This window comes from Pteronotus mesoamericanus, unplaced genomic scaffold (genome assembly GCF_021234165.1).
Source record: "Pteronotus mesoamericanus isolate MK-2021 breed Mesoamerican mustached bat unplaced genomic scaffold, CSHL_Meso_final contig_116, whole genome shotgun sequence".
NCBI lineage: Eukaryota > Metazoa > Chordata > Mammalia > Chiroptera > Mormoopidae > Pteronotus > Pteronotus mesoamericanus.
In genome coordinates, this window is record NW_026555027.1 from 41124470 (window position 1) to 41268648 (window position 144179).

The 144179-nt window shown below is 35.5% G+C and overlaps 2 protein-coding genes across 7 annotated transcripts; one reads left to right on the forward strand and one right to left on the reverse strand.

The window, feature by feature from the left end:
- Nucleotides 1-44399: 44399 nt before the first annotated feature.
- Nucleotides 44400-99087, forward strand: FXR1 (FMR1 autosomal homolog 1). Of its 6 annotated transcripts, XM_054580986.1 has the most exons (18): nucleotides 44400-44493; nucleotides 62099-62151; nucleotides 63615-63708; nucleotides 72579-72650; nucleotides 73064-73212; nucleotides 73442-73535; nucleotides 73960-74076; nucleotides 75329-75499; nucleotides 76917-76995; nucleotides 80606-80715; nucleotides 86148-86234; nucleotides 87539-87596; nucleotides 87684-87746; nucleotides 91230-91433; nucleotides 93319-93519; nucleotides 94239-94319; nucleotides 97838-97929; nucleotides 98656-99087. In XM_054580986.1, exons 1-18 carry the CDS (start codon nucleotides 44443-44445, stop codon nucleotides 98824-98826), a joined length of 1947 nt encoding a protein of 648 aa, XP_054436961.1. In that variant the 5' UTR covers nucleotides 44400-44442; the 3' UTR covers nucleotides 98827-99087. The 6 variants fall into 6 exon arrangements, with proteins under 6 accessions (XP_054436961.1, XP_054436945.1, XP_054436966.1 ...); XM_054580970.1 differs by having other exon boundaries at nucleotides 87539-87746; XM_054580991.1 differs by lacking the exon at nucleotides 94239-94319.
- An 8152-nt stretch (nucleotides 99088-107239) lies between these two features.
- DNAJC19 (DnaJ heat shock protein family (Hsp40) member C19) lies at nucleotides 107240-111977 on the reverse strand. Its single transcript, XM_054581001.1, has 6 exons — nucleotides 111777-111977; nucleotides 110962-111013; nucleotides 110808-110881; nucleotides 109723-109802; nucleotides 109070-109140; nucleotides 107240-107843 (listed from the first exon to the last, which is right to left on the reverse strand). The coding sequence occupies exons 1-6, from the start codon at nucleotides 111777-111779 to the stop codon at nucleotides 107773-107775; spliced, it is 351 nt and encodes a 116-aa protein (XP_054436976.1). The 5' UTR covers nucleotides 111780-111977; the 3' UTR covers nucleotides 107240-107772.
- Between the last annotated feature and the right edge of the window lie 32202 nt (nucleotides 111978-144179).

Consider the following 144179-nt stretch of genomic DNA (forward strand, 5'->3'; position numbering starts at 1 on the left):
ACTAGTCAAAGATGGCATAATTTAACCATCAATAACAATAATTACTCCAATTTATTGAAACTCATATAAAACATTTTTAAAAGTTCATTGACCACCCATCTCTATGATGCAGAATCAATTCATTATGCTGAAATCAGATAAATAAAGGAAAAGAATAGAGTTTTTTTTTCTTTCCTATATGAAGTATACTGCTAGGTAACCAAAAGTTGTGAAAGAAATTTCTCTTAGGGTGTGATGGAGCAGGTGGGAATATAAATGAAATAAGATTGGTCTTGTTAATTTTTTAAAAATTTACTGTTGTTCATTTACAGTTGTCCTGCATTTTTCCCCACTGCTAATTGTTGAAGCCAAGTATTCTTTTTATTTTTGTACACGTTATAACTTTTCCATGTTAAAAAGTTAAATTTTTAAAAATATGGCTATTCATTTTTTGTTTGAGCTGGGGTAATCAAGATGCTATTTGCTGTATAATGTTTTCAGGAGGACCAAATTGAGGATGGTGAAGAGATCTAGAAAGGAGATTAATAATATAACTTTTAGTTCTGAGCATGATTTGAAGTGTCTGAGAAACATCTAAGTAAAGCTATTGAGCAGTCATATATACTATGTCTGAACCCTAGAAAACACATCTGGATTGGAGAGGTAAACTTAAACTTTACCAAAAAGCATCCAAATTGGAAAGGGGGAAGTAAAACTGTCATTACACACAGATGACATGATAGTTTACACAGAAAACCCTATAGTCTCCATCAAAAAACTACTCAACCTAACAAGTGAATTCAGCAAAGTAGCAGGATACAAAGTCAATATTCAGAAATTGGTGGCATTTTTGTAGACCAACAAGAAAGTATCAGAAAGAGAAACTAAGAAAAAAATCCTGTTTACTATAGCAACAAGTAAAATAAAGTACCTAGGAATAAATTTAACCAAGGACATAAAAGACCTGTAGTCAGAAAACTATAGAACACTGAAGAAAGAAATTGAAGAAGATACAAATAAGTGGAAGCATATACTGTGTTCATGGATTGGAAGAATTAACATCATTAAAATGTGCATACTACCCAAAGCAATCTATAGATTCAAACTAATTCCTGTGAGAAGACCAACAGCATATTTCACAGATCTAGAACAAATATGCCAAAACTTTATATGGAACCAAAAAAGACTCTGAATAGCCTCAGCAATTCTGAGAAAGAAGAACAAAGTTGGAGTAATCAAAATACCTGATATTAAACTTTACTACAAGGCCACTGTAATCAAGACAACCTGGTACTGGCATAAGAACAGACACATAGATTAATGGAACAAAATAGAGGGCCCAGAAATAAATCCATGTCTCTATGGTCAATTAATATTCAACAAAGGGGACATGAGCATACAATGAAGTAAAAACAATCTCTTCAATAAATGGCGTTGGACTGGTACATGCAAAAAATGAAACTAGACCACCAACTCAAAATGGATAAAGGACTTAAACATAAGCCATGATACCATAAATGTCCTAGCAGAAAACATAGGCAGTAAAATTTCAGACATTCAACACAGCAATATTTCACCAATATATCTCCTAGGGCAAGGGAAATAAAGGAAAAAAATAAACAAATGAGACTACATCAAATTAAAAAGTTTTTGCATGACCAAAGACAACATCATCAAAATGAAAAGGGAATCCACTGTATGGGAGAACATATTTGCCAATGATGTATCAGACAAAAGTTTGATCTCCAAAATATATAAAGAACTCATAAGACTCAACACTAGGAAGGCAAAAACCCAATTTAAAAAATGGGCAAAGGACCTGAATAGACAACTTCTCGAAGGAGGACATACAGAGGGCCCAGAGACATATGTAAGGATGCTCATCATCACTAGCCATCAGGAAGATGCAAATTAAAACCACAATGAGATATCACCTCACGCTTGTCAGAATGGCTGTCATCAATAAATCAACAAACAAGTGTTGGCAAGGACGTGGAGAAAGGGGAACCCTTGCATGCTATTGGTGGGAATGCAGACTGATACAGCCACTATGGAGAATAGTATGGAATTTCCTCAAAAAATTAAAAATGTAACTGCCTTTTGACCCAGCGATTCCACTGCTGGGATTATACCCTAAGAATCCCAAGTCACCAATTCAAAAGAATTCAAGCACCCCTATGTTCATAGCAGCATTATTTACAAGAGCCAAGTGCTGGAAACAGCCTAAGTGCCCATCAGTAAATGAGTGGATCAAAGAACTGTGGTACATTTACACAATGGAATACTACACAACAGAAAGAAAGAAGGAATTTCTGCCTTTTCTGACAGCATGGATAGAACTGGAGAATATTATGCTAAGTGAAATAAGCCAGTCTGTGAAAGACAAATACCACATGATTTCACCTATAAGAGGAATCTAATAAACAAAATAAACTAATGAGCAAAACAGAACCAGAAGCATGGAAACAGGGAACGGACTGAAAGTGACCAGAGGGGAAAGGGGAGGAGGATAAGGGTGGAAAGAAGGGGAAGGGACTAGTCAAGGAACATGTGTGAATGACCCATGGACATGGACAACAGTTTGGGGGTTGACCGTGGGAGCAGGGGGCCTGGGTGGAGGAGGGCAAAGGGAGAAAAATCGGGACAACTGCAAAATAACAACTATTTTTTTAAAGCAAAAATAGACAACTTCTCGAAGGAGGAGTTAAGCAAAGTTAAAATTGTTTCTGAAATGAATAAATAATAAAATAAAAAGTTAAAAAATAAGCTTTTCCAGCATATATATGGGAATTGATACAATTATTTAGAAAGAGAATATATTGCCAAATAAAAACAAAACATCCTCAGTACCTATTATGTACCAGGAAATATTCTAAATTCTCTAAATATATGTACTTAATCCTCACAATAACTCCTTGAAGTTTTATTGTCCCCTTTTTACATATTAGGAAATTGAGGAGATAGGGTACAATTATTGCCTGTAGTGAGTTTAATTTAAATATTGTAACCAGGGTTTAGATACTTAAAGTCAGAGTCTATGTAAAGGCAGAAAAGCCCCAGAACTGTGACCTAAAGACCTCTGGTATCTAGAGGTAGAGAAGGAAAAGCCAGGAAAACATTCAGAAAAAGAAGCCAAAGAGGTAAGAGATACAGTTGAGAGAAGTGTCTATATAAGCCAAAACAGCACATTCAGGAAAGGAAGTGACCAGTAGTATTGAATGGTGCTCAGAGGTCAAGGAAAATGCACACTGAAATTAATTCTATCATGGGTAGTAAGCTCAGCTCTTAATTCACATTACAGCTTATTTCTGTCAGTATACTTTTCAACACAAAGACTACTGGTGTGATTCTAACTTGATAAATAATAGAGATATTTGCTTCTACTGTTATATGTATAAAGCTTCACCTATAACGTGTCTTGCCTTAAAATACATGAAATACGCAACTCTAGTCACTCCAAATATAATTTAGAGAGGACTTTTCAGTGGTTAACAATAGAAGTTCTTACTGAAATGATTCATCTTAGGATTCTTTTATATGGGGATTTCTCTGAATACAATTAAAATACAATCCAATTTTCAACTCTGTCAGACATGACATTTTACAGACACATTTTCTGTACACCTGTACTATGATCTTTATGTTTTAGTGTTTGCTAAGATTAGGAACAATTTAAACTTTCAGAAAGAATAAAGCTTAAAAACTGTTAAATAAAAATGATTAGCTTGTTCTCCTGCTCAGAGATTATCTTCTTTAAATTTTCAAATCTTATTTTCAGTTTCCACAAATAAATTGTTCTCATCTATATTCTTGGATTCTTAGGAAGGATCCTTACATTCTCAAAAAATTTATTTGTGATATGGATAATAGTGAAGAACTCCACTTTCATCTGCGTATACACACTTCTTAAGGAATTTTCAAGTACGTTGCACATAGTGGAAAATAATTTAGAGATCCTCCTCTCAAATAAGGTATTTGCAATCATCATTTTAATATTGTTATGGTTTCACTATGATGAAAGAAATATATACCATGCAAAGTGTTTCTTGGTTTAAATTTTCTAAACCTTAATAACAATACTTGAGGCCCTGGCCCAGTGGCTCTGTTAGCTGGAGTGTCATCCAATGCACCAAGACTGTGGGTTCCATCCCCAGTCAGGGCGCATACAAGAATCAGCCAATGAATGCATAAATAAGTGGAACAAAAAATCAATGTCTCTGTCTTTGCTTCTCTCTCTCAAAAAAATAACAATACTAGAAAATGAGAAATACTTATTCCTTTCCCATGTATGTTTAATTTAATTTTAGCCTAGAGATCAATATGCAATTATTAATAGTCTGGTTCTAATCTACAAAAAAAAGGTAAAAGAATAGAAAAAAGTGACATGGTACTTGACATTAATTGCATAATCTAAGGAAGCCTATGAAAGTGAATGCACTACTTCCCTTTCCTAGTATCTACAGTGGAAGAAAAGGATATTGGAGCTGGTGACCACAGGGCCAGAGCAGGTTCATCCCCTAGCAAAATGAGCTATACACAGCGGTGTTCAGTAAATCAGTATAGAACAAACAAATGAATAAATAAATGAATAACGAATGAAGCTTGTGTTTGCACCAGTAATGAGAAGCAGGAGGCAGTGTGTTAAATGGTAATAGCCAATTTGTACTGCATGGTATTCATGTGCCCAGCACCAATATTCATTATTATTTCCCATGTACTCTATTGCTTACTAGACTATTACTAATTCAAGCCTCAATAGGTAACATTATTATCATCATCATCTCTCATCATTTCATCTTACAAATGAGTATAATAAAGCACAGAGAGTTTAAGTAGCTTGCCCGCAATCACGAAGCTGCTCAATGATAATCCTGGGTTTGAACCACTTACATTCAAAGTTTGCTCTTTTAACCTCCAAGTCATATTGTCTATATTCTGTATCATTAAAAGCTCTCTATTCATTGCATGTGCTAAAATTTTTCCAATTCAACCAATTCCTTTGGGTGCACATTAGTACTAAAATCTTTACAGGCTTTCTATGGGGCCTGTTTCTACTACCAGCAGCCTTATCTATCACTTCCAGAACCACTGACTCTCAGAGCTGAGTAGCAGCACAGAAATCAGTCTAAAGTAGTAGCCAAGTACATAGGTTTTGGCCTTGGGCTAGATTGAAATCCTGGTCTTGCCCCTGTACCAAGAGCTTCTTAAAGTTCTGTTTATTATAATCCCGCTTTGGAAAAAGATGTTTGTCTAGTGAGAAGAAAGTAGTTGTGTACTGTTTACCAGCTACTGACTACATTAAGTAGTTCCTACATTAATAGTTCATAGTAGTTCAAGTTCCTACGGTTACTAAACTCTGGCTAGATCAACGAGACTTGATAATCTAGTCATTAAGGAGTGGTTCCCTCTTCCTAAGGAGTGAACCTTGTTGTCAATGATTCCTTAACTTCTGCTGAAGCTACTATGGGAAATGGAGCAGTGAGAAGCTGGCCCATTCTCTGACAACATGAGAAAGTGGAAAAGTAAGGACCATAATAACAATGAACTTAGTCCAGCAGTTTTCTAAATGCAACCCATATATTCCTGGGGTCTCCAAGATCCCTTCAGGAATCTGCAAGGCTAAAGCTATTTTTATAATAAAACTAAGATGTTATTTTTCATCTTCACTGTAATGATATTCACTAGTGGTACCAAAGCAAAGGTGAGTAAAACTGTTGGGCTCTCAGGAAGAATCAAGACAGGGACAGCAAACTACACTGGGAGTTACACACTTCACCACCATACACTCACAATAAAAATAAAATGTTGTGTTCACTTAAGAATATCCTTTATAAAGCAATAAAATGATTAAATTTGTTAGATCTATACTTCCTGTAAATATTCTGTATGATGAATTAGGAAGTATGCATGAAGCACTTCTGCAGCATCATGAGATACAATGGCTGTCTCTAGGAAAAAAATTTTATGCACTTGAGTTACAACCAGAACCACCTTATATTTTCATGGAACATCATTTGTACTTGAAAAAAGACTGACAGACAAATGATGAATTATCATATTGGATATTCAATAGACTTTTTAATATTTTTTAATGAACAAGTAAGCCTGTCACTTCAAAGAAGACAACATATTATATATTTTTTGCCTCTAATAAAATTTGAGATTTGAAGAGAATAGTAAAATTTTGGAAAACTTGAGTTCACCACAGTGAACTTTATAATTTCTCAACACTTAAAAACTTTCTTGATGAGATTGGTGGTGATATTAACAAAAAATATATATATCGTACAATGAAATGACCCAATATTCAGAAAATTTGAATAAGTCAGTAAACCAATATCTTCCCAATGATCAATTAATAATGTTACAAAACATACACTAGTAAAAGATCCATTTAAAGTTCAAAATAGACCAGTAGTTTTTAGCACAACTGAGTGCACAAAGTTTATTTATATATGGGTTCAGGTTACACATTTCCATTAACTTTTAAAAACTATCATTTGTAGGGATTCGGTATAATATAGAAAAATAAAAAACAAACAAAGAATCCAATTTAAAAATGGGCAAAGGACCTGAATAGACACTTCTCCAAAGAGGACATACTGGTGGCCAATAGACATATGAAAAGATGCTCAATGTCACTAATCATCAGAGAAATGCAAATTAAAACCACAATGAGATATCACCTCACACCTGTCAGAATGGCCATCATCAATAAATCAACAAACAAGTGCTGGTGAGGATGTGGAGAAAGGGGAACACCTTTGCACTGTGGGAATACAGACTGGTGCAGCCACTGTGGAAAGCAGTATGGAGATACCTCAAAAAATTAAAAATGGAGCTGCCTTTTGACCCAAAGATCCCACTCCTGGGAATATATCCGAAGAAACCTGAAACACTAATTTGAAAGAACATAAGCACCTCTATGTTCATAGCAGCATGACAACTATGGGGGAAAGGGTAGGAGGTGGAGGGATCGAGCTAAAAGGAAAAAGGACTCATGGACATGGACAACAGTATGGTGATTGCAGGAGGGAGGAGGGTATAAAGGGGCCAAATGGTAATGGGAAAATATACAATAAAAAAATAGGGACAGGCAGAACAAGCGAATTGCCCAATATCAGAAATAAATTGCTGAGGGTCTGAGATGAGAAACTTGGCTCCTAAATTCCTGTCTCCCAAGGAAAAGTTTCTAAAAAGAGCCCTGTTTTAGTGGTAGTTAGCCTTATTAAGATTCTGAAGGACATGGGTTCAATCTTACTCCTGACCACCAGAACTTAACATTTAGAAATACTTCCCAAATTTTTAATGCTAAAACATTTGAGGACTTCTACATTTAGTGCTTATATTTTAAGCATCCTTTGAAAAAATGCTACAAGGTAGTATACTCAGTCTACTGGCAATATGTGGTGTACATTTGATTCAAGATACTCCTTGCAATGATCCAAATCCCACAAATTGGAATTCAAAGGTCTTTATCTAAATTTTAGAAAGAGCTCATGACAGGGGTAGCCATCAGATTCAGATCAACACAGGAGGCAATAATTTGTCCGATCGGCAGTGGAGAAATCTGAAGAGAGAAAGAGAGAGAAAGAGAGAAAGAGAGAGAGAGAGAGTATGTGTGTGTGAAAGAGACAATTTTCTCAAAAGAAGTCTGGTGCTTTTTCCAAAGTTATAGCAGCTTGGGATTGGTAGGAGAAATGGGACTCAGTCTAACCTCCTCTGTGAAGCTAGTACTACTACGGCTTTAACCAGTGTTCCAGATGTATCTTATTTCAACTCAGAGATATTGTATAACTGCACCATATCATTGCATTGCCAAACCAAACCTAGAATTCAAGCAGACAGAAGCTGCAAAGTAAAAATGTCTGTGTGCAAATATAAGGTGTTGTCAGTGTCTGGTCATATTCTGCCCAATATTTAGATGCAGAGAATTTCAGAGAAATCTTACACATCATCTAGCCAATCCTCCCTTTTCAAAAATGAGGAAATGATAGCCTAGAAAAATTAAGTGGCTTGCTCACATTTTTGTAGTGAGTAAATGCCACAGATGGAACTGAAAACCACAGGCCTTTCTCTGTACTGCAACTTGATCATTTAATTGTTTTTTTTTTCCTTGTCTGTTCCCTATGTCTTGACTTAGATTGAGGTTTTCCTAACCACACAACAAAAAGAATACAGTGTGCTAAAGACCTTGTTAAGTAGAATCAAGGAAGTTTATTTAATTTCCCCCAAACAGAAAGGTTTGTTTAATGTTAAGAAGTTTTAAAATAGTCTCATCAGTTGACAGAGTTCTTAGGTGTCCATTACAGGAAAATATTATTGCCAAAGTCTGCGAGTGCTATCCTAATTTTTCAGATTACTTCCTTGGAAAGTATGTTTTTGATCTGCTCTTCCAAAGAAGAACAAATGCATAGACTTCAATGCTTAATAAAGTTGAAAGCTTCTCCCTGGGGTAACTGAAATTTTTATCAAAGGGGCGATAGACCTGGTTGCAGCTACAGCAAAGAAGTGCCATATAAAGCCAAGTGGAAAGCAGTTATCCATCATTGGTGGTACAGGGCCATTGAACATGGTGATACTAATTGGAATCCATTGCACAGGACATTCCACTACATGCTGGGCACATGACCCTGAAAGTTTCGAGTCTCTCTGGTGTATAAAAAAAGTTCAGATATAAAAATAATCATACAGATGGTGAATTCACTAGCCTTGAATGAGCATAGCTACCCTGAGATCTAGGTGGCTGGAAAATTTCTTTTTTAAATAATGCCCTTTGAGTAGGTCCCCTATATATGCATCTTCTTTTACAACCATTTAAAAACCTGTCTTCTAATAATTTCACACAGAGCTTTCAGCATAGCAACATTCAAAAGAATAAAACCAATGAAACACAGCAACTTTTGCTTTTTCACTTTTGTACTTTTGGAAAATTCCAATTAAAAGATACAAGACAGTTCAAGTTGGAATTTCTTTATAGATTCCAAAATGAATAACTTCTAATCTAACAGAAAAATTAGCGAGATTTAAGGCCAAGCTAGTATGGAACATGTTTTAGGTCCATCAAGGTGCAACCCTATGCACTTATGATTTAAAATTCTCATATCTTTAGATACTCATATTGTCCCTGATTGAAGGTTGTGTGTAACAAGCAATCATCGTATTTGTCTTTTAAGCAACAACTGTTTCTGAAATTCATCACAGCCTCTGTATCTCACTCTTGAAACTAAATGTTAAAAGAAAACCCCACAATTTATAATAACATCAATGAATAATAATCTTAAAATGTCAGAAGTATTTTCAAGATATAGCCAACTGATGAGAATAATACCTTTTGAGAATAATACCTTTCTTGGGTTCCCAAATTTTGCCCAATTTTATAAATAAGTTGTCTTGAATATAATTCATTAAAAATGTAAGCCCTAGCTAGAATAATGTCCTTAAAAGTATCATAACTTCAAGTCAACTTTCATTTACTTGAAACTCAAAGCCCCAAATTTTTATTTACATTAATCTTTTTATCAACCCATACAACACATGCTAAAAAAAATATTGAGTTTATATTATATTCAAGTTTTATTTTCCCCCAAGAATCAACACTTAATATTGACTGGATTTTTGTTTTACATGTTTATCTAAAACATAACATTTTTAAGTCCAAATAAAGAAATCAGCACATTTTCAAACATATTTCCTTAAACTAACTAGAGCAATCAAGATAACTCTACTTTTTTTCTATTCCATAACCATAACCAGTATTTCCTCTATATTTACCTCTCTACCAACAAGTGAAATTTCAATGTATCTACCTTTCACAAAATGATTATATTTGAATCTGTTGGCGTCCCCAAAAGATGGGCATCATTGTGGCCAAGGAAAACAGAGAGGATATTTACAACCAGAGCTTGTTTGATATGGGAAAACTTTTATGGATATCCTACCTATTTCCTAAAGGTCAAATATCAATGAATATATTATTTAAGTAGAAGCAACATGACCTCTTGAATCACACACTCCATTAAGTAGAATGGAACTGATGAAAGACAAATGACAGATGAATGAGTATGATATTCCACTGTGGGCCTTGCTTCCCAAGTAGTTTCTTGCATTGAGAAACAGCCATAACCAGTATTTAATGGAGATTATAAGATAGGCATGGTAGAACTTGCTCAATTCGGTCTTTATAATGAGTAACTCTGGTCATCACTGGTTTTATTAATTATAAGAGTAATAATTCAATGCTGCTATCATTGAAAAAAGATTAGCAGGACATTAAATAAACCATTTTCATACCAAGTCATTATGTTGTCTGTAATACTTTCTCCCTCAACTCTCTACTAAAATTGATGCAGCCATAGTATTTTGGGGAGGTTGTGAGCAAGCACTATTCTATGAGTAGTATCACCACAAAACACAGTGGTAAGTAGAAAGCTGTAATATAAAAATCTCTCCCTAGATTATCTACTTTCATAAATGTATATCATCTAGTATTACCAAAACACTTTATCTGTATGCACATTGGGTGATCAAATTAGAGAGTTTTCGTCCCCAGTCAGAGCACAAAGATTTTCAAACAATTATGGTATTATTGAATTATTTTTCTTAGTGACTGACAAACTGTAACCATTTTACCTGCCTAAAATGCATACCAGAGAGATTTGAGGAACATTTGATGGTCCATTGAACTAAAAATCAATCACTGACAATATAACGTAATAGGTTTAGAATCAGACAAATCTAATTTGAATTAAGACTACAATACATATCAATTCTGCAACTTAGATCAGGTTATATAAATTCTTTAATCCTCATTTTTTTAATTTTTAAAATGAAAATTATAATACTTTCAATATAGGGCTGTTATGATTAAATGTGATAACACATTTAAAACCTTTAACACAGTGTCAGACACATAGTAATTACAGAGATAAATGGTAGCTATCAGGACCACGACCAGACTTCATAGTTCTACTGAATTAGAAAAAGCTATGTGGGTATCAACTTTGAAAGCAGAGCATGAACTATATTTTAGCCTTTCCTGTCCACCCCAGCCAGGTGCTTCTGTTCAGGATACAAACTGTGCAACTATACTCAGAGGTTTTGGGAGCTAGTACCAACTATAGCACCTGAAATATCCATTGTTTAAATAATTCCTTGTTTATAAGATTTTTTCCTCTCTTTAGGAAGCACTTGTTATTTTGACATTAAATAAAAATAAGAAGGTGATGAGACAGATAAATTCATACACACTATTTCAAGTATCAATAATAGAAAGCTATCTGAAAATCCTCCAAAATTTGGAAACTAAAACACATGCTGCTAAATAACCAATGGGCCAAAGAAGTCAATAGGGAAATTAGAAAGCCTTTACGATTGAAATAATATAAATATAATATTTCAAAATTTATGGGATACATCTTAAGCAGTATTTGGAAGGGAATTTATGACATTAAACACTTACCTTAGGAAAAAAAGAAAGGTTTTGTATCAATGATCTTAGCTTCAATCATAAAAAATGAGAAAAACGCCCTGACTGGTCTGGCTCAGTGGTTGGGTGTTGTCCTGCAAAACGAAAGGTCAGGGGTTCCATTCCTGTTCAGGGCGCATGCCTGGGCTGTGGGCCAGGTTCCTGGTTGGGGCACACAAGAGGCAACCTATCAATGTTTCTCTCGCACATCAAAATTTCTCCTCCTCTCTTTCTCCCTTCCTTCCCCCCTCTCTAAAAAGTAAATAAATAAAATACTTTTTAAAAACTAGAAAAACAAGATCAAATGAAGCCCAAAGTAAGCAGGATAAAGAAAATAATACTGCAGAAGAAATCAGTGAAATAGGAAACAGAAACACATTAGAGATCAATAAAAAGATTTTTGTGAGATCAAGAAAATTGACAGACCTATATAGTCAGACAGATTGATCAGGAAAAATGACAGAAGACACAAATGACCAAGCTCAGGACTGAGAGAGGTAAATTAACTTCAGATTCTACAGATATTAAAAACACAGTAAGAGTGTATTACGAACAACTTTATGCCATTAAATTCAACAATTTAGGTGAAATATTAAAATTCTTTGAAAGATACATAGATATATATTCACTAGCATTTCTTTTGAAATGCCATTTCTAACTAGTAGGCAAAATTTGGTTAGCATATAATAAAAGAGAACAGAAGCAACATGAAAAATTACGGGGCATAGTCAAAATGGTACTTTTTAATTTTGTATTACATTTTATTGATTATGCTATTACAGTTGTCTGAATTTTCCCCCTTTGCTTCCCTCCACCCAGCACCTAGTGCTTCCTCCAGTGATCCCCCCTCCTTTGTTCATGCCTATGGGTCATACTTTTAAGTTCTCTGGCTACTTCATTTCCTATATTTGCTTTTAACATCCCCCTGCCTATTCTTTAACTACCAAATTTGGCTTCTTAATCCCTTCACCTTTCCCCCCATTCTCCCAGACATCACTCCCCACTGGGCACCATCCCAATGTTCTCCATTTCTATGATTCTGTTTCTGTTCTACTTGTTTGCTTAGTTTGTTTTTTACATTCAATTGCTGATAGCTATGGTTTTTTTGCCATTTTATTGTTCATAGTTTTGATCTTCTTTTCTTAAATAATTCCCTTTAACATTTCATACAATAATGGTTTTGTGATGATGCACTCCTTCTATTAGCTTTATTGTGTCTAGGAAGAACTTTATCTGCCCTTCTATTCTAAATAACAACTTTGCTGGATAGCGTAATCTTGGTTGTAGGTGCTTGCTTTTCATCACTTTGAATCCTTCTTGCCAGTCCCTTCTGCCTGCAAAGTTTCTTTTGAGAAATCATCTGACAGTTTCACAGGCACTCCTTTGTGGGTAATAACCTGTTTTTCTTTTGCTGCTTTTAAGATTCTCTCTTTATCTTTAAACTTTGTCATTTTAATTATGATGTGTCTTGGTGAGGTCCTCTTTGCATCCATCTTGTTTGGGACTCTCTGTGCTTCTACAACTTGTATGCCTATTTCCTTAACCAAATTATGGAAGTTTTCTTTTATTATTTTTTTCAAATAAGTTTCCAATTTCTCATTCTTTCTCTCTTTCTTCTGGCACCACTGTGATGTGAATGTTGGTACACTTGATGTTATCCCAGAGGATCCTTACACTATTCTCATTTTTTTTTTTGGATTCTTATTTCTTCTTCCTATTCTGATTGGATACGTTTTGGTTTCTTATGTTCCAAATCATTGATTTGATTCTCATCTTCATCCACTCCACTTGTTCTTTATTTTAATTAGTGTATTCTTCATTTCTGCTTGGATGGATCATTTTTATGTTGTTGAAGTACCCACTGAGTTCCTTGAGCATTTTTATAACCAGTGTTTTGAAATCTGCACTTGAATTTTGATGTATTTTTGTATTCGATTTCCTAATATTTTGTTGAGGATTTTAGCCATCTATGTTCAGTGGGGATATTGGCCTATAATTTTCATTTTTTGTAGTGTCTTTACTTGGTTTGGGGATTAGGGTAATACTGGCCTTGTAAAAAAAGTTTGAGAATCTTTCCCTCTTCTTGAATTTTTTAGAATAGTTTGAGGAGAGGTGTTAGATCTTCTTTGAATGTTTGGTAAAATTTGCCTGTGAAGCTGTCTGGTCCAGGACTTTTGTGTGTTGGTAGTTTTTTGATTACTGCTTCAATTTTACTAGTTGTTTTTGGTCTATTCAGGTTTTCTGCTTCTTCCTGATTCAGTTTTAGAAGATTGTATGTTTCTGAAAATTTATCCATTTCTTCCAGGTTTTCCAATTTCTTGGCTTATTGTTGTTCATGGTAATTTGCTACAGTCCTTTATATTTCTGTGGTATCAGTTGCTACTTCTCCTTTTCCATTTCTGATTTTATTTATTTGGGTCCTCTCTTTTTTTATCTTGATGGGTCTGGTTAACGATTTTTCAGTTTTGTTTATGTTTTCAAACACCAGCTCCTGGATTCTTTGATCCTTTGAATGTTTTTTTAGTCTCTATGTCATTTCATTCTGCTCTGATCTTGATTATTTCCTTGCTTCTGCTTGCTCTGTGTTTTCTGTTGTGGTGGAGGTTCTGCTAGTGATTTTAGATGTAGGGTTAGGTAGTTTATTTGAGATTTTTCTATCTTCTTTAGGTAGGCCTATATTGCTATAAACTTCCCTTTCAGGACTGTGTTCATTGTTTCCTATAGGTTTTGGGTTGTAGTGTGTTCTTTTTCATGTTTCCAGATACTTTTTGATTTCTTCCTTGATCTTATTGTTAACCCATTCGTTACTTAATAACATGTTGTTCAGCCTCCATGTATTTGAGTTTTTTCCTTGAGGTTGGTTTCTAGTTTCAAGCCATTGTGATCTGAGAAGATGTCTGATATGACTTCAATTTTCCTGAATTTGTTAAGACATATTTATGTCCTACCATGTGGTCTATCTTTGAGAATGATCCATGTGCATTTAAGAAGAATGTGTATTTTGCTTCTTTGAGTGAAATGTTCTATAAATATCAATTATGTCCATTTGATCTAGAGTGTCATTCAACTCTGCAATATTTTTGTTGATTTTTTGTTTGGAAGATCTATCCATTGCTGACAGTAGGGCATTAAAATGCCCTACAATGGCTGGGTTGCCATTTATCTCTTTCTTAAAGTCCTCCAATATTTTCTTTATATATTTAGGTGCACGTATATTTGGTGCATGTATGTTTACGAGAATTATATCCTCTTGTTGGACTATTCCCTTAAGTATTATGTAGTGACCTTCTTTGTCTCTTGTTATGGTCTTTGTTTTGACCTCTATTTTGCCTGATACAAGTATTGCTACCCCAGCTTTTTTTTTTCTATGCCTGTTTGCATAGAATATTTTTTTCCATTCCTTCACTTTCAGCCTGTGTATAGCTTTTGTTCTGAGGTAGGGCTCTTGTACACAGCATATATGTGGGGTGTGTTTTCTTATCCCTTCAGCTACCCTATGTCTTTTGATTGGAGCATTTAATCTATTTATATTTAAGGTCATTGTTGATAGGTACTTATTTATTGCCATTTTTTATCCCTCTGTTCCTGTATTCCTTTCTCTCTCTATTTCTTCTTCTTCCTACAGCAGTCCCTTGCAGTGCTGGCTTGGTGGAGATGTACTCGTTTAATCTTCTTTTTTCCTGGGAAGCTCTTCACTTCATCTGCCATTTTAAATGAGAGCCTTGCTGGATAAAGTAGTCTTGGTTGTACCTCCTTGCTTTTCATTACTTGGAATATTTTGTAACAGTCTCTTCTGGCTTGTAGAGTTTCTGTTGAGAAATCAGCTGATAACTCTATCACAGCTCCCTTGTTTGTTACTAGCTATTTTCCCTTGCTGACTTTAAGAGTCGCTGTTTGTCTTTAAATTTTGCCATTTTGATTGTATTGTGTCTTGGAGCAGGCCTCTTTGGGTTCATCTTGATTAGACCCTCTCTGTTTCCTGGACTTGGGTGACATTTTCCCTCGCCAAGTTAGGGAATTTTTCTGTCATTATTATTGCAAACAGGTTTTGTATCCCTTGCTCCTTTTCTTCTCCTCCTGGTATCCCTGATGTGAATATTGTTGTATTTCATGTTGTCCCAAAGCTCCCTTAAACTATCCTCATTTTTTTTATTTTTATTGGTCTGATGGGTGTTTTTTTCCTACCTTGTCTTCCAACTTGCTGATTTGATTCTCTATTTTGTCTAGCTTGTTTTTAATTCCTTCTAGTGTATTCTTTACTTCAGATATTGCATTCTTTATTCTAGCTGATTCTTATTCAAGGTTTCCATGTCCTATTTTCATGAGTATGTAGCTCCCACTAATTTTCCTGTAGTTCTCCCATATCTCCTTGAGCATCCTTATAACCATTACTTTGAACTCTTTGTCTGATAAATTGCTTGCCTCAATTTCACTTAGCTCTTTTTCTGGATATTCCTCCTCTTCTTTTGTTTGGGGGTTGTTTCTTTGTCTCCCTATTTTAGTTGTCTCTTTGTGTTTGCATCTATGTATTAGATTGATTTGCTTTGACTCTCTGTCTTGTGGAGTGACCTTGTGTATTAGGAGCTCTGTGGGACCCAGTGGTGCAGTCTCTCTGATCTCCTCATCTGGATGTTCCAGGAGTGACTTCTGTGTGGGTTATGTAGACTCTTCTGTTATATTTGGGTTCTGATTATTGGCCCATTCATTGGTGGGAACTCCCTTCTGGCTGGCTAAGAGGCTCAACCTCCACCACATATTCTACGCTGTTGTATAGGTAGTGGGAGAACAAAGCAAAACAACACCAAAACAAGCAACCTGTTGCCTGACCACCATAGCAATATCAACCATAAGAGAGCAAAGAATAATAACAGCAGAAAGTGAAATGTAATAGTAGAGAAGGAGAAGAAGGAAAAAGAATATGAGAAGACTAAAGGAAAGAAAGGTGATTATGAGAGGAGAAAGAAGAGAGCTAAAATTAGGACACCAAAAATAAAAGAAAAAGAAAAAATAATAGATAAAGAAAAAATAGATAAAAAGATAAACAAAAAGGCTATGAAAGAAAAAATAGCTAAGATAATTGAAAAAGAACCAAGTGGATTTGTCTCAGCACAGTTTAGATCTTGCCTCTGGTTTCTCCCTTTGGACACCACACTGATGTCTGAGTCTGGTACAAGCCAGTGTCAGGTACTGTCCACATCTGGCCCTCTGCCTCCTTTTCGAAGCTACACATAATCCATAGTTTGTGGCTAATTCCTCCAGGCTTGGCTGCTCCCAGGGTTGGCAAAGCTGCTCTGAAAAGCTGGCTTTTATCAGCACTGGGCCTAGGGGTGTGTTGGCAAATATCCCAAGTCACCAGAGGATCTGCCTCTCTGCCTCTCTCTGCCTGCTGGCCTGCTGTCAATCCTAGATTAGTTGCAAACCCAACTATTTCTGAGGGTTTCTGGTGGAAACAGGGGGCTGTGATTCTTGGATCTCTCATGGCAGCTGCCTTTCAGATGTCAGGGATGATGGTGGGTGCGCTCCTACTTTCCTGAGCCACTAGTCTGAGTCTGTCCAGGATTATTTCCCTGTACTTAGCAGAGCAGGATCTTATTAGGCTTCTAGATTCCAGATTTTAGGTCTGCTAGATGGGTGTTTCTGTGGCTCTCCCATGAGGGGGAAGCACCAGTCTGTTTCCCAGGAAAGTGTATGAATTGGCTGCGCCCTACCAACGGTCCCTGGCGCCCCCTGAGTCTGTTTATGTTGCTGCCTCTTCAGCAAAGGTTAAGATGCAGGATGGGAGAAAATAGAAAAGAAAGAAAAGAAAAGAGAAGAAAAAAGAAAAGGAAAGGAAAGGAAAGAGAAGAGAAAGGAAGAAAGAAAGAAAAGCCCAAACAAAACAGAACACCAAGACATAGCAAAACTAAAAAAAAACAAAAACAAAGAAAGTTGTTCAGTGGAGCAAACAGGATTTCCCAGGTTGTGGTGTGGGATTTCCAGAGAGTAATGGGAGCAGTATTCCACAGGGTAAGATACTGTACTTTGCTGTGTATAATACACACTTTTTTTCAGAAAAATAAGGAGGCAGATTATACATGGGTAGTACTAATTCCATATCTATATAAATGTTTTTAATTCTTTTGTTTATGCTTATGTGTTAAAAGTGTAATTCTAGAAAGCAATAATGATATATGTATGCAAAATAACACCCTTTATAATATAAAAAACAAGTATCTAAATATAAATAATTGAATTAAAATATTAAAACAAAGGATTATTTTCCCCAAAATTTGGACCAAAACCATGGGTGCACATTATACACGGCAAAATATGGTAACTGAATTCCCCTGAGAGGGGCTAGCTCTTCTCAACAAAGATGGCTGCTGTGGAGTCCAGGTGTATCTGGCCCCAAAAATCCCACAGCTGCTCCCTCAAAACTCTCCCCAGTGCCTTCCACCCCAGGCTCTCCTTGCGCAGCTCGAGTTCACGCCACCCTTCGCTGGGGCCCAAGGTAGGTAGCCACAAACACAAAACCTGTGCTTTGTCCCTTTAAGGAAAAAAAAAATAGGTGGTTTTGTCTCCAGTGTTTTCCATCTCTCCCCAGGGCAGAAAGCCCCCATAGTAAAGGCTACTTGATCTTCTGAGCTGAATCCTCTAGGAATATCTCTAGTGTGGGGCTATGTGGGCTCTCCTGTTGTATTTAGTCCTGATTTTTATTGGCCCATTCATTGGTGGGAACTTTCCCCCATCTGGCTAAGGGGCTTAACTCTTCCCATGGCTGTCCTGCCTTGAGAGGGCTTCTGGGTGTGGGTTAGATCCCCAGCTGGGCCTTGTACAGGAGGCCACCTATCCATGCTTCTTCTCTCACACTGACGCCTCTCCCCCTCTCCCAAATCTATAGATTATATCCTGTATGCATTGGTTTCTTTTAAGTCTTATACCACCCTGCTGGGGTTGGAGAAGGAAAGGAAGAGTCCAGCAAAACTATAACACTGGACGGTGGTAGGATGCTTGTGCTGCTCCCTCCAGTGAGTCTCAGCCTTGGGTTCCCCACTGTGCTCCCACTGTGGTCTCTGCAGCTAGCCCCACCCCAGCTGCCACTCTTGGCCCCCAATGCTCCCAGCTCCTCTGCAATCTGCAGCCTCCTCTGTCAGACTCTGTCCCATCTGCCACTGCAGCAGTGCCTGGGGCCAGGGAGGCAACAGCCCCCTCCCTGGCAAGTATCCACCTGGACCCTGGCTCCCAGTGGCAGCAAGGTACATGGCCCTGCTTAGGGCAGAGGGAACAGAGATGAATCTGGGCACCAAGGCACAGCCACTTCAGTGGCTTTTCCCAAGGAGGATATTGTAATGTCCACAAAATGTCTCCTGCTCCAAATCTGCACTGCCAGACATGCCAGGCTGGGCAGCAATGGCAGTGGTGGTTCCACCAGGAGAGCCTGGGCTCCTGCCCCAAAGTGCCCTCGCAGACAGGCAGGCACTCACACACTTGCACACTCATCCATGCACATGCTCACTCACACCCATTCTCACTCACACACAGTTGGATTTACTAGTTGATGGCTCTGTGGTTTAGCTGCAAGACCGGTCTGGGTCTGGAAGCATGTGGAAGGAGCTTCCAACTACTCTGCAGCCATCTTCAAACTATACCTGGAAATTTGTAGTTCCTTTCTGATCAGTTCTTAGCAAAAAAGCATCAGTAGAATCTGAGATCATAGTTTTAAACATATTAAAGATATGATGGAAAGCATCTGACTTTTTTAAGCCCTAAAAAAAGGTCATTGACTTTTTTATGCTTTTAATGTATGATATTAACTTAAAAGAAGTCCAAATACAGTGAATAAGACAAAGTGAATAATTTCTTGTATTCCCCAGAATTATCTTTTTATAAACTTTGATAGAATAGCTATAATCTTCATAAATGACATGAAATAAATATCTACAATATATAAGGGGCTTCCACTAATAACGAAAATATATATGAGTCTGTAGAAAAATGACCAAAGGATATTTATATTGTGACAATTCACAAGAATAAAGTACAAATGTCCATAAATTTATAATATTAAAACATCTTCAACTTCACTAGTTACCAGAAGCATACAAAGTGAAACAATGAGATAGCATTTTTCACCTATCACATTGACAATAAGTAAAAGACCTTAATAATAATCATTGCTGACAATGAAGAAATGAGATATTCTATGATTTATATTGTCACTATAAATTGCTGTAGCTTGAAAAGAACAACTTAGCATTATCTAGCAAAGTTTTTAAATGCACATATCCTGAAGAAAAGATACAACCCATATAATCACCTCTATGGATGCAGAAAATGCATCTGACAAAAACAAACACATTGTCATGATAAAAAATATTCAGCAAACTAGAAACAGAAGAGAACTTCCTCTGCCAAATAAAGAATATCTACAAAACAAAACAAAACAAAACAAAACTATAGCTAATATCAACTTAATGGTGAAAGACTGAACCTAAGATCAGGAATAAACAATATGTCTGCTCTCAATACTTCTATTTAACATTGTACTGGATGTTCTAGCCAGGACAATTAGGCAAGAAAAAGAAATAAAAGACATCCAGATTAGAAAGAAAAAAGCAAAACTATCTTTACTTGAAAATGATATCATCTTGAATGAAAAAAATTCTCAAGAATCCACTAAAAAAATCACAAGAACTAATAAACAAATTTAGCAAGTTCGCAAGATACAAAATCAATATACAAAAAAATCAACTGTATATACTAGCAATGAACAATCTGAAGCAATTAATAAAACAATTCCATTTATAATAACATCAAAAAGAATAAAATACTAAGGAATAAACAATCAAAAATAAGAAGCCCAAGACTTGCACCATTAAAATTACAAAACATTATTGAAGAAGGTTAAAGAAGATTTAAATACATGGAGACATATTCCCTAATCATGAATTAGAAGGCTTAATATAATTAAGATGATAATATTTTCCAAATTTATCTACAGGTTCAACATATCCAGATCACAACTGCAGTTTTTGCAGAAGTTAACAAGGCGATCCTAAAATTAATGTGGAAATTCAAGTGACCCAAAATCACCAGAACAGTCTTGGAAAAAACAACAAAGTTGAAGGACTCACTCTTTTTGATTTTAAAACTTACCATAACACTACAGTAATAAAAAGTGTGGTGCTGGAACAAGGGTAGACATATAGATTAGTGGAATATTTGAGAGTGTGGAAATAGACCTTTAGGTATACAGTTGGTTGACTTTTGACCAGGTTGCCAAGATTATTCAATGGGTGAAAGAATAGTCCATTCTTAGACCAATCACTCTTTCTGTGAAAGTGGACCACAATGATTTGCAGGGTCAGAGTCAGGTGCCCACTGCTGAGGTCAAGGATTCAACCCTGGAGAGATACCTCTAACATCCACCCTCATCAAGTGGGTAAGGAGTAGTTTACACACAAACCCAAATGCTAGAAAGACACAAATAGCAGATGCCAATTAAATTAAATATAAACATTTTTTTTCTGGACTTGTGACTTTGAAACAGAGTAGAGAGAAAGGTCAGTATAGCTAAAGTGGAAGATGGAGATGAGGAGGTTTGTTAGATTAGAAGTGACTTGAGTGCGTTTAAGTGCTTGTGAAAAGTAGGCAGTAGGGAGTGGTTAAAGATACAGAAGAAATGGAAACTAGTTTACAAATCTAAAGAGTTCATTACTTCCAAATCTCCTTCTGAAAATATATTCAATAAAAGGATGTCTTCTGGGTTCTTGGAAGATAATCTAGGCTCTCACTTAACTCTCCTGTTCATGCTTAGGTAACACAAAATTAAACCACCAATTTAAATCATGTTTTACAATCTATACAGTCTTTGGAACTTGAAATTCCAGTGTCCAGGTCATTATTTTATTCAGCTCTTCAATCTTCATTAATAATAGGATTCTCTCCATTCACCCCTTTCCCAGCTGGAGCATAATTGCAGACAGACCACCTTTTTTTGCCAAAGGTGAGATGATGAACTTGTTCGCCTTCTTTCACATTCTCTAACTGCTGTTGAAATACTATGAGGCAGGCGAAAAAAGAAAGGCAGAAATTTTTTTCCGTCATTGGTACTATTAACAGAAGACCACACTCTCTAGTTTGGCAGATATTTAAAGCTGAGTGATTCTTAAAGATGGCTTTATTGGTTCTTTAGAGATTATCCTTCCAACTGCAACTCCCATAACATAAGTTACCCTTTCTGTACATATAGCTCCACCCTTAGATGCTGCTGGTTACAACAGCCCACCTCTCAGATTCTCTATTGGAGACCTTATCACCTTCACAGGCAATATTCTTAGGAATCATCTGGCTATGTGAAATTATACATTTTCCTTTATTGTTTAAGTCAATAGAGTCATAGTTTTAGATCATCTGCAACCTAAGCACTTTTACTGATAATAGTGGCTTAAATTTTATTCTTTTCTTCCTTGTTTGCAGTTTATTTTATGGGAGGTCAGTTTCTGATTGTTTGTTTGATTTCTCTTTAGGAAGTTTCAGTGGTCCTGGTTTGCATGCTCTAAATTTAGTGCCTTGAGAGCCTCCGAGACTATTAAGAATTAATGAATTACGATTACAAATAAAAAAACATAATAAAGAATTTTTTTAAAAAAGTCTTGAGGACCTTGCCCTGACCAGTGTGGCTCTGTGGGTTGAGCATATTCCTGCAAAGCCAAAGGTCACTGCTGATTCCCTTGTCCCTGGTTGAGACGCATGCAAGAGGCAACTGATCAATGTTTCTCTCACACACGGATGTTCTCTCCCACTCTTCCTATCTTCCTATCACTATAAAATTTTTTAAAAAGTCTCAAATGCCTTATCCCAAAAGTCAAAGTTCCCAGACTTTCCTCCTTAAACCTCCCTAACTGATTTTTTCAACAGATTGTATTTTCACTATATTTTGGAAATTAGAATGCCCATATGTTTAAAGCAGTAACTGTAATATATTTGCCTTAAAAATTGACAAGAAGTCAAAAGAATTATTACAAAAAGCACTAATTTTGTACCCAGCTATATGCTAAACACACAATGAACCAATTTGAACCCAAGGGTAACTGTTATTTTCAGATGTCTGTTTAATTTCATAACTAACATATAAATATATTATATTATGAAAGATTCAAACAGCCTTGAAATACCTTTCCTTTTATAAGTATTTTAATATGTATATACATACCATTAAATATTTTACATAAATGGAGCCATCATAAATATGCTGTTGTTCTGTGGCTTATATTTTTATTTAATAGTTTGTTTTGAAAATTTTTCCAAGTCAGTATACAGAGCTCATTTTAACAACTGCTTAATATTCATAATAGTGGAGTGCATATTATTTATTTAACCTCATCTATTAATGAATATTTAGATTCATTCTAATTTTTATTTATTACAAACCATGCTGTAACTATAAACATTCTTTTATTCATATTTTCCAATAGCATTTTAAAAAATCAATTGGAAAACAACAAATATTCTCTGAATCACTTCCATATGCTTGCTGAAAGTTCTTTCTTCAGTTATATATAGACAATTGTCTAACAGGTTGTAATAATACACCATTTGAACAAGGACATCACTACTTGCGTGGATATTACCTAAAATAGTATGCTTAATAAATGTCTCATGTCTCAAAATGGAACTGCAACAGACAAGCTGACTAATATAACTGGGAATGCAAGCTGACTTTAGTCATTGTTTAGTACACCAAATTTCCTTCCTTCCTGCCTGCCTGCCTTCCTTCCTTCCTTCCTTCCTTCCTTCCTTCCTTCCTTCCTTCCCTCCCTCCTTTCTTTCCTTCCTTCCTCTCTCCCTCCCTCCTTTCCACCCTCCTTCCCTCCCTCCCTCTCTCCTCATATTTGTGGGGATAAATTATTTATGAAATATTTTATATCTTTCAAATCTTGGTACTTCCATTACCCATGAGGTGTATCTGTATAATAATTATGTATGGACAACTGTTAAGAAGTGTTTCTGTCCTGACTTGTGTGGCTCAACTGGTTGGGTGTTGTCCCACAAAGCGAAAGGTCACCAGCTAGATTCTGGGTCAGGGCATATGCCTGGGTTGCAGGTTTAGTCCCCGTCAAGGAACGTAGGAGGAGCAACCGATCGACGTTTCCTTCTCACATCAATGTTTCTCCCCCCATTCCCTTCTCTCTAAAAATAAATAAATAAAAATCTCTTAAAAAGTATTTTTAATTTTCACATTAGAAGACTGAGATATCAATTTTGAAACGTAGTACTCTTCTAAGCAGTTACAGAATTATACTTGTCAAGCTGTTTGTTTTTCATTACAGGGGAAGATTTGCATTACATTTTTATTGCCTGAAAGAAAACTCTGCCATGCTTTTCATGCCATCATGTAGTCTATATAAAGATTTGCTTATTCAGCTGAAAGAAACCAGAAATATGATAAGTTTTACATAAGATAGGAAATATTCCTGTGTTCATGGGTCAATAAACCAAACAATGACACCAAATCTTCCTCAGGTATTCCCATCTGCATTAGCAGTAATTCTTAGTTTAGCAACCTAAGAAGAATATTGTAACAGAATCAAGGTTTGAAGGCATCATAGGTTATTTTTAGACTTCTGTGGGGTCATGATCTGCTCTTTTTAGGTGTGGATTTCATGTATTAAAATTCAAGAACTAGTTTTCCTAACTTTATAAAGCCTGTTAGGCAAATGAAAACTTCTGTGGAGTCTCAAATGGTAACAAAGGATTCATTTTAATTTTAATTCCAATGTTGTTTTCAGTAGTTATTCAACTTGTTTACTGTTGTGCCCCAGGTCTTCCCAGGCAGCCAGTTGTAAAAGGCTTCTGTGATTTGGCAGCATAAGAGTCCATAAAGTAATGAACACTAAGTTATTCCAATTAGCACACATGCCAGGTCAGATATCAGTCAAGTGCAGCAATAGATAACATTCCTTTTATGTGTAAGGGATTTTGTTAAACAAAACATCCTGCCAGGTTGAATTTAATTTAACCGTACTAAATAAAGAAGACTTTCAGAGTCTTTGTAAATAGATTTCTTAGAAGGCAATAAATTTGACTTAAGTATCTCAGTAGAGTCTTTTAAAAAATCTTAACTATACTTTCTCAGCATTTTCATACTAACATCCAGAGCGTTCTCTTCTTACTTTGAACAAAGTTTTGTGTTTTTTTTTTAAGGTAATGAGTTAGAATCAAGTTTGCATTTGTATCTCCAAAGGCACTTAAAGAATTAGAGAAAAAAATTTAAATGCATTAGTAAATCATGGGAGATTTTCATTCCAATTGTGATTCACTCTAAATAATCTTATTTAGGTAGCTGCGTAAGTATTTCATACCATTTGTGATTTATAAATCATGAGTGTTCTCTCAAATTTTGATTGTATTATAACAGTGATTCACCGTGGCTGGTGTGGCTCAGTGGATTGAGTGACGGCCTGTGAACCAAAGGGTTGCCAGCTTGATTCCCAGTAAGGGCACATGCCTGTGTTGCAGGCCTGGTCCCCGGTAGGGGGTGTGCAAGATGCAACCACATATTGGTGTTTCCCTCCCTCTCTTTCTCCCTTCCTTCCCCTCTCTAAAAATAAATAAAATCTTTAAAAAAAAACCATAGCCATTCATTATTTTTCAGATTTTTGAGGTATGTAATTTAAATTGTTATTAATCACATAGAAAAATAAGTGACTATTATATTTTTTTAATTTTTCAGCATATGCAATTTATTGCTCAGTGGTGGCATGCAATTAGATCATGAAAAGTGGAAATGCCATTCATTGTTCATTTCAATGGCCAAGGTTTGCCAAATACTCATCATTAATCCCTTAGCTGCTTCCATTTTATAGATAAGAAATATGAGGCGTGGAGACATTGAAAAAATTTCCAAAGCTCACATAATACTTTAGTAACAAATCAGAATTAGCTTTCTGGAAATTTCAGGATGTGACAACTTACCAGAAGATCTTAAAATAAAATACCAGTGCAATGACTGAAGACAGGAATGAATTATAGCTGATGCCATAGAGCAGTAGTGCAGAAGCTTGTTATATTTCACATGCTCTAAGAGGGAAACAAAAGGGGCAAAGTACATAAACAGTAAAAGGAATATAAACAGTCAAGTAACATATAAAAATATGTACTCTAAGAACTAAACAAAAAGTAGATATACATAGAAAAAGTCTATGAGGACACACCCCCAATAGTAGTTACTTAGGGGAATCAGGATTGTGGAAGGAGTTTTATTTTCAAATAAATTTTTTTGTATTGTTTATATTTGTTACAACCAAAAATTATGACAGTCAACAAATACTTACTAAACTTCTACAGTGTATGGGCACTGTATTTGGAATCTATCAGTGAACACAACAAAAATTCCTGTTGCTATGGAGCATACATTCAACTTCTGTTACATTGGAGTTCAAAAAACGGCTAAGGCATCTTCAATTTAATTCAAACTGCAGCAGAGTAATTTAACAGAGGAAACTGCTGTGATTTCCAGCAACTAAGTTACATTGAGGTGGATTTATTTGCTCTTTTGTTTGTTTTTAATGGCTAGGAGAGAAAAAGACCCATGTGTGAAGGTGAAAAACAAAAACAGAATTTAGTGATATATAATACAGCAATATGCAAACTAGCTTTATCTCTAATACTAACCATGTTTTATGATTAAAAATTATCTAAAACTTGAATTACAAAACTTAAAAGAAACCAAGAATAGGGGTTAGAATTTATATTTGTAACAGAATATGATTTCTGTAGTAGCACATTTGAGACACCTTTTAGCTTTTTGTGACTTGGATTTCAGATGACAGGAGGAAGAAATCTATGAAGGTAATAAGAGTACATAAAAATACAATCTGAATTGGGGCTTTGAATCTTAGCCCAACTGGTTCAGCTAATTTGCTGAACAAGGCATTGTTAATATTCCAGAGCAGAGACATTTACTGCTTCGCAGCTGAATAAAGCAAGGGGCAAAGTGATTGCTTCAAAATCTCCCTTTAATTAAAAATTGATTCCCTCCTTACAAGGGTGACTCATATTTCTGACTTAGTATTTTCCATTATCAAAAAGGTGACTTATGTTGTTCCATACATAGAAGGCACTAATTTTCATTTATTAGCACATACATATTTTTCAAAGGTTTTTCAAACATGTACATGAACACCATATCATTCAGGGTGTGGTTTCAATCAGCTTTAATTTTTAAATGTCCTTAAATTTATACTTAAATACTTTTTTTTTCCTGCTACAGGATACGTTTCATCTGAATTTGATTTTGGATGCTACAACGAAGTTTTCAAAATGCTGTGTATACCTTGTACTTTATCAGTTACACAGAAGAAAACACTAATTTCCAAGCAGTCACCCATAATAATCATAGCTATATTTCTACTGAATACAATAAATTATGCTATAAAGAGATGTTGCACATGTGAAGGTAAATTCTGTCACATTTTCTTTTTCTTTTTTTCTTTAGGAAGATTCTTTAGAACTACTTGAGAAAAGTCAAGTGGGGGGGTATATAAATTCTATTTTTGTCAGAATTAATGTATATACCTGATTGTATCATGTGTAGGCAAATTTCTTCACGAATAGAAGCAACTTTTTTTCCCTCAGAAATAAAAGCAAAGGGTTACCCAGATGTTTGAAACTATTCACATTAGAGAGGTGTTTTATTTTTTTAATTAATTAATTATTTTTTTCAGATACATTTGTCTCTGCCCACCCCCCCTACTTTCCCCTGCCTCTCCCTCAATCGTTCCCCACTTTGGCTTTGTCCATGAGTCCTTGATATATGTTCCTTGATTTGACCCTTCCCTTCCTTTTCCCTGCCCACTCCTCCCTCCTTCCCTCTTGTCTCTGTTGGTTTCTTTTTACTTTCAGTGTTGCTGGTCTTATTTTTCTTGCATCTTTGTTTAGTTGATTAGGTTCCACTTATAGGTGAGATCATATGGTATTTGTCTTTCGCCCCTTGGCTTATTTAGCTTAGCATTATGCTCTCTAGTTCCATCCATGCTGTCGCGAAGTTTAGCAGTTCTTTCTTTCTGCTGTGTAGTAGTCATTGTGTAAATGTACCATAATTTTTTCATCCAATCATCTACTGATGGACATTTAGGTTGCTTCCAGCACTTGGCTATTGTAAATTGTGCTGCTATGAACATTGGGGTGCATAGGTTCTTTTGAATTGGCGTTTTGGGATTCTTAGGGTATAGTCCCAGCAGGGGAATCACTGGATCAAAAGACAGTTCCATTTTCAGCTTTTTGAGGAAATTCCACACTGTTTTTCACAATGGCTGCATCAGTCTGTATTCCCACCAACAGTGTACTTGGGTTCCCTTTTCTCTTCAGCCTTGCCAACACCTGTTGTTTGTTGATATGCTTATAATGGCCATTCTGACTGGTGTGATATGGTATCTCATTGTGGTTTTAATCTGCATTTCTCTGATGGCTAGTGATGCTGAGGATCCTTTCAGATGTCTCTGGACCCTCTGTATCTCTTCCTTGGAAAATCATCTGCCCAGGTCCTTTGCCCATTTTTTGATTGGATCGTTTGTCTTCTTGGAGTGGAGTGAGTTCTTTATATATTTTGGAGATCAAACCTCTATCTGATGTATCATTAGCAAATATATTTTCATATTTTCGTTCAGCATTTATTCTGTTACCTTGGATTTTGAAATATATATTTTTATATTTATCTATTTATATAATATATACTGAGTATATGAGGTGTGTCCAAAAAGTATCCAGTTATGTAATATGAAAAATAGAGACATTTATTGAAGAAGATAAAAGATACAAGAAACATTGTTCATAGGACAGTGACACTTCAGTGTCATTGGCCCTTCAAAGTAGGCACCTTGGGACTTCATAAAGTCCTCCAAGCTTTGTCAATTGCAGCCCATACATATCCAACATTCTCAGGTGTTCTCCTTGTTGCAGGCCTTCCAGACCATGGATTACTTTCAACAGATTTTCAACCATCTTTGAAGCATTTGTACCACCCTTTTATTTGTGCTGCATTCATTGCATCATCCCCGAAAGCCTTTTGAATCATCTGAATAGTTTCAGTGGAGGAATGTTCAAGCTTAACACAAAGTTTGATGCAAATTTGTTTTTCTATCCTCTCAGTCATTTTGAACCTGACAGCCACACAGTACACCTATTTACTCAGTGGGGTCTACCGCCCCCACTGACTAATGCACTGAAGTCGTCATTGTTCATGCATGCACATTCCAGTCCACTCTCCTTGGCTGCCAGGTTACATCAATGTCATGCAAACCATTCTTGTTATATTAACAATGACTGGACTTTTTCCTATATATCACATATTTTCTTTGTATATTATATGTACATTTTTTCATAATTAACTATAAATAAGCAAAAGTCAAAATAACACTGATGGAGAGTGATTTATTAATAATTAGAAGAAAGCAATAGATATTCTTGGTGTATTTAATATTGTTATTTTTCAAGTGTTAATACTTACCAGTTAAGCATTCCATGTTATTTCAATCATATTTTCCTGGGAGTGGGGTGAATTTTATGTTATAAAATGAATCAAAGGACTCTTGATTCTTTTACACATGATTCTTCTAAAAGTTCTTAATAAAATCAAATAGTCATGTAAGAATTGGTAGACATGTTTTTGGGGATCTTCTATGATATTTATTGTTGACTTCAGTTTTTACCTTCTCAAACCACAAGTTCTATTTTGTGGATTGTTAACTAAATTGATATTGTAAATTGATATTGAATATTGAACTAAATTGATATTAATAAATTTCTTGAATTTATGAAACAGTTCATTAGGGCATATTAAAATGATTAATTTTGCTGGGGTGTTAGGAATCAGAAAGAGTAGATTATTTTTGAATTGTTGTTTAGTTACAATTGTCCCCATTTCTCCCTATTACTCTCCCCTGTCCTATCCACCCCCCACCTCCCACAATCAATTCCCCACCCACCACACCCCATTGTTTTTGTCCATGGGTCCTTTACACATGTTCCTCGACTTGACCCTTCCTCTTCAGAAAGAGTAGGTTTTGTTCCTCTTTCAAATTCTAAATTAATCCAATACCAGTGAAAATACACAAAATAGGTACAAATTGTTTAAGTAGTCTTTAATAAAGGCTAGGGGAAAGGAACAGAAATAAGTAACAATTATTGAGGACCTAAATTTGCCAGGAATTGATACAAATGTTTTTAGTTTAATCCTTACAACAGTATTATGATGTAGGAAATGTTATGGACTACAATTTAGAGAGGAGGGAAAGTAACCTTCTCAGTGTCACATAATTAGTAAGTGTGGTTCAGCCCGGGATTGGTGACATCAGAATCTCTCTCTTGAATGACTGACTATACTCTACTGCCCACCTGATTGGTCTTAATTTCCTGTCTCCTAGTTTACTGTTAACTTCTTATTTTCACTTTTCTTCTTTTCCCCCTCTCCCACCCCTTCTTTTTTTCCTCTTCCAATACAAATGGAGAAATAAAGGAAAACAGTAAATATTGCTTAATTGTATTGGGAAAACTACATTATGGTTATCCTAGATATTTTACTTTATTTATTGTCATTTTTTTTAGGGTCAAAAACAAAGCCAGCAGCAGAGTCCTAAAGGGTTTTATCATTTAGGGACTAGAATACTCAAATTGGATAATTTGAAGAGAGTTTTAAAAAGATATTATTAATAAAAGTGGAATCAGGATACAGGGAAAGTGCATAAGATAGTTCAGTAGCAGTTGGATTCTCTGCCACTGCTAGCTAGGCCTGCAGCAAGGGGAATTTGTGTCTTCCTGAATTTGGAAACTCAGAAAGCTCTGTGAAGAGGGTCATCTGACAGGTAACTCTGATCTTCAGTGAATGGATGCAAACAGATATGATGGTGGAACCAGCTCCCATAGCTCTCCACCCTTCTATTATCTCCTGCTGGGGACTCTCTATTAGCAGCATTCATCCACACCTAGAAGGCAAAAAAGCTTGCTGATGCTGTCTGTGTAGTCTCCCACGACATGCAGAAGGCTAAAGGGTGGACAGAAGGCCTAGAGGGCCAAATAGAAGACAGCCACCACAAGGTGAAAATAGTGGTGAAAAGCGGCAGTGCAGCTCCTATAGCTAGGGATATGTCCTTGTCTTCCAAAAGCTGTCATTTTTGCTAGTATCAAAAATACCTTTTCCTGATTAATCCCATTGGAATTCATGTAATTTCTTTGTACAAACTGCAATAACATGAAATATTTTATCTGCCTTATCATTTTTTCCACACATATTATTGTTCCTAAGTTTTTGCAGCATGTACATGTTATGTAAGCTACTACTGAATCATAGAAATGGGCGGGCCTGGGGCCTCCTAGGTCAGTTGGGTAGGCCCTGATACTAGGGAACACAAGGTTGAGAGTTGCTATGGTCCCCAGACAGCCGGTACTGCACAATGCTTAAGAACAGAAACTCTGAAGCCAGGCTCTGCTGCTTGCTAGGTGTATTATATTGAGGACATTATTTCTGCATATGTTACCTATTTGCAAAATAGGGAGAAATACTATATATCTCAAAAGGTCTTTTGTTCCAAGCTTTAGATGAATGACTATGTGCAAAGTGATTACAGCAAAGCCTGACACATAGTAAGCAGTAAACAAATGATAGCTTTTATTATTATTTCAAAAATTAATATTTTGGTCTGATTAATCTGCTCCCCCGACCCTTACCCTGGCTCCTCTTCACTGCTCCCACAACTTAAATGCCTTGAACAAATCACTTTCCCTTTTTACACCTTCTGCTTTGCTTGTTTCATTTAAGGCCACTTTATTTTCCTTACGCCTGGGGACAGTGCTTTTTCATCATTTTTGTTCCCACAGTTCTCTAGTTAACTTTGCCTAATTCACACTGAGGACCCTGGATTATTCTGTCTAGAAATCTGTAGCTCTGTCAACTTTATTCATGTTAAACAATTTCTGCCTCATACAAAATGATTGCTTTTGAGTAGTCATTTTATATATTAACCATAACTTTTATGGATCCAAAAACATGAAAGCATAGAAGGCATGTTGTCATGGGTAAGTAAAAAGTATTATTAGCAAGCTAACAAGTTCAGTGTTTTCCAAACTGCAGGCCATGGCCCATTATGGGTCATAAACTAAATTTAGTTGGCTGATTCCAGAATTTTTAAAAAATATTTTATGTATTTATTTTTAGAGAGGGAAAGGGAGGGAGAAAGAGGAGAGAAACATCAATGTGTGGTTGCCTCTTATGCATCCCCTAATGGAGACCTGGCCTGCAACCCAAGCATGTGCCCCACCTGGGAATCAAACCAGTGACTCTTTGGTTTGAAGGCTGGCACCCAATCCACTGAGGCACATTAGCCAGGGCCAGAATTTTTTAAATTAAACAAAATACAATGAAATAGAATGGAATAAAAAATCAGAATGCAACCATAAAATAAGAGTATGTATTGTTTCATGAAATTTTACTTTATTCATGTATATATATGCTTGGCCACTATGTAAAATGTATTTTATTTTCTGGCTCAATATATTAAAAGTTTGAAAGCCACTATAATATACCACACATTTACTTGTAATTTGTTCTTAAATGCTCTTAGTTCTTTCTACAAGAACATTTATACATTTTTTTAATTAGACTATAAGCTGCTTGAAGGAAGGGACTGATTCTCATTTACAGTTTATATAACAACTCCACAAATGAACTGAACCAACATTACTGCAAGCCTTAACATATACAATACACAAAGTATCCAAGAAATATTGACCATTTTGACATCTATACAGCTAAATACAAATGAAGACAATGATAGTTGAAAATAAGTCTGTAAATGAAATATTAAATTATAATAAGTCTCCAATTTACCTTGTTATTTTTAGGAAACCCACTACTATTTGTTCAGTATCGTTAAATTAAATTTTAAAATTGGAAAATATACTATATGCCACACCAGATACATTGTTAGATGTTTAAGATAGACATATAATCCCTGTTCCCAACAAGTTCATGATCTATAAAAGATATGTGTTCTATGGGAAAGGATTGAAATATAAGTATGAAGTGTTTTTGTCTCACAACATTTGACTGCAGTAGGCATCATTATTTCCTAAAGAAGAGGAAACATGTTTAGAGATGTTAAGGAACTATTGGGATTTTAATCCCTCTGAATTCAAAGCTCATGGCCTTTCTACTATATCCACTACAGAAGGCCTGAGATTTTTACATGGCTAACTTTGCCAAAGTCCAGAATACAGAGATGCATAGGACTGTAACATTCACACTCATCAAATAATTAACAATTGTTTTTTGAGTGCCTACTATATGTTCATGTTCCAGAAAGAAGATAAACATGTGAAATTTAGGACACAAATTAATCACTAAATTTAGGGAATCCCATAAGTTGGACAAAGTTAGTTGTCAGAGGAATGGACTTAGGAAAACCACTATAAGAGTCAAATAGGAGATGGATTCAAGTTAGGTCTAGTACATAATGCATTTCAAAGAAGTCACGGTTCCCACATGATAAAAGATTTGGAATAGCTGCAAGAAATACTGCTTGTATGCTTCCCCCTACCACTCATTGACTCTAAAATGCATAAATTTGGACCTAAATGGCTGAGAATATCAGCATCAAGTAATTGTATTTTACTATAATAGTTTTCCATAATTTTACAAAACTAACAGTTTCTTCTGTGGCAGGCTTACAATGTCATCCAAAATGTAGAAGAGATAAAGGCAGAGCTGATCATGGAGAGAAAAGAATGACGCAGAGCAAATCCCCTCCCTACCCGAGTGTCCAATTGCTATGTGAGTAAAAATAATTTAATAGGGCAGATATTCCTTTATTCCTTTATTATTTATAAGGCATTATCCCCAGCCACAGTGAGCAAGAGAAAGTGGGAGAAGAGTAAACGTAAACAGTCTTTGGGAGTTTACAAAGCACACTGTTACATTTCATTTTCCCACAATCGTATGTGGTAGGTTCCAGTAGAGGTTTTAAACAACTTTGCCAGGATTGTGGCGTTTCAACCTATCTTTTTTAATTGGTTTTCCTTCCGGGGTATTCATACATGTGTTTTTATAAACATGTCCTTAAAATAATGCTGAAATCAAGAAAATATTTTGAAATACAGGATTCTTTGACAATGCCAAAATCACTTGTTTTTTAAATATAAAAATAGTAATATAGTTGATTAGTGATGGTCAAATGTCTATACTTTTTCATTGTCCTATTCAGGATGCTCTGAGATTTCCTGAAAAACTGAACATTTTACATTCTTGGTTCTCTTGACTTTAAATTGACATGCAAGGAAGCCTTAAACCCTTTATGTCAAACCTTTGTTGAATATGCCTAAACTCCATATACATTGATTAAGGTATAATTAGAATCCAAATTATACCTTAACATCTTTAACATGTTTCTTCTTTTAAACTACAGATGGAGTTGCCTGCCTAATGATCATCTATTTGTAACCTAATTTATAAAATTACCTGTCAAATGTAAAGTGCATGAAGGTCTATGGATGTGCCTTTAAGTATTACCATTATAATGCCCATACATTCCTTCTATAGATTCATATTGTAATTTCTTATTGTAAAATCTCAGCTCAAACTTCATTTCCTTCCAGGAAATTGTGCGCTGCCTTCCTGCATGACTATGCTATGATACCCTGGTCTGGGCTCTGGTAGAACCCAGTCCTTTTCCCCATCTAGAACTTGTCCCACTTTGTTGCAGTTGTTTGTTCAGCACCTTCATAGCCTGATAAAATGAAAGCTCTTAGGGAAGAGGACTCTTTCTTACCATTATATCCCACATGTGCCTAGGAAAATATACTAGAAGTCTAATGAATCCTTCTAGAGTGAATGAAAAATTGAAGCTAAAGCTTTTTCTCCATTTTACTAAAGTTTATTTTCAGTGTTGAATGTTATTACTTAAAAAATAATCTTATAAGTAATGCAATCCCCTAAGGTTCTGATAACTTTGCTGTTCCTCTAATTTCATTAATTAGTTCATTAATTCATTTTCTTTGCAAAATGTTCATTAATGTTCATTAATATGAACATTTTGCAAAGACAGTGCAATCATAATGATAATAACAAAACAATATCATTAAAATGCCTTCACAATATATTTGCCTAGGAAACTGGGGTCTTTGAATGAGGGTTATCAAAAAGATAAACTTCAGAGTCATATCACACATGCTGAGTTGCTGTGAGGTAATTACATGCTTTCTCCAAAAATGTCATCTTACCAAAGGCACCCTTTTCCCTAAGAAAATAATTTTTACTGGAGAAGAAAAAATGTTTCTATTTTCTGGGTCATGGTAGAAAAAGAATGTACAAAGCAAGATCAGAAAATTGAGTAAAATATATTTATAAGCAAAACTGTAATAAAATATCAAGAATGCTTGGGTGCATTAACAATTTTCTTTAAGTTCTCAAGGTTTCTTAGGTGAAGTCAAATATTATTTGGTCTCTTTCAAGATTAATGAAAAATCCAATCTTCATTCAAAAAAACATTATAATAAGTTTTATGACTACTATCTTGATATTAAAGCTTTTGCACAATTCAATTAGTAAATTGGAGAATTCAAAGGAAATTGAGAATCCAAACATTACCCCCTTTTCTCTTATGCTTTATTCCCTGGGAGAAGGTGGGGAATTCATATAATTTTAAAAATTTTACTCAGCATATACCCATCAAAAGGATATGAGGGTTAAAAAAAATTGACCATGACTTTTTGTACTGTTAATGTACTTTACATTTAGCAAATACTTAACATGTTGTGTACATTCCAGAAATGTTTAATTAATGAGTAAAAAACTGATTTTATAAGTAGCAGTGATTCTTAAAATCACACTAAAATCTTAAAATATTCTACCTTAATCTCCTTACAAATGTGTATTTGGTTACATTGATGATGCTAACCAATATACCTAATAAGACCAAGCATAAGAAAAAATCCTTATTTATAGATAAGAACCTACATTTTTTCAGCGTATTAAATCCAATGTACCCTTGTCATCCCCCTGCTTTTACGGTTTCTTAATAGCAGTGCTATTAGTACTACTGAAACTCCTTTCTAAAAGTTATTAGCTTCCTCATGAAAAACAAAATGAAAAACTCACAAAAGAAAAACAGGACAAATAGTTAAACTGGCCAAACGATTCATCAAATCTAAGAAAAAAATTCTATCTGCCCTCAATTAGAGCAGATATCTTTTTTCCCATTTTTGCCCAACTGAATCTACCTGATTTAATGTTCTTTATACAGAATTATCTCCTCCTCAACATCACCAAGTACAGACTCAAAGCAAAACAATTTAAATCAAATTCACATGCAGATTATAGAGTCTCCCAGCCACTTCCTCTTATCACAATTGACCAGAACTGTGGTACTGCCATGCTTTATAGAGTTTTAGAATAATTTTCTTTGATGCATATTTCATATCATTATGAAATTATATGGCCTGTTTAAAAGTATGTTTTATAAAACCAATTCTCCTGTCTTAATAACTCTTGAGAGTATTGGACAGTAAAATTTGTGAAGGTTATTTATTTCCATCTTTTTGGCTTTGTAATTTCCTTTTATTGGAAATTGGAGAAAACACTATTAAATATTGCCTGTGTTTCAATGTAATTTTACTTACCCCACATATATTTTTAAAGTACAACAAAGTATATTTTATCTGCAGTTATCTTTCAAAATGCCTCCTAGAAATAATTAGTCAAATTAGGAAATGCAGTTAAGTCCAAAATACAAAGAATTTTATACTAAAATTTAAAATACTGATTATTTATTAGTCTAACATATAAAACATTATTAGTGTCTTAGAAACTGTTTTAAGGACCCTCCCAGGTGGAAAATCTTTCTTTCTCCCATTCCAAGAAGCAACTGCTTTCCTGACTTCTCTGTTAATTATTTCCTTGCTTTTCTTTGTAAATCATATTACCTATCCCTAGGCAGTTTCATGCTTATTGTTTAGTTTTAAAAACCTAAATGACAAATCCAACCTAGTTGTATACAGAAAGGGCTATATTACCAATGTTACATATACAGGGGTCCAACACAAATAACGCCTTTTTTAATTATAAAATCTTTTATTATAAAATCATAAGCATGTAATTATGTAATATAACACTATCACACTCAAGCACACCATATGACATTTTAGGTGAAATGTTCAAATTAAAACTATAAATTATTGCACCTATATTATTACCCTACCAACCACACTCAAGCAGGCCTTACTTCTGCCGGACCCTGTATATACCTTCCAAGGAGAACAGAAGCTGAACAGAATTTGTATGTTACAGAATTGTTTCATCTTTCCTGAAAGTTTTGATGAGCCCTTTTTAAAGAAGCTAGGGAGCAAGGCTATAAGTGAATAGGCAGAATATCAGTCAGGCCAGTAAGGTAGGTCAACTTGGAGGAGACAGAGACAAGTGCTTTATGGATAAATGGATAGGTGAATGAATAAATAAAAGAAAGTCTAGCCTTGGCTGGTATGGCTCAGTGGATTGAGTGACAGCCTGTGAACCAAAAGCTCATTGGTTCAATTCCCAGTCAGGGCACATGCCTGGATTGCAGGCCCATGTTCCCAGTTGCATGTGTGTGACAGGCAAACTGATCCATGTATCTCTCACACATTGCTATTTCTCTCCCTCTGTTTTTCTCTCCCTTCCCCTCTCTTTTAAAGCAAATAAAATCTTGGAACAATAAAAAGCAGTCTCAGAGTTATCATTAGCTTCTACTCTCTTTACATAGAGTAGGCAGGATTCTAAGATGGCCCTTGTGATTCTTGCTCCCTGGTTATCCATGTTTTTGTGTGGACAGAACCTATAACTTGCTTCTGACCAATACAATAGAGTAGTTCCTTCTTATCTGTGGTTTTGCTTTCTTTAGTTTACTAAAGGTCAAAATACTAAATAGAAAATTCCAGAAACAAGTAAGTTTTAAATCATGCACCTGAGTAGTGTGATGACACCTTGTGCTGTCCAGCTTCATCCTGCCCAAAACTTGAATCATTCTTTAGTTTTGTCCAGTGTATTCACACTGTATATACTACCTGCCCACCAGTTACTTAGCCCTCTTGGTTATTGGATCCACTGTCATGGTATTGCACTGTTTGAGTTCAAGCAACACTCATTTTACATAATAATGGCCACGAAGTGCAGGAGTAGTAATGCAGGCAATTTGGATATGCCAGAGAAACTGTGCAGTGTTTCCTTTAAGTGAAAAGATATGTACATATAGGGAAAAATAAAAAAAAAATATATGTATATTTAATACTATCCGTGGTTTCAGGCATCCACTGGGGGCTTGGAACATATTCCCTGTGAATACGATGGGACTACTGTATGTCAAAGGTGAAAGAATTTTTCAGATTCAGCTAGAGTTCCTAATAAATTGACTTCAAGATAATAAAAAAGGAGATTATCCTGAGTAGAGCTGACCTAATCAGGTAAGCCTTTTAAAAGAAAATCTAGAGGTCAGAGACTGTGAAGGTTAATTTTGTCAACTTGGCTAGGCTATTGTGCCCAGTTGTTTAGTCAAACCACAGTCTAAATGTTGATGTGAAGGTATTTAAAACATGATTAACATTAAAATCAGTAGATTTTGAATAAAGCAGGTTATGCTCTCTGATGTGTTTTTTTCCAACATCATCAAACAATTCTTCAATTCTCGGTAGAGACAAATAGGTGTCCTACAAGTTTAACTCAATTATGATGCTATCTACCCAGAGACAGCATCAGATCTCACAGGTGAAGAGCTCAGTCCCACAAGACTGCCCACGCTTGAGAGACAATTGCCAAGTCAGGTTGTTACCTGTGCTTCTGGTAGACTTATAAATTGGAAGTTCCCATGACCTTCTCCTCAGCTCCATTTGCTAGACTGCCTATCACAAACATTTACTATGTTTATGAGTTTCTTATAAAGAATATAATAAAAGATACAAATGAACATGCACATGAAGATGTACAAAGGTAGAGGTCCAGAAAGGTCTGGAGTGCAGGAGTTTCTGTCCCCATGAAAATAGGGTGCACCCCTCTCCCAGCATGTGGATGTGTTCATCAATCCGAAAGCTCTTCAGATTGCATTGTCCAAGAGTGTTTACAGAGTGTTATCTAATTTCCAGCCTCCCCCTATCCCCTTTCTCCTTCCCAGAAGTCGGGGGTATAGCTGAAAATTCCAACCATGTAATCCCTTGGCCTTTCTGAGAACTTGCCCATCTTGAGGCTACCTAGAGACATCATCCTAAGTCACCTCATGAACACAAACTCCGGTGTGCTTTAAAAAAGCTCCTTATGAATAACAAAAGATAGTCCTATTACTGACAAAATTCCAGTTTAGGGGTTGTGAGGAAGAGATTGATTGATTAATTGATTTTAAGAAATTTGCTCACACAATCCATAGGGCTGAGCAGTCTGAAATCTACAGGATAGGCCAACAGTCTGTAAATTCTGGCAATATTTGATGTTGCATTTGTGAGTCTGAAGCAGTCTGCAGACAAAATTCCTTCCTCTGTGGGAGATCTCAGTCTTTTCTCTTAAAGCCTCAACTGATTGGATGAGATCCACCTGCATTAAGGAGGATGTGGTATAATATATACCTGAATGGATAATATATGTTGTTTTAAGCCTCTAAATCTGTGTTAATTTGTACTTTATGAAGCAATAGAAAAATAATACAAATTTTAAATAATTTACTATAGCCAAGTGAGAATCTTGGAAACTGGTTTTTGATTATTGGTTTTTGGTGGGGAGATATGTCATTTTGTTTAGAAAGTTGTACTTTTAAAAAAATTATAAAAGGTAATAAATGCACTTAAAAGAAAAAGGCAACAAAATATATATGAAACAAATCCTTCATCTCCCATAAATACATATACTGTTCTGTAGCTTATTTCCCCTAATAATATATGTGTAAGGGCTTTCTATATTTTCTTTTTTTAGTATATATTATTGATTTTGCTGTTACAATTGTTCCTAATTTTTTCCCTTTGCCCCCCCCACCTCGTGTCCCTCTTCCCTCTAGCAATCCCTCTCCCCTTAGTTCATGCCCATGAGTCGTGTGTAAGTTCTTTGGCATCTCCCTTTCCTATACTATTCTTAACATCCCCCTATTTTGTTCCTACCAATTATGCTTCTTGATCCCTGCACCATTTCCCCCTTTCTCCTCCTTCCCACTCCCAGCTGATAACCCCTCAAATGATCCCCATACCTATGATTTTGTTCCTGTGCTGGTTGTTTGCTTAGTTTGTTTTTGTTTTTGTTTTTTTAGATTCACTGGCTGAGAGCTGTGAGTTTATTGTCATTTTAATGTTCATAGTTTTGATCTTCTTTTTCTTAAATAAGTCTCTTTAACATTTATATAAGTGCTTGATGATGATCAACTCCTTTAATTTTACCTTGTCTGGGAAGCACTTTATCTGCCCTTCCACTCTAAATGATAGCTTTGTTGGATAGAGTAACCTTGGTTGTAGGTCCTTGCTTTTGACCGCTTTGAATACTTCTTGCCAGCCACTTCTTGCCTGAAGTTTCTTTTGACAAATCTTCTGACAGTCTTATGGGAACTCCTTTGTGGGTAACTCTCTCCTTTCCTCTTGCTGCTTGTAAGATTCTCTATCTTTAATCCTTGGCATTTTAATCATGATGTTTCTTGGAGTGGGCCTCTTTGAGTCCAACTTGATTGAGGCTCTCTGTACTTCCTGGACTTGCATGTCTATTTCCTTCACCAAATTAGGCGAAGGAATTATTTTTTCAAATAGACTTCCAATTTCTTGCTCTTTCTCTTCTCTGTATGGCACCCCTGCAACGTGAATGTTGGACCCCTTGATGTTGTCCCAGAGGCTGCTTATACTACTCTCATTTTTTTGAATTATTTTTTCTTGTTGTTCTGATTGGTTGTGTTTTGCTTCCTTATGTTCCAAATCATTGATTTGATTCTTGGCTTCATCCATTCCACTGCTGTTTCCCTGTAAATTGTTATATATTTCAATTAGTGAATACTTCGTTTCTGACTGGATCTTTTTATGCTGCTGAGATCCTCATTAAGTTCCTGAAGCATCCTTATAAACAGTATTTTGAACTCTCCATCTGATAGATTGCTTATCTCCATTTTGTTTCGCTCTTTTTTCTGGAGTTGGTCTGTTCTTTATTTGGGCCATGTTTCTTTGGCAATATGCTTTGGCAGCCGCCCTGTGTTTATTTCTATCAGGTAGAGCTGCTGTGACTCCGTGTCTTGGTAGTGTGCTCTAATGTAGTAGGTGTCCTGTAGGATCCAGTGGCACAGCCTCCCTATCACTGAAGCTGGGTATTCAAGGTGCACCCTTCAGGTGGCTGAGTACAGTGTCCTCTTGTATTTGAGTCTTGGTTGCTTTGGCAGATTTATGGGAGGAATTTACCCAGGCCAGTCAGCTGCAAGGACTGGCTATGACCACTAACCACCAACCTCCACCCTCTGTGGAGGGTTAGCTGTACAGGGACAGGGTGGTGATGCTCTGGTCTGTAGGTGTCCACTGGGTGTAGTGGCTCTGGGGTTTCCCACGTGGTGCATGCCAAGTCAGCCTCCACCTATGTTTTGCCCAGGGCCACCATTCTTGAGCTATAAAGCAATCTGAGAAGGCTGCGACTTGTGCTGGGCTTGGAGATTCCCAAGTGAAGCCAAGCTATGATACTAATCTGGCTGCTGCTAGTGCCCAGCCTGGAGCTCCCTGAGGCCAGCTGTTGCTTGTTTGATAGGATTTAGGAAGCTGTGAAACATGAGCCAAGACCAGTTATTCGTATTGGAAAAGCAGTTTGGGTGGGCCTGTGAGTTGGGTGGGGCAAAGTCTCTAGGACTCTCCAAGGTGGGTCAAACTGTGTTATCCAGGTTGATGGAGTTTTAAATATGGCACTAGCCTGCTGGCTCTGTGGCTCTGCAGGGGGAGGGTTTAGAAAAGGGACAATGGCCTCTGCTTGCCCTGATGCCAGAAACTTCAGCCTCTCTCAATATGTCACTGGTGCCCTTCAGGCTGCCACGTTGGTGCTGGAGCTCAGAGGGAGTGAGTCTGAGTAGGTAAGTTCGTGTGTGTGGTTCTTTTAGAGGAATTGCTTGGGGGCTCCAGAAGTTTCTTCCACCGACTCAATCCCTGCTGGTTTTTGCAGCCAGAAGTTGTGGGGACTTATCTTCCTGGCACTGGAACCCTGGGCTGGGGGGCCTGGTATGGAGTTAGGACTTCTTGCTCCTGAAATATCCCTCCTGAATTTTTACCCACCACACGTGGGAGAGAGACCAGCCCGTGCTGTGTCTGTGTCGCCTCCTACCAGTCTGGGTGGACATAGTTTTTTTAATTCTGTAGTTGTCAGGCTTCCATTCAACTCAATTTCTGATGGTTCTGAGTGATGGTTGTTCTATATTTTAGTTGTAATTTTGATGTGGTTGTGCAAAGAGGTGAACTGTGTCTGCCTATGCTGCCATCTTCTATATTTTCATATATAGGTCTACTTCTACTCCAAAGGTTTCCAAACTTTCTTGGTTCATAGCATCCTTAGTACCTCAGTATTTAGTACAGTGCCCAAATAAATACCTAATAATTCCATTTATTAAGTTATACCTAAACAACTTAAGAAGCATTTATGTCCTAAAACTTAATAGACATGTGAAAAATTAATAAAATGTAAACTATCAGAAAAAATATTTTAATTTCATTCTTAATACAATTCCTTACTAATGGGATGTGCATACTCATTGGTCACTACACACCTCTCCTGGAATCACACATTGATTTTTGCTTTTATTACATCAACTGATGAAAATTGATGCTTGCAAAGATACAGAATCATCAAATATAATGTAACATAATCTAATATTGAAACTATGAACTAACTTGAGATAGCATTGTACAAAGTGTCTGACAGGTACCAAGCATCACTGTGTTAATCTCAAAAATGTAAAATATCCTGAGGCACTTCTGTGAATTCATTGCCGTGTCCATAACTTGTACAGGATTCCTCATAGAAGCATTATTCCTAATAGGCAAAAAAGTGACAATGACCCAAATGTCTATCAAATAAAATGATGCAGCACATTCATACAATGGTATATTTGACAATTAAAAAAGAATGAGTAGAAAGAAGGTGAAAGGGTTGGCCAAAGAATATAAATACATAACTCACAGAAATAGACAACAGTGTGGTGATGGCCAGAGGGAAAGAGGAGGGGCGCTAGGTGGAGGCAGGTAAAGGGGGCGGGAAATGGGGACATTTGTAATAATGTCAACAATAAAAATAAAGGACAAAAGAAAGAGTAGTGACATAATATATGCTACAAAATGGATGAACCTTGAAAACATTATGCTAACTCAAAGAATCTAGTTATAAAAGACCACACATTTTATGATTCCATTTGTATGAAAGGTCTAGACTAGGCAAATAGTCAGAAAGTAGATTAGTGGTTTAGGGCCTGGGATCTGGGGTGAAAAGAGGAGTGACTGCCAACAGGTACAGGGGTTCTCTTTGCAGTGATGAAAAACGTTCTAAAATTGATTGAGGTGATGATTGCGCCGCTCTGTGAATGTACTAAAAAACTATTGAATTGTACAGTTTAAACAGATCAATTGTATGTTATGTGAATTATACATCAATAAGGCTGTTTGGGAAAAGAGCAAACTAGGACATTGTAATTCTGAAGGATTATATAATAGGATGGTATATAAAGTGTTGCATATATGAAGCCCTTACTAAATAATGGCTGCTACTCATTTATGGGTATTTAGTTTATGTTTTCTTCACATGAGGAACATATTAAAAAACATTCTGTACATGGCAGTACAATATTGAGCACTTTTGAACCACCATTTTCTTTCAGAGCCTTTGGAGATGAAGAAGTGCTGATCAAATGCTATGTACATTTTTTTGAGGACCGCCGCCCCCCCCTTCCCCCAAGCGAGGCTGTGCCAGTGGGCGTTCATCTGAAAGAATACAGTGCCAGCAAGGTCCTTTTTTTGTTTTTGTTTTTTCCCCAAAATAATAATACAATATACACAGAAAAGGGTCATAGTATTCTTTCCGAAGGTCTTGTTTAGGGAAAGTTTTAGTATTGTTAAAATATTCAAAGTATCTCCGTCACAGTGCTTACAGTATTGGAGTAGGTTCCGACAGGCCAAACGAGCTGATTCAGCTTTGATCCTACTTGTGTAAGTTGACAAGCATTCCAGGCGAAAACGTGGTACCCCCCCCCCCCCCGCCCCATTAAATGTTTCCCTGACTACTTGCAACAATAGATAGTAAACTAAATTCAGCTGCAGGTTGTGAAAACATCTAAGTTGAACTGAAAATAAGTTTAAACAGCTAAAGCTCTAACAGGTGGGGAGAAGGCTCGGTCGAACTCTGTGAGGTGTGGAACAGTGGCATTTGACTCAGAAGAACACCGATTTAAAAAAAAATAGCTAGGCTAAAGAATTGGAAGCACAAAGTATGTACGTTTTTAGGCTCCATTCTCCCCTCAAAAGTTTGTGTCAGTGGTCGCTGGGAGCCCCGAAATGCTCTTTCCTAAGTGAGGAAGTGAGGTAGCCATACCAACACTTCCAAAAGTTTTACGGCAAGATGCCGAAGAGCAGTGCAGTAAAGATGAAAAAGAGGTAGGAGTCGTTTGGATAGTTCACTCCGGGCTGGCTGGAGTAACTTACCGACTGGAGCGGGCAACCTGCGGGAGTTGGGGGTGGGGGGGCGGGGACGTAGGCGCAGGTCAACAAAGGTCGGGCGATTATTTCGGGAAGAGAACCGGGCTGGGGCAGCGGCGGGCGGAGCCCAAGACATGTGATGTAAAAAGCCGAGGTACCCCACTGAGAGAGACGGGGCTGTGCGGTGAGACCCCAGGGCTGTGGGGCGGGGGTTTCCAGTCCCCGCCCTGTTTCCCTGCCCCTCCCCCCGCCTCCTTCACGCCCCTCCCCCCTCCTCCCCGCTGGTTGGAAAGTTTCTAGAATCTCTTCCCAGCGGCCTTTGCGGTTCCAACATGGCGGAGCTGACGGTGGAGGTTCGCGGCTCCAACGGGGCTTTCTACAAGGTACCCTTTTGCCGCTTTGTCGGGTTTTCTGGCGCATGGGGCAGGTTTCGGGGAGGGTTTCTGGTTCCGAAGAGTGAGGTTTGGGGTCGAAAAGGGAAGCCAGACCAAAGGCCAAGGCCGCTGGGTTCCTTGCTTTTCCCCCCTCCACCCGCGGTTTAACGGTCCCGGGGGCCCGGGCCCCGTTATGTTTTGAAACAACACGTCGGACACCTCTCGTATTTTCCTGCTTATGAACCTTTTTTTTGGGTGCTAGTGTGGTCCTTGGCCGGCCGGTGAAGAGAAGCCGAGTCGCTGCTGGGCGGCGGGGAGCTCCCCTGGAGCAGGCCTGAGCGCCGCGAGGTGGGGTAGTCGTGAAAGGAGGTGGTGGGATTGTGTGGTCACAGCCGCTCTCCCGCCCCTCGGACAGGGCCGAGCGGGAGCGTCGCGGCCGGCTGCTCTGACCCCTCCCCATCCCCTTGGGGGGTGCGTCGCGGAATCTTAGGAATTCACCTTTGTACTAGAGTTTTTGGCAAATAAACTTTAGTGTCTGAAGAGTACCTATTTGAGGGTTAGGCTCGAAGAGAGAGAACTAGAAAATCTTGAAATGTGGCGGGTTGATAATCTTGTTGCGGCCTGGGAAATTGGGCGGCGCCTGACCCCCTCTATTACGGAAGAATATGCTAGAGTTCCAGGCTTTAAAGTACGATTTAAAATGTGAAATGGCTCGGGGAGACAGGTAGGGAGGTCACCAGTTTCTTTATATCAGTTGTCCAGTGTTTTTGGAAGGTGTCGAGTTTTATCCCCCCCCCCCCCCCGCGCGCGCTTCCACCCCCAGCCGACGAGGTTTTTTGTTTGTTTCCATCGGGAGGAAGGAGATTCATTACAGTGGGATTGGAGTGTAAAACGGAAGAGGAATTCGACGGTAGAGGGATTTAGCAGGGGCTTCCAGGGTAGGGGGTCACGTAACTGAAAATGAAGTCCTTATAGTTCTGCCATTGTGACGGGCTCTTCTCCCGATTCTCCCTTTCTCCCAAAGTATGCCAAGATGTTAACAAGATCAATACAAAATCTCCCCAGCTGTTGTCTGTCAGTCAGTCTTACTAAGCCAGCATCTCGAATGTTTGAGAGTCCTGGCTATTTTTATGAAGGGGCCTTCTCCTAATGCAGGAGTATTGTGCATACGCCAAATGTAATTTTCACTACGTTTCATCTCAGCGCACCTTTTATCCCACGGGATTTTATTTTAGTTGGCGATCAAAATTTACTATTTTCAGCTTTTTTTCCCCCTTTCCTAGTTTACTGATTCTTTATGTGGATTTGGTTAACTGTCACGTGGTAATAGCATAGTGGGAAATCACAGTTGGCGACTAAATGGTCTCAAGTTTTTTACAACTTTAAATCTCCTAAGGCAGTCAACTTAAGATAAAAACACTTGATTGTCTGATGGGAAGGAGTCTTAATGCCTGACTGGTTGTATTAGCAGTCTAGGTTTAAAACCTGGTGTCAAAAGACTTAAGTAAAGTTTGAGTAGATAATTCATTGACTTTTATTCTTATTGAACCTAGTAGTTGCCTTCTCTCAATGACTGCAGACACAGTTGAGACATAGTGCACCAAGAATGGACTTACCATGCTTTTCCTATCAAGGGTAAATAAGGTTCATCATTTTTGCATCAGCTCTCTCTTACCCATGGAAAAGACTAATAGGCTGTACAGTTCTTGTGTAATGGAGGCATGCAGGGGTTTTTTTGTTTGTTTGTTTTTGTTTTGGCATGTGGAAAAATGGAAAAGGATTATTTTGTCTTAAATTATTTTGCAGCATGTGGATGGTAGCGTACCATTTCTTTTTAGCTTAGTTATATTGATTGCTACACAAGATAGTCTTCATTTCTTTTTATTTATTGATTATTTGAGGGGAGGAGAGGGAAGGGAGAGAGAGAAACATTGATTTATTTCATTTATTTATGCATTCATTGGTTCATTCTTTTATATTCCCTGACCAGGGATTGAACCACAATCTTGGGATATCCATACCATGCTCTAACCAACTGAACCTACTGGGCCAGGGCTTCATTTCCTTTTTACAAAACTTGCTTAAGATCATCATTGGAAGAAGCTTCAGTGAAGACTTTACAGTCTTACTTTGGTTTCCCAGTATTTCTTTTTTAAACCAAGTCACAACAGATCAAATGTCCCCATTTCGGAATTTTAACTTACTATTGATTCCTAGCCATACTCTACAGATCTGCCTGATTATTCTTAGGCTTTGACTCCGTTACTCAGTGTTGCCTTACAAAGTAAGGTGGTTCTTAAGCAGAGGTTGGGAAGGACCTCTAGCTGTTCCTTTGTATTAAAATAGTTGCACTTGAACATTTGGAATTTTATGTCTGGCCATAATCGACTCGTAAATGTACTTTATAGAAACTGTGATCTTCAGAATCCTGGAACTGTAGGATGGTGACATGGAAGAAGCCCTGGATTTAAAGTTAAGCAAATGGGAATTTTAGGCCTGTACTAAAGCTTACCATTATCTAGCTGTGGACCCTGAACAAACCTGTCTGGGTCTGTTTTCTTTGTGTGAAATGAGGGGTTTGAAAGAGTCCAGAGTCACCAGTATTTTTTTATCCCATGAAATTGCCCACTTGGAAAAAATCGATTTACCACACAAGGGAATGTTTTATTTTTAACTATGTGAATTGAGATTAATTTGCATATAGTAATATTTCACCTTGATACACAATTATATGAGCTTTGCTAGATGCTCACAGTTTTGTGACTACCACCAGCAAGATGAAGATTTATAGACTACTTCCACCGTCCCCCAAATTTCCCTCATGCCCTTTTGTAGCCTCTTTCTTTTCCGCCAGTCAGACCTTAGGGTGCTTTCTGTTCCCATAGTTTTGCATTTTTCAGAATGTCCTTTGTGTGGAATCATATACCTTTTAGTATTTTGAGTCTGGCTTCTTTCATTTAGTGTTCAGTAATTTTTTTCTAATTTAAATAATATATGATCAGTGAGGAAATTTTGGAAACTATCAGAAATTTCCATGAGGTGTCAGCTAACATTTGGATGTATTTTTCTTTCACTTGTGTTTACAACGTACCAGGTGATTGATTTTCCTTTTCCTTTTCTCCCCTTCCCTCCATATGCACAGATGCATACTTGGCTCTAAATGTGAATTGCCAGTGAAGAATTTCAGTCATGGGATTAGTAGCCAATATCATCATGCCTTGAGGCAGTGCTCTGTAGACATTGATTAAAGGTTTTCTTCTGGAACTGAAACTTCATTCCACAAAGTAATTGGAACCACCGAAAAGCTGAAGATTTGACCAAAAATTAGGGTAGCTTTTTTTTTTCTGATAGCATGTTCTGCTTCTTGCTTTTTATAACTTAACAGTGGACTTATAAAGAGATAAAAACTTCATATGCTCCTGTTTGCAGCCCCATAAAAATATGAGAATTGGAAGGAATGGGAGATATGTTAATTAAGCATATAGTAGGGGGTGCCATTTTATAAAAATTGGCTTTTGTAACCTTTTCTACCTGGAGCGTGGCATTTTGGGGTTTATACTAATAGCCATTTAAAGTTTTTTTTTTTTTAAAGCTGTGAGAGAGAATTTACAATCTACGATTGTTAGTGTATTTACATAGTTGTGTAATCATTACCACAATCTTATTTTAGAACATTTCCATTACCCCTCCCCCCAAAAGTTCCCATTTGGGGTCATTAAAATGCTTTTTAACAGATGTATCTGATATTAAACTTTGTAATAATGTGGCAACTTGCATAGCCATGGGCAAGAAACAGTTTTAAATATAAGTTGGAAGTCACTCACTTTCTGGCTCATGTAGAGGAAAGTTTCCCTGGTGTTCCAAGGAAATGTGTAATTTCTAAGATGGTTGAATGAAATATTAGGCCTTCTCTATAGAAGATTGAACTAATTACTTTTAGAGTTCTGTGAGTTCTTCTTTGACTATGTAATTAACTACAAAACCAAATTTAAAGTATGATATTTCCAAAATTTATTAGCTTAGCTTAATATAACATTAAAATGCAATTAGGTAGCAAGTAGGTTATGCAGGTTTATTATCACCAGTGGTGATGAGTTATAGTAAAGGAATTGTGCTTTGAGAGTACTGATTTTTTAAAGTTAATACAGTTTATTGTTGATTTCTTTGTGGAGGTTAGTAATTGAGGAAAAGGTGGCTGTCTTAATATTAGGGACGCTGTTAAATTTAAAACGTACCATTCCAGATAATTTAAAGATAATTTTTAGTTTTACATATTTTAAAATGCAATTATTAAGGAAATGTAAAAATACTAAGCTCTTAGTGAAAAGGCCAATTAACAATTTTTTAAAAAATCAAGTGTACTTTTCCTGTAGTTTTGTAGTCCTGTTTAGTTTTGTAGAGGCAGTGACCTATAGATAATATTGTCAAGGCCTTGGTTTTATATACTTAGAGAAAGTATACTTTTTTCCATTATTTTTATTTTTTTGCACCAGTATATTTCCATCATCATCCTATTTGTGTGCCGCCTTTTCTATGAGTGCTTGATAACTACTAGATATTCTGCCACTTACACCTGTATTTCCTGATTTTCTCTCAAGGACTCCATGAAGTGTGTGGTATTATCCCCATTTTACATTTTAGGAAACATGGTTAACGTGTCCAGGATTACACTGTAGCAGAAATGAGATATAATTCCAGTGCTTCTCATTTCCAGTCGCCTAGTTGGGCATAGTATTAGAAGTTGTTCAAAGGAAATTTTAGGATAGTTAGGAACACAGGGCAGATGCTTGAATGGAAAGTAACTCAAGAAATGAATTCTCTTCCACAGTGTTAAGGATGTAGCAAAGTAGTGTGTTGGGTTTTTTTTTTTCGTGTGTGTGTGTGTGTGTGTGTGTGTGTGTACAGCAATATGCCTTTTATGGTCTGACCCCTAATTCTTGTACTGGCTGGTTGTAAGACCTTGATTTTTTTTTCATTTGCAGTATGAGAGAGTTGGATATCTTCTAACACAATTTTCCCCTGATGAATCTGCTAGGTTTGGTTCACATCTGCCTCTAACAACATCTATTTTTTATTGAGCATGCAGACTACCGGGTACTTCACAGGAATTTATCTCATTTAGTCTCTTTAATCACAATGAGGAGAAGAGAGTGTTGCCATCAATTGAGGAAGCTGAGGCTCATCTAGGTCCATTAAATTAATAGGGGACTGATTCAAGATTCAGACTGATTTTTCAGACTTCAGAGAGCTTGATGTCTTAATCATCATGCTGTGATTGTTTTTGAAGTACAAATGTTATATGGTTTATCAAATTATTATTTATAAATTTCTACTAATTAATACAGTGGAAATCAAGAGGACTGAACTGGGAGGATTCCTTGAGAAATGATTTGATTCATGTCTTCACTTTACAAAAAGCTGTTCTTTACAATTTGGTAGACACTAGCCATGGGGCCGAAATGTGCTAGTCTGATTTGAGGTGTTCTTTAATTGTACAATCTATACTGGATTTCAGGGACTTAATATGAAAAAAAGCATATACATCATAATTTAAATATACTGATTACATGTTGAAATATTTTGGACTTGACTGTTATTAAATTTTTACCTGTTTTTACTAATTTTAATAGGACTACTAGAAATTTTAAAACTAGATACATGGCTCAAGTTATAATTCGTGCTGGATATAACCATACATTTCTGTCATGCTCAGTCGTTAGCTTTATATTGATCAAAGTATTTGGGAAATGGTTGAAGTAGTTTATATATGCATATATAGTAAGAACCTTTTTGTTCTCATAATGTGGCACTTTGTGGTGGTTAATCATGCCAGTAGCATATTCTTTTGAGGGTGCCAGAATTTCAAAAGAAATTTTATTTTCCATTTACAGTTGATGTACAATATTATATTAGTTTTGGGTGTACAACGGTGAGTAGACATTTATATACCTTATGAAGTACTGCATTTTGCTGGGTATAATGTGTATTTCTTTGTCCAAATCTTTTGGGGGGAAATAAGGATGCGCTTTATACACGGGTAGCACTAATTCCCAGGTATAATGTGTGTTATATGCGGGAATTAGCACTAAAATGTGGGTGCTCATTATGTACGAGAGCACATTGTACACGGCAAAGTATGGCAGTGTCCTTGGTAAGGTTAATGCTCATAAAACACCATACATAGTTATTGCAGTATTATTGAGCATATTCTCTATGCCACGTAATATTTTTGAGTATCAAAGGTTTTAGAAGATTCTTTGGCAGATGTTCAGCAAATAGTAAGAAAACTGTTTAGATGGCTGTTAAATTTTCTAGGACCATATCTTCATTAAAAAGGTGTTCATTAAATATGTATGAGAATTCCTTTAATTTATTTGTCCTTACATTAAAGAGACCAAAAACGATTGCAAAATTGAACCAACATTAAATCTGAGTTAAATATTAAGTGTTTTAACTTGTCTCATACTCTAGCCTCAGTGCTTTTTACTTAGCTTTTTTGGAGGGATGAATAGAGATCTCTCTCAGTAATAACTGATGGAGTATTGTTGGCAAAGGAACAAGCATTCCCTTGGCAAGATTTCTTTGGGATAATTAGTCGTATTAAAATTTTTCTTCTTTCTTTCCCATGTTACAATTTTTTGTTTTTACAGCTTTTCAGGTTATTTTCAACTCTCAGGTTTTCTAGTGACTTGATGTGTGTACTTAGTACACTTAGCATGTAGTAGGCTTTCAGTACATACTGAATGAAAAAATGAATCAGTTACCCTTGGCTTTTGGACACTCTTTGATTTATTGTTAATCTTACACAGTATAACATCACATGTATACAAAATGTCATTTTTAATTTTGATTCAAACAGGTTGGCTTTTTTAGGGGTTATGTGTAGATTCTGGTTAAGCTCAGATATTGTAACAGAACTTTATGCATACAGAGAGAACTATAGGGAACTTCAACTCTTTGCAATAGGAAAGTTATACTAGTTTTTGGGAGGCCATTTGGAACCACTAAGTCTTTTCATTTCAAGGAGCACTGTTGGATGTTACAAACTTGTGAACTTAACAAGCCAAGAACATTACTGGTATGCAGGCACTGGTAGATATTTATGCATTCTAATGAAATCCTCATACTCTAAATGATACTGTTTTATTTAGAACACTTAAATGTTCAATACAAATGAATGCTGCTGAATGCTTGCCTTGAATAACTTTTTTCCTTAATAAAACTTACTCCATAATAATGCAATAATTTCTGTAATATATAATGTAATTAGTAAATTTGCAGACATTTTTATTTGTAGAATGTGTCCATGGATTTAAAAATAATTTGTTTGTAGATGTTTTTGTAGGTCTTTAAAAAGTGTATTGTTTGAACTTACATTTTTTCCTGAAGAGATTTGCGAAGTATATTTGAAAATCCATAATTATAATGGGACTTTGTAACATTTTTTTCAGGAAATGAAAAACAATATTTGGTAGCATACAACAGCTGAGAAAATAGTTAAAAAATTTTTTTTATGAAACACCTACAGAAGTGTTCATCTGACAAAAAAAATGCATGTACTTTTAATCACATAGCAACCAAACAGTTGAAAACATATTGAGGGATTCTATTCAGCTATCAGTAACAGGGAACACTCACAATCTTCCCAACAGGAGGAAGTTGCTTATTATCACATGGAAAGACCAGTTCACGGCGACCAGTTCCAGGCAGCCAGTCCACATGCAGCAGAGAAACAGATTCCCATGTCCCTGTTTTTGCACCACTGTATATGTCATGGTGAATCAGGAAAACATACTGGCACTGTGAACAGCATAATGTGTTTCCCATACAGGTTAGACCATATACAAGTATAATCTAGAGAAGACAGGAATAAGCATGGAAGTCTGACTCAGTTACCTGGTGAAGTTAAGACATTTTTGATTGCAGTAGCAATTTTGAATGTTTGTGCTTGTTATCAGAATCAAATTACAACTTAGGTCTTTTAGGTATTGTAAACATCAAACAAGTTTGTTACTTAGTAGATTTGAGATCCCTAGAGATGGAACAGGTAAAGAGAGAGGGGGAGTGGTAAGATAAATGTCAACTTTTTAAAAATATTTATATATGCATATACATAGGTATAATTTTACATATGCATAAGTATATACAAACTTCATTTTACTTTTTTCCCTTTTTTTTCTCTTGGCTTCCTTTCACCACTTGATCTCCTCTTTTCCCCATTTCATTTTAAGTATTTTACTTTTTTCCCTTTTTTTTCTCTTGGCTTCCTTTCACCACTTGATCTCCTCTTTTCCCCATTTCATTTTAAGTAACCCATTTATAGCCAAGTATACATCATACCTGATTTTCTGCTGTACTTAGTAGAATGGTATGTAGATAAATAGTCAGATCCCAATGTAGGTTTTTTTTTCCATATTGCTCTATAAAAATAAGGTAATCTACACCTTGGCAATTTTCATTGGGAATGTAATTTTTTTTTTAATGTTTATTTCATGTTTCACAGTAGACATTACCTTGAAATCAATCCAGCCATTCCCCATTTAATAGACACTCATTTTATTTTCAGTGTTTTGCTACTCCACATATCTGTTTCCATTGGATAGGTTTCGGAGTGAGATAGCCTGGTGAGAGGGAACTTTCTTCCCTCCCCCAAAAGGTCTAAACAACTTTTCTTCTCTATTGATGAATGTTACCTCTTTATAGCGTGGGCAGAACTGGGTTTTATAATCTTTAATTTTTGTCTGCTTGTTGGATGTAAAGGGTTATCTCATTGGAACTTTGACTTGGAGATCCTACTGGTGAATTTTAATATTTGTTGGCTATTTAGATTTGCTTTTCCATAAGTTGCCTGTCATTTGCCCATTTGCCTATTGGGGTGTCGTTTGTCACTTCGAGATTGTTTAAGAGTCATTTATTGCAAGAGTGTCCCCTCCACATCTGTTCACTTTCTGGTATCTGTGGCTGCAGAGGTTTAATTAATTAATTAATTAATTAATCAATTAAATATACTGAACTGTTTTTTCCCTGTTACGGTTTCAGGGTTTCCAGTCCTGGTTAAGACAGGCTGTGTTCAGATTATACATAAAATTTCTTAGGTTTTCTTGTAGACTCATTCATTTCTTTTATATTTAAGTCTTATTTTTGAAAATTTATAGGCAGTGGTGTTAGCACCATGTGTTAAGTAACCACTGTTTTAAAACTTTTTTTTTGTCGGGGCGGGGGGGCTTATAGGGGAATCTCTTTAGCCTAATCTTCCTCACTTCTAGGATTGGGATGGAAGGAGTATTTCTAACTCCAAAAAAGCTGAGTCTCATTCAGGGTCAATAAACCGTCCTGAGAATTGCTCCAGAAAGTCTCTGGGGTGCTCTGGGAAGACCATGGAGTGCTTGAAGGGGGACATTGTGACTTGCTTTTGGGCAAATGAAGTGACTTAGGAGCCTTATTTCCCTTATCTCCCATGGGTGCATGCCCCCCCCCCTTTTTTTTTACCTACCACATAGTAAATGGTGGGTCTGAGCCCAGTCTTAATACTTTTTTTGTGCTTGTAATGTGTTCTTTTTTTATATCTGTTAGCTGTATACATAGTTCAGAAACAAAATGTTTTATTATAAAGTATTGAAATTACCTGACATAGAAGCTCCAGGAAGATTTACCATGGTATTTATGGGAGGGTAAGAGGAGTAGCATTAAGTACTTCTGGCACATCTTTGAGTGCCTGGGAATACTTAGTTTAAGATGTATCAACTATTTGCAAATTGAGACTGATGTAAAATTGCTTAGGTTATGATGATCATCTGCATCTGGGAGCCCCTAAGTTAGTATTCATTCTCAACCTAATAGAGTTTCTCGTCTGAATTACAAAACAAACACTTTCTTTCAATTTTTCAAGGACGGCGCATAGCTAGTTCCATTCTAGATGCATGGGGGAGAAATTAATTTATTACAAACAATGAATACCTCAGTGATTGGGTTGTATTCTTTTAGAACCCCGTTTAAGAAAAGACTTAGCTGTATTCAATTTTCTCTTTTTAATTCTATAAATTGGATTATACATTTATAGAGTGCAAAGTAGGGCAACAGATTCTGACCGTTCAGATGTTGATTTGAGGTATAAAAGTAAGACAGAGGTGGAGATGTCTCTAGTTGGAAGTTGGGTTTAGAGTCAGGAAATAGGTTATTTTTCCATATATTGATTTGGGAAGTTAGATCCATACCATTTCATTGTATTTAAAATGACATCAGTTATAAGAGGCACTAAGAGGAAAAGTTGCCAATTAATCTGAATGGTAGTTATCTTTTAGAATTTTTGTTGTATACTTATTCACAGTTCATCTTTAAACTGCATATTTAAAATGGGAAATATAAACATTTATATTTAAACCAATAAAATTTAAATTGGTTACAACATCTTCACAGTCAGTTGATTGTGTTTCTTCTCACCTTCCTCAGTGCCAGGGAGAGCACTGATGTTGCAAGCATACTTTAAAAGAGCTTTCCTCTATTGTCTCCAGGATTTTCTTTCAAGAATTTTCACCCACTGTCCAAGCTTTGATGTTGATGCTTTCTTGATTTTATTAGGAGGTGTCAGTAAAACAACCTCTGGTAAGAAACCTCAGTCTTTCCTAAAATGATCCATCATTGGTTTGCTGAATGAGATGCCTAGGTGTTGCAGTCATGTGTCAAAAAAAAATTGCAAGCAAACCAAGATTGATCATACTTGATGTTTATATTGTATCTGTCATGTGACTGTCAGCTGTTCTAAGATGCCATCAGTTGTAAGAAGCACCTCAATCTCAGAGATTTTAAATTGTTAGAATTGAAGGGCTGGGAAGGTAGACTGGGGTCAGAGAATGAATCAGTAAATAAACTGATAGTTGATCAAGGATAACAAGTTATAAATCCATTGTGGCAGTTCTTGGTAAACTAAAACCTGAGGTAGATTTTACATAAATATGCCATTTTTCCTTTCTCGTGGGCTATGTTGTGTAATCACACTTATCCACAGCAGTAAACTTTACCTGATGTGGTTGGGGAAAATGTAAACTCAACTCAGATTATGGAATCTGATACATCGAGAAATTTATTTTAATCAGCTTATTTTTGGACCAGAGTATTTTATGACTTTTGCCTCAGTAATTAAGCCATCAACTGTAATGTTTTAACACATTTGAGGAGAAATCAGAAATGTAGTTATTTCACTGTTGTGACAAATAAATGGAAAAACAACACCTCTAAATTTCATAGTAGTGAAGAGAAACTGACAGAAGTATGAAAGCTGGAGTGGACCTTAAATTATTTTAGAATACTTCATCAGTTGTGAGCGTGAGAACTTTTTGCTTGCTTAAGAGAATAAATGTGAACTAAAGATTTGATTCCTTGCTTTTGCTACTTGAGATTGAGATTAAAAACCCACCCTCCATTCAGCACGAGTGTACTGTTTTCTTGCTCAGTCTATTTTCGGATTTTTTAAAAAATCCGAAGTAAAAGGTGGATTTGAAGTGATAGTTACTTTGCAGTCAAAGGAATTTTTCTAGACTAGGATATGTTCTTCATGAATTTAATTCCTGCATGTCTAGATTTCTGAGCCACAGCTCAAGCAAAGTCTCTGATGAATTGTTCAGTACTTTAAATATTAAAATGTTATTTTTAACTTGAGTTTATGTTTTGGACCAGAGAGCTGCCTTTCCAGTTGTGAACTAGATTTTGATGTTTTTTCTGGAACTTTGCCTTAAATAGGCTTTTAAGGAAAGGTACCATACTTCTTCAAATTAGTAGTGCTATCAGAGTTAACCTTTTGAAGTTTAAAACTATGAATTAGCAAAAGCATTTTATCATCTGATTGGTAATGATTTAATGAAAAGACCTCCAAACAGAAGATGAGGTTTTAATTCAGTACTTAACAAACTTTGGGGCTATGTAGACTTGTATATTTTCAGCTTCTTTTCTCTACTATGAGGGACCTGGAAGGTCTTTAAAAGAAATTTTGTCCATCTTTAGAGTCATTAGCCACAGTCCATAATAAATACATTTCTTATATTTTACTATATACTTCTATCTTTGAATTCCTGAAATACGCTAGGCCATGTTGTTTTCTGTTTAACCAATAGGATTTTTCTTCCCTAACCAATAGGATTTCTTTCCCCACGACTACTCTTACCAAGTTGAAAAACCTGTTTTTCAGTGGTAGTGTTCTGTAGCTTCAAAAATGTATCCTTATATTAAGGAGATACCTTGTGCTCCTTATTCTTTCCACAAGCCACTTAAGCTCCCACTTCAAAATTGCCATACACCTATGCACATGTTTACAAAATGAAGTTTTTTATATTCTGGAAAGGAAGAATCTACAGTATGTAAAGTGGGAGGAGAAAGCAAAGTTGAAAACAAATTGTAGTAAATGTGTAGCTCTTTAAAGAATATTAAAATCACAACTATTTTTTTGTGAATTGCCCATTCACATAGTTCATACCCATTCTTACCAGCTTGTTTAGCTTGTTCTTAGTAACTCACCTGAGGATATTATAAATTGGGAATTTAACTCTGTTTGTAGTTTCACCTTTTTTTATTTCTCTTTGTACATGATATGTTTGCTTCTCATAGTTTAGCTTTTAGGTAGTAAAAGTTTATCAAACTTCTTGTTTCTGGCTTTGTAGTTTTTGGTTTTTTGGGAGTGGGGGGAGTTACAAAGGCCTTCCTTGGTCCTAGGTTATAATTAATTTGCTCTCCTGTAATCCTTTGATTTAAAAAAGTTTGGCTCTTCCATCCATTGGTTTTTGGTGAAGAAATTCATTTTCTTATTCCTCAATAATTGTCTGAATGTCCCAGTACTATTTAAAAATAATCCATTCTTTTCTCTATTTTAATTTCCGAAATGACTTAGACCTATTTTTGGAATCAGTCTTTTTTGTTTTGATTATTGTAGCTTTAAAATAAGTTTTAATATTTGGGTATTTGTAGTGTATTCTAGTTACCCCTAGCACCATTTAAAAGTTCCCTTTTCTTCCTTGTTTGTTTTTAAGATATACTTGGGTGTAGGTTTATTAAGAGAAAACCCCTTTCCCTTCAACAGAGTCGTATGTTCCGTTAGTATTGTAATGGGATCCAATCTAGGGATGTATTGAGATTTTTACACTATCAAGACCCCCTGTCTAAGAAAGTGATATGGTTTACATTTCCCTATATATTTTATCTATATTTATTTATTAATCAAGTTTCAAAGATTTCTGCACTTGTTTTTGTGGTTCTTGAGGGCATTTCTAGGGGTTTTTTAAATTTTATTATTTTTGTCTTATGTTCCAGCTGCCTATTGTTTTTTATCTAAAGAGCTGATTATTGGTTAACTGGCCAACTTACTGAATCTTCAAGTTTTTAAAATTTTTTATTTTAGGCTAGATTACAGTTGAAAAATTATTTCTTTAAATAGTGCTTCCACTGCTTAGGGATTCCTGCTGTTCCCATTTACATACAATTTATGACATTCCTGGATTTTTACTATATGCTGTTCTGTTTATTTTTTCTGGGAGAACGTTCTAAGATATTTTGATGACACTTAAAATGTGTTGCACTGTCTTGTTACTTATGATTTTAAGTTATTGTTACAAGTTTAAAGTATACATATATTCTGGACTGTGTACAAATTAAGAGCCAAATTAAGGCATCTTTATAAAGATGCCTTGGAATCTTCCTTGTTGGTCATGCATATGGGAAAATGAAAAAGAAATGTGAAAAACTTTGTTCTGAAAAAGATGGTTCCAGATGAATGAGAGCAGGAAGAGAGACAAAATCCCCATAAAGCCCCCCTATGCCATGTGCAGACAAATATGGCCATTGTTTTTTGGTGACCCTTAACTCAGATTTTGGCAAAGACCCAACCTTTCCATTTTGGTCTCTTGACTAAAAAGGGACCCGCCATTATTCTGGTGACTTGGGGAGTACAGAAATGTCTTGAAAAATATTGACTTTGTTGTGTATCAAATGGACACAATTTACACAATTTAATAGAGATCTGGCCACTAGAAGTACCTTGTCATTAGAATCTAGGGTTCAGAGATTGGAACATATTTCCAAACTGTTCACTACAGTCCAGGCGTAATTTAAGGACTGTGATTGTCAAGTGCCTAACCCATTTAATCTTACGCAGCAACGGTAGGTGTCCAGAGCTGTTTCTTTTTCCTTAAAGTCTGTGAAAAATGTGCACCCAAACAAAGCTGATGTACTGGAAGTAAATTGGGGTTGGGGTGGAAAGAGATACAAGCACTGATTTTTAGATTTTGGGGGGGGGGGAAGGATTTTACAATGAAGAGTAGAATTTCTCAGTGACTTGGAGCTTTGATTTGAATTAATCCACTATATAATTTATACAGAAAGTATAAAGATTGACATACCAAAACATTCCAAAATCTGAAAGTTGTTTTGTAATGGACCAGAAAATGTTAAAGTTGACTGACCTCTGATGGCAAAGGTACATTTTACTCTAATATTCATGAACTTGAGAATTCTCAGTTTCTGAAATATTACTTAAAAATGGCAAAGTATAATAGAGATAGATGTGCTGGTAACATAGCTATGAAAGCACTGACCAGAAATGATTGCTGAAAGTAGATGTGTGGATGAATAACTAGAAGTAGAGAAGTTGACCAGGAAATCATTATTACAGTATAGCCAGATAATCAGACTAGAATGGCAGTTCTTAATTTTTAGCATTGTGAGGAGAGAGAGGAATAAAAAATACATGTTTAGAATTGCAAGACAGGAGCTACTATAGCACTCTTGAAGGTACAGGAAGTCTTCACTTGTCATCAATAGGTTCTTGGAAACTGCGACTTTAAGCAAACTTATTTTATCTTAAGCTAATCGTTATATAAACAAGAGTTAAGTTGATAAGGCATATTTCTGATCACAAAAGTGTCAAATGACTTCTAATATTAAACTTTGAAGTAGGCAGTACAGATATTTAAGATTAATAAAAACAAGATGATTTTCCAACCTGCTTCTTCAGAGTTGGCAGGGGGATTGGGGAGCTGGAGCCTGTGCTGGCAGCTCAGGGAGCAAAGCAGGAACCAGCCCTGGACAGGATGCCCTTCCATCATCGCAGGGCACGCTCACACCACACTTGCTCAGACTGGGACTATTTCATCCTGCCAGTTCATGTCATGTGCTCCTGGAGAAAACCTACCCAAGTAGGGGAGAATAGGGTAACATGACACAGGAGTGGGCCTGGACAGGAATGGATTCCCACTCATCATTAAAATGAAACATTGCTATTCAAGGATCTGCTGTATCTCGAGTTTTAGGCCTCACATGAGATGTTTGCATTGAAATGACCCATAGCACACAAATAAATCAGGTTATAGGCATTTACAGCTGGAGAGAGATCAGGGTCAAATTACGAAATCATATAATTGAGTAGCAAATATGCTAGTAGGGCTCTGAGAAACAAGCTACGTACATACTGTGATTGGTGATTTCTATATTAAAGAAAATACAATGATTTTATTTTCAGCCCTGCCTGTAACCCTCTTCTCTCCAAGTTCAGAGACTTTTTTAGGGTGGTATTGCTCATCTTGCATTTTGGTTTTTCCACTGTCAGTTTGTTTCATAGTCTTTGGCTTGCCAGTTTACTTAGAATAATATCTAGGACGTAGTATTTAAGTATTAGTAGTTGTTGCTTTGCTGTTTTAAAGATTAGTAACTCTTATTCATCTGTTTTGTGAATGTCCCAAATGTTTTTGCAATTTTTTTTCTTCATTGCCTTTGTATGTGTGTTGGGGGGGGGGGTGGTTTATGCCTAAAAATCCCTTTAGTATTGGATTGGCTGAAATGTCTGTTGCGGGGAAAGACACTTTTTTCATTACCACCAATAACTTTATTAATTGCGATATTTTGAGTGTGTCAGCCACCTCCCCACAATTGGCTTTTAGTGGGTAGAGGCCAGAGGTGCAGCTAAACATCTCCCCATGCACAAGACAGCAGCCCCACAGCAAAGAATTATTTGGCCAAAAGGCCAGTAGTACTAAGACACTTAAACCACTTTTAACATGTTCGATCAGTCACAGCAACTTCTCCATATACTGCACAAATCTTTTTTGTGTTTCATTTGCATTTTTACCTTTCAATAATAAAGCATGATATGACGAAAATGTTACATATTTTCTTCAGTGTAAAAATGGGTGCACAAAAAGTCACTATTTATGATAAGGTGGTTTTTTTTTTTAGATGTGCGCTGATATGACAGCAGTCACAATGCAGTCTTAACAAAATTATTTTGAATGAAGTTAAAGACAGTTAAGCACTGTTAGAGTCATGTATAGAAAAAACATTTTTTGGCCAACCTAGTATTGTTTAGTAGGCTTTGGTAGGGAAGTAAGGTAAACAGATGTATCACTTCTGCTATGTTTTAACCAGGTACTGAAAGTGCGCGTGTTTATTTAGCTAGTTTTTAATGCATTTTATAGAGTCTAGTGTGATCTTTGTTTTAGGAAAGTATTTACTAAGTACTTAGTGTTTCAAAGTGTGTGTGTAAGCATTTGATTGAAGCTGAGAGCTTTGTAGTTTGATTGACAGAAATATAGTGTCATTTAATGTCAAATGTATTCATACAGGTGCCAAGGATTCCTTGCTCAAGGTTACGTAGTGGTAAAGATTTGAACAACAGTTGTTCTACTCCCACGTCCTTTGTTCCTTCTTGAGTTTGTTAGATCTTATGGTTTCTTTAAGCTATATTCATCAAATGAAAATAGAGTAATTAATTTTAAAGCTAGAAAATGACTACTGATTTTTATTGAGAACCTAAAAATTTTTTTAAAAAGATTTATTGATTTGAGAGAGAGGAAGGAAGGCAGGGAGAGGAAGAGACACATCGGTATGTTGTTTCATTTATTGATACGTTCATTGGTTGATTATTGTATTTGCCCTGACTGGGGATTGAACCCATAACCTTGGCATAGTGGGGTGATGCTCTAACTACTGAACTACATGGCCAGGGTGAGGAGAATCTATATTCATTCCAAATGGTTTTGAGGCAATGCTTAATTTTTTTAAGCAGGAAGGAAGAGAAGTTGTAGGAAAAATAAGATTAGATTAATGGTAAGGTTAGTATTCAAAATGTGGTCATTTTTTTAAAAATTAAAAGTGGGTTTTCTAATATTTATAATATATTTCAGTTCTTTTTCCATGTTAAGTACTGTGGTTAACATTAATTATTTTACTTGATTCTCATAATTCCATGAGGTATGATACCTCACTCAGGAATGTATAAGTGGTAGAGCCTGGGATGTGAATCTTGGCAGCCTGACTCTTGAGCCTCACCTGTTAGTCACGGTACTAAATACTGCCTCACTTAGTTTGAGTATTGACTAATATCTGTGATGTTTCAGGCTTTTTACTATTTCCAAGGTAGGCGTTTGAAGCTGAGGTTCAGAGAGGTTAAGTAAATACCAAGGTCATGCATTTCACAAATGATGGAGATAGACATCAAACCCAGATTTGCCTAATTCTGAGCTCTGTTCTTTACAGTACTCCACATTTTCTTTGTATCTCTAATACTGCCTTTTATAGTTAACATAGCATTTAATTGAATATTGATATACCTTTAATAATATTTTTGGCTTTTTTGCAGGGATTTATCAAAGATGTTCATGAAGACTCCCTCACAGTTGTTTTTGAGAACAAGTAAGTTATTTTTTATTGAAAGAAGTCTTAATTTTAAAGATGGGTAGAGCCAAACGGTTTGCTTTTGTTCTTCCTATTGCCAGTGGAAAATGAATTTGCTTTTGGATAGGCTTTTTGATGGTTGATCATCTCAGGAGTTCAAATAATTATAGGTTTGGTAACTCTTCACCGTTTTTCTGCCCACAACTTAACTCATTACTTTTTTCGAGACCCTTTTCTTTGCCACAACACGTGTGAACATGAATCATTAAGTAATTATTGCAGAAATAAATGACACAAATAGGGGTATAATATGCTTAATTGTTAAATGCAAATGTTGAAATGATGTTACAGGAGGCCGTCCAGGTGGCTACTGGTAGTCATAAAAGTATTAGGCCATTTTTAATTGCTTGATATTAATAAGGAATATCAATTTTATAGCTACTGTAATGGCTAAGTAATGTTCTCAGGTGGGAAAGACAGTATGTTGGGCTTGGTTAGGACACATTATAAAGGAGCAATGGTATAACTGAAGGTCAGAAAAGAACTGTTTAACTTTCACTTTCAAGTGACTTCTGGAACTGCCTGAAAAGATACCTCCCCAACAGCTGTTTTATGTAGAAACAAGTGTGATGATTTCAGTCTTTGAGCACGTGCTACTTGGACAGTAATGGTGAAAAGAAAGCACTCAAAACTTCTCTCCCTGTGTATGTATGTGTTGCAAATAGATGCTATTGGAACATTTTATGTGTAGGTATATCTCCCAGCCATATGAATGGCCTGTTGTAAGTTAAAAGTTATTCATCAGCTCAAATTAACAAATTGCAACACAAAACATGTTAGTTAAATAATAGCTAAATTTGTAATTTCAACACACATTTGTACAAACCTTAAAAGCTTTTACTATGTTTTAATTGTGTTCATTGTAGAAAAGATAAATGCTATGTGAGAAAATTAAATTTTATAATTTATCTATTCAAAATAATTTGAGTAATTTTCTATAATTCTGAACATGTACACTAAAAAGGAATTAACGCAGTTTATATTGTCTTATAATCTCTGAAATTATGTTCATTTGACAGGTTACATAGTTGTAAAAGTGTTTGAAATAAGTTGATTCCACTGCTGTTAATTTGACTGTGGTGTAAATGTGATTATTTCTAATCTAAACTACTATGGAATGTAGCCTATTTCATTTCAAGAATATAGATATGTACTGTTTCCTTAGGATGAGTAATTTGGCAGATAATATGTAATTATTTTCAATGATGTTAATTATTCATCAAGAATCATGCAAAGTCTGTTCTATCTCAACAAACTATTTGGAAAACATAATATGAAAGTTGTTTTTCTTTAGGGAAAACTAAATGATTAGTTTGAAAACTACACAGCAGTAAACAGACTATATAGCTTATAGCTTCCATATTTAGGGAGTATTAGGATAACATATTTTGAAATGTTTAATTTCTTTTCTAATCCTTCAGTTGGCAACCAGAACGTCAGGTTCCATTTAATGAAGTCAGATTACCACCACCACCGGACATAAAAAAGGAAATTAGTGAAGGAGATGAAGTAGAGGTATGTATTTGTAAGTTTATTTTCTTGTGTGCTTATTGTTTTGTTTTACATAAATATTTTTCTAGGAAAATCTGTTTAGGTGATGGAAAATAAATCTAATTCATTTTCTCTTTCTCTTGCTAATGGCTGTGGAAGTAGAAATGCTTGAGTTTCGGAACAGAACTGGGATTCATGTCTTAGCTCTGCTCTTTTTAGTCTTGTGCCTTGATTGAGTTTCTTTATGACTAAAATGGAAATAATGAAATAATGCGAGGGTTAAGGATGATAGTGCATTTGAATTGCTTTGCACAGAATCTGCCACAGAGAACTAACTGTATGATGTTGAGTGCTGTTTTCCTTTTTTTTCTAGTTTAAGGTGGTCTGGTTTTTCTGCTGTATCTTTGTAAAATACTAATTATCATCCTTTATTGTAGTGACCATTAATATAGTTTGTATGTAATGTGAAATATTGTGATTAGAATTGCCTTGTTGTATATTCTAAAAATATCTGGAAATTTTTTAAAGTACAGGAAAAAAACAAAAATCACTGCCCAGAGATAAAAACCACTCTCCTTTTCCTCTTTTTAAAAATAAAAAGGAGATCATTTGTATTGATTCTTTATATCTTGCTTTTTTCACATTTAGTAGATCTGATCTTGGATGTCTGTCTGACTTAATATATTAATGTTGTTGATAAACATGTCTGCTGTTTTGTAAAAGAAACTTGAAAGAAAATAATTTGTCAAATACAGGTGTAATGAGTCTGCAATAGGAAATGTGATTTTTGATTTTCAAGAGTTGACACAATTCTTTCAAGATAGTCAGATATGCCAAAAATAAGTCTCTCAGAAGGAGTAGGCTCAATAGTAGATTTTCAAGTCTCATTTGTACCTAGTTTATGTAGGATAAGGGAGGGGAATTGGGAGCATACCATTAGTGATCAAATAGCAATCTGATGGTGTTTATAAACACTGAACAGTACGTACTCTGTGCCAGACACTCTTCTGAGCACTTTGCAAATGAATGCATTTAGTTAATCCATCATTCTTCTTTCTCATTTTTAATGGTAAGTTTTGAGTTCCCATAAAATTGTAGATATTATGCTAGGAAACCAAAGAATTGTAGTGCTTTAACAGTCCTGACAATCTAAATTCATTTTCATTAAACAATTCTGGCTAGATTTTAATTACTTGCTCTAAGTTCACTGTGCACTCTTTTGCTTTTGCTGAATCAAAGCATGTCATAACTTAATTGTGTCAGGGCACCATGAGCCTACTCCCTAATTATGTTACAGCCTTCACTTTACTTACTTTTTTCTTCTATAGTTGACTTGACCAAATGTGGGTACTAAGGTCTTTTAAGGAGACCTGACTAGTCTCTGTGGTATGTGTTTGTGTCCCTGAGTGTGAAGTAGAGTACTTGGTGAGTCTTGTGAATTTTTAGCAGTGATGCTGCTGATTACTACTGTATTATGTTCACTTGGACTTTAGACTACAGTGAAAATGTTTTTCTAAGTATTGTGTCCTTTTCTGATCAGTGCCTTTCTGTGAGGATTGATAAAAGAGCCTATTTGTTTTCATTTTTAAAAATGTTTGTTTTAGAAGGTTTTTTTTTTTTCTTAATTCTTAATTCTAAAATTAGAAATATGTGGTAGTCAGTTCTGGGCATAGTGCTTTTCATATTTTTAAATTGTTGTTCAGACACATACTGGTAATTTAAAGGCTCAGATAAAAGGAAAAACTTGGTAGAGTACTGAGGATGTTTTTAATAGTGTGCTTTCCCCAGTCTTACTGGAGGAAGGTCTTGACCATTTTTTGACCCATCTGGAAATTGATGATTACGGTGTTTTCAGTTTGTTTCTTGGTTCAATCTTGGTGAAATTTGTTCCTTAAAATTGTGAGAATCATCTGAAATGAAGATGTTACTGTCATTTTTTTCACTTGACAAGTTTGAAAATTTACATAAGAGGCTTAAAATTACAGTGGCCACCTAAGGATTTATTAGATTTATTTTACTTTATTTTTTTGGCTACCAGTAGTTAGGAATCTATTCATATGATGTGAAGTATTTTGGAATGATAGTAGTTAGGCTTTATATTTTGAACCAAATAACTTTTTTTAAAAAAAGATTTTTATTTATTTTTAGAGGAGAGGGAGGGAAGGAGAAAGAAAGGGGCAGAGACATCAGTGTGTGGTTGCCTCTTACGTGCCCCTCAACTGGAGACCTGACCTACAACCCAGGCATGTGCCCTGACTGGGAATCCGACCAATGACCCTTTGGTTCTCAAGCCAGTGCCCAGTCCACTGAGCCACACCAGCCAGGGCTGAACCAAATAACTTTTTGAAAGCCTCCCACTCCCTTTAAATTTAAAGTAATAAAGGTTATGAAATGATAGAGTGTTGTATAACATAAAATATGAATCTTCCCTCTTAGCGTGGGTGTGCCTGTTGCCAACCCCAGTTTACATCTTATTTACCAGAGTTTGAGTGTCTCTTCAGATTTTATTTTTTGCATTTGTAAAGAATATGTTCTTGTTACAAAAATTGGGAATTCATTATATATTTGCGACTTTTGTTTTTAGTTAATTAGGATATCATAGACATTTTCATGTCTGAATGTACAGATTATGTCATTTTTCCTAATGCCGCCATAATACTCCTTAGTACAAATGTATCATTATTAGAAGACATTGAAATTGAATGACTTTTTTTTGCTATTATAAAAAAAGACCAGAATTAATGCTCTTTTATATAAGTTATCTTCTGGTACTACAGTTTTAAGTGGTTCAGTTGCTGAATTATAAAGCATGTTACTTAAAATTTTGGTAGTACTAAAATGTCCCATTTTGTTCTCTATAAATGTTTTTTGAATTACCACTTCATAATTTTGCTAACACATGAAAGTATTTGTTTCCTCATTGATTAGTATATTAACCTTTTATTTAATATTTTAATTTTAAATTTAGTATATTAAATTTTTTATTTAAATCACTACTGTTTTCTTTTTGCTAGTCACAGTATAACATAGCAATAATAACAGCTGACAACTTGTATAGCACTAGAATATATACTATATAAGCAACAGGCTTTTTAAACAGATTATTTCAGTTTAACATAACAATTTCTTTAGGGGCTGTGCCAAACTCATATTATTAAAGGTTTTATTTACTTTGAGAGAGAGGGGAAGGGAGGGAGAAAGAGAGGGAGAGAAACATCAGTGTGTGAGAGATGCATTAATCGTTTGCTTCCCATAAGCCCCCAGCTGGGATCCTGGCTTGGAATCTGACCTGTGACCTTTTGGTTCACAGGCTGGTGTGCAGTCCACTGAGCCACACCAGCCAGGGTGGCGGTGGCAGCTGCTGTTGCTGTTGTTATTATTGCTAACCATTCCAAGCTTATAAAGCCTGAAGATTGGGAAGCTGATAACCAGTTTCAGTTTTTGTCCTGATTGTTATTTTCTAATATATCATGTTGTATTTATATAATGTTATCGGTTTTGTGCTGTACTTGCAACTCTTCTCGTCTTCTGCAGTTCTGGGAACCACTTCTCTTTGAAGAAGGGAAAGGTGACTTTGATTTGGTCACTAGAAATAAATTTAGGAAAAAAGTGATCCAGGAGAGAGCTTTCCATTGAGCTCTTTCAGGCTTTATTTAAAGCTTGACCATACATAATTTCCATTCAACAGGTCAGGAATGGTTGAATATTGACAATTATGGTTTACCCTGAAATTTTATTATTTTAAAAATATGTTTGGTTTCATTGAGGTTTGCTTTTCAAGCCAATTTATGAGACTAACGTGAAGATATAGAACATAGTGATATGGTCTAGTGCTGGCCTCAAGAAGATACTATATATGATTTATAATAAAAAGTTGGTTTTCAGAGGTCCAGAGTTCAAAGAGTTATTTTGAAACCTAACTAGTGGCTTTTACTTGACTTTAAAAGTGGTGGCATATTTTTAAATATAATTAAGTTTTTTTAAGTATTTGCCTAATGGTTGATTTTGCTAACTGAAGATTGCTAAGTAAAGAATGCTCAGTTTATAAAGTTGGAGGTAATGGGAAAATTAAGAGTACCTTAGATTTTTTTTGAGCTGATTGTATAATGTTCTGGGGCATTGGAAGGGCAGTAGAAATTACCTCAGTGATTTCACATGAGGTATGCTTTGTCTTATTATAAATAGGTATCTGCCTTGTTTAGCAAGTTAATACACACAAACAGATGCACATGTTATATAGGAAGCTGTCTATCTCAAGCCAGTGTATAATTTTATAAGGTTTTCAAGGTTTTCTTCTTGGATTTAACATATTTAATATTTAAAAAGTTCTTATTTTTGAATTGTGAAGTTTTCTGGTTGACATAAGAATTGAGAAGTTTCTGTTCTTGTGACATATATGTTATTTCTTCCCATCTTTTATGGCAGATTGTCAGACTTTATGATTATTGATCTTTATATTTTAATTACCATATTGGAATAGGTGCCTTGAGGTAAATTAAATAAAAGGAGTAAAGAATAACTTGAGATAAGACACTTACTTTACAGTTTTTTAAATTCAATATTTATAGAAAATATAAATATACACGTATTGTTTACATATTATCTTTAAAAATGTTTCAGTTGATTCTTGAGACCAATCTGAAAATTTTAACTGTAGTTAGTCTTTCTCATAATACCAAGTCCATTGTTAGTCTTAGTGCTTGGGAAATGCTCATACATTAAAAAAAGAGGTGAATGTAATTTTTTAATTATATTTTTGTCTTGGGAAAATGGCCGGTTTTTAAGACTTTGAAACCCACTTGTTAGCAAATTGGCCACAAATATGAATGAGATAATGGTATTGTACAGGTAGATAAATTACATTAGAAATTACATCAGTGTGTTCTGTATGTTAAGCTTGCTTTTCATTGATTGTAATGAGATGAAATGATGAAAGCAAGGGAATGATAAATTATGCATTTCATGTAGTTATGAAAAGGGTCATTAGGATTAAGTATTCAGTTTAGTGTTTAACATTATTTAGAAATCATCTACCTCTACTGTTTGTTATCTCTATTTGGTTGTGACTTTGAAAGGCATAGATGATTATTAACTTGAATGAAAAGTGAGCAGCATTGTAAGGATTCAGGCTGAAATTTCATTGAAGTCACAATTTGGCATGTACTAGAATTTGGAGACTATTTTGTAGTAAGATTTGACTTGGAGTCCTTTGGTGGAAAGAATCCTTAAATAGGCTTTTGGAATCATATTCCATCCTTTACACCATAAAACAGTAACCATCAATCTGAATACTACTGGGTTTTTAAGTCTCTTGTGGGCACTCTACAGTCCCCTGTTTTTTTTTAGCTCTTTCTTGGATTTGAAGAAATTTAGAATGTTACAGCAATGAGGACCATTGCTTTAGAGTATGAATCACTCCCTTGGAATAGATTGGAGATTTAAGTGAAATCTGAAGGAAGGGAATTTCTGTGAGGTGCTCTTACTCCAATGACATAGTCATAAATAAATTTAGTAATCAACACTTGAAATATACTACACTAGGGCACAGTTTTAAATCTGGGTTATTAAAGTGATTTGTTATTGTATGAGATACAGGCCATTTTATACAGGATATGATTTGACCCATGGCCCTCAAATGGAGCCAGATTTATAGTTGGCTTCATGAGAGTGGATTCCTCCTTCAGGGGTAAAGTTATCATGAAGTTTACAGAAGTGGATGTAAGTATAAAATGGGATCTAGCATTTCATTGTTGAATGAGAAGTAAAACCTCAAAGCAGTCCAAAATGGGTTATTTTCTTTTTTTTTTGTATGTAAGCTTACATAGTAAGCCACATTCCTAGGAGGGTTATGCTTTGGTAAAAATAGAATTAGAAAAAGGGATTTAAGTAGTTTTAAGACCCCCCCCTCCCCGCTCCCCCCTCCTCAGCATTTAAACTTGAGGCACCCATTCACTGTAGATCACCATGAGATACTTTAGCTGAACTGCCTTTCTGAGATAGTGCTTGGAATTGGCAAGAACTTTCTGTTCTTAAGGTATTGTTTGTTTGTTTGTTTGTTTGTTTTTTTAATCCTCATACATGAGGGAAAATAGTCATCATGTAGTATTTGGACCCAATAATACATATTAATTGGCTTTTAAAATATTTTTCACAAGTAAAAATGAAATGATGGTGATAGTCAACATTGTAAGATGTCTTAACACATAGCAATCCAACTTTTTATTCCCTATTTTCTTGGTGTGGATAATACATACACCTAAAATGAGCAAAGTTCCTTAAATATTACTGCTCATTAGCTATCATGCATTAAAAAAAACCAGAACATATCCATCTTATCAATACAGATATCAAATTTAAAGTACATCTGTAATAAGTTTTAGTTTATCATTTCTTCTGCTTCATTTTATACTTGAACTATCAGAATGTAACACTTTAAGAATATTTGGAACTGTTGGTGGCTTCTAATTTTACTGAACAAAGCATAGTCATCTTTGTACTATAGTTACAATTTATAAAAATTGTACTATTTTCATATTTAACTGATTGGATTGACTAATCCACTGAATTTTTTGCATTTCTTCATCAGCTGTTTCTTTCTAGTCATTTTGTATACATATCTCCCTTTGGCATTTGGCCACTTGTTAACTGAATCAAGTACATTTTGGTGTGCAAACATAAAAGATGAAACAATACTGTTATGTGTTCTTGTAGAAAAACAGAATGGTCCAGATGCTTGTTGGAGGATTTTGTATATGAAATCCCAGTTGAATAATTAACTGGGTGAGAATACTAAATTTTCTTTTTCTTCTTAGAAATGTATTTGGAGAGATTGAGCTAGGATGTCATCATCGAAAGATTCCATAGTCTGAGAATTCTGCTTATAAGATAAAATTATACATTGATCATTAGATTCTATAGAGTGCTGTTGTCTCTTTGCACCAGTCTGATTCCTCTAATTTTGAAAGTCCTTCCTGTCTAAATTTTCTTCTCTTTGTAATTCAGAAAATGAAAATTTTGAATTCTTAACTGTTATTAGCCAAAAGCAGACAAAAATGATATTTCCAGTCTTTTTTATATTTCCTTGAAGGACTAGGTAATAAACTAGAGGATGAAACAGTAGTAATGATATATTTCACTGTTGTATTCTTCCAGGTAATACCATTATTCTTCTGTTTTCTTTTAGATTTTTAAAAAGCATAGTTGGAAATAATTGAATGATGATGAAATGGTGAAATAGCAGTGTTTCAAGATACAGGAAAAATGTAATCACTAGATTCCACCTTATATTTATAAAAGAGCCCACTGGATTCATATACTAATTGCAAGATAGAGTAATTTTTATTCTATTTTTTAAAAATTTGTGGGTTTTTTTTTTTTTTGAAAACCTGTGAGAAAGGATAAAAGTCTAAATAGTTAGATTTGCTAATAAAAGAAATGGAACAGCTGCCTTCGCTGGTGTGTCTCCATGGATTGAGTGCTGGCCTGTGAACCAAAGGGTCACTGGTTCAATTCCCAGTCAGGGCACATTTCTGGGTTGTGGGCCAGGTCCCCAGTAGGGGGTGTGTGAGAGGCAACCACACATTCATGTTTCTCTCCCACTCTCCCTTCCTTCCCCCTTTCTAAAAATAAAATTAAAAAAAAAAAAAAAAGAAAAATGCAGAAGCTAAAATTGAGTCCATTGGAGCATAATTGGTATAAAGACCTATCTTTTTTTTTATAGCTTTTTTTCTGATCATGTTGTACAGTAAAGATGATCATGAGGTTTGGCTTATTTACAGTTTCAGTATTCCACCCTTCCAAAAATGACTCTTAGATCACCTTGTTAGAAACTTTAAACTTTTCAAAACTATATGCCTAATAGTTTGCATTTATCTCACAGACAGCTGTTAACATGGGTTGATAGATTTCTCTGGCCACCTGTAGGTGTGACTTTCTTAGTCATTTCTTCTCAGACCTGCCCCCAACCTCCCAGTTTTCCATGTATTTATTTTTTAAAGATACATTTATTTATTTTTAGAGAAGAGAGGGAGAGAAACATCAATGTGTGGTTGCCTCTCGCGCGCCCCCACCTGGGAACCCGGCCCACAATCCAGGCATGTGCCCTGAGGGAATGAAACCCATGACACTTTGATTCTCAGGCTGGCGCTCAGCCCCCTGAGCCATACCAGCCAGGGCTGAAAATACATTTAAAATGCTGCTGTATCATAAGAAATAACTAATCCCTAATGGAAACTTTTCTAATGTATAATGTTAAAAAATACCTGATAATTGCAGATACAAAGCATATAGGATATACTTTTAGATAGGCTTTATAAGATACTTGTGTACTCTGATAGATGTACTGATGTGTGTAATTGTTTTGTAAAGCTAAACTTTTAGTACATTTGATCTAGGTTCCTTGAGATCTATAAATGTGATATATATCCTTGAAGAATCTGACATCACTTTCTGAAAACAGTTCTTGATTTGAATGTCTTAGAAATACTGATCAGATTTAAATACATCTCTAATAAGTTCTACCTTATCCTTCTGATAACTTGAACCATCAAAGTTTGAATATGAGCAGTGTTACCAGAAACGGAAAGACCTATGTTTTACACTGTGTAGAACTGCCTTGTAAGAAGCATTTCTTTAATACTTGTTTCGTGAACCCTCATGAATTTGAATTTGATTTTTTAGGAGCCAAATTGCCCAAAAAGGTTGTTAATTTTTCGGTAGTAAAATTTAGGCTTATATCACTCTTTTATTAAACTACGTTTAGTACACCAATTTCAATACAGTAATGTTTTTGATTCTTAAGTTTAATGGGACTTGGTATTTATAAAAAGTTATTATTACAATGTTGAAATCTTTCAGGATGAATGGTTGAGGACATTTTTTTCCTCCTTTCTCAGGTATATTCAAGAGCAAATGACCAAGAACCTTGTGGATGGTGGTTGGCTAAAGTTCGAATGATGAAAGGAGAAGTGAGTGATATTAACACTTGGTTTGTGACTAGTTTCCAAGGAAATGCCTCAATTCTTGGTTTCTGTAAATGTTATTCCAACCTTGTTTTATTTCTAAAAGTGTGCCTTAGAAATAGTTCATCACACATTTCAAAAATTCATCACCATTAATTTCTGTTTGTGTTCTGAATTTGCAAATACCAAAGCTGCTCTCCAGAGATACACTCTGAGCATGTGAGGCCTACCAGGGTTCGTGCTTATAAAAACCTATAATCTACTTTAGGCAAATCAGATTGATGTAACTAAGCTGTGCTTAGTATTTGTGCCACAAGGGGGAGGGTCTGCTATTTAAGCTGAGAAGGTAATTAAAACTTCATTTAAAGCTCATCGTTTTTGTTCAGATGGGATTTTTAAAGTATTTTGATGTCTTTTAGTTTTATGTCATTGAATATGCTGCTTGTGATGCCACTTACAATGAAATAGTCACATTCGAACGACTTCGGCCTGTCAATCAAAATAAAACTGTCAAAAAAAATACCTTCTTTAAATGCACAGTGGATGTTCCTGAAGATTTGAGAGAGGCGTGAGTAATTTTGTTTACTATTTAATTGTTTTGTGAATTAAGAGGAATTTTAAGTGCTACAAAAATCTTTTTTTCCCAAACACCCAATCAAAAACTTCTGTTAGAAATTTTTTTTTACAAACAAGTTTTAATGGGTGGTGTGAAAATGAAATAGTGGAGTTTATATTACAGTTGCCCTCTAAGTTTAATCTGTTATTTAGGTCTTACACATGAATTAATTTTTCCCTAGGTGTGCTAATGAAAATGCACATAAAGATTTTAAGAAAGCAGTAGGAGCATGCAGAATTTTTTACCATCCAGAAACCACACAACTAATGATATTGGTAAGATAACTCCATATTTTAGGTAGTTAATGCACAGATTTGTAATTAAATATTTAAAAAATAAAAGCCAACTTGGTGTTTAGTGAATTTACAGTGTGGGAGAAAAAATTTTTGGTAGTTAAAAAATACTCAGTTTTAACTCCTGAAGTGAGAAAAAAAAAATTTAATACGGCATTCTCAAAATGGTAAAATTCTTAATGTGTGGAGTGTTGGATTCTTCCCACCCCCATCATAATGTGAATAGCAGAATTAAATAATATGGGAATTCAGAAAGGAAAGTTAATGTTACTTGTGGGTAGAGGGAGGTATGTTAGGTGAGATGTGTAGTTGATGAGAATCACGGAAGACTTTATTTTGAAGGTCCTGTTTGTATTATCTTGAAAAGTGATTTAAGTTTTTGAGTGATTAACTTGTTTGTTTATAGTCTGCCAGTGAAGCAACTGTGAAGAGAGTAAATATTTTAAGTGACATGCATTTGCGAAGTATTCGTACGAAGTTGATGCTTATGTCCAGAAATGAAGAGGCGACTAAGCATTTAGAAGTAAGTAGGTTTATTCAAGTTCCTTTGCTCAAACTACTTGACTGGTATGTAAGGCAACTTAGTACCTATTTTGTGGCTAACACCTGGAGTCCTTGTGTCTGTTAGAAGAATTGCTTTTTTTCCCTATTACTTTACTCAAACATAGCCTTATTTGCTCAATGCCTTTTGAGGTATTTTTTGTTGTTGTTTTTTAGTTAGGGCTTAGATGACAGGTGCCAAATTGCTTAGAAACTTACTAGGGATATCAAGTAAACCGTATTGCTAATTCTTCTTTCCCTTCTTCTTAACCACCTCCCCCCCTTTTTTTTTAACTTTCCTGTGCCTTAATCTTTTTTTTCTTTTTAACTTCCCTGTACCCTGTCAGTCACAACACACTTCCATTAGTAAATAGATTATCACAGCAGCTCTTGTGTAAGGGAATAGTAGGACACCTAGCATGTAGTTTTTAAAAAGAACTTACCGTTTTTCTATCCTGTCCTAAAGTAATCCTGTTTTCTCCTATTGTCACTGGGAGACTTGTTCCTCCCATCTTCCTGCAAACATGCATGCAGATACACACTTTCATAGAGAAATTGAGGTATGTTTATTTTTAAGACAGCTTTCCAAATAATCCTTATTAATTTAAAGTTACAAATGGACTATGTGAATGAGTTTTGAAAAATGAATCATCTGAATTGGAGAACTGCCTGTATCAGTTATTCTGGAAAATTGTTTTACAGTTACTCTTTTCTGTGACCATGGCTAAATAGACTCATCTGTTACATGACCCTAAATGAGTTTTCTTCATTCCTTTAAATTGTTGTAAATTAAAATAAGGTTTACTATCTTAACCATTTGTGTAAGTGCAGTTCAGTAGTGTTAAGTATTTCAGATTGTTGATCAGTCTACAACTTTTTCATCTTGCAAAACTGAAACTCTACTCATTAGACAGTTTCTCTTTCCCCTCTACATTAGCCCCAAGTAATTTCCATTCTACTTTCCGTTTCTATTAATTAGAATCATAACAGCATTAGTCTTTCTGTGACTGGCTTACTTCACCAAACATAATGTCTTCAATGTTTATCCACATTGGTAGCATGTGAATAATTTTTCATTGTATGAATATATCACATTTTGTTCATTCATCAGTCTGTAAATTTGGGTTGCTTCCACTTCTTGACTCTTGTGAATAATGCTGTGAACCATGGGTATACCAAAAACCATTTTTGTTTTTGATTTTTTATAATAAATTTTAATTTACCTCTTTCACTAGTGCACAAAACAACTTGCAGCAGCTTTTCATGAGGAATTTGTTGTGAGAGAAGATTTGATGGGCCTGGCAATAGGAACACATGGTAGTAACATACAGCAAGCTAGGAAGGTTCCTGGAGTTACAGCTATTGAGCTAGATGAAGATACTGGAACATTTAGAATCTATGGAGAGGTAAGCTGTTTTCTGTCCTTAACCTATAATAACTTTGCTGTAATGTTAGCGATTGATCATAATTTTTGGAATTTCAGTTTCCCCGTGAAAACACTTTAAAAATCAGTCATCCTAGTAATCATTATACATATATGTATGTGGATTGAAGACGATTATTGTAATATATGGAGCAGTGGAAGATTTTTGAGTACTTAATGTATATTATTTTCAGAAGTTTCTTAACCAGCCACTTCTGGGTTTAACTCAGTTTTATGTATTGATACTGTACAAATAATTTACTCATATTTTTTACATGCTTACTGTGTGTGTCAGGCACTGGTAGTTGTAAATAACACAGAACAGCTTTGGTAGAACTTGAATTTAGATAATATTTTGTCACTGGCAATTGTGAAATTTTGACAAAATAATATGAGAAAGAATTCAAATTTTTCATTGAGACCAACCTTCGCATTAGAATAAATGGATAACATGTGGTTTTGGGTGATAATTTCAAGTTTTGACTTTTCATATCTAGCTCTTAATGAAAGCTTGAGTCAAATTTGACTAAAGGCCTGATTTTTGTTTCTGAAACCTTTAGAAGTGGGCAGTAAAACAAAATGAAGATGAAAGGCTCTGGAGTCATACGGCTTGAATTGGAGTTCTGTGTGTGCCACTTTGGGTGGTCTTAGTGAAAGGTGCTTAATCTCCCTGCATAATTTTTCTCATAAAATGAGAAGTATGATACTGCTTACCTTATAATTTATTAGGATTGAATATGCTTCAGAATTTTTATTGTACGCGGTATATATGAGTACATGATACACTTGATCTATGGTTACTAAAGAATAAACAGTAAAAGTGGAAGTAAAATGTTATTGAGAACTGTGAATTCCCTCCAGGGAACCCCTTGCCCCTGAATCTTTCAGTCTTCTAAAATTACATCTGTTAGAAATTAGGAATTTTAATGGTCTTCATGATAGGTACTTTTTCTAATGCACCTCTGTAAAATCAGCTTTTTAAAATCATTTATTTTGAGAATGAAAAAAATTACATTCAGTATAGACAGTATGAACAATTTGTTTTTAATATTCACCTGGAGATATTCAACATAGGAGAATGGACTTAACACATATATTTAGGACTGGATTTAAATTTGGCTAACATAAGTTAAACTCTTGCTAATTATTCTCAGAAGCTTAAAAGAGGACCTTAGAGTTATCTAACATGTTTTTTCTCTAATAATACTTTTTTCCTTGCCTTTTAATGGTTACTTTTTTAAAAAAGCACTTCATCAATTCCTTGACCTGAAACTCTAGTGGGCTGCGCTTGTTGATAGAATGTACTGATTTAGATTTTTCTCATTTCTCATATTTTTGTTCTGGATTGTGCGGTTTATTCAAGGTTTATTTCATGTATGTTTCTCTCCTGCCACCCCTAGAGTGCTGATGCTGTAAAAAAGGCTAGAGGTTTCTTGGAATTTGTGGAGGATTTTATTCAGGTTCCTAGGAATCTTGTTGGTAGGTACTTTTACTACATGTTAAATAAGCTAAATGTTTTTTAATTACATACAGTGACTTAATTTGAAAATTAGTCTTGTCTGTATTTTACTTTAAGTATTTTGATAATAATACTAGTTTTTATTTTTTCAGTAATAATGTTGTATGTGACTTGTATCTTGTCATATTAAGAAGTAAAGATGTCTTCTGTAGAGGGTAACCGAGTAATAAGACCCATGATTTTTATAACAGTTTGCCATTGCAGTTTTTCTTAAGCCAATTTATGCCTTTGGCTCTTTTCTTACTATTCTCGTTCACTTAATGTTAATATCATTTTTTATTACTCATATCAAAATTGCCTACTTTTTGAGAAGGTTGTCATAATAATTGTTTAGTGCAGAAGAAGAGTGAACAAAAAATAGGTAATAAATAATAACACACAGTAGAATCTGAATAAATAATGATTGGTTTTTGCAAAGGCATAGAGTAAGGTAGTATGTACATGGGCAGGAGAGGAGGAGGAGGAGGAAGAGGATGATATGATGGGAGGTTTTGCTGTTAAGTTTTTGATACCATTCATGAAAACTATTGTACCTATGAGTTATAACTTGTGACAAATTTTGAAGCTATAGTTAAACGATCATTATAACTTGGAGTGAGTTGTTATTGATACCCCCTGTATCCATGCTGTCTCACCTTTTAAATGCATTTTGGGACAAATGGGAAAGCTTTTGTCACATGTTAAATATGCAGTGATTATTCTGGAAGTTTAATATAAAAATACATGTCACCATAGAGTAGTGAAATTTGCTGGTAGAGATGAATTTTTGTCACCTGTTGTATCATCAGTTTTTTTTACCTTATTGAAATAATTAGGCTCTATTTATAATTAGGCCTGTTCTGCCTTTAGGAAATGATTTCTTTGCTCTTAGTATTTGTCAAACTCTGTAAACCAAGAGAAAATTCAACAAAAGAAAAAGAAAATTTAGACTATAAAAAGATGTTTTTCTATCCCATAACTAAATATATCCTGATTCAGTAGTCGACAACCTAAGAATTTGGATAGTTTCTTTGTACTCAGTTATTATGTTAAAAGCTTTTCAATTTTGCCCAGACATTTGGGTAGTTACGACATACTGCCAAATAAGTAAGCTCTACTTCATTTGTCGTGGAAATCACTGCTCACTATAGACAAATTTTAATAAACATCATGATGCAAAATGTTAATCACGTTTATTCTCAAATGAAATAACCTTAGACAAGAAAGCTGCTTTTGAAAATGATCCCTTTTTTTGTTTAAATTATATTCAGTTATTGACATCAGTACTAACATTGGTTTGCTGCTTCACAAAACATAATTTAACTTAGGTTTCTTCACTTGGAAAAATGATTTGGAGGTATGTACTAGAGAATCAGAGTTCTTTCCAACTCAGTAATTCTAGAGGAGATAGCTTTGATCTTAGAGAGTTTGTGGCAGTGTTAATTTTGAGTAAAAAGTCCAGATATTTTAGAATTTAGGAAATTGGATATATTTGTAGTTCTCTGATTCTTTATTCATTTATTTTATGCAGTGATGTCCATGACTGTGTCTCTTTTTTCCTGTCTTGGTTGGCTTTGATTTGGGTTATTTGTGTACTCTTTAGGAGATCTATATTAGCAGCAACTATTATACATTGGTGAAATTTTCAGAAGAAATACAAAGATTTCAATTGGTTATTGTATATAATAGTACTACATTTCCCTCCAAAATGTTTTATGGGTGAAGCAGTCTTTTGAAAATATGTTTTAAAAATTAAAAATACATTTTTAGTCCAAGTGAAAGAGAAAAAGGACTGAGGAGTAAAAGGGAATGAGGACTACTTGGTGGGTAAGTTGAAGAGAGGATTTCTTTACACATTCAGGTTCTAAGAGTTCTAGAACTTAACCATTCCCACCCCTCCCATATCAAAAGAAAAAATACTGTGTGAACATTGATTTGAAAATGAATAGAAATTTTTCATCTCCTAGAAGCTTTTCTTAATCACTTCTCTACTCTATCCCTTCAGCATTTTTGCTCAATGCTCAATTTATACTACAGGTCTGCTTCAGTTTATCAGTATGCTATGGAATTTAAACTATGGAAATGATCAGTTAACATTTTGACGGTCTCTGGTGGGACTATATAAAACTTGCAGGTAGGTCCTTGCCATGGACCCCAGAAGGGTGATGGATGTTCACTCACCACTGGTATAGTTCACAAGAAGGAAGGGGCAAAGATTGGGGTGGGGTGGGGTTATGATATATCAACCTGATCTTTGTTATTTCCAAGGATATTTGCTTATTTTTAGCAGGGTCGAGGATGGAGTTGCTGCTTGAGCTTCACTGTGTTAACAATGAAGGTTGCTTTTATATGCTGCTTTCTAGGGCTGCTCAGAGAAGACATGTGAATTCCCTGACCTACTTTGTTTATCTTTTTACCTGTTAATTGCTGTTTATAAATTTAGGGTTATTAATGGAGAAGGAGGTTTGAGACTAGGGATAGAAAATCTTCTAAGTGTCTTTGCTGTATTGACCAGCTTACTGTTGTCATTGTTACCTTATTCATTCTTTAATGGAAACTGTCCTCTCAAGCATCAATAGGAAAAACTTCCATACTTCATTTTAACCCCTTTCAACCCAAATTAATTTATTGTAGAAATAGGGTGCTGATTTAGTAAAAAAAAAAAAAATTATTGGGGATTTGGGCTTAATAACAAATATGGTGTTGCTGTTAACTTTTTAAGGAATACATCATTTCATATAATAAAGTTACCTGAATATTCTCTTACCAGGTAAATTATCCAGTATTGGTTTGTTATGTGAATGTTTGTTGTAACCAATAAGTTTCTAAGGGGAAGAGAAGTCTTCCTGCTTCACTTTTAGGTTGTCCTTTAATTATTGGATACTCAGTAACTGCTGTTTGACAGGCTTAGAGGTTAGGTGTGGAGAAGGTTGATAATTTGGATTTTTATGTCATTTTTATAATATTCTATATTAGGAAGAGAGCATACCATATACATTTTGTATGTAGTTGTATAGCTGTGAGGTACTTTAAAAACATTGGTATAAAATGTTATACTTCTTAAATGTGAACATTAATTTCTGTGAAGAGATTATTTTAAAAGTATCTTCAAGTCACAGGTATCTTTTGAACGAATAGAAACTTGAAAATAAAATCAGGATTGAACTTGTTAATTGTTTGAATAATTATATATAATGAATAATAAACACATTGATATGTTTAATGCCAAAATAAAGTTTTGTTTTTGCCTTTGTTTATGTATACAAGCTTTTGAAATGAGCTGGACCTGATATTTTAAAAATATAAAAATGTTGTAGAACATCTTAAAAAATGTTTAAATTTTGAAAATAATTTCCCTGTGAGTAGCATTGTCCATCCAGTTGATAATATCCTTAAGTATACTGAAGAGAGGGAGGTTTTAGCCAATGATAAAATTTCTTAATAGTCATTAGGGGTGAGTTAATTGAGAGTATAAAGATAGAACATTGCTTGTTTTTTATAACTTAATAGCAAGTCATAAATGATTTGGACAGCTGCCAAAAGAATTACTGGTTTTTAACTTACGATCATATTTGTTTTCTCTTATTAAAGGAAAAGTAATTGGAAAAAATGGCAAAGTTATTCAAGAAATAGTGGACAAGTCTGGTGTGGTTCGGGTGAGAATTGAAGGAGACAATGAAAATAAACTACCTAGAGAAGATGTAAGTATTTAAAATATAATGTAATTGGCCTGTTTTTTTTTTCCATATTTTTTCTTGGCTTGACTTAATATTATTTTATATATTGGAAATTGTTTTATGAAATTATATCTTAGTGACTTACTTAGAAAGTTATATCTAGTAAGCTATTTACACTCTGATGCAGTGGACTTAAAAAAATATAAATTCTGTTCCTGCCCTGACCTGTGTGGCTCAGATGGTTGGAACACCCTGCAAACCTAAAGGTGAAGGGCTCACTTCCTGGCCAGGACACAGTGCCTAGATTGCGGGTTTGGTCCCTGGTCAGGGTATGTACGAAAGTCAGCTGATCAACATTTCTCACATAGATGTTTCTTTCCCTCCCTCCCTTAATTCCCCTCTCTCTCTCAAAAAAAAAAGTGAAAGTAAAACTAAAAAAATAAAATTCTGTACCTTACAATATTTCTTTGCATACTTAGAAAACAAGTCATCTTTTAATTGTGGGCCTTGGGGTCTTGTTTGGTTTCTCAGTACTTAGCCAATTGTTTTGACTAAAGGTTTCAGTTTGATAATTTTACCAGTTCTTTTTGTACTTAGAATGTAAAGCTGTTCAATTTGATACTCAATAAAGCAGTCTTTTATAAAGGAATTCTTGATAAATAACTTGCCATTTTTAGAGAATCTGAAAGCATTGACCATTTATTAATTGAAATCTTTAAGCTCCTATGTTGCTATTTTGGTACCAACTTATGAAATCTCTTTTTGGTTATTCACACATGTTGATAATTTTGTCCACCGTGCTGTTCCTTCACTCTTCAGACATCAGTTTCAAGATCTCTTTCCTTTGTGGCTCCAGTAGTGAATGCTGTATCGTTGACCTAAACTTTATATGTCTGAATATAAGGCAGGGATTTTCCTCCAAAATTATCTTCCAGCAGTATACTCACATCTTCCTCAGTTTTGCACAGTAGATTATGGAGTTTTTTTAGCCCGTTGAATAGTCCGTCTCAAAAACAAGATAGAGAAAACTGTAGATGTCTGTCTAGCCTAGATAAATGACCTCACATCAAGGATGTTTTGGAACTGCCAGTCAAAGATAGTTACTTCTAATTTTTCATTTTAACTAGTTAGAATATGGAGGTAAATACACCTTTAAAATGAATGAAGAAAAACAATTGACTTAGTACTGTACAAATGAGTACTCAGTGGCTCAGGTTGACTTCATCTTCCACTGTGTCCAAAATTGCTGTATATCCCTAGAAACTTATATGTATTCTTAAGTAAACATTCCTCTGCTTCCCACTATTTTTCATGACTTTACAAGCCTTGACATAAGGAATAAAATTAATGGTTTCATACTATTATAATTGGCACTTTCCCTTTTCATACTTAATGTATAAAATAATGGAGATTCATAGGTATACAACCACTATTTTAAATTGATCTGAATATCAAGATGTTCACTGGTAAGGGCTACGAAAAGACTCTAGTGTAAATTCCTTAGCTTAATAGTAACATCTGATCTTCCCTTAGCTTGATCTTTTCCAATTGCTTTCTATTATTTGTTGTCTCGCTGCAAGTGAATTTTTCTAGCTCCTCCTTTATAAGTAAAAATTTACACTTTTCAGTGTTTGTAATTTTGGTCATTGTTACTACTGTTTCTGTACTAGGGTTAAATTTAAATGCTTACAGAAACCAAGCAGATTATGTAAATGATTAAGCAGGTTGGGATGTACAAGACAGGGATGTAACATCCCAGTGCCTTCTTTAAAAGAAACATGCTGCTCAGCTTTTATCTGGTTGACATGTAGAACTGCATTATGTTGCTGTATCTGCTGATATTTTAAAAATAAGTTGGAAATCCATAATAGTATAAAAAATTTTTCAGTTTTTGGGACACTGCATGTTAAATCTGAAGATTAGTATTGGCTTATTTCATGCCACCATTTCACAGTTGAAGCTACCTAAATCCTCTGGATACTGTTTATAACTTGCTGTCTCTGAAGTCTTTTTTTGACTCACCTCTGGCCTGAGATGGCCTTTCCCACCTGTATTTATAGTAATTATTGTCAGTATAATTGGGTATTTAATGATTTTTCTTTTGGCCTTAACATATTTTTTGGTTAATCTTATTTACATCTTCAGGCCAGGTAATGAACTACTTGAAGTCAAGAAACCATATCTGAACTCTCATTTTCTTCATTTTTCCCTTGCTCAGTGAATTATATAGAGTAGGCATCTGATATTTTAAATCACTTAATTAACATATCTAAGATTAGAGTTTGTAATTGTAAAAGAAATATATTTAGAAATTAGAAGAGCACAGAAGGGTACAAGGAGGGGGACCCCAAGAAAACCGGAATTATCTTTTGGTGTGGGGGCCCTTTGTAGTACAGGCTTCCCTTGCTAGGTGAGTGTTCTAGGAATCAATCTGTGTCAGTGTTCCAGTTGGCATTGTTGTGAGAGGCTGCATTTGGCCTCAGTGAATTTTTTTGTTTGAAGACTTATTCAGTGCCCATTTTTGTGATGGGTGATTTATGAGTGCCTCTACCCACAGTGCTGGGTGTTCGGCAGTTTTTGACCAAAAACAGCATAACCCCTGTGCCCCACTCTCCCTATTCACCTGGTCTCACCCTGAATTACTTTTCTTTGTTTCCCCCTGATGACAAAAGTCCTCAAAGGGAAACATTTTCGCAATGTGGAATAGGCGAAACAAAAATGGCAGAAGCACTAAAAGGCATCAAAATTAGTGAGTTCAAAAACTGTTTTGAGCAGTGGAAAAAATGTCTCGATAGGTATATACAATCAAAAGGAGTGTTTGAAGGTAACTGAAGTTGAAGCATGTAAGAATAAACACACAATGTTTTATAAATTCTGGTTTGTTTGGGGTCCCCCCTCATATAGTGTGAAAACCAAATGTGTATCAATAATCTTTTCCATGTCTCTCCTTTCTCCATCATGCCTTCAGATTTTTGTCTATTGTCAATTGCCTTTTCATGTCTGTTTTGCTATTAAAAACATTATTGCGACAAACATCCCTTGTGACTGGAGAATAAATTCCTGGAAATGGATTTGTTAGCTCAGAGAGTATATGGTATTTAAATATTTAGATCTTGTTAAATGTTCCCACACATTTCCTCCTCCAGTATAGAAAATGTCTATTTTCCCCGTATTGTCCAATATTGAGTTTTATCAAATTTAATTTGTGCCATTCCATAAGGTGTACATGTTATCTTTCCATATGCTTAGAAGACCTTTTTCTGTGAAGAGGTTCTTTGCATATTTTTTTATTCTACTGAGTTCTAAGAACTTTTTGCATTATAAGGAAGTTAGTCTTTCCATGTTCTGTTTTTTTTTTTCCATTTTTCCTGTGTAGACATAATTTTTTATTTTGTTTAGTTTCTTTAGGCTTATACTTTATGATGTGATTTGTAAATTTTGTGTCATGCTTGGCAGGGTCTTTTTCCTATTCATAGATCATTTAGAAATTCATATATATTTTCTTCTCCAGGCCTTCATTCCTTTCGTCTGTACATCTGTCCATAAATTTTTCACTCATTAAATTAGAAAACCTGATACAAACTGATAATTTAAAAAGTAATTTCTTAAATTTCTAGCACATTTAAATGCTAAATTCTAGTGCAAATTGGAATTCTTTTGGTGTAATGTATCAGGAACAAGGTTTATTTTTTCTGAGTGCTGATTGGTTGTCTCAATGCCATCTATATAAATATAAGTAATCAGTTTTTAACAAGTTTTAAAAATTAGGAATTTAACTGAAATATCTGTTACAAATGAATTCATATACTCAGTAATAGTTTATTCTTTAAAATTTTTTATTGCAGCTTATAATAGTCACTAAATTATGCATCTTTTTACTTCTCCTTTGGCAGTAAACATTGATCATAACAATTTCAGTTCAGGGTCAAGGATTGTATTTCTCTTAATCCTTACAGATCATCTGTCTAGAATGATTCTCCTTTATGTATTTGGTAAAATCCTATTTTGTTTTTAACATCCCCTTTCAATAACACTAATAATGTTCTTACGATTTCCCCTAAGTTTCCACATCGAGGGTGGCATAATTCACATTCTAGCATATCACTATTGGCTATACAGTGGGATTTTACAAGAATGGTTAGTATCTTTCGCGAGATTGTGATGGCCTTTAGAGCAGGAATAAGAAATATGTATCCTTATTCCTTAACATAAATTCTGGAAGTTAGCAAGTGGATGTTATTTGGAACTAGGTAACTGGGTATGAAATTGGCTGGCTAATTTTATGACTTTGGGCAAATTGTTTGATCAAGTATAAAATTGGAACTTCTAAAAATATAGGGATTTAGTGTAATGTAGTCCCAGAAATATAGTTTGTGCTTAAAGTTTTTTAGATCTTTTTTCTCCCCCTCCTCTGACTTTTATTTACTTTGCATCCTCTCCTATTTGCCAATGAATTCCTGAAGACAGGGTCAAGACTTCCTCACTTGTAAGCCTACAGAAGATTCCCTTGTTTTTGTTTTCATAGTTGTAATTACTTCTTAAAAGTCACTACAGCTTTCTGTAAGCTCCATGATAGCTGTGCTTTGTACTGCATCCTTAACACCTGCCCTGGTGTGTTCCTTTCTACTTTTCACTTCCCATATCTTAAAAATGTCAGAGTAGTTTCTTACACAGAATCAAAAGCTCTTAAGCTCTACTTAGTTCCATAACTGTTCTGTGAAATCAAGAAAAGGAAGAGACACTGAAACCATTTGGGTCCATTTATTTATTTAGGCTTTACCCTTAGTTGATAGTAAGCTGGAAGTGTATTTTTTAAAGGAAAAAACCCATCAATTAGTTAATCTAATTACCTTCACCACTTTTTTTTTTTTTTTTTAAACCTTACACTTTCGAAAGTCAGCAAAGTAAACCAGGTCAGGATTAATCATTACTTTGACTTGTTTTAATACCTGTAACTAAGTGTATGCCCTTACAATTCCTTTGGTTTGTGTAAATATTTATACTCTGTAGGTGATACTTATGTTAATGGTGAGATATATTCCCTCCAAAACAAATAGGTTTTGTTATCTGAGCACATTATAAGGATAACCTATTACTGCTGAAGTGGTATGATACATGTAGTCTAAATTCATGCCAGCTTGAAGAAAAAATTCTTTTAAGAGTTGGTTTATATACTTAAAAAATTAGATTGAATTAGAAATTTAAAAGCCTGATATAAAATGATACTTAAAAAGTAATTTCTTAAATACTAAGCTGTAGTGCAAATCAGACAAATTATAGAAAATCTCAGTATTTCAAATTATATTTAATTTTTAGCAGCATATTTCAACATTGAAGTTAAACGTAAATTGCTGTGTGTTTCAGAAAAGTTTTCAAAATTTTATATGGGTATGTCAGATTTAGGCTAGAACTTTGTTAAAATATTCAATGCTTAAGGATATTGTGTTTTCTTACAGGGGATGGTTCCATTTGTATTTGTTGGCACTAAAGAAAGCATCGGAAATGTGCAAGTCCTTTTAGAGTACCATATTGCTTATCTAAAGGTTTGTATGCTGTTGACATTTATATCGTTGTTACTCCCTACATATTAAACTTAAGTTTAAGTTAATTTGATATTTGCTTGTAGTAAATTTCAAATCTTGTAATTTTAATTTAGGTTTAGATATGCATTGTCTTTTTAAAGAGGATTTAGAATTAAATGCTCCTTTGCCATATAAAGTGATTTGCCTCATGTACATTGTTCCTCTTTCCCTTTGAACTTTTTACATTTCTTTCCTTTCTCAAGAAAAGGTTACTCTTGTGTTCCTATTATTTGACCGTTGTCACTTATGTATCTACATGTTCTATACTAGAACTATTTTGTTTTTACTTTGATGTTTTGAATGTAAGAAAGTCACATACCAAGAGTGTAGACAGGCTTTCTTTGTAACTGGTATTATCTGAAACAGATGCACTATCCTCATAGACATCATTTTTTATAATTGTTAATTGTTATTTCTAATGTAGCCTGAGTTGATAAAGAGCAAGAGTTTTAGAAAAGAAATGCCCTGTAAATTATTAAATGTTGCATTTGTCATTTCCACTATTCCCCTTTTATTCCTGTTGTGTTTTTCTTGTTTATAGTGACTTCCTCAGCTGCTGTGTAGTATGTTTTCCTTTTATTCACTCATCATTGCTGTTCTTTCAGTATTTTGAAAGCACCTCTGATAATCTGACTCCTTTCTTTTAAAACTTTATCTTTTTCTAATTTAGTCTGGCATTCTAAGCCCATGTTTTATCTTCCAGTACTCTACTAAGTATTCTAACATTTATAAAGCCAAGAGCTTTGTTTAGAGACCTTACCTTCACATCCTGTGATGACCTCAATTACTGAACGGCCTAGTCTACTAGTTTACGTAGATCACAACTCAGGTATCATTATTTTGATAGGAAAGTAGGCTATTAATGGTACCTCTCACAGATTGGTAACTGAACCTCATTTAACAGACTTAACTCCTTCAAAGCTAAATATGGTAACATGGGATACTTACTAGCTATTTAATAAATGGGTTATTTTTAACACTTCTCTGTTCAGAATCCCCCTGAAGGAGGAGAGTCCTTTGTCTTTTTTTACATTGTATACCTGTTGTACTTACCATGGTTGGCATACACATGCTAAGGCATCAGTAAATGATTGGTGACCTGAATCAGCAAGTGACTTTGCAGGTTGTATTTATTAGGAGTACAGTTGTACTTGACCAAATGCCCAAGATCACAGCTGCTTTATTGGTAGGGAGTATAGCTTTAGCTTTAGGTTTTAAGGAAACAAAGTCGCAAATAAGATTTGCCCTTTATTGTTTTGATGCAGGAAGTAGAACAACTAAGAATGGAACGCCTACAGATTGATGAACAGCTACGACAGATTGGTATGGGTTTCAGACCTTCTTCCACCAGAGGGCCTGAAAAAGAGAAAGGATATGCCACTGATGAAAGTACCGTCTCTTCTGTACAAGGTTCTAGGTCTTATAGTGGAAGAGGCAGAGGTCGTCGGGGCCCTAATTACACCTCCGGTTATGGTAAAAAACCAATTTTTTTTGTTACTAGTTCTAGTTTAGGTGCTCCAATTCATTTTGCTTATTTTTCTTTAGTTAGTTCTTCACTTTATCTTGACTTTGATGGTGGATAGTTCTGAGGTATATATGTCTTAGTAGCAGTGATGGCATACTTTACGTTAATGACAGTATAAGATTTGTAATGTTCAAGCAACTATGTAATGAAATGAAACGTTTTTGTTAAGTTGGTAGTTCATGAAACTTGTTTTCCAGCCATTTCCGTTGTACAGTTGTATATATTTTCCAATAAAAATCTAGTGATTTTTTTTTTTTTTATTGCTAGATACTGCTAGGAATCATCTTTTGCTTTCCCTTTGATAAAAGTCAAAAGGAAAAGTATGCTAACCACTGTGCCAAGATCGCATATGACAAATATGTACTAGCTTTTAAAATACACTGCATTGGCTCATTCAGCAGTTGTAATGAGTGTTAATATCCCTGGAATTATTTTGTGAAATACAGCATTTCATTAAAGTGAAGGCTTTAAAAACCAGAACCTAATTAACATCTTTCTAAAATATGTTTAGTTTACTCTGAGGATGGGGCCTAATCCATATAGCAAGGGGCCAGTGGATGGGGATGCTCAGTAATTCTCTAATCTTAAACTCTCACTTATTCTTCTTCAGCTTTGGAGTTTTCCATTTTTCTACATTTGGACTTGGTGTTTAGCAGTGACCTGGTTTTTTTCTTCCCTCATTCTCTTTTCTTCCTCTTTCCTTCTCTTTTCCCCACTCCCCTCTGCTCATTTTAACTGATTTGGAAAAAAATATTTAATATCCAAATTTTATGTCATTCTTGACTGAAGTATCATTTAATGTTGCCAATTATGTCAATATAATACTGTTCATTTGTTGCAGAGTTTGAAGGTTAATTTTCCTTTCAAACTCTGAAAACCTGAAAAGCAAATTCTAGTAAAGTAAAATTGTTTTAGCATGTAAAGGAATGAGAATTGTGAACTATTATTATATTCCTTAAAATACATTTAATACAAAAGAAAACTAGTGATTAAATAGAAATTAAGTATATATTGAATGATTTTAGAGGTACAAACTACTAGTGCAAATAATCAGATTTGGCTTTTTGGATGGTAAGGTTGGATTTGCTGAAGAATTTTATAAGTCTCTGGGAAGTCGAGTTAGATTATTGATAAGAGATCAATTTTTGGCAAAATGCTTTTGTTGAAAATAAATAATAAATTTATATGCGAGTGTTAGAGGAATATCATCAGGACTGACGAAAACTTTTCAGGTTGTTCAGTAGATGGCACTCTTACCTCTGAATCTTTCCATACTAGTAGCATTGTATTTCTTGAAATAGCCATGGAACTAAAGTGGGTTGGAGAGAAATAAAATCATTTGAATTTGATTCTCAGTTTTCTTGTCCACTTAATATCAGAAGGATTTTTAAGGAGAGTCGTACATATAAGCTGTTTAAGAAACATTTTCTCAATATAACATCTCTGAAGTTGGTATGTGTCTTATAATGATGTCTTACAACTTTATTCGACATTTCTTTTTAATGGCACACAAAATATTATATCTTTGAATGAATGGATGACATGTGGATTTGATGGCACTTCAGCTATTAAGTTTGCATACATGATCATTGAAAAGGATCTGAACCATTCTCATAGGTAATTTTAGAAGTTTCAGGGGAAAATCTGGTTTAAAATTCTGTTAAAAATAGGCTTTTTTATTTGTTGGAGCCATTAAAATTGAATCAGTTTCATGAGTTATTTTTAAAGCTTTTAAAATAAATTTGTAAATTAATTCCGAAGCTCTTATACATCCCAAAGGTTTTCTTCTCTACTCATGAAATGATAAATTGCCCTTATTCTAACAAACTATCAGTTAATAAAGTTCTTTTTTTGCATTAGAAAAATAAAGTGTTTGGGAGACTCATGTTTCTTGGTGAGATTCTTACTCCTAACAAAGATTCAAATATGTATAATAGAAACTTATGTTCTTTCTAAAATATACTTCAAACTGATTATTTAATCTATTCTTACTGATAATTTACATCCATATTTAATAGTTTATAGAGAAAAAATGATGAATTGAAGAGTTACTTTAAAGGGGAAAGGAAGTTGGTAGGCTGCTTCATTTGTTAAACTTCACATTTTACTTTCTGCACCTTAGTACTTCTAACCTTCACACCTGAAGAGCTCTTGTGTTTTGCTTTTTATCATCAAATGATAGTGGCGTTTAAATGTAGGGGGTTTATAAGTTTATCATGGAATCTTACTTAACAAAGGAACTTTAAAATCATGCAGCAAATTTACTCAAGAAAAAATGGTTATGTTCATTGGTATATGTCTGGGGGAGTTTTAGAGGTATAAGACAGAGATCCATCCTTTAAATTTATCATAGACCAACTGAGAAGTAGATCCAAAAGGATGAAAATAGGAACAACATGTGGCAACACTGCATGATAGGTATACATTGCTTCTAAGGGAATGAGAGAAGAGGGGAGAGGTCTGTTTTCATTTAAATTTAAACCTAGAAATTTAACTGGGCTTTGAAAGAGAGATGTTTGGATATATTATAAAAGGAAAGTGTGGAAGTGGCATCCCAGAACTACCAAAGAACAGAAGTGGAAGTTAGTGTGATAGTACTTGGGTCACAAATCTGATGTAATGATGATGACATTATAGTCTTCTGTAGAATATTTACAGTGTTTAAATTTTTAAAAGGTCACTATTAAAATAGGTCACTATTAAAATAGGTCATTTGAAAGTTTGAAATGGTCTGTAAACTCTTAAAAATCAGACTGAACTTCTGTCTCATTGAAAATGGCTTTAATTCTCATCAGTTTGAAGTAGTCTTTTCTCAGAACAGCCCTTTAAAGTTCAGTAATTTCAAATACTGTATTCTAATTCAAGATACTTGCTCGCAAAACATTTTATGTACTGCCACTAAAACTTCTAGTTTATAAGAGATCATCTGTTATCAGAAACATCATGATTTCAGAGATGTTAAAATAAAAAGTGCCTCCTAGACTCAGTAAAATGATAAAAAACACTATATAATTATTTTTCTAAATATGATTAAATTTGCTTTTAAATACTGGGTAGCTGTTATATTTGTTATGTTAGTTTGATATTAAACCTAAAAATGGGGGAAAATTTTTTTTTAGTATTTTCCCATTAAGTACATTTTTATATTGTATATGTAATATTTTATATGTTTTCTGTAATGCTCTATTCTCTTGGCTGTGTTTCTGCACGTACAAACAATTCAGGTTTTAACTATCAATACTAGATATTACATTAGCATAATATTTCATTATTTTGTAGTTAAATTTCAGAATCAGTGTTTTTATTATACTTTTCTGTAGCAGCCAATTAGTAGAGTTATTTAAACAGTGATATACGGGAAATAATTTTGAAACTTTTTCACTTTTTTAAAATTCCTATAAAAATTGGCTTATGTTCTCTTCTTTCCCAAGGTACAAACTCTGAGCTGTCTAACCCCTCTGAAACAGAATCTGAGCGTAAAGATGAGCTGAGTGATTGGTCATTGGCAGGAGAAGACGATCGAGAGAGCCGGCATCAGCGTGACAGTAGGAGACGCCCAGGAGGAAGAGGCAGAAGTGTTTCAGGGGGTCGAGGTCGTGGTGGACCACGTGGTGGCAAATCCTCCATCAGTTCTGGTAGTCTTTTATATACTATGTCAGCATCCTTTCTTTGTAAATGTTGTAACTTTATACAAGTTAGTTCATTTCCCAGGACCACCCATTTTTGGAAGTTTCTCTTGCCACTCACTGTCTGAGGAAAATAGTAGAATGTACAGTACTATGAGGGAAAACCCTGTAGAGCGTTTTATCAATGAAGGTTTAGCTGGAATATTTGGGTCAGAGAAACTTCAGTTGGCTGGTTCTGTTTCTGTGGTTAGATGTTTATCCCTTCAATTTTGTGTGTAGGGGGGCGAGGGGCTTATGAAATTAGAATGTTTTTTTCCCCTTTAGAGTTTTTGAGTGTTACGCATTTGTTGGCCAGACAGACCCAGAGAATTCTTATGCTCAGCGAGAGCTAAACACCTTTTATACTTAATATTGAAAAGTAACTGAAAAAACATTCTTTGCTACACTGTGTACTACTTTGGAAACCTCGAAAAATTGTGACATCAACTTAAATTTTTAAAAGTTGTTTGAAGACTCAAAGTGTAAAGAGAAGTGTTTAGAAGACTGAGATTTGAGGTGTGCAAGCACTTTCTACCTTTTTTTTTTTCCTTTTTTGAAAATTCTAAATGCTATAACTTGAGTTGTAGAGTTGCCAGAATGTTCTTGTTTAGCATAATGGGCTGGGAAAAGAATTGTCAGGGATATAACCTTAACATACTATTTATAAAACTTTTAAGAAAACCACTGTAAGTGTTACACTATGACCTATGAAAGTTTATACAGTTTTAATGTTACAGAACATATGTATATATAATTAAATATATACCAAACATGCTTACAAATTAGGAAAAAAACTGGAACAAATCACAAAATTTAGAGATTTTTTAGCAGGTACTCTCTAGTTCCAGTGAGATCTTTGATCCCTAAAATTTAATTTATAGGCATTCAGGTAAATAGTTTTTATATTTTAGTAGATGGTTCACTATTACCAAGATTTATAAAATTTTAGTATGCTGAATTACAGAATAAATGTACTTTACTTAGTGCTTATGATTAATTGATAAACTTAGTGTCTTTTGCAAAGATGCTAGCTTGCTAGCTGTTACCAAAGGAAACTTAGAAAGGAAAAGTCGTGATTAGGTGAATTTCTTCTATAATTTGATTGGTGGAGGCAATAAATGCACATAGGACATAGGTAAGATGGGTATTTTTTTCTTACAAATTATATCTTAAAACTTTTCCTTTCCCACCCTCACCCCACCTTACCCCACCTTTCACTCTTTGTTTCTGGAGATGGGAATACTAGTCAACATTCATTTCCACATTCTGCTGTAACCAGTTAGAATTTCAGCTTTTTTAGTTTACTTTTTTTTTGTGTGTAGACTTGTTTTGATTGCTTCAGTTTGTAGTGACATTTATGGTAAGTTGTGGAGTGCAGGTGTTGAGTATTATTTGGGAGTAGTCTATTAATATTAGCAGAAAGAAACAACAGTCACCTTGAACTCAGTAAAGGAGACAAAATCTCTTTCTTAGAATTAATTCATATTAGCTTAATGTTTATTTCTCTTTATTTTTCTAACTTCTGGGCAGGATTAGCTAGGAATGTGAATGTCAGAAATAGCATGAAATAATACACTCTTTTGTAACATTTTCAAAGCAAGTCAAAAGGGAAATAGTAGGAAGTTGAGGTGTCTGCTCATCTTCTGCTTTAATTTTTCATTGCCATTTAAAGTTTTTTCATATTTGTTATTTTCCAGGTAAAATAGTGGTACAGAAAACATTTGAAGACAGTATATTTTTATTGGGGGAAAATGGAAGTTTTATCATTAATTAATATAGCTCAGTATAGATCAAAACATTCCTAATAACTGCAGCTCTCTTAAATGAATATTTCTTGCCTCTGACATGCATATAGTGCTCAAAGATCCAGACAGCAATCCATACAGCTTACTTGATAATACAGAATCAGATCAGACTGCAGACACTGATGCCAGCGAATCTCATCACAGTACTAACCGTCGTAGGCGGTCTCGTAGACGAAGGACTGATGAAGATGCTGTTCTGATGGATGGAATGACTGAGTCTGATACAGCTTCAGTTAATGAAAATGGGCTAGGTATGTAAGCACTTGGGGAAAAGATATATATTGTATGATAACTGTTAATGTATGATGCTTTTTAACAAAAATACAAACATGTAATTTGAAAATTGGATTTTTTTAGTGCTTACTTTAAACAAAGTTGATAGATTTGTGTCTATCTTAAATGTCTAGATCTTAGATTTGTATAGACAGATTATTTGAAACTGAGAGGGTTTATTAAAGTGCCCTTAGATGCCATTAAATAATACAGATATACAGACTGCGAGGCACTTAATACTCTTACAGTTCCTAAACCAAAATTGGGCTTTCAGCCCACCTTGTAAAAAATTATTATAAATGATACTAGCTAGTGAAAGTATGTATATTGAGTAGGCATTAATTTCCAAGGGCTAAAATGTCATTTACTTGGGTAAAAATTAAGCTGTTCTGGAGAGGAAAACTTTATTCTTGAATGATGGCAATTCTAAATTACATTAAGTCTTAGAGTTTGTAAGAGTTAAAACCCTCTTAATTTCCAGATGATAATTACATTTTGTAAATCTATTTGGAATGCTTAAAACTACAGAAGTATTCTTCCTGTCAGTAACTTATGTTGTTTTGTCTTCCCTATACATCTGAAAGGTTCTCTTTCCCCTTCCTTAAATCTTTGAAGGAACAGTTTTGTTTGTTTTTTTGTTTGTTTTGTTTTATTTCATTTTCATCAGAATAGTTCATGGTAAATTTTGCAATTACAGATGATAGTGAAAAAAAACCCCAGCGACGCAATCGTAGCCGCAGGCGTCGTTTCAGGGGTCAGGCAGAAGATAGACAGCCAGGTAACTTGAGTGGACCTGTTGACACCACCAGGTCATAAGCATGAAAGAAAATGTCATGTGTCTGCTTTCTAAATATATTATACTTACATGTACACATGTGTGCATATACATTCAAAATGTGCATTGCATAAATTGTTTACTCAACTAATAAGACTACTACTCCTAAGAAAATGCATTCTTCCTTGACACCATAAATGTTTAGTAACCTGTCTAATTGAACTAATGTTATGTCTCAATTTTTACATGGAAATACTGTTAAGAAGACTATTATTTTGTCCATTTGGCAGATTCTTCACACTTGAATTGGGGCCTGCCATCCCAGGGACTATATTGTAGATTGTGATTGAGGTTGATTGGCAAAACTGGGCAGCTTTTGCATGGTGCCTGCTTACCCTGTCTGCATTCAGCACCTCATTTTTGTGGGAATTGTAGTAAGAACCCACAGTTTTTATTAAAAAAAATAAATAAGAAAAATACTTGAGTGTCTTTTTCCTAATAAGAGGAATGCATGTTATGTTTCTGTTTATTGTAGTGTGATGCTTTCCCCCTACACCTACTAACTTTTCAAATTAATAGTACTTACTTAGCTTTAGAATGTTAATTTTTAAGTAGTCATATTTTTAGTAACTTTAAAGAAACCTGTTTGCTGTGTCTATATTATTTTGAACATAATTCCATTTCTTGTGTACAGAGAATCACATGTATATTCATAATGAAGAAATTGTGTGCACCAGAAATAAACCCCTTTAAAACTAACCAATTTTTGCATTCTTTCCAGAGCAAATTCTTTTTCTGTTTTCCCCAAATAAAGAATGTAAATTCCAGTATCTTTATATTTTAAGTTTAGTGGTTCTAGAGACACTTGGGAAAACCAGTTAAGGGTATTAGTTCCCATTCTTGAAAAAAAAAATTCATATTTTAAAGACAGTTATAAATTTAAAAGGGATTAACTATCAAGGATAGAAAGTTACCACAAAATATTTACTGTTTTTCCCCCTATTCTTTTCCCTCTCTCTTTAGTGCTAGAAATATTTTTTTGATCAAGTGATTGTATTTTGTTTTTTGAAGCTGGCACAGCAGTGAATACAGTATCTAACCATTTCTATAAATAAAAAATTCAAGCCATCACTATGGGCTTTACATAGAACAAATTACAGTGTAATTTATTAACAAGATGGGTGGTGGTTTATTACTAAGTTAGTGGACATAGAAGGAATAACAGTGAGTTAGATAAAGAGGATGCAGAAATTTCTGCATGGTATTAATTGAAACGGGTAATTTGGAGTTTTCAATAACATATTCCATTTTGCATTTATTTCTCTTTTACTCTTTGGAAAAACTACCTTTCATCTTTAGAACTCCTTGCCTTCCCCTGCCTGCTCTTATTCTCCACCCCCACAAAAAAAGAACCAAACCCAAACCCCCAAGATAAGATAGGTAGAAAAAGCACACGATTTTCTCACTGCCCGTGGTAGCATGCTATTGTAGGAAGGCAGCTTCCATCTAAAAAACATCAGCATTCTCTTTAAATACACATTTATTTAATCTGTTCTCATTTGCTTGAAATTTCTTGTTGTACTTAATGAAAATTAAATACTGAGTATTTTTTATTATACCTAAAATGTAACAATACACTTGTCCAGCTGATTAACTTGGACTCCTTAGAGGAAACTAGAGTTCAAATTATGTTGCACAAATTGCCTGTATTTTTTAGGTATTAGTTATAATATCTATTATACTGTTCTAGATATTATAACTATTAATCTGTATTGAACTTTTAAGTGACATAAAGACTGGCTATAAACAGGATTTTTTAAAAAATGTATCAGCTGATATTGTTTTGGTTTTACCTCCCCTTGGGGGAAGGTGAGGATCACTAGTAAATTTTTACTTTTCCAGCTAAGTGCCTCTTAATGTAATTGCTAAACTAATAGAATATATTATTCTATATATGTACATAGTGGATGAAAGTTTATAAGAATTGTCAGGGTGTCCAAGTAGATGAGTTCTTCTAGGTATCACCGGGGTCTGAATTATGGAAACTGAAGGGATTTATTAAGGTGCTCCCCAAACTAGAATCATTACTAGAATGGTTTTGCCACCATGTATGTAGACCTAATGAAGAAGTGGATTTGATCATATCCTCCCCAATTTTGGAAACCATTATTAAATGAATTTGTAATTCATTAACAGTGAATTTAAATGATTTTAAAAGCTCCAAAATGAGCACACTGAGTTCTTTATAATTTGAAAGAAAAGAGGCAATTTTAGGCAAGAAACATTTTTAATGGTGTTTCTAATAAATGATACGTATTAGTTCTGGGTTAAATTGTTTACTCAGATTTTAAAAATTCATTTAATAGTTCTAGACAGGTCTCGTAGCTTTTAACAGCATTAGCATTTCTATCAAAATGCTTAATTTTCATATAATTTGAACCTGATGGACCAACTCTCCCTGTACCTAGTAACTTTAATTTGAAATTTACTTGAATTTTCATTCTTTACATGATTAACCTGCTCCCATAACTTAAAATATACTGTATTTCATAGATTTTTCTTCACCAGTTTCTCATAGTTAATTCTTTTAAAGAAAGAGGGGGATTATTTTGCTATTTCTTCAAATAAGTGAATTCTAAGTTGCAAGTGCTCGGGGAGAGAGAATTTAGTGTATAAAGTGGGGCCAGCCCAGAGTACCTATAGACAAGAGGTCAATTGTGGCACTGGTTTGGCAGTAGGATGTTAGTTTGGGTTAATCTTTTTTCTATATCACTACAGCTATCTACCCACTTGCAAACACACACGCACTTCACTCAGTCCCTTAAAGATTGAAAGATTGGCAAAGGGGGGAGGGAGTGGTTAGTAAATGCATGGTGCCCAGTTCTTTGTGGTGATCAGTGTCCACATTTTTAGGCTGGTTTTCTGTCATCTTTAGTTTACTTGTAGTTTTTTACTGGAGATCACTCAGACTGGTTTTTAGTGTGGGTTGTTTAAAAAGAATCATAACATACCACACTCGGATTTCTTGTGTTGTTTAAAAAAAAAAAAAAAGAACAGAACTAATATTTAAGTAATTTTTTACATCTTGGATGAAATTTTCAAATTGAAGTAGACCACACCATGATTTACACCAAATTTGCCTTATTCTCCGCCCCTCACCCCCAAACTGATAATTGAACGGGCTTAGAATGCTGAATTTTCTGTTCTTGGTTGTGGACTTGTATATCAAAGTTAACACCACAGCCATAGACTCAATTAGAAGCAGATGGCTGGATTCCTTTGAAAAAGAGGACTTCATTCTAGTCTTCCTCGATATCCAGCTTAAAATTTTCTATTATCACTTAATCACAGGCACATCTTTCAGGCTTGTTTTTGGTTGGAGGTGGTACCCAGCTTAAGAAAATTTTTGAAATTGGGTAACCCACCATTAGTTTATTTTAAAAGTAAAATTACTCTTTATCCATAAATAAACTTTAGAAATAGTTTTTCAACACCTGTAATTTTTTTCTCATCTTCAACAGTCACAGTTGCAGATTATATTTCTAGAGCTGAGTCTCAGAGCAGACAAAGAAACCTCCCAAGGGAAACTTTGGCTAAAAACAAGAAAGAAATGGTAAGGAGAATTTAACCTGTAGGTTTTGTTATTTTATTTTATTTTTTTTTGGTATGGTTTAACTTTCTGTATGATCTCACTTGTTTCCCCAAATAGATGAATAATATTTTAAAGACTACTCTTGAGTTTGTTTTTGGCCCCACGAAACTGAAGATAGATAGTATGCATGCTTGAGCCTGAAATACTTTTCCGTTAGAACTTTAAATAGCACTTGTAAAGTTCAGTCTGTCCAAAGATACTGGGCATAGAGACTGTTGCTTAATTTGGGGAGCAATAGGCTATATACCTCTTCTCAGTGATGGATATAGACCTTTAATTCTGTTAAATGCTTTAAAGGATTTGCTTATGTAAATGTGAGTTTTTAGAAAAAGGTGAGTAAAGTAGGTGATTATTTGCTTTACTGAGGGTATTAACTGTTTATATCTTTACATGGTAAGCTTTCCACTGGTTAAATAAAATTAGGTAACAAGTTTTCAGTAAACCAGAGCATATTCTTCCTGTGGTTTAGGCACTGCTAGGTACTAGAGACAAAGAGTTGAAAGACCCAGAGAGGTGGAGTACATTGGTATTTGTTTTGAACTTTAAGAATATTTGAATTATTTGACCCATTGTGGTATATAAAACTAAAATTATTTATTAGCTAATTAATGTTTATGTAGCTATTTTCCTCCTCAGCCTATAGATTTCATTTATAAAGAAGTTGAAAAAGTTGTCTCCCTTTGGCAGGCAAAAGATGTGATTGAAGAGCATGGTCCTTCAGAAAAGGCAATAAATGGCCCAACTAGTGCTTCTGGCGATGAAATTTCTAAGCTACAGCGTACTCCAGGAGAAGAAAAGATTAATACCTTAAAAGAAGAAAACACTCAAGAAGCAGCAGTCCTGAATGGTGTTTCATAAACTGAAGAAGTTCCTAGTTTACAGTTCTTTTACATTACATTTTACAATAGTGCTTGTACAAGCTTGCCAAAGATAGAATATGGATCGCCAGTCTTTACATCGCACTTTCAGTTCCTCCATTTGGAATTCAGAAAGGGGAGGGATCCTGAAGAAATCATATGTTAAACATACTTTGACACCTACTGTGTTATAAAATATATCATCAGATGTGCCTTGAGAATAGTATATGTAACATTAAAAAAAGTTGCTGGCTATAGGAAATGTTATTTTGTTTTCAAAATATGGCAGAGAAGGGGGGAGGTGGGTGGGATGGGATCCCTAATATTCTTTATGAAAGCATTAGCTGCTTTTGTTACATTTTTAATAATATGCAACCACTTCTTCACCTGAGGAAAACTAGAGTGAAATGCAGTCTAAAATATTTTGCACTGAATTGTAATTTCTTCATTAGTTTAGTCTGGAAACTGGTCTGTTTTAATGTTTTTAAAATGCTGTATGTAGAGAAAAATCTGCAGACCACTGGAATACATTTGTTAAACTCTCATCTGCAGGGACACTGGGTGATATTGGCAGTGACTGTTCTATATTGAGGCTTTGTTTGGTTTATTTATTAAAGTGTACAGTATTTAAAAATCAAACATAGCTTTAGTTAAAACACTAAGCTGAATTAGTCATGTCCATTCAGACATAACCTGAACTACTGAAAAGATCAATTTCCAGAAGGTTTATTCTGTATAAACTACATGTTAGTCTTCAGTAGAGTATCTTTTCCTTTTCTTACTTTTTTTCTTTTTTCTTTTTTTTCTTTTTTTGATTTTGGTTGTTTGATGTGCAATATGTTTTTGTATGCAGGTAGTAAATAAACTTTGATCTTCCATTTGCTGATTTTTAACTTTCTACTTTTTATACCCACAGTTGTAAAGTAGTTGGAGCTACTTCTAGGCATAGAATAGTATCCTGATTGCTTTTTAAAAAGCATTTATATTTGCTGATAAATAGTATCAAACTACTAGTAGGTCAGTTAATTATTTTGTAGTGAACCCTTTGAAATCTTACCATTTAAAGTTTCATCTGTTAGAATAGTATAGCTCAGTGCATTGATCATACACTTAATATTAGGAAGTCTTTGTAACAAAATTCTGCTCAAGGGCAACTTTGGAAGGCAGTGGGGTAAAATCCAGAATTTTACTTTTGCCTTTGATTCTTTATTAAAAACTATTTTTATAAAGACATATGAGCAATTTTTAAATATGGAAATTGATATTCAAAATAATTTTGAAGGTCCTCATACTGATTGTATTTTTTGTGTATATATTTTAGCCAGATGGCTTAATTTTAGGAAGACTTTCATACCAGGTTGTAAAACATGCAGTACAATAATTTATGCAGCTAATAGGTCATATAAAATAATTGTGGATTTATGGAAGAGTTTAGCTCCACAATACTATATAGATCACTGAGCAAGAAAGCCCTTTACGTTATTTCATATCTTAAAGTGTTTTTATGTGCATAATTTATGTTAATTTTTTATGTGCATAAAAATGTGAAGTGGTTTTAGCTAATTGGTAATGATTGAAAGGGAATTCAGGCTAGTATAGTGAAAAATGTAGTAATTGCCAGGTCAGGGTACATAATCCTAGCCCTCAAATTTGTTGTTCAGGTTAAAATGTGATGTTATTAAATGCTTTTTTATAAAAACCCTCTTAACTGAATTTTTAAGGAAGATATGTTGTGATAGTTCTTGCACATTGAATAACAATATGAAGTAATTTCATGTCCTGGTTTTTAAGAATTAGCCCACAAATGTATTTTTATTCGTCAAAGTTAGAAATAAGTAAAATTGTTGGCCTCCTTATTTGTAGTTCTCTTCAGTAGTAGGTTTACGGTTAACTATGAGTTGTGAGGTGACTGTTCATTAATCCCCAAATTGGCGAATATGATATAAGGAAAAAAAAGTTTTTCATTTTCTTCCTTGTAGAACAGATTCACTAAAATCTTTCTCCCATAAAGATTGTTTCAATGGGAAAGGAAGAGAGATGAGATCACCTTAAAAAATGGGTATAACTCAAGTAGTTCTTCAGACTAGAACTAATGATCATATTCTAGGAAGTATTAGATGTCATTGTTTACAAATGACTAAACCCAGTGTTTTGTCCTTTAGAAATGTGTATTGAAGAATTGTGATAAGGCTACTTGGGGGCTAAATAGCACATACTAGATTCAGAAGTAAAAAAGTCCACTCCCCAAAGAGAATCATTGTTGATTTCTATAGCTTTCCAAATTTTCCTTTGAGAGGGTTCCTTTTTTTTTTTTTTTTTTTTTTTTTTGCTACTATATTATTTGTTGGTTCCTATAGGAGAACATGCCTGTCTGTGCACATTAAAGACATACTCAGGTGAAAAGGTCTATTCTGAAGGTCTTGTGCAGCCTACTATTGTGTCAGCACACATGAAATCTGAACTAAATCATGAAATGGAGCTGAGATTATGTGGGGGCAAAGTGATCTTTTCCTGAAACTTTGGAAAGCCTAGGATTCTTGGGTTTGGCGTCACCTTTTTAAAGCCTTCATTAGGCCTACAACTATGCAAAATGGTGTGATCTCTGTTGTCAGGTCAGTTGCCATTGGTAAGAATTATAGTACAGATACACAGAAATCTTAAGTTGGAGTATTTGAATGCAAAGTTGAGAAGCAGCACATCAAACTGGTGACTGTGAAAACTTACCTGAGGTATTGTTAAGGATGAGGCTGAGTGAGGTTGCTTAAACGTAATTTTTTAAAGTACGGATATATGTTAGGCAAGCAAAATAACCGAAGAACAGGGAAACAGTAAGCCAGTGAGAAGGCGGCAAAAATAGCTGGTGTTTTCCTATTGTGTTTTGGATTTCCATTCAACTCAGCCATTCTTTCTTGGCTGGGATCCATCACCTTTATGTCAGTGGTATTTTTGTAGCTACTAGTCTCGTGTTCAACCTAAGAAGGGTCTCTTGCAAAGTTGGCATGCTAACTGAATGTTGTAGTTAGGTTGGGAAATGGTACCATTTGTGTCTTCTGCAAATAGATTAGTGTTTTGAGGTTGAAACCAACTAGATGTCATTCTCATGGGCTGTGCCTAAAGTGAGCTGCGCTCAGTCTAAGGACAGGTGAATGGAAAACTAGCTATAATGCTGAGTTAAGTTCTACATCAAATGATTGGAGGTTATTGGAAATGAGAGTAAAGGACAGTTGGATTTCAACTGGATTTATGGGTTTGGCAAAATCACTGAAGGACAAAAAAAGGATGTAATAAAGTACCATTCAGTCTTCCTATCTTTGCTATTATAGTTTGGACTCCCTATACCATTTATAACGTTACCTGCTGACCGTACTTAAAAGATTTTAGTTCTCTCAGGATGTGTTCTTGAATGCATAGTAGTCACTTACAATCCATGATTAACCTTTGACATTTGGGTATTCAGGAACTGTTGAAATAAATCAATCACTTCAGTTTGGTATAAACTTTGCATGTGGTGGTGCTGTGTAATTTGAAGCTGAACTCAACCGCTGGTTGAAAATAAGTATGTTGAACCATAGGAAATCGCTAATAGTTGACCATTTTTGACCCATAAAAGAAATCAGTTTCCTTTGGTTCAGTGTCATTTACTCTAGAAATCCAAGCAAGAGTCTAATCCAGAAAACTCCAAATTCCTGGATGAGTAAGGTATATATTATCTTACAAGGAAATACATACTCATCTGTATTACTATTTCAAGTACTAAGATAGAGTGCATAATAATGTCACTGGATAAACTATAATGCCGCTTTTTCTAAGAGGAATTCCATCAGTTTATTTGCTTGCCTATTTAAGAATTTGAGGTGTATTTGTAAGTACAGGATGGGAGTTACTATCTTTTTCTGTATATCATTTCATCTAATTAGGGCTGGGCTAATCTAAGGACCTTTCCAATATTAATGTAACTTGAGTCTATTCTTATGTGGGACCCTGGGTAGCACTTAACCATATTCCCAAGTACTTTCAGAAGGAATATGCTGAATTAAATGGTGTTTTATGTGTATCCATCTTAGATATTTCTAATTATGCTAGATGCAATCTAGAGGATACCAAAAGCAAGGGCTAAATTATTTTTCATTGATATTATCAGTCTTGAAGCCACACTGTTGTGTTTTAGGGATTGAATATATGTCTTTTTTTGGAGGGTGAAATTGCAGGACTATTTTCTGAATGTCTGTGTACCCTTTTTACTTTATTGTCAAATGTAACTACTAATTTTCTAGTTTAGAGACTTCATAAAAATTTTCCTGTAGTTTTTCTGGTTAAGTCATTTTCTACTTAATTGTTGACTGAAGCCTATATACGTCAACTTTTTTGAGCTCCATTTTTCAATTTGTTTTTAGGTTAAGAAAAATGTCACAAATTACATTTGAAATTCCATTAATTGACACCACTAAGGTAACAGCAAGCGTTAACATGTTCCCGTTATAACTTAACCCTGGACTATGTGTTCATTGGGTCAGGACTGATAGGAAACACAGGATAGATGATCTCCGTATATCCTGTTAGGCAACAGTTAGCTCTCATCAGATACACAGCACTCTGAACAAGTGTCAACACAAGGCAGAACGTAGGTAGTTTAAGTTACCTGGTACTCAAGGTTACCCTCAATTCAGGATTTTTTATATAACCAAAAAACTAGCATTCTAAATGTTTTTTACTTCAAATGTACAGATGTTTTTCTATCTTGTTCTTTGAACTTTTTGAGCCAGTTTCTAAATTTTCATTGGAATTAATGTTTTTTTGGAGAAGGGTTCATTTATACTCAATAAAATGTGACCCCACTGCACACTCCTAAATTGCAAAACAACTTTTATAGGTCATTATCAACAGCAAGATGCCTTACAGATTCTCATTGAAAAAAATCAAGTGTTCTAACCTGAAGTATTGAAACTTAAGACTTGCCTCTTTTCAATGAAGCACTCCGAGTTAATTTCCTAAATATTTCTGATGCAAGCTTTTAAGCAGGGCCTAAGTTTTCAGTATGCTGAACAAAGGATCACCTTTCAGTGTAGCATGTTTATGTTTAGGGTTTTATCCTCGTGTTAAGATGCTAGTTACTACCTCAGTTTATCCAGTTCTCAATGGTTTTGCTTCTTGCCTTTAAACCCTTCTTGGTTCTGTTACAATTTATAGCAGAGCAAATTAAGGATAGCAGGGAAAACCATAATTTTTGGGTTGGCTAAAAAGTCTTTTGGTAAAAAGACACTCACTGATAACTCTTGATTTGGGTATTTTGAGTGTATCAGCTATCTCCCCTGTTGGCTTCTAGCGGGTAGAAGCCAGGGGTGCTGCTAAACATCTCCGAGTGTACAAGACAGCCCTGTAGCAAAAAATTATTTGGCCAAAATATCAGTTTTTCCAAGAAACCTTTTGACATGTTTGATCAGTCATGGCACCACCATACACTGCACAAATTTTTTGCATTTCAGTTGCGGGGAATTTTTTTTTTTTTTTTTTTTTACCTTTCTTGAAATAAAGCATTATACACCTAAAGTGTTGTGTTATCTTCTTCCATCTTCATAATTAAAATGGCTGCACAAAAATTCACCAATTTTGCAAAGCTTTTTTTTTTTTTAATGCACACTGATATGACAGCTGTCACAATACAACCTAACAAAATTGTTTCACATGAAGTTGAAGACAGCAAAGCACTAGAGTCATACAAAAAAACCCGTTAAAGGCTTTCCGGCCAATCCAATATGGGCTGCTTTCACTTGAGTTCTCAACTAGTTGAATAGTTGAGTCTTCCAAAATAACTTTTCTTATTTTAAAGGTATTATCATTTGGAAAATACTTGAAGGCAAGAGACTTAAAATTTTTAAGTTGGAAAAGATTTAAATTCGAGGACCACTCATTAGAGCCCGCTTTGATGACCAGTTTTTATAAAGTGCAGTATAGGGCTCATCCAATGTCCATACTAGCCCAGGGAAGGAGCTAGGTGAGGAAACTTAAAATTCTGGTATGCCAGATCTATTTAAGACTATGGGTGGGAATTTCCCCAATAACGTACTGAGGACTAACATGTATATACCCAGGGTTTAATTACAGTTTTTCTGGCTGTTTTACCTCAAATACTTGCGCTAGCTTTTTCTGTCTATAAAATGTGGCGGGATCCTCACAAATTTCAAGATGGCCATTATTTTTAACATGAAGCAGAGCCCTAAGCCCATAGACGGCTTGCTCAAAGTTGCCTGGCTACTACTGCAAAAGTTTGACTTAAAACCTGTATCTCTCTATTCGCTTCATGTGGTGGTCAGCCATACCTTCCTTCCCATAAAGTTTCAGGTTGTGAGCACCATCCAACAAAAAGGCCTCAAGCTAAATGAAAAGTACCAGGCACACCTCTTTACCACCAAGGAAAACATCTGAGTTACCAGATTTGTGAAAGGTATCACACTGCAGTAGTTAGCATGGTATTTTGGGTTTGAGAACGACCAGCTTTCTCACTCAGCATGTTAATTAGGGCAAGTTTTTTGTTTTTTTTTTTTACCTCATTTACAGTAGGTCCTCAATTACATTCAATATTATGATGATGAAATGCCACAGGAACTCACCTTGTTTGTATTAATAGCCTATGGTATAATTTGTCCTGTTGTGTATCATTTCACTTAAAGTTGTGGAACGTTAAGTGTGAACTTTACAGGGGAAATGCTTAGAGTGATGCTGACACATTGTAAGTAATGTTAACATTACACTAAGTATTTTGTAAGAAAATACTATTAAAAAGAGATCATACTTCATCAGTTACCCACTATGATCTAGAACCCTCACACGGATGACTTTTTTTCCACCAAGAGAAATAGTAGATTTGCATACAGTTCTTAATAAAATAGGGATTCTTCTCCCTGATAAAGGTACATAACAGGAAACAAAGCTGATTACTGTGAATGAAAAACGGGCTCTGTTGTGCTCCTTAGTATTAAAGTGGTTTCTGTTGTCTCAGATACCCAGTACGTGAAGCTTTCCTTTTTACAGTTCATGCTTGATTGCCTGTTGGCATACTCTCAAGTTTTGATACTTTTTTTCCTTTAAAGCTCTTGGTCCTGGAAACATTTTTTTAGTCTGAAGGACTGAAATAAAAGGTTAACAAGCTGAAATACAGTTGATCCTCATTATTAGCAGATTCCTTACTTCCAAATTCATCCGCTCACTAAAATTTGTATGTAACCCTAAAATCAACACTCGAGGTGTTTTCCCAGTCACTTACGGACATGGAGATCGAGTGGTGAAAAACCTGAATTGCCCAATGTTGAAAAAGTGATGCTCTGCCTTGTTTCAGTTTCCACACTGTAAACAACTATCCTTTTCATGATCTACAAAGTGTTCTCTGAGTTTTTTGTGCTGCTTACTGATTTCCCTGTTTAAAATGACCCCCAAGCTTAGAGAAGTACAGCCTTAATGTTCCCAAAAGTAAGAAGACTGATATGCCGCTATGAGTGAGTGGTGTTGGTTTTAAGTTTAATGTTAAGGTGTCGACAATATATCAAGTAAGGTGTCTTTAAACAAAAACTCGCATAAAACAAGGTTGACAAAAATCTGACCAGAGACTCAACAGGAACCTGTATCTCCCCTAGAACAGTATGCTAAATGAAGTGTTCTCAGTATCTTTATAGAACATAACTACTTGGAATAACAAAAGTCAATGGAAACGTCATACCTCTTTCCCTTGGAAATAACTTAAGATTTCTCCTACACAAAAGCCATGGCCGCCTAATCAAGAAAGACGATCAGATTTTAAACAAGGAAACATGATGGAAAATAAGAGATGTACCCCAATTTTGAAATGCCACTAAAAAATTCTAACACTAAATATGGTTACCTCCATTAACCTGACCTTGAACGTGTGTGTTCTCCATTAATAAGACCTTTAAAGATGATTTAATGAAGTTTAGACAGTAGGAAGCATATGTTACCATCTTAAAGCTAAACATACTACACATAACTGCTGCAGAAGACCACAAGTCCTTTGGTTAAGATCCTTACATATGTTAGACCAAAAGCAAGCTATTTGTTCTCAAATGTCATTAATGTATTTTGCTGTGTATAATGTTCACCATATTTTTGAGGGAAAAAGGATATGCATTATACATGATTACATACCATGGGTATAACAGTGGGCATAAATAATCCCATGTATGACACACACAAGAACGTGGGTGCGTGCTATATGGCAAAATTCAGTAAATACATTATTGTACATACTGGGTCCAAGCTGAATATTTTGATAACAGCGTATTTCAGTTGCGCTAATTGTGTTTAACCCTGGTCATAACAAATGCAAACCTTTTATGTAAAAAAAAATTATAAATGGTCAGTTTCTTGAAGGCTAGCTGAATACAATGTAAATATTTTTCTTGATTAAAAACAAGACACACTCATCTTTTTTAATCAAGTTTTTAATGTATGAAATCTGACTCCTGTCAGTGACATACCAATTTTTTAAGGTCAAATGTGTAGTTAAATTCACAGCTCCAAGCTGCTGAGCCAGCTCACTGTACCTTGACAACCTTTCTTCCCAATGAGATGAGTCTACCATAACATATTCCATCATACTATTTATCACATTGTATTTTAATTATCAGTTTATCAGTCTCCCATTAGATTGGGGTTCCTTGAGAGACCTTCATGTTCACTTTGCCCTGAAGTACGTACTAAGTTATTTGCTAAATGAGTAATGAAAAGTATTTCTATTCAAGTGGTATGTATTTACCCATAATTATTGAGCAGTAATCTCCAAATATTGTATAATCTGACAAAATCCTCAAATTTAAACAAATTTACACAAGGCTTTGACTTTGTGCTAAATCATTTTTAAAATTTGTAGCTTTGGGACATTTTATAAAAAGCTGGTACTTGTACACAAAACTGATAACTTTAAAAATCATCATACATTTCACTTCTTAGCTTGACCTTCTAGTAAATCTTTAGCTTCATTGATTTTGGCTGCTATATAAGGAGATCCTCCTACAGAAAGAAAGAGAACAGGAATAGTGTTATTGGATTCTCAATTTCTGCTTGGTGAAAAGCTATTTTTATTTCAAGGACCCTATGCTTATTGGAGAAGTAGAATTAGCAGAAATGGTATTCAGATTTTTACAAATAATTATGACACTGCAACTGGATAACCACATACATGGTAATATACTTGACCAATGGGAAATGAGTTCCACAAAAATGGCACCTTTTAGAAAGCTTACAATTGATGATAGGAATATGATTTCATAAACCCACAGACTTACATAATTTGGAACACGTCACAAATGAATGTAATTGTAGTGTGTGACTTTAAAACCTTGATATTCTCAGGCTCCTGAGCTTTGTTGGAAAGGCCCCACTTTGCTTTTGATCCTTTTTCTGCCCTTCATAGTTTTTCTTTTCCTGTCATTGTCCCTTTACAATATCATCTACAGCTTGTTTCCTACTCATCTTGCTGGCACATTGATTCTCAAAATGTGGTCAGTAGACCTGCAAGCATCAGCATCAATAAGAAGACTGGTAGAAATGCAAATACATGGACTCCACCCTAGACTTTAATCAGAAGCCCATCAGTTAATACAAGCTAGAAGAGGCTATGTGGTCAGATACCAAAAAATTAAAACCTTGTTAAAACTAAATTACTAAATTATTGATGAAAGTCCTCTCCCATAAAAAGATCTGAGCACTGGAACATGGATTTTGTGGTCTATATTTTGGTATTCCAAGGAATTATTTCAACATAGCTAAGGCTGCTTAGAGACAGAATGATAAGTTTTTAACTTTGTAACCAATTTCAAAAGTCTAAATAGAAAAAATTACATTTTTAGTTTCATTAACTGAAATTGAACGTGTCCTTTGAGAATGTAATCCAAACCTAAGCCTCCCAAAACAGTAGGATTAGCAGTATTTGACTATTAGAAGTCATTTTTTTAAAAAAAGTCCAATTTTCTAACAATTGCACATCTCAAAAAATTGTTAATGCTTATCACTGCTTCCAAATTACAGTAGTTATTAGATATTTGCTCATTATTTTATAAGTACATTTTTCACCCAAAATTTAAGGCACCAGAAACAAATGGATCCAACCTGGGAGACGGTGCTCACACAAAGATTTAGGCATTTCCCTATTGTAAGTCAAGAATTAAATGTAAAATCCCATTAATAACAATTACAGTCACTTCAACATGTATAAGAAGAGTTTAATGACTACTTACCCTTGTCTGGGTGATTTAAAAGCATAATTCGTCGATGAGCATCTCTAATTTTTCCTTTATTGGCAGTAGGGCTAATTTAAAAAGGAAAACGTGTTGTTTACTGCAGACTACTTCTGGATCACATAAAAAGATTGTACATAAAGGCCAATTAAAGATCCAAAACTGAAGTCAACACAACAGTATGAAAGCTGTTTAGGAACCTCTTCCCTAACATAAAACGAATAGGAATAATCTGAATTAGGGGAGCTAAATAAACAGCTCCTTAAAAAAAGAAGAAATTCTCAAAGATTTAATTGAACTTGATAATAATTCATGACAACAGTGCTTTTATTGGAAGGGAAAGCATGTTTAAATATTTAAAAATGAAGGCAGGATCTCTCCCACAAAGATTTAAGTAATTGAAAACAACATTGAGTATTGTGATTATGTGTTGCAAGTCTATCAATGAATTAAAAAGTATTTATATGCCAGTGTGCCTTCTTATTGGCATTTTGTATGGAGTATTTAGATGTTAAAAATGTAATGATACAAATAACTCTCTTCTAATGAAAGAAGATCTTTCTTACATTTGCTAATCATTTTAGAGTTGTAGAAAACATTAAAAATATTGGAAATTTTAAAAAAGTTTAAAAATATATTGGAAATTATTTTACCTTACACCTAATATTAATGCTGCTTCCCGTTTTGTCATTTTGGGTTCAAACCCACCTCTGTAATAGCCACCACTGAAGGCCTGAAAGAGGAAATACGTTAATAAGAGATTATGAGGCTAAACTAACAGCCGCTAAAAAAGGTCCCTATGTGTTCCTAGAACTAGCAGATGAAGACATTTCAGATAACTAATTCACATGGTATTTACCCTTATAAGTAGCAAAAAATATTTTAAACATCATTAAACATCCATTTTCCCCTAAAAAACCTATACTGTCTTGAAAATATAAAACAAATGAACTGTGCCTCAAAGCCAGTTTTTCTGGGAGTGAAGGGAAGATTCCAAGTAAGCCATGTTCTACATACAATTTGATCTCATAGTGTGATTGCTATGGAAGAAGTGCCTCAAGAACAGGATTTAGACATCTTTGAGACAAGTACTTCAATGGTATTTTGAGGTTTAAGGCAACTACTAAAGACTTCAAGATGTATATGGTGAAAATCAAAATTAGGCTATTAGGTCTGACCTTGTTATGTCAAATATTAGTAAAGCCCATCATCATCTTTGTCCCATTCAAACACAACAATAAAAATATGCAGCAAACTGTCACAGCCATATTCATTCTGAACTGTGACCACAGAAGGTATGATCACCACATTCAGTCATATTCTATAGTCTAATTAACTGCACTGCCACCCAAGTATCATGTTAGGGAGTGTCAGGGCCACCCAGTAAGAATAGGTCACTTGAGGTCCTTAGATACCTGTGTTTGTGATGCAGAAACATCTTTCTGTGGTGTGTTGTGGACAGATAATATTGAAGGTCATAGTTACAACAGTGATGCTAAATTTCATGATACTGGAATTATCAACCCCTCTGCCTCAATTATGTTGCACATAAAATTGGACCTTTAGGGTCACACTATTACAAAGTTCAGAACTTCTAAACTCTCCTTGTAGAAAGCAAAAGGGGACCCCAAAGTAACCAGAACTTCATGGATGTTTGGAAATTTACCCTCGTAAAGTGTAGTTCTAGGCATCACATACAAGTGGTAAAGAATTAGTGAAAATGTTTAAGAAGCCTTACAGATTTTGGTAGACTTTGAAAAACTTGTTTGACTTGAGGCTCCATATGCTTCAAGGCTTGCGAAACGTAACGGCCTAAAAACAAAAAGAACAGAATAATTAAAAAAGTCCCCAACCTCCCTTACTTCACTTCCATCCCCAAACCACAAACCAACCTGCAAATCCTGCAGCAGCAATGGTCAGTCCAACTGCTACCACTGTACTGGCCTGGTAAGGGAAAGCAGAGTAAATACTTACTTCTCTAATTCCCACCTTTCCCTTTCGCACCATTCTCCCATCCCAACTCATAACAAGCTTTATTTCAAAGGGAAGTCACACCTTTTAGGGTGAAAATATTCTGCCCAATAATCCTTTAAAACGACAACTTTCACATCCAATGCATTGTAAAGGTATTGGAGTTTCACTACAGAAGAAAAGGATGATTTCCCTCCTTTTGAGAACATCTTTTTCACCTCAGGACAAATGAAGTTACATTCAAGTTCAATGACAGCAAAAGGGTCGGTTCCCATCAATTTTGATAACACATTCCAACGTTAAACGTCGGCTTTGCTAGGAGACTAGCTTTTCCTAGCACCTTCGTCAGTGTCACGCCTCACGACTACACAACACGAGAGAAACGCAAAAATATTTCAGGAACCGAGAAGAGATGTGTCAGTAAGAGCCAAGAGGATGGAAAGAGCAAGGTGGAGAACATCTTGGGAGAACGTGTTTGCAAATGCGCTTCCACTAATCTCCGAATGCCGGGGGCGGCGGAGCAAGGGCTAGAGCCCCGCGCACAGGGCCGTGAAAGAACAAAAATCTCAAGAACGGCGAGCCAACAGCTTTGTGTCCCGGAAAGAGTGACTCTCCGAAGCCGATACTCCCAACCCGCTGCCGCACCGGAGAGACAACGGCTCTGCTCCCCCAAGGCCGGGCACCGAGGCGAAGGTCTGGGCCTCAGCTCGCCCAGGACAACGGAGGCCACACTCACCATGGCTCCGGCTCGGCTCCGCTGCCTCCAACGAGAACGCGGTTCATCCCAGCCCTGAGGCGGTGGCCATCAACTCCACGCCCCTACCAGAGAGTAAGGGCCACTCCGAGCAGGGGCCAAACGTCCAGTTACTGGCACCCTAGACAAAACGGCAGGCGCGGCCACGATCAAGGCCGGAAAACTGTCGTAAAAGGTGAAAGCCGACGAGAAGGGCAAGGTCGCTTAAGCTCTGGGCTGATGGAGAACACGACTTCCGATTGGCTGATGGGCGGGAGGCTCGCCTCCTCACTGGGCTCAAAGGTGGGGCTTCTTTGTGTTTGCTGTTTGCCCGCGGGCAAAGGTATTTGGAAATTCTTTCCGGGCAGGATCCTGGTATAGACAAGCCTGTGTAGCTTTCCTCAAAACATTTTTTTCTCTCCCTCCCAGGACTTCCATTTGCCATTTATTTTGTTAATAATTGTCAAGGGTATTGATATCCTTAAACATGCCGTAATAGTTCTATCATGAAGCCAAAGAAATAGGTAGCAACCCAAAAAAGCGAACAGGAAGCTGTAACAGAAAACCAAACGAACAAACCGCATTGTGCTCCAGGGGTTGCTTTGTAAAATTATTTTATTAGAATTTTTTATTTAAATATGTGACTTGACAGGACCTGTGTCAATGTTTGGGGTTTTGTTTTGTAGAATGGATTTACCCCTTCAAAGACAGTTAATATTCTGTCCCTGAGATCTCATCCCCACAACTGAAAAATGTTATTTACAATTTCTTTTTACAGTTCTCCCCATCTCCTGAAATAAAAAGTAGGGTTTGGTTTTGCCCTTACAAAGCATCAGTTTCATATATCCCTACATAAATGCTTGAGATGAGAAAAATAATGGAGACAATAATGAAAGTTTTACAATGCAATGTTTGGATAAGCAAAATGAGTTTGGAGTTACTTCCCAAAGTATTAGAAATATGATTATGTTGCAATGAAATTCTGCTTTGATGAGCTGATTGATTTTTAGACACACAAATTTGTTGACTTTGTTTTCCTCATCTATAAAAAGATTTGCATTTCTATCTCCAAGAGTTTTCTAACTCAGATTTTTATAATGTAATTTATCGCCAACAAATGATCCAGCACTAAGACACTAGTGATAAGCGTACATCTCCTTTCTTGCCTCTCTTTTATGTAGCTTTACCCAAGAACTACAAGAGAAATAATCAAGTGATGCCAGAAACAAGCTACTCTGCCTTCTGACAAAAATTATTATTATTATTATTATTATTTTGATATGTACAAACTATGGCATGCAGCTTGCTTGAGGAACAGGTTAACATACCGAAGCTTAGCCCCAGGAAGTCAGGGATGGGCACCACAGGGAGGCACACGAAGTGGAGATAGCTCTCTTTTCAGAGGCAAATCAAACTACACGTACAACCTGGTTCTGTCACTTAGTAGTTATGTGACTCAGACAAGTAATTTTTAGCTCTAAGTTTTCTCATTTGTAAAACAAGGGTAATAATGATGACTACCTTCCTGAATTTTTGTGAGGACAGAGATTACACACATAATGTGTTCGGTGCATAATTTTACCTCAGTGTGTGGCTATAATTATTATGAGTGCAGTCAGTACAAATTGTTGTGTGCAGAGGTCTTTCCAATTATCATAACACCTTGACTCATGGAAGTAAGTCTGGTGTTCCCTTTCCTACCCACTAAAGGCATATAAAGAGCCTTTAAAATTAATTTTATTTAATGTCCATCATTTGATGAATGGATTAAATAATCATTCCTTGATGCTTCTAGCTTCTGGTGACTGCCAGCCTTCTTTGACTTGTGACTGCATCACTTCAGTCTTCAAGGAAGGTTAGCATCTTGAAATCTCTCTCTGCTCCGTCTTCACATTGCCTTTCTCCTCCTTGTGTAAAATCTCCTCTGCTTCCCTCTTAAAGGATATGCGTAATTGCATTTAGGACCCATGCCTATAATCCAGGATAACTTCCCCATCTCAAGACTCTTAACCTAATCATAGATCCTTAATGTAATCTTGGTTGCAAAGGCTTTGCTGTGTAAGATAATATTAACAGTTTCCAGGTTTTAGGACTTGATGTCTTTGGGGGGCCAATACTACAGAGAATGAGAGAAGACAAAACAGGGAACTAGCAGGCACAAAAGAAAGGAATCAAGCACATCTACTCAATTTTCCTCTTAGATTTGTCAATCAGGTAAGTCAGTCACTTCTTGGGGAGGAGTAAGCGAGAAGTGAGAGGGCATAGCCAGCAGTGTTCTTGCATTGCAGCTTTCAAATCGTTTATGATGAAGACTCTTAGTAAGAAATATATTTTACATAATGACCCGGGGAACAAATACATACTTGAACATACACATAAACATACACATATAAGTACACAATGAATTTAATATATATTTGAATTGTAATGTTTTTGAGACAATATTTTTCCTTACTTCTTGAGATGCATGCTGTTCTTCTCTATTTCTTAAAAAAAAAAATTGTTGGGAAATCCATTAAGTTTACAGCCCACTAATTGGACATCATCTGAAGTTTGGAAAGCATCTCTCCATAAAAGTCTGGACTAGGAAAAATGATGCTAGGCAAATAAGTGTGTTTTCCCCCTAAAAACTATGTGGCAGACATTGTGCTAAATGCTTTATATAGAATATTTCATGTCACTCAATGACAGTAATATTTCTGGTTTGCATATGAGTATTTTTTGTCAGATACACTTGATTTCCCTTCCAGATCACTTCTCTACTGTTTCCATTCTGCTCTGTGTCCCAGAAGAGCACATGAAGTTATGAGACTGACCTTAAAGGACTGCATCAATGGGCTCTCTTGTATTCTGGCTTGGGTTTCAGCTGTGTCTGCAATCAGAAGATCAGAAGGCAGGAGGAGAGTGAGTTCATAGTCTTTATTTCTCCATTTGCCTTCCTGGTGGTTGTCCCTGAAGAATACAGTTCCTGGTGTGTGTGTGTGTTGTTCAGATAGTTATTCCCAGTCCTTGCTCCCTCTGGGTTAAGGGTAGTAATGACTCCCTTGGCCCTCTTTGCTTTGCTAGACACAAGACAGTTGACCATCATTTGCTAGTTTTCTTCAGTCATGTTCACACCCTTTGTAAACAGTCCCTTTATTAAATCCTTCTCAACTGTTCCATTTGAGCATACCATCTGTTTCCAGCATGGATTTTGACTGTTATTAGAGGCCACTGAAATAATTCAAGGAGGAGATGATGATAGAAGTGGAAGTGAAAAGAAATAGCTGGACTCCTGCTTATCTTTTGAAGGAAGAGCTGATAGAATTTGCTTATGGTTGAGATATAGTGTGAGAGAAAGAAAGGATTCAAGAGTGACTCCAAAACTATAGCTTGAGCAGCTGGAAAGATAAATTGACATTTAATGGGGCTAAAAAGTCTTCAGAAAGAGAAAGCTAAAGGTGAGAACTTTTGTCATGTTAAGTTTGAAATACCAACTTGATAGCTAAGCAATGTTTTCAAGTAGGCATTTGGATATAAAGCCTGGCATCAAGAGAGGTCTTGAGTCATAAGCCCATAGATGGTCTTTGAGCCCATGTAACAGATGAAGTCATCCATTGCATGAGTGAAGAGAGAAAGAAACAAAAATGCTGCTAATAGTCAAGAGAATGACTGACAGTTGACTACTGGAGATCATTGGTGGTATTTATAAGGAGAGTTTCTGTGATGAGATGGAGTAAATTCAAGAGAGGATGGGAGGAGGAAGAGTGGAGATAAGGGCCACAAGACATCTCTTCCAAGGATTTTTTCTGAAAAGGGGTTAAAGAAATAGAGCTGTTCCCAGAGGGAGAAGCAGTAGAAGGAGATTTTTTTTTTTAAGACTGGAGAAATAAAAGCATGTCTATCTCCTATAGAAATGATCTTACTGAGGGGAAGCTCTGACAAAATTCATTGAATTATATAATTTAAGAATGAGAAGAAAATGTAGAGACTACCTCCCAACCCTGCCCTAATGGCTTTGTTTTATAAGTGAGGAAACTGGCCTCAGAGGGGTTGACTGGTTTTTCTAAAGCACTGAAAGAATCTAGTTATCTCTCACCCTATTGTCCACTTCCCAGATGTATATAATGTCAGGATCATAAGATGAGAGGGTCATAAAATTGCCTTTCCCAATATTTCCTTGCCCTCTTTTTAGGTCAGATCTGTATTAATGTAGTCTAAATTCCTAACCAACAACCATTTAACCCAGCTCACATAATGCTGTATGTAAAACTAAATGGTATTCAATAAATATTTTCTTCCCTTCTCCTTCATTCCACCCTTTTTAAAATCTTCTTCCTTCCCTCCTTTCCTCCGATGATTCTGCCTGATAATCTACCATTGGGAATTCATCCTATTGTCCCTTGTTTGGATATGAATATTCTTGGTAAGTGATCATACTGAGGTTTGATCAACAGATTCCTCTATGAAAGGTTTAAAGAGATCCTTCTGCTGTTATAACTAGTAAAAGGAATAGTTTAATTGGAGTGTAGAAAGGAAAGAAACAAGAACAGATTTAGAGCAAGAGAGACTGAGGACAGGCCTGGGTAGTAATCAAATGAGAACCTAGGAAAGCTGAGGGAGTAGATAGGATGCTGATAAACCAGAAGGGAAGGTCTGAGGTCCAGTTATTCTGTAGTGCAGTCAACCTCGTCTGCTTCCAAGTCATGTGACTTCATCCTGCCTTGTGGCTGTTACACCTGTATTAATTTATAAGTATTTCTCCTGTGATTTTTCTCTCACTTTTCCTCACCTCGTTTCATTTTTTTCACTGACTGTGTTTCCTTCTGACTTCCTACTTTCTTTTCTAATTACAACTGCTGTCCTTACTTAATATGGATGGAGAGCGTGAGTAAATGGCCAGTCAGAGAATTGCAGTGTTTGTCCAGAGTGACAGCACCCAGGAGGCATGCTGGATAAAGGCTCTGTCCTCTTCTAGGCTGAGAGAAAGAAAAATTAAGGCACCCCTCCTCAACGGAGGTTTCCCAGCACTCCTCATTTCATTCCATCTTTGCTTGTCTTTTTCCATTGCCTCTCTCAGCCTGTTTCCTCCTTTCGCTAGCCTGGGTTCCACTTGTAGGCAGCAGTTTATGTGTTGAATAAGTCAAGCCTGTCCTGCTGAGCTGTCAGCAAATGGAACTGACCAACAGAACAGTCTAAGTGTATCTTGTGCCTGGGCCAGATAGACAAGCACAATTATTTGATTGCTGGAGATTGCCACTAAATGAGGGTGAAATAGTGGGTCTGAGACTTGTTGGTGAATATTATTAATAATATAGTGTCATGCATTAATAACATAGTGTCATGTGAAACAAAGCTACACTGGAGGGTCTGTCTGAAGTCCTATTTTTAAATCAGATTTTCAAGGAGCTAAATGGTGGAGGAGATGAGAGGTAATAAAGCAAGGTGTCTTTAAGAACTATTTGGGAGTTTCAGTTTGACCTAAGCTGAAGTTAAGGGAATACACATATTGCTGCCGTGAGTTATTTGGTAGGCAGAACAAAGCATGGGATTCATCTCTGGCTAATTGTCATAAAAATCACATTACCATAGTGTTCTGCTGTGAAAAATCATCTTCACTCTCATCATTATTATCCTTAAAACGAGGCTATTGCAGAAACTTCATGAGATTCTGGTAACTGTGATGTTCTCCGTTACTGCATAGTCAGCTTCCTCAGCCCACCCGCCACAGACAACCCTTCCAGACTCCTCTTCTCCTACCTTTGTAAACCTCATAGTTCTGCCACATGTGGTGGGTCACCACTGTTTATCTAGATGTTCCTTGAAGTCCTCTGCCCCTGGGCTTTTATGTAAGTCATTCCCTCCACTCCAAGGCCCTTCCCTCTTCCCATCTCTGTCCATCAGTTAAAGGCCTAGATCAAATGTATCTGGAAAGCCTTTTTTGTTAATTTGTTTGGAACAGATGTGTACAAACATTTTATATAGAGAAACAAATAATAAAATTTTAGTCTTTGAAGGCCACATATGGCTTCCACATCCTTCTTTGTTTTATCAAAATGTAAAAACTACCCCTAGCTCATGGACTATTCAAAAACCACAGGATGAATTTGGCTCTTGGCCCATTGTTGGCTAATCTGTGGTCTAAAGTGATCTGTCCTCTGTATGAACTCCTGTACAATTCTGTGTTATACATGCAACTTATTACATCTAGCCTTGTATAGAAATTATTGGTATACATGTATTTTCTGTATTTGACTGGAGATCCTTGAGAGTAGAAATTACATCTCATGTACTTTATTTACTCCCTACCATCATCTATTATACTATCTGAACATAGAAGGTACTCAAAGGATATTTGTAAAATAAATGAATAAATTACTTATAATATTCTAGCAAGAACATAATTTATTTACCAATTTTTCCAAGCCTTTAATTTTGTAATAGATAGGTCTTCTACCTCTACCCCAATCCTGGAAACCATTAATAAGGCCAGGTGCACTGTAAGTACAACTAGTAATTACACATAGACTATTGTTTTCATTTATTAAATATTGTATTCATTGAACACTTATTATGTGAAAAGCTCTGAGAAAACATCAATGGACAGCGTGGACAGAAACCTCAGCCCTTGTGGTGCTTTGCAGTCTAGGCTAAGAAGTGTGATCTTAATATGAGCTTTCCTTCTGATATGTCTCAACTTCACTTCTCTATTTTTCAGATCATTGACTTAATAATAACATTTGCCACTTGGTTTGCTAGGGTACAAGAAATAATAAAAACTCTTAATAGTAGAAGCTGACATTTATTGTATGCCTTAGACAGTTACAGATATTCTTTTTAATATGTCCAACCACATGCAGCATTTAATGAAGCAATTAACTACATTTAGTTATTTTGTTGTCAATCTGGATAAACTGGTGATCATAGCTGTCACTTAACTAGATTATAGGAGATAAACCAGTCGACTAGAGGCAATATCTTGATCATAAGCTAAATTAAGCAGCATCATCTAAAATAGGCATATGGTGCTTAATAATTGTGGTGATTAAAAAAAAAACCCTGAGCTAGTAAGTGAAGGCATAGATATTTGATTTAAAGTCTGTTTGAATCCTAAGCGTGTTCTGTCCAGTGTAATCAAAATAATGTTAAATCATGTTGAGTTTCATTCTGAGCACAGATTTGCACTGGAATAAACAGCAGTGAAACAAATATAAAAATAAGGAGAAAAAAACAACTACACATACAGTTAGTTGAAAGACATTGAAATATTTTATGGCATTCTCTAAAGAAATTACCAAAAAGAGGGAGCAAGTTCTTAATAGTCAGAAGAATTTTCTTAAGGTCCTCTTTTCTTCTTGTGTCTTTCTTACTGTCTGCCCCACACAAAATCTATTAATGGGCAAAACTCTTAACTCTCCCAGTCCTACTCCAGTGCTGTATGTTCAGCAGTTTTTCCTCTTGCCACCACTCATCAATCTATCTTTTTCCCTTCCAGTTATTCTCTGCCCATTTATTATTTTCCCATTCCTTTTTTCTCTCTCTCCATGTACTACACACTCTGGTAGGGGAGATTCTAAAGTGGCCCCCAAGTATCTAAGGTGGCCAACAACTTCAGTGAGCTTGGAAGAAACTTCCAGTCTCAGAAGAGATTGCAGCTCTGGCTGACACCTTGATTTCAGACTTATGAGACCCTGAGCAGAGGACTCAGTTACAATGTGCCTAGACTTCTGAGCTAGTGAGGTTATAAATAAGTGGGTTTTTTATAAGACAATGCTTTTGTGTTAATTTATTCACACAACAATAGAAAATGAGTACATGAAATGTTAATATGGTTTGTGTGATAAGGTCCAGAAGTATCTGGGGAAAGGGAAACGAATGTATTTCTATTTTTATTCCAAGCATTTATACTTCTGTATTTGTTACATCAGTATTCTAATCTTTTTTTCCCCAATACAATACACAAACAATACACCTGAGGAATGTGACATCCTTCTATCACAGTAGCGTCTCCTTATACAAATCTCTAAGGGTCAGGCTGAGGCTTTTGTAGTTTGTCAAAGTCCTCAGGTGGCTAGAATATGCTTTGGTTAAATACTAGTGCAATAGGGACTGCTAAAACAGTCTGCCACTCATTTCTGGACTAGATCTCACAGTGACTTTTATTTAAGTGAGCTGGAAATTTGAAGTCACCTCAAGTCAGAGACCAGTGGTCTCTTCTTCCTGATAAAATTCAGTGCTAGACAATACCTAGATATGACCTTCCCTCCTTCTGTCACCTACCCAAAAATGGGATTCTTCAATCATCAAATCAGTTCTGGGCTTCCAGGAAAGTTGTTATGGCTTTGTTGGTAATTGTAGGTAGCTGGTGGGGAAGGGAGATACCTCTAAGCATCCACAGACCTAATGGTCTGCTGTTTGAGACAGGTGCTGGGAGAGGTGATGAAGGCATCATGCCTCCTTTTATTACATTTCCTTAGGGGGAAAAAATGTAGACTAAGATGATATCTGACACAACTCCTCAATGTCAATGAAGACATAAAAAGATGTGTTTCTCCTATTTTTTCCCCTTTTCTGTCAATGTTTATGTAGAGAATTACATTGATTTCTTAATATTAACAAAATTTTTCATTCCTCATTATGTCATGATATATTTTATCTTTATGTATTGCTGGATTTGACTTGCTAATATTTTGTTTAAGGTTTTGTATCTATGTTTACTAGTGACATAGGCCTGTAATTTGCCTTTCTCATAATGTCACTTTAGATATTGATGTTAAAGTTATCCTGGCCTCAAAAAATGAGCTATGGAGGATGGTAAGCTAGAAAATGTCTCCCGAAGTGACACTCATGCCCTAATCTCTGGATTCTCTTAATGTTGTCTTATTTGGAGAGCAGGTCTTTGCAGATATGATTAAGTTTAGGATCTCATGGTGATATTATCCAGGTGGACCCTAGATGCCATTATGTATGTTTTTGTAAGAGGGAGGCAGAGACACATTCCACACAGAAAAGGAGAAGGCAGTGTAAGATGGGAGCAGAGATTGCAGTGATGTGGTGCAAGCCACAGAGCGCCGGCAGCCCCCAGAACTGGAAGGTGCATGGAACAGCTTCTCTGCGAAAGCTGCAGAGGCAGTGTGGCCCTGCTGACACTTCGACATTGGCATTGTGAAGCTGATGTTGAACTGGTCTCCAGAGCTGCAAGAGAATATGTCTGTTGTTTTCAGCCAGTTTGTGTTACTATGTTCTTGGAGCCATAAGGAACGAATACATCCAGTTTTCCCTAATTAAAAAAAAAAATTCTGAAAAAAATTTGAAAAGTTGATATTTCTTCTTAAAGTATTTGGTAGAATTTGCTAGTAAATATCTCTGACCTGGAGTTTTCTTTTTTAGGAAAGTTTTCATTATAGACTTAATTCCTTTAATAGTTACAGGAATGTTGATTTTGTTTGTTTGTTTGTTTCTCCTTGGTAAGGTTTATGGTGGTTTTTTTCCCCTTTACATTCCCAAATATAATGTCATAAAGCTATTTAAATGTCCTCTTAATATCTTTGAAGGGCCCGATTTATCTATAATGACTTTTCTCTTCTTAATTCCTGACTTGGGATAACTACGCCTTTTCTCGTATTTCTTGATCAGTCTTATTAGACATTTATGAATTTAAATAGTTTTGTAGAGGTTCCTGGTAATGATGGTGGAGTAGGTAAACCTGGTACTTGCATTCTCCTATCCCGTGACTACAGCACATTAAAACTAACCTATAGGACAACCATCATTGAGAACTGCCTGAAGTCTAGCTGAACAGACGTCCTATAACTAAGTATATACACAAGAAGCCGCATTGAAACTGGTAGGAGGGGCAAAGGCACAGAACGGGCTGGTCCCACACACACATGTGGTGGATAAAAACTGGGAAGGATATCGCAGGTGCAGAGGTCTCCCAGAGGAACAAGGAGTCCCAACTCCATACCAGGCTCCCCAGCCCAGGGTTCCAGTTCCTGGAAGAAAAGCCCATACCTTCTGGTTGTGAAAACCACTAGAGATCAGATCGTGGCTGAGTGAGGTGAAGGGCTTCAAAGAGTCCCAGGCATTCCTCTTAAAGGGCCCATGCACAGACTGAAACATTCCAGGGACATACCAGGAAAAATAGACTTTATCTATTTTTAGTAAAAAGAGACATTCATTTTTGCTTGCATTTCTTTATCCTTAGACATATCCCTGAGTTGAAGTAGCTTGGATCATTCGAAGTTGAAGGGGTTTATATTTGGAACATAAAGAACAGTGAAACAGTGATCCCACTGAAAGGAATCTGTCAGACAGCAGAGGAAGATTAGCTTGCAGGTGGTAGATTTATTGAGGGTTAAGGAAATGAGAAGAAAAATCAATTTAAGAACTGAATCATTCATTCTCTATAAACTAGAATGTAGTTTAGAATAAGTTAACTGCAATAGTCAAAAATACATATAGGCTCAGTGTCAAATAAGAGAGAGCATTCAGCAGACAGAATGAGGGGTAAGTTTGGAGTTGAATGATTTCTACAAACTTTTCTTTCTTACTCTCCTCAGGTCACCTTTTACACAGTCAGGAATTTACTTCCTGGGTCAGTAGGAAGTCTGCTTCTCTATTGTTCTCCTCTCTTCTTCCCATTCCTGCATCCTGCCACCAAGGTTTTGGCTTGCCGTGGATCCTTATACTGTAACAGTGGAGACCTATCAGACAAACTTCTCTTAGTGCACAGTTAATGTATTACTACAGAAAATTATCTCCTTTTCACCTGGTGTGAGCATGAGGCAGGATGAAAGAGATAAAAGGGAAAGAGAACTCCATCCCATCTTTCTGATGAAGATGAGGTAGGACAAAGGCAGGAACGGGACAGTCCTGTTTCATATGTACATGATGAAAACATGCACTCTTTACATGGAATCAAAGTGGTCAAGAAATGGCCATGAATTAGCTTTTAAATGGTTCAGATGCTATTTTAAGATTATCAGAGCTAGACTTAGTCCCTGAAGGTATGCTCTTAGTCCCTGAAGGTATATCTATATCTGTATAGAGATATGGAAAGCAAACTAGACAGTTGGACACTGAAAGAAAAGTGGCAACTCGGCATTTTAGGTGAAAAGTGAAGAATATAACATCATTAAGAATATAATAAAAAATGAGAAAATAAGAAAACAGTTCCATTTAGATTTACTAGCAAATATAAGAATTAGAGCAAAGACAAAACTTCAGAAGTTTGCATTATGTTGACCCTTCAACCCTTTTAATGGCAGCCATACATTGCATACATACTGGCTTTTAAGAATAAGATACACCTTGCTCAGAAATGACCTTTGATTCTGGCATTCACGATTCTGCTTTAGGACCCATGCTTTTGAAGGCTCCATTTTGGCCCTTCTTTGGCTGTTCCTCTCCTAATGGATGATGTGTTTGTGGGGCCAAGGAGGTATGCTTACTTGGAGACTGTGTTCTCCTTTCTAGAGCGCACTGGGAACCCGCAAGCAGAGGCTTCTCATTGATCAGCAAAAAGGGAAATGGTGGGAAGAGAAGACAGAGGTGGGTGGGTGCATTGTGCAAAGCTAGAAGCTGCCATTTTTACTGTTGCCCAGGGTCTCACAAAAGTTGGGGTTGGGCCTACATTTGCTGGTGTTCTTGCCCATTTTCTTTACCTTCTCCATTCTCAGCTCCTGTCTTAGATCTATATTCCATCAGGTAGACTTCTGGGTTTTTTCTTTCTTAAAATGATTTTTAGAGCCAGAGAGAGAGAGAGAGAGAGAGAGAGAGAGAGAGAGAGAGGAAGGAAGAGTGGGCGGGGAGATTTGTTATACTTATTTATGCATTTATTGGTTGATTCTTGTATGCACCCTGACTGGAGATGGAACCTACAACCTTGGCATAGCTGGATGATGCTGTAGCCACCTGAGCTTTCCAACCAGTACTTAAGTTTATCCTTAATCAGGAGTTCCCTGCATGCAAAGGGTCTGCACAATTGAATGGGGCAATTTACATTTTTATTTCCACTAACTTCTAATCTAAATTTGTCATTTCTTTCTATGGTGAATATAGGCAACAAAACACAGTAGTATTAGTAGTACCTATAACTTTGTCACCAGTGGAAGCCACAGATATGTTTATAGCACATTAAAGTTATAATAAATCTGAAAATATCATTTACACTTATACTTCAAGACATATTGTGAAATAATTCCTCTTTGATGAGTTAATAAATATGCATACTTGTTTATCACAAATTAAAAACAAATTCCTATAGTTTTAATATAATCTGTTTTCTCTATAATCCAATATCTTTTGTTTGGCACATTTAAAAACTATTCTGAGAATGAGTCCATAGGTTTCAGCAAACAGGAAAAAGGTTCTACAGTACAAACAGGATTGAGAACTTAGACATTGAAGTTTGGATCTCCTTGTCTCTTTTTTCTCCCATCATCCCTTCTCACCTCGATAGGAACATCCCACTAGCCAGCCACAGGCCCATAGCATCTAAATGTGCCCTGGCCCTTGCCCAGAGTTGGCTAGGACAGCTCTGCTAGGGCCTTGACCTCTGCTAATTTCCCTAGAGCTTCATTGTGTAGCATTGGGCTTTGTTTCATGTAGCTCTTACTTTGAGTTGGGTTCATTTCCTTAGTATGTCTTTTAGACATTATGTCTGTCACTGGAAGACTGTTTCTTAGGAGCCATTGTGGCCTCACCACTGGTTAATTCCACACTCTCCCAGCTTACCTAGGTTGTCTTCCTTTTTCTAAGAGCTTCTCCTATACATCTCTGCTAGAAGGACATGTCTATGACTAGGTGGTTTAATGAGAATTATGCCCCCTCCTATCTACCTACCACAAGTTTTGAACTTTGTGTTCTCATTTGAACACATGGTGCTTTTACCTCATCCCTATTTTGACTTTATGACTATAATCTCTTGAAACTCAGTCTTTCCTTCTTCCTTCTTTCCTTCCTTCCTTCTTTCCTTCCTTCCTCTCTCTCTCTCTCTTTCTTTCTTTTAAGAATCTTTTTAAAAGATTTTATTTATTTATTTTTAGACAAAGGGGATGGGAAGGAGATAGAGAGGGAGAGAAACATCAATGTGTGGTTGCCATTCACACATCCCCTACTGGGGACCTGGCCCACAACTCAGGCATGTGCTCTGACTGGGAATCAAACCCTTGACCCTTTGGTTTGCAGGCTGGAACTCAATCCACTGAGCCAGAAGAGCCAGGGTGAAACTCTGTCTTTCTGGTCTAAACAGAGTCTCACTGATACTCAGCTCCTGGTCTGTCTGTTCTGTCTTACATTTTTCCTCAGTCCTCACATCTAATCGGTCATTACATTTTGTCAGTTGTAGGTTTGAATTCTCTTCCCTCTTCTTTACACTTGCTGATACTGCCTTAGTTAGATTCTCATAAACTCTTGGCTGGATTATTATGGAAGCTTCCTAATTGGTCACCCAGATCAGTCTGTATGTTTGTGTGCCTTGACAAAAGTCAGAATTCTCTGGGCCAGTGTTTGAATGACACATTAATACAGCTGTGCAAAGAGCATTGGAATGGAAGTTAAGAGATCTGGGAACTAGCTAAAAAAGTAAGTGACCTATAGAAATGGTATGGTGAAGTAAGGTGGGATTTTCCTGAAGGAAACAGTCCTATTTCTAGGAATAAAGGGGTATTGAACACAAATTCAGAGATATGGGATTACACGGAGATTCCAATGGTGAAAGTGAATATGGCTCTTGCTTCACAGAGCCCTGGTGGGAGCCAGGCATGGATTCACAGGTCAGGTGGTGCCCTGTGATCTCAAAGAGCAATTCTAGCGTAAGCCACATTCTATGTTGTACTTCCTTATCCTCAGGTCTTTCAAAAAGTCTCTTAAAAGTGTTGCTCTACTGTGGAATTAAAGGGAAGCATCATTTCCTCTCCAAGGTTAGGATATGGACATGAGCAGGATCTCCAATGAAATCACCCACAGCAGAGCAGCTGTCTCCAAAGGAGCAGTCCTGGAAGAGACTGTGATGAGGTGACAGGGTAGAGCACAAGATACAGAGGAAGTTATTCCAGGCTATGCCTGTTGCAACTCACTAGGCAACTCCCAGAAATTATGCTGGGGGTTGCAGAAGCAAGACAAACACTTTCAACTTCCAGATAATAGGCCAGTGTAGAAACTTTAATAATAGCAGGTTAATCACTGATAATATGTGCAAGCTGGTGGCTTATGGATTATTTTTCAGTGTATAATTTTGAATTACTTTGGATCTCTTAAAAATGGCTATAGATTCATTATGTAACCAGAGATATGCTTATTTACAAATAATCCATCTGTTGTTAACTGATATCTTAGGAAAAAAGCCAACTCTAATCCTTTCCCCCCTTTTGGGAAATATGGTAGGATATAAAAATAAATTATAAGAAAAAATAAATTACAACAAGGTATAGAAAACATATATTTACAAATTGGCCACAAATTTGTCATATTTGAACAATTTCTCATTTTTTCTGTGTCAGGAAATCTACTGAATCAGTAGGCTTTCTTTTACTTTATTTATTTTTTTAATCTTTATTATACTTTTTCTATTACCATGTAGCCTCCTTGTACCTCCCTCCCCTCTGTTGTTCATGTCCATGAGTCCTTTTTCCTTTTTGCTCAGTCTCTACACCCCCTAACCTCTCCCCCGCAACAAGCTGTCATCTGCTCTCCATCTATGAGTCTGTCTATTTTGCTTGTTTGTTCAGTTTGTTCATTAGATTCTACATGTGAGTGAAATAATGTGTTATTTGTCTTTCTCTGACTGGCTTATTTCACTTAGCATAATGTTCTCAAAAAATTAAAAATGGATCTGCCTTTTGACCCAGGAATCCCACTTCTGGGAATATATCCAAAGAAACCCAAAACATTAACTCAGAAGAACATAAGCACCCCTATGTTCATTGCAGCTTTATTTACAATCACCAAGATATGGAAGCAGCCTAAGTATCTATCAGTAGATGAGTGGATAAAATAACTATAAGCTTTCTGTTATGAACCTATTTCAAAAACATCATTATTTCCTTGAACTCATTTCTGATGACATTATAGATGTATTTTTAAAACTTTAAAACTCAAGATAATTCATATGCCATAGCATTCACTATTTTAAATTTTACAAGGGGTGACTTTTAGTATATTCACAAAGTTATGCAAACATCACCATTCGTTACAAGATGTATTGATCACCACAGAAAAAAACCCAATATCCATTAGCAATCACTCCCTATTCTCTCCTTCCCAGACCCCTGAAAACCATTAATCTTTCTGTCTTCATAGATTTGTCTATTCTCTATGTTTCATACAAATAGCATTATACATTATTTGGCCTTTTGTGTCTGGCTTCTTTCACTAAGAACTTTTTAAGGTTCACTGATATCGTAAAATTTATCAGTTCTTCATTCCTAGTTGTGGCTGATTAACAATGTATTGTATAGCTATGCCATGTTTCATTTATCAGTTCAGGAGTTGGCAAAATCTGAGTTGTTTCCACTTTCTGGCTATTATGAATAATACTGCTATTAACATCAATTGTATACATTTTTGTATTATCTTATGTCTTCAACTCTTTTGGGTATCTACCAAGTAGAGAAATTGCTGGATCACATGATAACTCTATGTTTACCTTTGGAGGAATTCTCAAACTGTTTTCCACAATGGCTGTAGTATTTTACATTCCCACTATCAATGTATGAGGGTTCCAATTTCTCTGTATTCTCACCAATAATTGTTTTCTGTTCTGTTTTTCTTTCCTTATATCTATCTTATGGTGTATGAAGGGGTATCCCGTTGTGGTTTTGATTTGTATTTCCCATTGTGTTTTTTGTTTGTTTGTTTTAATTTAATCTTTATTGTACTTTTCCCATTACCATTTCCATACATGAGTCCCCTTATACCCTCATCGCTGCAGTAATCACTACACCGTTGTCCATGAGTCCTTTTTCCTTTTTGTTCAATACCCCTACCCCTTAACTTCCCTGCCCCCACTAGCTGTTATTTGCTCTCCATCTATGAGTCTGTCTCTGTTTTGCTTGTTTGTTCAGTTTGTTCACTAGTTTCACATATGAGTGAAATCATATGATGTTTGTCTTTCTCTGACCGGCTTATTTCGCTTAGTGTAATGTTTCCATGTCCATCCATACTGTTGCAAAGGGTAAAATTTTCTTTTTTATGGCCAAGTAGTATTCCATTGTATAAATGTGTCATAGTTGTTTTATACACTCATCTATTTATGGCCACATGGGCTGCTTCCACATCTTTGTGATTTTAAATAATGCTGCAATGAACTTAGGGGTGCTTATGCTCTTTTGAATTAGTGTTTTGGGTTCCTTCAGATGTATTCCCAGAAGTGGGATACCTGGGTCAAAAGGCAGATCCATTTTTAATTTTTTGAGCTATCTCCATACTGCTTTCCTCAGCGGCTGCACCAGTCTGCATTCCCAACAACAGTGCAAAAGGTTCCCTTTTTTCCATATCCTCACCAGCACTTGTTTTTTGTTCATTTATTGATGATAGCCATTCTGGCAGGTGTAAGGTGATATCTCATGGTGGTATTAATTTGCATTTCTCTGATGATTAGTGACATTGAGTATCTTTTCATTTAACTATTGGCCATCTGTATGTCCTCTTTGGAGAAGTGTCTATTCAAGTCCTTTGCCCATTTTTTAATTGGGTTGATTTTTTTGGTGCTGAGTTTTGTAAGTACTTTATAAATTTTTGATATTAACCCCTTATCAGATGTATTGGTGAATATGTTCTCCCATTCTGTGGGTTGCTTTTATATTTTGTTGATGATTTCCTTTGCTGCGCAAAATCTTTTTAGTTTGATGTAGTCCCATTCATTTATTTTTTCTTTTGTTTCCCTTCCTGGGAGATATATCTGATAAAATTTTCTATGGGCAATGTCCGAGATTTTGCTGCCCATGTTTTTTTTTCCTATGGTTTTTATAGCTTCGGGTCTAACATTTAAGTTTTTTATCCATTTTGAATTTATTCTTGTGTGTGCTATAAGAAGGTGGTCTAGTTTCATTTTTCTGCACCTATCTGTCCAATTTTCCCAACAGCATTTATTGAATAAACTATCTTTACCCATTGTATGTGCTTGCTTCCTCTAACCATTATTAATTGACTATAAAGGTGTGGATTTATTTCTGGGCTCTCTATTCTGTTCCACTGATCTATGTGTCTGTTTTTATGCCAGTACCAGGCTGTTTTGATTACTATGGCCTTATAGTATAGTTTGATATTAGGTAGTGTGATTCCTCCAACATTGTTCATCTTTCTCAGGATTGCTGTAGCTATGTGGGGCCTTTTGTGGTTCCATATAAATTTTTGAAATATTTGTTCTAGTTCTGTGAAATACATCATTGGAACCTTGCTAGCAATTGCTTTGAATCTATAGATTGCTTTGAGTGGAATGGACATTTTAATGATGTTAATTTGTCCTGTCCATGAATATGGTATGTGCTTCCACTTATTTGTATCTTCTTAATTTGTTTCTTCAGTGTTTTATAATTTTCTGAGTACAGGTCTTTTACATCCTTGGTTAGGTTTATTCCTAGGTATTTTATTCTTTTTGAAGCAGTTGTGAAGGGGATTGTTTTCTTGATTTCCATTTCTGGTAGTTCATTATTGGCATATAAAATGCAACTGATTTCTGGATATTAATTTTGTATCATGCTTTTGCTGAATTCATTTATCAGTTCTAGTAGTTTCTTGGTGGAATCTTTGGGGTTCTCTATGTACGGTATCATGTCATCTGCAATTAAAGACAGTTTTTCTTCTTGCTTTCCAATTTGGATGCTTTTTATTTCTTTTTCTTATCTGAATGCTGTGGCTCAGACTTCCACCACTGTGTTGAATAGGAGAGGTGAAGTTGGGTATCCCTGTTTTGTTCCCCACCTTAAGGGGAACACTTAGTTTTTGCCCATTCAGTTTGATGCTGGCAGTGGGTTTGTCATATATGGCCTTATTATTTTTGGGTATGTTCCATCTATTCCCACTTTGCTGAGATTTTTGATCATAAATGAGTGCTAGATTTTATCAAAAGCTTTTTCTGCATCTATTGATATGACATGTAGTTTTTATCCTTCATTTTGTTTATGTGGTGAATCATGTTTATTGATTTGCAAATGTATCAACCTTGCATTCCTGGAAAAGATCCCACTTGATCATAGTGTTTAATATTTTTGATGCATTGCTGTATTCAGTTTGCTAATATTTTGTTGAGGATTTTAGCATCTATGTTCATCAGTTTATTGGCCTATAATTTTCTTTCCCTGTAGTGTCTTTATCTGGTTTTGGAATTAGGATAATGCTGGCCTCATAAAATGAGTTTGGGAGCCTTCTTTCTTCTTGAATTTTATGAAATAGTTTGACAAGGAGAGGTGTTAATTCCTCTTGGAATGTTTGGTAAAAATTATCTGTGAGGCCATTTGGTCTGGGGATTTTGTTTGTTGGTAGTTTTTTGATTACTGCTTCAATTTCATTAGGTGTAAACTATCTATTCAGATTCTCTGATTGTCCCTGATTTATTTTTGGGATATTGTATGTTTCTAGGAATTAATCCATTTCTTCCAGTTTGTCCAGTTTGTCGGCATATAGTTGTTCATTATTTCTTTGGTGTCAGTTGTTATTCCTCCTCTTTCATTTCTGATTTTATTTATTTGGGTTATTTCTCTTTTTTCCTTGATGAGTCTGGTTAAAGGTTTGTCAATCTCATTTATCTTTTCAAAGAACTAGCTCTTGGATTCATTGATCTTTTGCATATTTATTTAGGCTCTATTTCATTTATTTCTGCTCTAATCTTCATTATTTCCTTCTTTCCACTTATTTCAGTTTGTTTGTTTTTCATTTTCATATTCCTTTAAGTGTGAACTTAGGTTGTTTGAGTTTTTTCTTGTTTTTAGAGATACACCTATATTGCTATGAATTTTCCCCTTAAAATTGCTTTCCCGGTCTCCCACAGATTTTGCATTATTGTGTGCTCATTTTCATTTGTTTCAAGGTATCTTTTGATTTCTCCCTTGATCTCATTGTTCACCCATTCATTGTGTAATATCATGTTATTTACTTCCATGCCTTTGTGTGCTTTTCAAGGTTCTTCTTGTGATTGATTTCTAGTTTCATAGCATTGCGGTCAGAGAAGATGCTTCATATGATTTCAATCTTCTTAAATTTATTGAGACTTGTTTTGTGTCCCACCATGTGGTCTGTCCTAGAAAACATTCCATGTGCACTTGAAAAGTATGTATATTCTGCTGCTTTGGGGTGAAATGTTCAGAAAGTATCAATTAAATCCATTTGATCTAGAGTGTCATTTAAGGCTGCTGTCTCCTTTTTGATTTTCTGCCTGGACCACCTATCCATTGAAGTCAGGGGGGTGTTAAAACCCCCAACTATGACTGTATTTCTGTCAATTTCTCCCTTGGTGTCCATCAAGATTTGCTTTACATAGTTAAGTGCTCCTGTGTTGGGTACATAAATGTTTACTTGGATTATATCCTCTTGTTGGATTTTTCCCTTTATCATTATGTAGTGTCCTGTTTGTCTCTCATTATAGCCTTAAAGTCTATTTTGTTAGGTATAAGTACTGCTATGCCAGCTTTTTTTTCTTTTCCATTTGCATGAAATATCATTTTCTAATCCTTTACTTAGTCTGTGTGTATCTTTTGATCTGAGATGGGTCTCTTGGGGGCAGCATATATATGGGTCTTGTTTTCTTATCTATTCAGTTACCCTCTGTCTTTTGGTTGAGGCATTTTAAGCCATTTACATTTAAGGTGATTACTGATAGATACATATGTAGTGTCATTTTATTGTTAGACTATTTTCCTGGGGGTTTTTCTCCTTTCTTTTTTTCTTCTTCTTAAAGCAAGCCCTTTAACTTTTGTAGTAGTCCTGGTTTGGTGTCAACAAACTCCTTTAGCTTTTTTTTGTCTGGAAAGCTCTTTTTTTTTTTTTTTTTCCCCTTCAATTTTAAATGATAGCCTTGCTGGGTAAAATAACCTTGGTTGTAGGTCCTTGCTTTTCATCACCTTGAATATTTCACGCCACTCCCTTCTGGCCTGAAATGTTTCTGTTGAGAAATCAGATGCCAGTCTAGTTGGCATTCCCTTGTAGGTAACTACTGGCTTTTCTCTTGCAGTTTTTAGAATTCTTTTCTTGTTTTTAAGCCTATAATTATGATGTATTTCAGTGCAGGCCTCTTTGGGTCCAACTTGTTTGGGACTCTCTGAGCTTCTTGGGACTTGTGTCACTTTTTCCTTTAGCAGGTTAAGGAAGAGTTCAGTCATTATGTCATCAAATAGATTCTCCATGTCTTGCTTGCTCTCTTCTCCTTCTTGTATTCCCATGATGCAGATGTTGTTACATTTCATGCTGTCCAAAATGTTTCTTAAGCTCTCATGATTTTTAAAAATTCTTTTTCCTTTTGCTGCTCTTCCTGAGTGTTTTTTCTACCTTGTCTTCCAAAATACTGATTTGATGCTTTGCTTCATCTAACCTACTGTATTCCTTCCAGCGTGTTATTTATTTCAAATATTTCATTCTTTCTGACTGGTCCTTTTTTGTGGTTTCTATGTCTTTTTTCATGCTGTTGGGTATCCTTTTAATCATTACTCTAAACTCTCTCATAAATTGCTTGCCTCCATTTCAGCTAGTTCTTCTGGAGAATTCACTTGTTCTTTCATTTGGGGTCTGTTTCTTTGTCTTCCCATTTTGACTGCCTCTTTGTATTTTCCACCTTAGTTGTTAAAGTAATCAGCCTTTAAACTGATCACTGTTAATATAATCAAGCTGTAATTAGCATCTGGGCTTAAGCACCATAGGGTGGGGTAGAGTAATTCCTGGGGGTGAGGGTATTGCTTCCCCCTCAGGCTGATGCCACTCAGAGAGAAGTATTCTGCCTCAGAGAGGTGGCTCCTGCAGTATGGGGAATGACTCAGCACAGGGATCCTGGTGGCTGTTCCTTCAGCTCTCTCCCCAGAGCCACCAACCCCAGACTCTCCTCAAGTGTCTCTAGTTCTCTCTGCCCTCCCTTTGCTGGAGCCCAGGTCAAGTGGCTGAAAATCAAATTTTGTGCATTGGCTCTGAGCCTCCAGCCATCTTCCCTTGGCAGACAGAAACCCTGCTGCTTTTCAAAGTTGGATGTTATCTGGGGTCCTTTCTGGCTCTCATACTGTAGGCTGGGGAGCCCAGCTTAGGATTTAGACCCTGCACTTCTCAGGGGGAACACCCCTGGCCACTGAAATTTCCCTCCGGCACTTCAGCTGCTGCCCTTGGGAGCCCAGCCAGGCCTCTCTCAACTTCTCTTCACTCCCTATTAGTCACATTGTGGTGAAATGGTTTCTTCTGTCTGTATGCGGTTATAAAGCTTTGTTCCAGCTATTGTTCAGTTGATTCAGGTGTTCTAGATGATTTCTCTGCAATTTAGTTGCAATTCCAGATTGATCCTGGGAGGAGGTTAGTGTAGCTTCTACTTTCTCCTCTGCCATCTTAGATCTTCCTATTGTGGTTTTGATTTGCATTTCCTTAATGACTAATAATGTTGAGGTTCTTCTTTTTTTTTTAATGTGCTTCTTGATCATTTCTATATCTTCTTTAGGGATGTCTATTCACATCCTTTGCACATTTAAAAAAGTGAGTTATCTTTTTATAATTTAGTTGTAAGAATTCCTTATATATTATAGATACTAAGCCCTTATTAGATACAAGATTTGCAAATATTTTTCCCAATCCTATGGATTATCTTTTTACTTTCTTGATAATATCTTTTGAAACACAAACTTTAAAATTTTAATTCATTCTAACTTGCCTCTTTTTTTTTTTGGTTGCTTTGTTTTTGGTATAATATCTAAAAACCATTGTCTAATCCAAGGTCATGAAGATTTACTCCTATGTTTACTTTGAAGAGTTTTATAGTTTTATTTTTTAAATTCAGTTTTTAATTTTTATTTTTAAAGCATGTTTATTCTATTACAGTTGTCTCAGTTTTTCCCCCTTTGCCCTCCTCCACCCATCCCACCCCACCTCCTACTGCCACAGTCAACTCCCACTCTGTTGTCCATGTCCGTGGGTCATTCATTCATGTTCTTTGTCTAGTCCATTTTCCTTCTTTCCACTATTGTCCTCCTTCCCCATCTCCTCTGGTCACTTTCAGTCCGCTCCATGTTTCTGTGCCTGTGGTTTATTTTGTTCATTAGTTTATTTTGCTGAATATATTCCATTTATGGATGAGATGATATGGTATTTTTCTTTTACCAACTGGCTTATTTCACTTAGCATAATATTTTCCAGTTCCATCCATGTTGTTGCAATAGGTAGGAGTTCTTTCTTTTTTTCTTTTTTTAATGCAAATTGATTTTATTTATGTATTTTTTTAAATGTCAAAATTCATTATAAAATATTAAAAAGTTTATATCCATTATAAAGTCTCAGCAACTAAAACAACATGACACCAGCACACAAATAATCAAGTAGATCAATGAAATAAAATGAGCATTCTAGAGAAAAACATATATATCTTAACAATGTAATATATGATTAAATTGATATTTCAAATCAATGGGGAAAATAAGGCTTATTCAACAAATAAGGTGCATGAAACCTCTATTACTTGAAATAAAACAAATATAGAGCCCTATTTTGCACATTACACAAAAAAATATTTAGGTGAGTTAAAAATCCTTATGTAAAATCTGAGGAGTTTTAGGAGAAAATACAAACTAATATTTTTCTTACTCTGAGGTAAATATTCAAACCCAGAAGCTATAAAGTAAAATATTGACAATATGACTATATTAAACATTTAAGACTATATAGTAATATACATATAAAAAATTAAAGAACAAATAATAGAATAGGAAAGTATTTGCAACACATCTAAAAAAGCATTAATAGTTCCTTTTTTTTTAGGGAAAAAATTGTACAAACATTTAATCAGAAAATGGATAAATAATACCAAAAAGTCATTTAAAGCTTTTTAAAAATAAGAGAAATAAGGAAGAAATATACAAAAACAGGATTAGTTTCAACAAATAATAAAGTAACAACTAAAATAACACATCATTGTCACAATCAGATTAATAAATATTAAAAATATTGATAATATCAAGTATTGGTGACTGAAAGAAACTGGGTATTCATAGATGTCATGGGCTAGCGGTGTGGGTCGCTGCTGGTCCTTGGTCCAGGTGACAACTTCCACGGGGATGGGGCGCATCTTGGGGAGCATGACACTCCAGGATCTGAGGGTTACTGTCCCAGACCAGCTGAGATGGGGGTGAGGACTCTGAATCCCACAGAACCCGCCCCAGAGTTGTCACGGATTTGGGAAATAAACACAAGTCGTTGCAAACATTTCTGTTTGCCAGGAGAGAGGACATGTCTCTTCCCTCTAGTGGGGAAGCCCCCGAGCCCCTTTGTTCAAAGGTTTTTATTAAAAAGGTTATCAGTGGGGCTAGGTAACAGAAATGCACAGGTTATCTCATTACATCAGTATGTTAATGTTTACAGAGAATAGATGATGTTTTGAAGAAAATAAATTGCAGGAACATGGGTCCGAGAGGAGACTAGTAAAGTAGAGAGATGAGTAAACACGAGAGTGTAGTAAACATAAGAGCACCAAAGAGTTTAAGGTTAAGGTCTATGAATAATGTAAATTTCCTTCCCAGCATGAGCTGGCTATAGCTTTTGAGGGAGAAACAACCCAAACTTTAAAGAATTTACTTTTAGGCCTGATTTCCCTGGGAACTGCCAGATCTAGTTTAGGACTGTCTCCAGTATTGTTTTGAGCCTGAGACAGGAGGGGAGAGGGAGCTGCCAAGAGACGAGGAGACTTCTTTCAGATAGAATGAAGACTCAGGTCATGTCCAAGCCAAGCCGAGGGGTGCGGGCCTTTTTGCTCTTTCTCCGTGTCGCCCAAGTCCTTGTCTGCTGCCCATACTGGCTGATGTCTGTCTTAGGTTGTTTCTCCTTGCGAGAAAACTTATCCGTCATCAACAACCGACCATCACAGGGCCAAGCAGGGTGATGTGAAGGAGGCAGGGGCTGCGCCCCTGCCATGGGGACAGGTTTCATCTCCTCAGTGGCCTGTTTTCCCAAGGCCTCCTTGATTATTTCCTGCATTGGGGCCCTCTCGCTTGTTGGTGGGGTTACAGTTCCTGAAACCAGACAGGGCATTTCCCAACACATAGATTCTTTTTCTTTGTCTTTTTAAAGCAGTCCTTTAGCATATCTTGCAATGCTGGTTTGGTGGAGGTGTGTTCTTTTAGTCTTCTTTTTTCCTGGGAAACTCCTTATTTCTCCTTGCATTTTCATTGAGAGCCTTTCTGGGTAGAGCAGTCTTGATTGCAGGCCTTTGCTTTTCATTACTTGGAATATTTCTTGCATTCCCTTCTGGCTTATAGTGTTTCTGTTGAGAAGTCAGCTGCTAGCCATACTGGGGCTCCCTTGTATGTTACTCCGTGTTTCTGTTTCTCCTTTGCTGCCTTTAGGATTCTCTGTTTGTCTTTTATATTTGCCATTTTAATGATGATGTATCTTGGAGAGGGCCTCATTGGATTCCTCTTGAATGGGACCCTCCGAGCTTCCTGGACATGTGTGACTTTTTCTCTCCTCCAATTAGAGAAGTTTTCCATCATTACTTTTTCAAACAGGTTCTCTATCCCTTGCTCCTCTTATTCTCCTTCTGGTATCCCTATTATATGGAGATTATTATGTTTCAGGTTGTCCTGTATAGTTTTAGCTCTTATGTCTTTAGGTCTTTAACCCATTTTGCCCTCACTTTTGTATATGGTGTGAGATAGGGTTCAGCTGAATTCCTCTGCAAGTGGATATCCTGTTGTCCCAATGACATTTGTTGAAAATACTATTCCCAACCCTCTACCCCATGAATTATCTTGGCACTCTTGTCAAAATGAATTGACCATAGATGTGGGTTTATATCTGGACTCTCAGTTCTATTTCATTGATCTGTATGTCTGTCCTTATGCCAGCAGTACACTCTCTTAATTACTATAGCTGTGTAGTAGATTTTGTAAGTGGGAAGTATGAGTCCTACAACTTTTTTATCTTTTTCAAGTATTTTTATTTGGAGTGGGGCAGACTATTCTGGGTCCCTTGCAAGTTGACATGGATTAGAGAATCAGCTTTTCCATTTCTGTAAAAAAAAAAAATCAGTTGGAATTTTGATAGGGATTGTGTAGAATCTGTTGATAAATAAGGGGTATTGCCATCTTACTAATGTTATACCTTCCAATCTATGAATGTAGGATGTCTTTTCATTTATTTAGGTCATTGACTTTGTTCAACATTTTTTGTAGTTTTCAGTGTACAGATCTTGAACTTTTTTGATTAAGTTTATTTCTAAGGCCCTGGCTGATGTGGCTCAGTGGACTAAGTATTTAGTTCTTTTTTATTTTATTTTTGTAAATGTAATAGTTTTCTCAATTACATTTTTGGATTGTTTATTGCTAATGGAGAAGTACAAATTACAAATACAAATACAAATAATTTTTGTATATTGGCCTTAAATCCTGCAATCCTGCTGAAATTATTTATTGGAGGTTTCCAATTTTGGGGGAGTGTCTGTGTACCTATTCTTTAGAATTTTCTATATATGATATCATGCTATCTGCAAATAGAGAGTTTTACTTCTTCTTTTCCAATATAGATGTATTTTATTTCTTTTTCTTACCTAATTTTTCTGCTAATATTGATAGAAGTGGTGAGAGTGAACATCCATTTCTTATTTCTGATCTTAGGGGAAAAGCTTTCAGTTTTTCACTATTAAATATGATGCCTATGGTGGGTTTTGTATAAAATACCCTTTATTGTGTTGGGGAAATTCCCATCATTTCCTAGACCGTTAAGTGTTTTGTTTTTTTTAATCATGAAAGAATGTTGGATTTTGTCAGATGATTTTTCTGCATATATTGAGATTATATTGTTTATTTTTCTCTTTTTTCTAGTAATATGATATAATACATTTTATTTCTTTAAGGTTCATAATAATATCCCCTCTTTCATTTCTGATTTTAATAATTTGAGCATTATCTTTCTGTTTGACCAGTTTAGCGAAAAATACATCAATTTTGTTGACCTTTTCGAAGAACCAACTTTTTGTTTCATTTATTTTCTCTATTGTTTTTCTAGTCTCTGTTTTATTTATTTCCAAACTAATCTTCATGATTTCTTTCTTCTGTTTTCTTTGGGCTTAGTATGCTATTCTTTTTTCTAGTTTCTTAAGGTGGAAAGTTAAGTTATTGATTTGGGGTCTTTTTCTTTAATGTAGGCATTTATAGTTCTAAGTTTCCCTCTGAGCCATACTTACATAAAGTTCCACATTTTTATATGCTGTGTTTTTGTTTTCATTAATCTCAAAGTATTTTTTAATTTCTGTCTTACTTTTTCTTTGACCCTTTGGTTATTTTGAAGTCTGTTGTTTAATTTCCTTCTGTTATTGATTTCTATTTTTATTCCATTGTAATCAGAGAATATGCTTTGTATGATTTCAGTTTCTTAAGTTAGTGAGACTTGTTTTATGACCTAACTTATGGCCTACCCTAGATAGTTCCATATGAACTTCCACATCAGTTTGTCGATATCCACAAAATAATTTTCTGGTATGTTGACTGTGATTACATTGCATTCATAGATTAAGTTTGGAAGAATTAACAACTTATCGATATTGAATTTTCTTATTTATAAACATGAACTATCTATCCAGATAGTTCATTTTTAACTCAATGGTTTCCATTTATTTCTTTTGTATAGTTTTTATTTTATTTTTTACTGAGATTTATATTTCCATTGATTATAAATATGTTTTTGTATAAAGCCTTAAGGTAACTGCCTAAAATAATTGTCAATTATAACATCTGGATCATCCTGAGGTCACCCTTCATTTACTGTTTTTTCCCTTGAGTATAAGTAAATCATTTTTTTCTGTATATATTAAGTAATTTTGGATTATATCATGGATGTTGTGAAAAACATATTGTTGAGACTCTGGATTTAGTTCTTTGTTTTACAAATTTTTTTAAAAAATTTTACCTTTTGACTCCCTTTAACCATTTCTCCCACCTTTTACCCCTGGCAACCAACAATCTGTTTTCTGAATCTATGAACTATTTTTTTTTTCATTCTCCATATAAGAGAGAACATACGGTATTTGTCTTTCTCTGACTTATTTTACTTAGCATAATGTCCTTGAGGTCAACCCATGTTGTCATAAATGACAGGATTTTATTCTTTTTTATGGCTTAGTAATATTCCATTGTATGTATGCCACAATTTCTTCATCTTTCGTTAATTGTTGGACACTTGGGTTATTACCACATCCTTGTTATTGTACATAATGCTGCAGTAAACATAGTGGTGTATATATCTTTTTGAGTTATTACTTGTTTTTCTTAAATAAATACCCAGAAGTGAAATTGCTGGATCATATGATAATTATGTTTTTAATTTTTAAGGAACATCCTTGATGTTTTTCATAGTGGCTGCACCAATTTACATTCCTACCAAGAATGCACAAGGGTTCTCTTTTCTCTATATCCTCACCAACACTTTTTATTTCTTGTCTTTTTGATAATAACCATTCTAACAAGCATGAGGTGATATCTTATTGTGATTTTGATTTGCATTTTCCTTATGATTAGTGATATTGAGCATCTTTTCATGTGTTTCTGTTGACCATCTTTATGTCTTTAGAAAAATGTCTATTCAGCCCTGGCTGGCGTGGTTCAGTGGATTGAGTGCCAGCCTGCAAACTGAAGGGTTGCTGGTTCGATTCCCAGTCAGGGCACATGCCTGGGTTGTGGGCCAGGTCCCCAGCAGGGGGCACGTGAGAGGCAACCACACTTTGATGTTTCTCTCCCTCTCCTTCTCCCTCCCCCCTCCCCATCTAAAAATAAATAAAAAATATTTTTTTAAAAGAGAAAAACATCTATTCAGATTTCTGCCCATTTAAAAAATCAAATTATTATTATTATTATTTTTGCTGAGTTGTATGCATTTTTAAAATATATTTTGGATATTAACCATGTATGAGACATGTGATTTACAAACTTTTTTTCTTATTCAGTAGGTTGCCTTTTTATTTTGTTGATGGTTTCCTATGCTGTGCAGAAATTTCTTGGTTTGATGTAGTCCCACTTGTTTATTTTTGCTTTTGTTGCTTTTACTTTTGGTGTCAGATTAAAAAAATAATCAAGAGCTATGTTAAGGTGCTATCTTTCTTTTTTGGAGTTTTATTGTTTCAGGTATTATGTTCAAATCTTAATTCTTTTTGAGTTGATTTTTATGTATGATGTAGGATAGTGGTCCAATTTTTTTCTCTTGCATGAGGCTGTCTACCACCATTTAGTGAAGAAACTATTTTCCCCCATTTTATATTCTTGGTTTCTTTGTCATAAATTAATTGACCATATATGCATGGCTTATTTCTGGGCTGTCTATTCAGTTCCATTGATCTATGTGTATGTTTTTATGCCAAACACCATACTGTTTTAATTGTTATAGCTTTTTAATAGAATTGGAAATCAGGGAGAATGATTTTGTTCCAACTTCATTCTTTTTCCTCAAGATTGCTTTGGTTATTCAGGGTCTTTTGTGGTTCCCTATGTATTACATGAGATGTTCTATTGGAATTTTGATAAAGATTTCATTGAATTTGTAGATTGCTTTGGGTAATATGGACATTTTAACACTATTAATTTTTCTAATTTATAAGCACATAATATCTTTGCATTTATTTTCATCTCCTTCAATTTCTTTCTTTTCAGTATACAGGTCTTTCCTCATTTCCTTGGTCACATTTATTCCTAAGTATTTTGTTCTTTTGATGTAATTGTAAACGGGATTTAAAAAAATTTTTTTCTTATAATTTGTTGTGTGTATAGAAAGACCACAGACTTTTTGTATATTTATTTTGTATTTTGCAACATTACTGAATTTGTTTATTAGTTTACAACTAATAAACAATTGTGGTAAAATTTATAAAACATAAAATTCACCATTTTAATGCTTTTAAAGTGTATAATTTATTGACATTTAGTACATTTTCAATATTATGTAAGTATCTATTTCCAGAACATTTTTTCACCTTAAAAAGAAACTTGTCCCAGTTGTTCACTCACTTCCCAGTCTCTCCTGCTCCATCCCCTGGAAACCATGAATCTGCATTCTTTCTCCAAGGACTTGCCTACTTTGTATATTTCATACAAATAAAATAATACAATATGTGGTCTTTTGTATCTAGTTTCTTTAACTTAGCACTACATTTTTAAGGTTAATCAATGTTGTAGCATGCATGAATACTTCATTCTTTTTATGGTTAAGTAGTATTCCATCATATGGATATGCCACATTTTATTTATCCATTTATCAGTTAATGGGCATTTGGGTTGTTTCTACTTTATGCTTTTGTGAATGGTACTGATGGAGACGTTCATGTACAGGTTTTGTTTGAATACCTGTTCCCTCCCTCCCTCCCTTCCTCCTTCTCTCCCTTCCTTCCAATATACAGGGTCCGTCACAAATAACTCCCCTTTTTCATTACAAATTCATGTGCATGTAATTCTGTATCATAACAATATTACACTCAGGCACACTATATGATATTTCAGGTGAAGTGTTCAAATTAAAACTATAAATTATTACACCCATATTATTCCCTACCAACCACCCTCAGGCAGGCATTACTTCTGGTGGACCCTGTATACTTAGGAGTGTAACTGTTGGGTTACAGGTAAATATTTGAGGAAATGCCAAATGTTTTCTAAAGGAGCTGCATGATTTTAAATTTCTACCACCTTTAAGCCCCGAGAAAACTCCATAGTGTTTGGGGGTAAAGGGCATAGACAAGAACCTAAGCTGATCAATCCCTCAGGGAGGCATCAGGTCAAATTATACAACTACAGTTCTTTGAGAACAAGATCCGTGTTGCTCCTTTCTCTGGCACCAGCAACCTGGCCCAGGAATCTGGGCCACTGTTTTGATGGTTGCCACCTGAGCTGGGGGTAGAGATGGGGAGTTTTAGGCAAGTAAGACAGTATGCCACACAACCCTCCCACCAAAATTCAGTCATTTGGGGAGACACAATTCAGTACAGAAGTGCATCTTCTTGGTCTCATGACGTAACTGAGGTCAAGGAGGGCTGTGCTTGTTCCCTTTAGGCATGTACAATATAAAAATAAAAAGAAAAGAAAAATTCAAAATCAGTTTCCTAAAGAAAATATCTGAATTGTGAGTGTCGCTGGCCACTCATGGCTGTCTGAGTGACAATCCTAAACCAGAGCTCTCCTTGAATTTGATTTCCTGGTAATGAAAAGAAAAAAACCTGTCATTTGGAGGGTATCAGCTGAGTATTTCCAATTAATTACTAATCCCTCAAAATGATAACAAAAATTCAAGTTTGCAGATTTTTCCCTCCCTTCCTAAGTAGAACAAATATAGGTACTGCTAGCAATGAAGAATCCAGAATGCTTAAGAGTTATGGTCTAGAGAGAAACTAAATTATTCTATAAATATCATAGTTTTAGGTGGTGTTTGTGGGTGCACGTAGTGCATAAGTTAGAGAACGTTCTTTAAACACAAATATTTCAGACAGTGGTCTCAGGATTATCATTTTGTGATGTAGGTAGTTACGGTAAAGCTAGTTAAATGTAATGTCTTCAGAAATGGGAGTGTACTCTGGACTCCATGGTCACTACATTCATAGCAACATGCTATGTCACTGTCCATTGGTCCTCTTTCTAAGAAACTGGCTTCCACATGATGCTAACCAGGAATTCATCTTAAATACCAAATTCTAGTCCTGCTTCAAAGATTTGGGAACCCTCTAAGGGGGCCTTGTTGGTTCACTTTTGTGACAAGTCATGGAGATAATATTTCTGTATCCAAATCATTGGGACTCGTGATTCTGATAATGGGATAGAAAATTGAGATCAAAACTATTCTAGCAAATGTAGGCTATATGATATAGTACACGGTAGTTATAAGGGTAAGCCTAAGATTCCTGGCAAAGAAAGCCAGGGTATAAAGCATTGCCTATTGGCTGAACTGTTCCTGGAGAGGAAACCCTATAGGAAAGGATTGATGCTGGGTATTCTGCAAGTCTTCACAACAACTTCAGCAAGAAACCAGGGGATTCTGGTTCAGTTAGGGCCTTGACTGAATTGAATTGATTAGAATGTCCACAGGAAGTCCACAGTTCCCAGTGTACTTTTTGAAACTCATGACCCGTATAAACTTTGTTTTCACTCTGTTTGCTAAAACCTTTTAAACAATCTAAATGAATCTTTCTTTTGATTGTGTTTCTAACCAAATTACCATCTGCTATTTGGAAATCATAATTAGTTTTGAAATTTACATTTAAATAAATTGTGCACTATCACACTGATTGGTCTGAGTCTAGGATAAGGAGATGAGAATTATTCTTATAGTTTGGTCTTATTATTCATTCCAATGCTTCATCTGTTACACGGAATCCCAAATGTATCTTAAAAACCCTGATTGGTGTACAGAGGCTTCAACTGCTTATTATTCTTTCCTCAGCTCCTCATATTTGCAGCATCTCTCATTCATTTAGGACACAGTTTTAATTTCCAAGGCCATGGCGGCTTTTCTGTGCTCTCTTAAAGGAAAACTGCCAAGGTTGATAGGTTCAAATTTGACTTTTATTCCTAAGTGCATTTATGCATTGCCAAGATCTTCCTGCTTCCTTAAATGCTTCTGATTTTAATGGTTGATGCACTGCCAATTGACTCAAGGACCAAGTAATTACAATAATGTCGGCCCTCAAATCTGATTGTATAAATCCAGAACAGTATGCTGCTTTTCTTTGTACTTAAAGAACGTAACAAGAACAGTGCCCAAAAATCAATTTAAGAACAATAGGCTGTTGAGTTAAAGCATCATTATCATTAAGAGGTATTTTTACAATGCGTGGCATTTTTCAGTGGATGCAATAATTAGATCTAGATTCTCAGCCTACTCCTACCATGATTCATTAGGTGACCTTGGGCAAGTCACCATAAACCCTCTGAGTTCCCTCACTTATGAAATGAGGAGTTGGACTGAATACTTTTCCAGATTTTTTCACGTTCTTAAATTTATGATTAATAAAATTATTTTGCTGAATACTTTTTAAGTTAATTCCACTTTTATGAATGAAAATGGAGCAACTTTGTTTCCATAAAACTCAGGGTTATATAGTAAGTCTTTTACCAAAATGATTTGAATTCCTAATTTTTTGAATTCCACACATTACTTTATTGGTTTTAAAATTTCAATAGTATAAAGACAATTTCAGAGGAAAAAATATTTTAGACTCTTGATGTTTATTTAAATTATTTATTGTAAATTATATAAATATTTCAGAACATAAAATTAAGCATA

Bases quoted from the DNA above. Each gene is read 5' to 3' on its own strand.
- FXR1 (XM_054580970.1), top strand. From the start codon at position 44,443: ATGGCGGAGCTGACGGTGGAGGTTCGCGGCTCCAACGGGGCTTTCTAC. The intron at 44,494-62,098 runs GTACCCTTTTGC...GCTTTTTTGCAG, and splicing joins CCAACGGGGCTTTCTACAAG to GGATTTATCAAAGATGTTCA. The intron at 80,716-86,147 runs GTAAGTATTTAA...GTTTTCTTACAG, and splicing joins ATAAACTACCTAGAGAAGAT to GGGATGGTTCCATTTGTATT.
- DNAJC19 (XM_054581001.1), bottom strand. The intron at 110,882-110,961 runs GTTGGTTTGTGG...TTTTGTTTTTAG, and splicing joins TGCTGCTGCAGGATTTGCAG to GCCGTTACGTTTCGCAAGCC. The intron at 107,844-109,069 runs GTAAGTAGTCAT...TTCTTTCTGTAG, and splicing joins TTTAAATCACCCAGACAAGG to GAGGATCTCCTTATATAGCA.